The 128,749-nt window shown below is 50.2% G+C and overlaps 3 protein-coding genes and 1 long non-coding RNA gene across 8 annotated transcripts; 2 read left to right on the forward strand and 2 right to left on the reverse strand.

Moving 5' to 3' along the window:
• Positions 1 to 18,227: 18,227 nt before the first annotated feature.
• Tctn1 (tectonic family member 1) lies at positions 18,228 to 44,433 on the forward strand. 4 transcript variants are annotated; one of them, XM_060382423.1, is made up of 15 exons: positions 18,228 to 18,548; positions 20,419 to 20,539; positions 23,507 to 23,637; positions 24,962 to 25,113; positions 27,340 to 27,439; positions 29,390 to 29,499; positions 30,630 to 30,650; positions 32,925 to 33,083; positions 33,891 to 34,016; positions 34,272 to 34,357; positions 35,172 to 35,312; positions 36,056 to 36,218; positions 41,199 to 41,318; positions 42,053 to 42,215; positions 43,028 to 44,433. In XM_060382423.1, the coding sequence occupies exons 1-14, from the start codon at positions 18,326 to 18,328 to the stop codon at positions 42,194 to 42,196; spliced, it is 1,797 nt and encodes a 598-aa protein (XP_060238406.1). In that variant the 5' UTR covers positions 18,228 to 18,325; the 3' UTR covers positions 42,197 to 42,215; positions 43,028 to 44,433. The 4 variants fall into 4 exon arrangements, with proteins under 4 accessions (XP_060238406.1, XP_060238405.1, XP_060238408.1 ...); XM_060382422.1 differs by having other exon boundaries at positions 42,053 to 44,433; XM_060382425.1 differs by having other exon boundaries at positions 33,891 to 33,974; positions 42,053 to 44,433.
• Positions 41,573 to 72,335, reverse strand: Hvcn1 (hydrogen voltage gated channel 1). 2 transcript variants are annotated; one of them, XM_021631338.2, is made up of 9 exons: positions 72,227 to 72,335; positions 71,909 to 72,111; positions 71,412 to 71,466; positions 67,030 to 67,159; positions 50,254 to 50,532; positions 46,029 to 46,133; positions 45,297 to 45,528; positions 43,561 to 43,673; positions 41,573 to 43,267 (listed from the first exon to the last, which is right to left on the reverse strand). In XM_021631338.2, exons 4-9 carry the CDS (start codon positions 67,048 to 67,050, stop codon positions 43,202 to 43,204), a joined length of 816 nt encoding a protein of 271 aa, XP_021487013.1. In that variant the 5' UTR covers positions 67,051 to 67,159; positions 71,412 to 71,466; positions 71,909 to 72,111; positions 72,227 to 72,335; the 3' UTR covers positions 41,573 to 43,201. The 2 variants fall into 2 exon arrangements, with proteins under 2 accessions (XP_021487013.1, XP_060238409.1); XM_060382426.1 differs by lacking the exons at positions 71,909 to 72,111; positions 72,227 to 72,335 and having other exon boundaries at positions 71,412 to 71,898.
• On the forward strand, positions 70,676 to 82,356 carry LOC132653698 (uncharacterized). The gene is made up of 3 exons (XR_009591495.1): positions 70,676 to 70,711; positions 74,075 to 74,267; positions 82,173 to 82,356. It is a non-coding gene; the product is annotated as an uncharacterized LOC132653698 (long non-coding RNA).
• An 11,236-nt stretch (positions 82,357 to 93,592) lies between these two features.
• Ppp1cc (protein phosphatase 1 catalytic subunit gamma) lies at positions 93,593 to 110,660 on the reverse strand. Its single transcript, XM_021631337.2, has 8 exons — positions 110,400 to 110,660; positions 100,229 to 100,360; positions 99,446 to 99,676; positions 97,158 to 97,262; positions 95,890 to 96,113; positions 95,565 to 95,699; positions 94,742 to 94,802; positions 93,593 to 93,883 (listed from the first exon to the last, which is right to left on the reverse strand). The coding sequence occupies exons 1-8, from the start codon at positions 110,452 to 110,454 to the stop codon at positions 93,813 to 93,815; spliced, it is 1,014 nt and encodes a 337-aa protein (XP_021487012.1). The 5' UTR covers positions 110,455 to 110,660; the 3' UTR covers positions 93,593 to 93,812.
• Between the last annotated feature and the right edge of the window lie 18,089 nt (positions 110,661 to 128,749).

Below are 128,749 nucleotides of genomic sequence, written 5' to 3' on the forward strand. Positions count from 1 at the left end.
ACCCAGGCTGACCTCCAAATCATTCTGTTGCCAAGGTTGGCCTTGAACTTCTGATCTCCTTGCCTACAACTTCCCAAGTGCTGGGATTACAAATTGTGCGTCACCATACCCGGTTTAACAGTTTCTTTCACAGACACACACACATACACACACACACAGAGACACACACGCACACAGAGACACACACACACACACACCATTCCTTTACATAACCATAAGAAACCAAGATTGGTGTTCTATACTGTATGCTATAGGCAATGTGAAACAGCAGTACACAGACCTAACATTCCATAATTAATGTACCTTGAAAGCCCTGTGTCTAAAACGTCGGTGCCCCAAATCCTAAACTTGACAGTCTTTGAACCTGGCCAAGCAGGTCTTTTTCCTGCTTCTCATTTGGAGGCCTTCATAAACTTTGGAGGGCTGAGAACTTTCAAGGACGCTGACAATGACAATGAGGCCCCTTTCTCCTGCCACAGCTTCCACCTCTTCTCAAGAGGGACATACCTTGGCAGAAAAAGGGGACAGGGCATGATGGCACAGATTTCTAATTCCTCCCTGAATGTTGGGAGGCAGAGGGAGGCAGATCTGTGAGTTTGAGACCAGCCTGATCTACTGATCTACATAGTGAGTTACAGGCCAGTCAAGGCTTCCTACACCATGTCACAAAAAGGGTGGGGGAGCTGGAGGGATGGCTAGGGGGTTAAGAGTACACACTGCTCTTCCAAAAGTCCTGAATTCATTTTCCAGCAACCACATGGAGGCTCACTATTGTCCGATGCCATCTTCTGTTGTGCAGATGCACATGCAGACAAAAGTACCCGTATACATGAATAAATAAATCTAAAAAAGAAAAAATCAGAAGAAGGAAGGAAGGAAGGAAGGAGGGGCACTTCTATTTCATTTTTTCTAAAGCTCTTGACCTACCTTGAACAAAGATATCAAGCAGCCTCCCTCAAATATTGAATATTTTAAGTTATTTCCCTCAGAAATTATTTTGTTGATTAACAGCTATTCTTTTCTTTTTATTACTGTCTTTAAAGACATTTTTTTAGGACTTTTTATTTTATTTTGGTTTGTGGTTTTTGTTTGTTTGTTTTGTTTTTTCAAGCTAGGTTTTCTCTGTGGAACAGCCCTGGTTATCAATTAATAGTCCAGACTGGGCTCAAACTCACCGAGTCCACCTGTTTCTGCCTCCCTCGTGCTGGGATTGAAAGTATGTGCCACCACTACCCAGCCTAGGCTTTATTTTTATGTGTGAGTGTTTTGCCTGAATGTCTGTCTGTATGTCATGTGTGTGCAGTGCCCATGTCCACCAGAAGAGAGCATTGGATCTCTTAGAACTGGAGCTACAGACAGTTGTGAGCTGCCTTGTAGGTGCTAGGAATCGAACCCAGGTCCTTTGGAAGAGCAGCCAGGGCTGTTAAACCGCTAAGCCATCTCTCAGGTCTATAGTTATTTTATTTTTAAGACAGGATCTCCTGTAACTTAGACTGACCTTGAACTCACTGCTGATCCTCCTGCCTCTCCATGCCAGTTGCTGGGCATTATAGGCACACTAGCATGCCCAGTTTAGCTGCTATATAATGTCGGTATGTGTGCATGAATATATAAACATTCAGGTCTCATACCCTACTCAGTGCGGGTGTTATATAAATAATCTAGGCTCCAAATACCTTTTCTGCCTAGCTGGCATTTTGTTGCTGACTGGCCTCCTTCCAAGCACACAGCTGCCCCCATACCTTTGTCCTTGTTCTTTCTTCTACCAATCAGGATGTAATTCCATATCTGAGGGTCCTGTGTTTTCTGTTGTGTTTCCAGACTGCGAGTATTTCACCACAGTCCAAGTTCCTCAAGGGTAGGGTAAATTGGCATCATATTGTCAGGGTTTAATGTAACGCCTGGCACACAGGAGGGGAGTTTGCAAACATCTGCTCTGTTGGGTAAAAGAAAGAACAATGGACCTGGAATCGTGAGAGGATGGAAGGAAGTGGTTGCACAGATGGAATTCACAAACAACAGAGCTGGCCTTTAGTAACCCAGTGTGGAATAATTGTACACAAGTGTGTGTGTGTGTGTGTGTGTGTGTGTGTGTGTGTGTACACGCATGCATGCTTGCATGCGCTTGATGTGGGGAGTTAGGGGCATGCCATAGTGCAAGAGTGAGGTCAAAGGACCGCTATCAGGAGTCAGCTCTCTCCTTCCACCTTTACATGGGTTCTTGAAAACAAACCCTAGGACTGCCCTGTAAGCGCCTTCGCCTAGGGAGCCGTCTCTCAAGCCCCATCATTTGTAACTGTAAAATAAAAACATCCAGGAATATTTGCCGTTTTCCGGATTCACTTCAAACAGGGTTCCAGCTACTTTGGAGATTCCCATTTAATGTTCCTTTTTAAAAATGCAGTTTTAAAAATATGCCTAAAGTCCTGCCAACTAAAAACACATCACTGTGTCACCCTCGCTACTCTCATCCTTAAACACTTTTGCAGTTCACGTTTGTGCCGAGTCCAGCTTCTGCAATTCAGAGGTTACGGGAAGACTTGAGCCTGAAAAGTCACTTCCTATAATGAGTAGCACGTGGTTGACTATGCAAATAAAATAGAAGTTCACTTTGGGGATAAAAAGGAAAGCATTCATACCTTGTTTTATATGTGTATGTATATATATATATATATATATGTAGCATATATAATGTATGTATGTGTATATATACATATATGTGTGTTTCAAGAACTGGTGCATGTCCAGATGAGAGGCGGTGCCTCTCCGGAATCCTCTGCTTGGCATTTCTGTCTCTGCCAACTGCGCTAAAGGTTGCTCTTTAAACCACACCAGTGGCCAGTCCCAGCCAGCCTGTCAGGTAATCCTACCCCAAGGACAAGCTTTTTTAAGATGGTATGTCAACCCCTGCTCCCTGCTTGTCCGACTCCTGCAGACCAATCAAACTCATTTTTAAGGCATGTGTAATTACCCAGTTTCCGTGTCAGTCACGAGAACCGGTTGGATTGGGCCAGTGGCAGCCCAGGTGGCTCCCTTGCCTGGCATTTGCAGTAACCTGTGTACCCATTAAGCCGGCGACCTCTGCTGTGGTGGGGCTGCTGCCGATCTCAGCGTGGTGACTTTGGGTGTCACGTGCCTTGGGCTTCCAGCTACTGAGATTTCTGCAGACTCGTTGCTCCCTGAGGCGTGTGGCAAACAGTTCTCTCTCAAAGCACTCCAGGGCGGGGGGGAGGCGGGGTGCCGACCGCGGGGTGAGGTGGGGGCGCCCTTGGCGCACGGAAGGGGCAAAGAAGAGGTTCCGCGGAACCAGTGGTTCTAGCCAGGGGAGAGGACTTGGCAAAACACCTCTCTCTGCCCTCTCCTAAGAGGGCAGTTCACATTTGAGTTTGCTAAACTCGAGAAACCCCGAGTTTTCCTCCTTAGCCGAGCTACATTCCTAGCACTTCAAGGATTCCTGGGAGGTCAGTTGCTGCTCTCAAAGGCCAAGAAGTGGTGAAAATACCACCCCGGCTCTGGGGCACCTCTGTGGCATTAGGAAAGAGCTTTGCACCGGGATTGCCACAGCCTCAGTTCCAAAAAGAGCTCTTCTGATTTCTCTTTTGCTAGCGTAAGGAAAAGGAATCCCCGTTAATTTGGTGGTCAAATTTCTCAACACTGATAGTATCGACATTAGGCACAGGGTATGTCTTTGATGGAGAGGCTGTCCTCGGCACCAGAGGTGACTTGGAAGCACCCTTGGCTCTCTACCCACTGGATGCTGGTAGCACCATGCCGGTCCCAGGGGGAGAACTGAAAATGTCTGAGCTGTTTCCGGATACCCCCTGGGGGTCCAACCAACCACTCCCGGTTTAGAAGCAGTGAACAGTCACTGAGTCTAGGATGGGAGGAGGTTAACACGGAGTGGGGGGAGAAGCAGCAACTGCCGTCAGTCAAGGAGGTGGGCTCAGGCTGGGGCTCAGCACGTAGGGTACTCACCTACCATGCAGGAGGCCCCAGGTTTGACATTCTCTGCACCCAGGAGGTGGAAGCAGGAGCATCAGGAGTTCAAGGTCATCCTCTTGTATAGTGAGTTCCAGGCCGGCATGGGCCTGGAAGGACTCCCTTCTGAAAAAAGACAGAAATGCAGGAGGAGGAATTGCTATCCCAAAAGGAAGGCAGAGTGTGACTGAGGAAGAACAAGCGTTCTAGTGTGGCTTAAAATTAAGCCCAGAATTTAAAAAGGTCGAGTGACAGCGAGTCTGGAACGTCAGAAAGTGCCTCGTGGTCACAGAAAGGAAGGAAGTATTCATTCATGTGATGACAGGGATTAACTTCAAAAGCCCCTGTAGTGAAAGAGGCCAGGGATTGATTGATTGATTGATTGATTTTTTATTTTTTATTTTTTCGAGACAGGATTTCTCTGTGTAGCCTTGGCTGTCCTGGCTCACTTTGTAGACCAGGCTGGACTCAAACTCACAGAGATCCGACTGCCTCTGCCTCCCAACTGCTGGGATCACAGGTATGCGCCACCGCTCCTGCCTTTGAAATTTCAAGATGGCTCTGTGGGTAAAGATGACCTGTTTTAATCCCTGGCACACACTGGTAGAGGGAGGAAATCCATTCCTGAAGGTGGTCTTCCAACTTCTACATACGACAGATAAACACTAGCAAATAAAAACTGTAAAAAGTAAGATGTGGGTAGAGTGGTGCCACCTGTAATCCCAGCGGGCGAAGGCAGAGGAAGGTGGATCTGAATTCCAGAACAGCCAGGGCTACACAGAGAAACCCTGTCTCTCAAAAAATAAAAATAAAAAATAAAAGAAAGAAAGAAAAAAAGAAAGAAAGAAAGAAAGAAAGAAAGAAGGCCAAAGGGCAGCCTGTCCCATGGCCTCATTTCTATAACATGTTTAGAACTGGCCAGTCCATCTAGTGAGAAAGCAGATTACTGTTGCTGGGCCTGAGGAAAGGGACATTGGAGAGTGAGTCATGGATGTGAGGTTGCTCTGGGGGATCTTGAGGGTCTGGAATCCCAGAGTGACAACGGTAGCACAGCCTTATAAAGTCTGCAACAACAGCTGGACATGGTGTGGTGCATGCCTTTAGTCCCAGCACTTGGGAGGCAGAGGCAGGTGGATCTCTGTGAGTTCAAGGCCAGCCTGGTCTACAAAGTGAGTTCAGGACAGCCAAGCCTACACAGAGAAACCCTGCTGCTAAAAACCTAAATAAGTCTGTAACAGCCATTGACAAGCGTACCGTAAAGAGAATGTCGTGGACTGTGAACTATATCTCTATTCAAAAGACCCTACAGAGGGCCACCCCGCCGGTCTGGGCGCCAACCCAGGTACCACCACATGCTTCATTTATTTACTTTCCTGCTTGTTTAGTGGCTCTTGGGATTGAACCCAGAGCCTCAAGCAGGCTACATATGATGCCTAACATCGAGGGCCAACTTGATGGCACCTAGACTCACCCAGGAGACAAACCTCTTGGCAGGAAGGATGTCTAGACTGGGTTAATTAGGTGGGAAGCTCTGCCCTAAGTGAGTGACACTGGTCCATGGCTCCGGGTTCCCACCCTGAATAAAAAGAAGGTGGCCGGCCAGCAGAGTGCCCGGTCATTTCCCTCTGCTTCCCGACTGCAGCTACTGCAGATGTCAGGAGTCTCGGCTCCTACCACGTGAGTTTAGGCCTGGAACTCAGATACCTAGGTTTTACCTGCTGAGCCATCTCTCTCGTCCCTCCCTACAGTATATCTATATGGATACCTGACTCAAGCTCCTTCTACCCTCAAGCTCCTTCCACCAAGACTTCTCCCGCCATGATGGAGTGTATCCTCAAACCGTGAACCCTTAAGTTGCTTGTGTCAGGGGGTATTTCAGCACAATATTGAAAAGGTAACTAATATGCTAAGCCATGTGTTGTCCCAGTGGGCTATATCCCCAGCCCAAGACCCTCCCCCCTCTAACTATTTTGAAACAGGGTTTTGTTGAGTTTCCTAGGCTGGCCTTGAACCCACATTCCCCCTGCCTCAGCCTCCTGAGTAAGTGGGGTTGTATGTCTACCTCACTAGACCCAGCTACCAAATGCTTTTACTATCCCAGTTAACATAGTGGAAATGGTGGTAAGGCAGAGCCAGTCATGGACCAAGCAGGAACCCCTGATGAGATGCTGAAACCCTGAGGGGGGCCCTTGGGTCAACACCCACTCTCATTCACTGCCTCCTATAACAAACTCTGTTTTCTGTGCTAAATAAAATAAAAAGATAAACCAGCTAACAGAACAGTCCTGTCCCACCTGCACTTATTAATATCTATTTTCTTCAGTTTTTTGGGCAAAATGGAAGTTCCATAAGCTCAGGGAATCATATCCATTGTATCCGTTTCTTATGAGACTTTATCTCAAGGGTCCAGGGGAATGCCTTCTATTTAAGATACTAAGTAAACACCTAACAACAAACCAGACTGGGTCACACAGAACAAGCAACTTGTTTTATAGCTGAGGAAACAGGGTGAATAGAGAGTTTATCCCAAGGCACCCTGGAGGTCCATGTTTGTAATCCTGAGATTCAGGAGTCAGAGGCAGGTGGATCTCTGTGAATCTGAGGCCAGCCTGGTCTATAAAGAGAGTTCCAGGCCAGCCAGGGCTACACTGTGAGGTTTTGTTAAAAAAAAAAAAAAAAAGGGAAGGAAAGAAAGAAAGAAAGAGAAAGAGAGGAAGAAAGAAAAAGAGAAAGAGAAAGAAAGAGAGAAAGAGACAAAGAGAGAGAAAGAGAGAAAGAGAAAGAAAAAGAGAGAGAAAGAAAGAAAGAAAGAGAGAGAGAGAGAGAGAGAAAGAGAGAGCAAGCTGAGCACGGTGGCACCTTTAATTCCAGGCAGAGGCAGGTGGATTCCAGGCCAGCCAGGACTACACAGAAAACCCTGTCTTGAAAAGCAAAAAGTAAGCTGGGGGGTGGTGGCTCACTTCTGTAAGCCCAGGAAGTTAGTGGCTAGAAAGGAACTAGGTGCCATCTGTTCTCCGTGGTTGGCTCATACTGCTTTGCTGGGAAGGGGTGGTCGTATTTCCCCTCCTGAAACCCATCACCTTCCCTCAGCTGATAATAGAATTCTGTTCTCTTGGAGGAAAAAGAATCCACCGTCTCTGACATTTGTGTGCTTGGACCAACGTTCGAAGAGTAGACACACACTGGGATTGGAGAGATAGCTCAGCTGGCAAGTGTGAGGAGCTGAGTTCAGATCCCAGCCCCCACATAAAAAGTCAGGCTCAGTGGTTGTTCGCCTGCAATTCCAGGGCTGGAGAGACATAGACAGGAGGATCCCTGGCTGCTCACTGGTGAGCTCCAAGTTCAGTGGGAGATACTATCTCAAAAAACAAGATGGGGATGGATTGAGGAAGACCCCTGATGGCAGCCCCTGGCCTCTGTACTCTTAGGTATGCCAGTGCATGTTTGGACCTGTGCACACACACTCAGGAGTAGGTCGACTCCTACACACACAAAGTGGAGACACGACCCACCTGTGGCCAATCAGAGCACCGTGTTCTCTTGGTCGTGGTCTTTGGTTGAAAGAGGAAGCACCTAACTATCGTCAAACCGAGGAAACTGATTTTGAGATTGTGTAGAAAGTAGGAAGAATCAATGGCCCGTGGGGCTCCTGAGCAAGTGAGACGCTAGCTTTGGACTTTGAGGGACTTTGTCAACTCGGCTTTTTGGGACATTGAAACCCCTTCAAATCCCAGGCTTCACTCAAGGGAGGATCAATCACAAATCGCGGGAGGTCCCCCTTGGATTTAAGCCTCCGGCTTGGACTTGCAAAACAAAGCGGCCTGACAGACACACCACGTGACCAGCTTCCATGGCTACCCTAACAGAGTCAAGAACAAAGTTCCCACAACAAAGGCGTTGAGCCCGGGGAGCTTCTCTGCTTATTTGCATAGAGGAGAGGGAGCAGGTGCCTCTCTTACTAGAAACCACTGAAGGAAATGTTTGACTTCCGGCTTCGGTCCCCGCCCGAGACGCAGCAAGCGCCTGATTGGAGGGCTTAGACAAGATCCTGGTGCGAAGCCTGTCCCTTCCTCCTCTTTCTTTCTCGACCTGTCCCGACCCCCTTCTGCAGATAGCAGAACCTGTTGATACCTGGTCCCTACAGTAACCCAGTCCGGGACTAGCAAAATCAGTTTGACCCCGAGGGAGGCCGTGTCCGACCAGGCTGGGTCTCTTATGAGACTTGCACACAAGGCTTAGGTTTCTGTGGCCTGATTTGCACAGAAATGTCACCAGCCTAGTCGTGTCACCCCACAAAACCCGACAGGTTCACTGATGTTTCTCTTCTGGAGAGCTTCCAGAGGCAGACCCTAGGACCAACGCCAGTGAGGCTAAAATAACATGTAAATGTCAGGTTTTTGGTGCAGTCGGGGTCTCGGGCTTAAAGGAACTTAATTGTGAGTCAGATGGATTCTGGACCTAAGTGGTTTGAGAAAGCTGAAGTTGCTCAGCTGGGCTTCAACTGTCAAAGACCTCTCAGCGGAGGGAGGGACGAGGGAGGGCCATTGGGGCTGGGCTTGACCTCACCCAGGTGAACACAAGGTCGACCTCAGCCAGCCGGTGGAGCAGGGAAAAGCCTCTCTCTGTCCCTGGGGGAGGCCTGGAAGTGCTAGGCTCTGGTGGGCGGTGTGTTCCAGACAGGCCGCCGCTGGCTTGTTTCCTGCATAACCCTAGCCATGAATATTTGAGCATAAGGTATTAGTGTGTTTTTATTAATGAAAATAAATGAGGCAAGCGTGGTGGTGACCCCACCTTAACACTCAGGGAGGCAAAGGCAGGAAGAAGACAGATTTGAGCGCAGCCTGGGTGACATAGTGAGGCCCTACTGAAAATATTTTGAATTATTTTACATTCATCAGTTATGTATATGTGTGCATGCACACATATACATATATATACATATATAGTGGTCAGAAGACAGCCTGCAGGAGTCAGTTCTCCTTCCACTGTGTATAAAAAAAAAAATCCCCTACTCCCCCTGCCCCAAGTCCTAACACAGATTCAAGGAACAAGAAGTCTACTGCCTGTGAAACTCCTGGAACACAGCTAACCCCCACCACACATTCAGAGGTTACAAGAACAGGCAATCTGACACAGGAAAGGTTGTTTATCCAGCAAACCAGTTTCTGGATCAAGGAAGCCATGCCCAGCTCCCCGTCCTACTCTAAACTACAGGAACTGCCCTCAGACTACATGGTGGTTATCCTGCACCAGCAGACATTGTACTGCTGGGCATCCCTCTCAGGCCAAGAAAAGTCAGCTCTCGCCCTCCAGATGCATCTAAGTTTTCATTCTTTCATTTCCCTTTGCCAGTTGAAGTCTTTCTGTGTGGATGCCAGGAGTCAAACTCAGGTATCAGGCTCGGCAGCAAATGCTCTCATTTGCTGGGTTATCTCACTAGCCCTGCCCGCCCCCACACCTTTTTGGGTGGTGCTGGAGACTGAACTCATGACCTCCTGAAAGCTAAACAAACACTGCCTCTGTACTGCTCCCGGCCCCTTCTGCCTCAAAATAAATGAGTTAATTAAAAACTTGAAATGTAAAAAATAAAAAGGGTCAGCCTGGTGGTGGCGGCAGCGGCCTTGGGAGGGGTGGTGTTTTCCTTTAATCCCAACACTCAGGAGGCAGAGGCAGGTGGATCTCTGTGAGGTCAAGGTCAACCTGGCCAGGACAGCCAAGGCTACACAGAGAAATCTTGTCTCAAAAAAATTAAAAAAGACGAAAAGAAAGTATAAAAGAAAGAAAGAAGGAAAACTAAAAGTAGGATCCTTTTTATATAAAAGACTGTTCCTTGTCTTCTGAGAAGGAGAAAATGGGAAGCCAAAAGTCAGGCCTGGAGAGGAGTAGAAGCTGAGGTCTAATAGCCGCAGGCGGATGGAAGCAGGCTTGCTCCAGAAATCAAGGAGGACTGAATTGCTCTGAAAAATATGCTCCTGTCACCTGCCAGGACAGACAAAGCCAGGAGCTGAGAGAGCAGCTGCCTGGGCTGGAGGAGCAGATGTTCAGGCAGGAACCACAATCTTAGGAGTCAGTCCTAGCGAAAAGGGTTAGTTTTGTTTTGTTGTTTTTTGCTTTTTTGTTTGTTTGTTTTTGAGACTGGGTTTCTCTGTGTAGCCTTGGCTGTTCTGGACTGGTTTTGTTGACCAGGCTGGCCTTAAACTCACAGTGATCTGCCTGCCTCTGCCTCCTTGAATGCTGGGATTAAAGGCATAAACCACTGCGTGAGGTTGCTCTGAGAGGGAAAAAAGCCCTAACCCACCGGAGAAAAGCTGAGGTAACCATTTAAGTCAGTGGGAAGAAAATAATAATAATAATATATTTTTAAATTTTATTTTTATTTTTTGGTGCAGGGAGATTAGTCATCCCTTTGGGAAGATCTAAACTGGAGGCTGGGTTTTGTGGCTCATGCCTGTAAGTCCATTCTCTAGATGTTGAAGTAGGAAGATGAAAGTTTGAGGAAAGAGGTAAGAGCTAGCTCAGCACGTAAAGGCACTTGCTGCTAAGCCTGATGACTTGAGTTTAATCCTTGGAACCTGCGAGCTGTCCTCTGGTCTCCACATCTGCACTATGGCACATGTCCGCACATACACACACACAATGTTCATTTTTTTTTCCAGAGTTCAAGGCTAGCCTAAGCTACATAGACTCTGTGTCAAAACAAAATCACATTTATTTGATTCCTGACTTCATATACAAATTGAAGAAGAAACAAAGGAAAAAGAAAATAAATTCCAGGCAGTACATTTTTAATCCTTTATTGTTGAAAATTTTTATCTGTCCTTATGTGTGTGTGTGTGTGTATTGTGTGCAGGGTCCATGTGTGATATCAGAGGACCACAATGTGAGGTTGGTTCTCTTCCCACCTTGATGTGGGTCCCAGGGACCCAACTCCAATTATGGAGCTTGCCTGGCAAGTTCTTCCCAATTAGCCATCTCACTGTCCTTTTCTTTAAAACCATTATTTATTGTTTATCATGTTTATGTACTTAATAGGTGTTTGCATGTGCATTCATTCACACAGAGTTTGCAGTATGTGCTCACTGAATTCAGGTCATCAGGCTTGTGTATCAAGTGTCTTAACCTGCTGAGCAATCTTGCTGACCCACAGTTTGTTTTGTGTGACCAAATTTCACTTGGCTGGTTTAAAATTCTCTAGATAGACTGGGCCTGGCCCCAAGCTCACAGAGATCTGCTTGCCTCTGCCTCCCAAGTACTTGGATGAAAGGTGTGTGTCACCACATCTAGCATAACCCTTGTCTTATAATAACGTTCATTTATTTATTTATTTGGCAAATGTGTGTGTCACAGCATGTGTATGGAGGTCAGAACTTGAGGAAGTTAGTTCTCACCTATCTTTCTTTTCTTTTTCTCTTTTGGTTTTTCAAGACAGAGTTTCTTTGTGTCATAGCTCTGGCTGTCCTGGACTCCCTTTGTAGACCGGGCTGGTCTTGAACTCACAGAGATCCACCTGCCTCTGCCTCCCGAGTGCTAGGATAAAGGGCGTCTGCCACCACTACCAGGTTCCTTTCATCTTTGCACGGGTTCCAGGGATGGAACTCGAGTCTTACTAAGCTTGGTGGCAGGCACCTTTAGCCACTGAGCCATCCCAGCAGCCCTAATCTTTTGTTTTACAGTTGAAACTTCAGGGCTGAGGAGGTGGCCCAGTGGTTAGAGCACTTATCTAGCAGGCATAGGGTTCTTGTCTCAAGCCCCGGAACCTGCCCTGCCCTCACTACATGGTAAAAGAGAAAAGGACAAAGAAAGGATGGAAAGAAGGAAGAAAAGCCATGGTTTGGGCAACATTTTGGGGGAAGGGTGGGCTTTTTAAAAGTTATTTTTTATTTATTTCTATGCATACAAGAGTTTGCCTGCACATTTGAGTGCCATCTGTGTGCCTGGTACCCAAAGAGGTCAGAAGAGGGCATAGAATCTCTGGATGGATGTGAGCTGCCATGTGGGTGCTGGAAAATGAACCACTGAGCCATCTCTTTTGAGACAGAGTCTCACTCTGTATCCCAAACTGACCTGGAACTTACAATGTGGCCCTGGCTAGCCTCAAACTCACAGCAATCCTTATCTCTGCTTCCTGAATGCTGGAAGAGGAAAATATTCACAGAGCATTCGGTCAAGAAAGACTTCATATCTCAGGACTGAGGAGTCATCTCCGGGGCTAACAGATCTTCTGGTCCTTCAGAAGACCCTCTTTCAGTTCCCAGCACTCATCAGTAGCTCCAGCTCCGGGGTCAGGCACGTGTGTACAGAGAAGGGATTCGTATCTAGAACACACAAATAACTGCACATCACTAAAAAGTAACAACAGAAAAAAAAAAAGTAAATGCCCTCAAGGCAACCTAGAAAAGAAAATCCTTGCATCTGATAAGTAGGAAGAGATACCCACTCTCAAGGAGCTCACTCCAGGGAAACATGGAGAATGGAAACCGAGGAGAAGGCCGTACAGCACGTGGACCTGAGTTCTAGCCTCAGAACCCACAGGGTGAAGCTAGATACCCAGATGCAGTGCTGAGTTGTGTTGTAATCCCCGAGACAGGCAGATCCCTGGGCCTGGGCCTCACTGGCCCGCCAGCCTAGCCTACTTGGCAAGCGCGGAGTCAATGAGAAGGCCTGACTCAAAAAAACAAGACAGACAGTGCTTGAGGAATAACAATGAAACTGGGCACGCCGATTCATGCCTGTAATGGCAACACCCAGGCTGAGGCAGGAGGATTGCTGAGAGTTTGGACTATCTAGTGTCCTGTAGCAGTTTCTTCCAAGATTAAAACCTATTTTGGAGGGAGACTCCTTAAAACACAAGATGTTAAGTAGTAGATAAAATAGGAAATTTAAGAGGGGATGTTTTGGGGTGGGAAGTCTGCGAAACAACAGGATGGTCTAACCTGAAACAGTTCATCCTGCAGGGAAGTTCATTAAGACAAGAGGTGAACAACTCAAAAGCTTCAGGAAGTCCCTAAAACTGACCAGATTAACTAGGCTCCTTTCCTCACCCCCAAGCATATATAAGCAGGAAGGAATGTTTAAGTCACAGTAAAACTGACTGAGTTTCCTAGAAAAGGTACTTTCTAGTCTATTGAGCTGCCTGCAGGCTGTGCAGCAGGCTTCAGGATCCCAGTTTTTGTGAGCTGTCATCCATGCTGGAGTGGGCTTTGGTGATGCAGCTGGATTTGAGTCATTTGTGCTTCTATAAGTAACCCCTCTTCCATATTCTTGCAAATAACCCCAATAAAACTAATTGGTTCACCAAGTTGAACATAGGTCTGTCATTGGTTCCCTCCCCACTTAGGGTGAGTAGATGTTTTATTCTCATATCTGAAGGAATAGTCTCACACTACGCAAACAAAATACCCAGTCTCCAAGTAAGGAGGGGGGGCAAGTTTGAGAAGGCCACAAATTCAGTGCTAAGATGGGGAAACAGGTGAAATTGGGCAAGATGAAGGAACTTCTTCCATAGGTCATTTAGAGGTCACAGAAAGAATTTGGCCTATGTTGGGGTGTGGAGTGGTGGACCCTGGGGAGAAGTCATGTGGTGGTTTTCCTTTTGGTCCTCTTTTCCTACCACCCAGAGTTCCTCTTTCAGATCCCACTCCCGTTCTTTGTCAGTTACTAGATCTTATTGTTCATTACCAGGGACAACAGAAGAGTGAGAAACCAGAATGTCAAAAAGGAAAACATGACAACATGACTCACTCAAAGGCACTTCAGGTATTCAGCTCGCCAAAGACCAGTTAATTTGGTGAAGCTAGCTGGGTGTGGTGGTGAAGACCTTTGACCCCAGCACTCCAGAGGCAGAGGCAAGTGGAGCCCTGTGAGTCTGAGGCCGGCCTGGTCCACATGGTGAGTTCCAGGCTAGCCAGCACTACATAGCGTTAGGTACAGGCAATGCTGCTGGCATGCCCTCAGGGACCTAGTGATTGCTTTGTCATCACCCGCCACCACCAGGTGTCTGCTGGGCCACCCCAGCTCTCTTTCTGTTTCCGGTACGCTCTCTCCCCCATTCCATCCTTCTCTGTGTGTCCCCCCCCCTTTCTTCTCTGCCCTCATGGCTCTATTCCCAGTGGGTCTTCTCACATGGCTCCCTTGCTGCCTCTATCTTATGCCTTGGCGTAGACCCGCCATGCTACCACACCACCACCACCCTGCCACCGTCAGGGAGACCCTGTCTCGAAAGCACAACCAAAAATGGGTGGGCAATCTGAGGAAGCTGGACACTTCACTCTGATACCACGCTTAATCTCTGGCAGAGTAATGCAGCCTTAAACCTTCCGGGTTTTGTTTTGGCCCCTGCCGACACCCTTGAGAAATTATTCAAAACTCTCCCAGACGAGAATCGGAGCCTTATACCAGGCAGGATGGGGACTTTTTATCTCTCTTTTGGTTTTACTTCCAAATTTTGGATGATTCTTCCTAAAAAGAAAATGGTTTGGCTTAAATTTCTGGCAACGGTTTTTTTTTTCTTCAGTGTGAGAACTGTAATTCCTGTATCATTGTAAGTACCCACTTGCTCTCTCCTCACTGCCCTCTCCTTATGCTGGTGACAATCTCAATGTCTTCTGACATTTCAACACTTTCCTCTGAAGGTGGAGATTATGAAATCTTATTAACCTCTTTCTTAGCTTGTTTTTTTTTTGCATGTTTTTACAATTTAGGGTTTTAAATTTTTTATTTTTTTGAGACAGGGTGTCAAGTAAGTAGTTTAGGCTGGCTCGAACTATGACTCAGGATGACCTTGAACTTCTGCTCCTTTTGTCTCTGCTTCCCAAGTGCAGGGATTACAGTTATGGGTCACTGTGTGTAGCTGAACCTCTTTCAAAATGCAAATAGTCTTCTAAAAAATAAAAGGCATAGTGGCACATCTCTTTAATCCTAGCATTCAAGAGGCAGAGGCAGACGGATCTCTTAGGACTTTGAGGCCAGATTGGTCTGCAGAGTGAGCTCCAGGATAGCCAGGGCTATGGAGAGAAATCATGTCTCAAAAACAAGTCATAGTAAGTAATGTTCTTTACAGGTGTGTGTGTGTGTGTGTGTGTGTGTGTGTGTGTGTGTGTGTGTGCGCGCGCGCGCGCGTATGTGAAAAGCATTTTCTTTCTGAGGGAGAACCTCTACCTCAAGGTCAGGCAGTGGTGGTGCATGCCTTTAATCCCACTGCTTGGGGAGGCAGAGGCAGGCAGCCTGGCCAGCCTGGTCTACAGAGCGAATTCCAGGACAGCCAATCAAAACTGCCTCTAACAATATTCAAGTGAGTTTTTTTCTGGGAGACCCCTCAGCTTCTCTGAAAGAAGACTCTAGAACCCTTCCTAGTGGTAATTTCTAAGTGTCTTTAAAACTTAATTTTCCTGTATTTTGGGGTGTGTGAGGCTGTGTGTGGAGGTCACCAGGCAACTTGCAGGATTCCATTTTGATTTCCACCTGTGGGTCCTAGGGCTGGAGTCCTGGTTGTCAGGCTTGCCAAGAAGCACGTTTACCCAGCGGAGCCTTTTCGTAGGAGCCAAAGAAAAAATGGCATTTCTTTCCCTCGAAGTCGCTGGAGATGAACAATTTCAATGACAAATGCTGCCACCTGCAGGCAGAAGGTGGAACTGTAATGTTCAGGACAGCAAAGCTTGGAAACCTGGCAACTTCAAGGTAATACCACATTTTCTTTAGTTTTATGTGGACTCTATCATCCTTTGCCTGTCATTTCCAGCTGTGTAATCTGCGCTTTCTCCAGTAATATTTTCAATCCCATTGAGAGCTTATTAAGTGGCTAGTGCCACGACATCTCCCATTTTCCACTGTCACCCTTATAAGCACACAGAATGTATCCACAGTCACTTTACTAGTTCAACTAGGGGGTTTAAACCCAAGTACTGCTCTGAAATGTGTTCTAAATTTTTAATTTTCAACTTTATTTTTTTGTGATTGTGTGTGCCACATGTGTGCAATGTCCATGGAGGCCAGACAAGGGCAACAGATTATGTAGAGTTGGAGCCACCGACAGCAGGTGTTGGGAGCGGAACTGGAATCCTAGCATGCATGGAAATCAGAGGACAACTAGGAAAGTTGGTTCTCTCTTTCCATCATGTGGGTCCCAGAGATCAAACTCAGGTTATCAGGCTTGGCAGCAAGTTCCTGTACCCAGTGAACTATCATTGGGATCTCTCCCCACCTCCCCATTACGTGTGCAGGGCAGGAGGCTAGGGTTCATTGTTGTTTTGAGATAATGTCCTACTGTGTAGCCTCAACTGGCTTGTAACTCCCTATGTAGATAAAGCTGGCCTCAAACTCAGAGAGATCCATCTGCCTCTGCCTCTAACCCTGAGTTTTAGGATGCCTGGCTGTTGTCTGATTTTTTGTGTTTCTCTGTGTAGCCCTGGGTTTGGACTCCTATAGACCAGGCTGGTCTCAAACTCACCCAGAGATATGCCTGCCTCTGCTTCCCCAAGTGCAAGGATTACAGGCATGTGTCACTGCACCTGGCTCAGTGTCAGACTTTTTAAGCCTGCCTCAGCAGAAGCAGGAGGATCTCTGTGAGTTCCAGGCCAGTGTGGTCTACAAAAGGATAGCCCAGGCTGTTACACAGAGAAACCTTGTCTCAAAAAACCAAAAAACATTTTTTAAAATATATTTTATATGATTTCTTCTAAGGATTAAGTATGTATACATGTGTGTATCTGAGTGTGTGTATGTACATGTGATTGCAGGTGCCAAAAAAGGTCAGAGAGGGAGCCTGTTCCCCTAGATCTAGACTTTCAGGCAGTTGGCTGTTGTATGTGTGTATGTGTGTGTGTGCGTGCGCGCGCGCGCATGTGTGTGTGTGTGGCTAGGAACCAAATTGTTTGCTTGTTTTTTCTGGCAAGGGCAGTAAACATTCTTAACCACTGAGTTATCTCTCCAGCCTCCAATTTTGCGTTTAAATCTGTCTATTCTTTCCAGTACATGTGGGGTGATGGGTGGTGTGCCTGTGCTGTTACACAATTGCAGCAGCACCATGGGACCAGGAACCATGGGGCTCAGAGATGCCCAGAGAAGGCACCTCCTGCAGGTCCCCAGAACAAGGGCTTACAACACAGAACCCCAAAGAGAAGTTGGGAAGGGAAGAGCAGCAGATCTCACAGGAAATGGGTAGCTTGATTCAATTTTTGAGGCCCTTTGTATTTTTCTCTAGGACAGGATGCCCTGTGGCCCATTTGACCTTGCTGAAGCTGAAGCTGAACTTGAACTCCTGATCTTCTGTCTTTACCTCCTGAGTACTGGAATTATACTTGCCTGCCTTCCTTTCTTCTTTCGGGCAAGGTCTGAAATGTAGCTCAGGGTGGCCTTGAACTTAAGGCCATTCTCCTGCCCAAGTCTTCCAAAGGTCTGTTACAGCTGCTTTAAGACTCTGTGTGCTTTTGTACCATAGAATTAAACTGTAAAGTCAAGATGTCACGGCTCATCAATGGGCTGTTAGGATTCTAATGCAGACAGGGGGTGTACAGACCTGCAGTCCCCTCACTGGAGAGGCTGGTGAGGAAGGGGTGTAGGAGACGCAGCAAGACTTTGTCTCAAAACCACAATAACCAGGGCTGGGGATATGGTGTGGTTGGTAGCGTGCTTCTCTAGTACCCATGAAACACTAGGTTTGATCTCTACCGTCCTATACACTGGGTTTGGTGATGCGCACCTGGCATCCCATCCATTTGAGAGGAGGAAGCAGGAAAAGTAGAAGTTCAAGGTCATTCTTACTTATATAGTGAATCTGAGGCCAGCCGGAGCTACAAGAGAGATCCAACAATGAGATACCACCAAAGGCCTGTCAAATTAGCCAAAAAAAAAAGGGGGGGGGACATAAACTTGAGCACACCTAAACTCACAGTCTCTCCCTATTTCTCTCTCTCTCTTTTCAAAGACAGAGTTTTCCTGTGTAACAGCTCTGGCCGTCCCGGGACTCGATCTCACAGAGATCTGCCTGCCTCTGCCTCCGAGTGCTGGCATTACAGGCGTGCGCCCACAGGCCGGGCTGGGGATCTACATTTTTGAAAGCGCCACGCAGCTGGCAGTGTCCTAACCGAGGTTTCCGTCTTCCGGGTTTCCAGAGGCTCCCTGGAAAGCGCACTCTGAAGCTCCACCCCCGCGATCCAGGCCCCGCCCACGGCCCCGCCCCTTAGTTGTCAATCCTTAAACCCATCCCCGCTGGCTGGGCTCCAGAACCCACCTCCTCCCGCCGACGCAGGCGGCCTTGCGAGCCCTTGCCCAGGATTCCTCGCGCTTGGCTGTGTCTGTTGCCCGGCAACTCACAGGCCTGGGTCCCGGGCGCGGGACGCTGTGCTCCGCCATGGGGCTGTGGAGTCTTCCGTCGCTCCTGCTGGTGTTCCTAAACTGCTGCGCCTCGGCGAGCACTCCGGCCGTGGCCACCCCGGCCGTGGCCACCCCGGCAGTGGATCTCAACTCCACCGAGGATACTCCCGCCACTCTCAGGCCCTCCCGGTCGCCTAAAACCCCGGAGACTCCCAGGGCCCCGGAGCTCTCTGGCCCCAGGCCCACCCCGGTCACGGACGGTGGGTACTAAGTGCTAAGTCCCAGGAATGGGTAGACCAGTGAGAAGGAAGGAAAAGTGATAGCCGCTCAAAGTTCCATCCCCCTCGGCTTTCCCGGAGAAGGAGACGAGATCTCCGGCACACATATGCGAAAGCAGGGCTAAGTTACCCTCTTTCCTACATTATCTCAGGCAGCTGGAGTGTGGGAGCTGACTCAGGACTGGAGTACGAGACAGAAGCCTTCAGAATGCGGTGTAGGCACTGCTGGTAGAAGGATGTGTGCTAAGTGGGCATCTTAGTCCTCTCCAGGCAAGACACAGCCATGAGAGGTGTGGAAGATCACTGAGAGCTCAGCAGACATTTGCAGGGCGCTGACGTGCAGTCAGGGTTTCGACTCTTCCCCCCTGCATGGGGTTATTAAAAACGCCTGCTTCATCCGTACCTAGCTACCTACAAGTGTCTGAAGCTTTGACAACAAATCGTGGCTGTAATCTGAAACACACGAGGCAGGAAAGCCTAATTGTTGGCTTTCCTTCTCCCACCCCAATTCCGGGAACTGTGGCGTTATTTTAGTGAGCAAGTGCAGGTGTCCTTGGCTGGAGAGGATCACCTGTGACCTCACATTTTCTGCATAGAGGTGGGATGATTAGGAGGCCTGGCCCACAAGAACCGCTGTTTCAGGAAACAAAGAACAAGCAACAGAGGAATATGAAAGGCAGCGGACGTGGTGGCCCGCGCCTTTAATCCCAGCCCTTTGGGAAGGCAGAGGCAGGCACATCTTTGAGCTGAGGCTAGCCTGGTCTACAAATAGAGTGCAGGACAGCCAAGGATACACAGAGAAAGGCCCTGAATTTATTATTTCCTTCCTCCTCACGGTCTGGTTGTTTTTGTTTTTTTTTTTAAGGTTCGTTCCTTTTTATCTTATGTGAATGGGTGTTTTGCCTGCCTGTATTTCTGTGTGCTCTCTGTGTGCCTGGTACCTGGAGAGGCCAGCAGAGGGCATCAGATTCCCTGGGACTGGATTAACAGATGGTTTTGTATTGTCTGTGGGATCTAGGAACCAGATCCTCTGCAAGAGCAACCAGTGCTCTTTTTTTTTTTTTTTACAGTCAGAAGAGGGCACCAGAAGGCAAGGCATAGATGGTTATGAGCCACCATGTGGGTGCCGGGGATTGAACTCAGGACCTTTGGGAATATAGACAGTACTCCTAACCTCTGATCCAACTCTCCAGCCAGTGCCCTTCACTGCCCAGCTATCTCTCCAGTTTCTCTGTTCCTTCTTTCAGAGGGACAATAAAATCAGAAATAAACATAGCTGTGTAGTCAAGTACTCAGTCCCCTGAACTCTCGGAGACTTCTGGACTGTTGGGGGAGCCTGTGCAGGTTCCCTATCTGTTATGTGGGTTTAACAGTGGAGTACTGGAGTCACAGTGACCGTCAGAGTGGTTAAGGCCAAAGTTCCTATTGGGGGAGGCGGTCCTTGCTTTTCCTCCATGCTTTATTATCACGTCATAAATTTATTACACTATATTGTAAGTTTTTAAAAGAAAAAGAGACATTTTAAGCCAAATTAGGAACATTTGATTATTGGTCAGGATCTTATGACTGTTCAGCTTCTAAGCAGCCCGGCTGTGTGTGAGGAAAGGGATGAGGTTGCCAACAGTCCTTCCTGGGTATCTTCTGTGAGGTGGGAGTGTAGGCAGTTGTGGCCACTTTAGGGAGACACTGATGTGGGGTCTCAGAGTGACTGATTTCCATGAGCAACTTTCTCCCCCAAGCACACAAGGAACCAGACACTTTAGTGACATTGATTTCTGGAATCCTTTGGTGGCAAGGAGCAGTAAGTGTCTACTTACTGTGACCCTCTGAACCTCACTGTTTTATTTTGTAGTTGCTGCTCTGTGTGTCTGTGACCTGCTTCCAGCACAGTGTGATATCAACTGCTGTTGTGATCCTGACTGCAGCCCCGCAGATTTCAGCGTCTTCTCTCTCTGCTCAGTCCCAGTTGTCACGTAAGCGCATGACAAGGACTTTGGTGGCAGTTTGGTCAGGAGGATAAGATTTGGGGACACAATTTAGAAGCTCTACTGTGCAAATCAAATTATGTGTATGCATGTGTGTCTTGAGGGTGGGTGTGCCCTGGGTACAGTTTTCTGCTAAGGCCAGAGGAGGGTGTTGGATCCCCTGGACTTGGAATAATAGGAGATTGTGAGCTGCCCAAGATGGGTACCGGAAACCATGCTCAGGTCTTCATGCCTTTAACTGATGAGTCATCTCTCTGCCCCTCTAAGTTTTTTGAGACAGGCTTTCTCTAGGTAACCCTGGCTTTCCTGGAACTCACTATGGAGACCAGCCTTTACACTAAACTCGGAAATCCATCTACCTCTGCCTCTCTAGTGCTGGTGTGCCTTATAATACCTAGCCTTCTGTAATTATGTTTTTAATTACTTTGTGCGTGTGTGTATGCTCATGCTGTGGTGCCCATGTAGAGACCAGAGAACAACTTAATAAGGTATCAGTTTTCTCCTTTGATCATGCGGGTCTCAGGGATCAAACTCACGGCATCAGACTTGGCAATGGTGCCTTAGCCTCTGAGCCATCTTGTAGACCCCAAACATGGTAACTTTAGATATAAACTATAATAATTAGAACAGAGGACGGCCAGCCAGGAAACATGTTAGTGTTCACAAGCCACATGGATGACTGTTGTAGTTGAGCAAAAGCTGCCATTGATATGTGAATGAGCAGGTGGACAGAACAGACCTCATTTGTAGGTCCCTAGTTTGAGAGCTAGAGTTAAAACTCTAAGGAAAAGACTTCAAATTTTGTGGGGTTTGTTTTGTTTTTTACTTGTTTGTTTTGTTTTATTTTTTGTTTTTTATTTTTTGAGACAGGGTTTCTTTGTGTGGTCTTGGCTATCCTGTACTTACTTTGTAGACCAGGCTGGCCTTGAACTCACAGAGATCTGCCTCAGCCTCCCTGAGTGCTGGAAGACTTCAAAATTTTAAAATTAGTTTTGTGGTTTTAGTACCCCCTCCCAAAAAAATTTGAACCAGATTAACCTCAGCGCTACTGTGGCCACAGGTCCTTGGGGTGGCCTGAGGCAGGAGCATCACATGAGCCCTGGTGTTAGAAACTAGCCTCGGTAATTGTAGGGAGACCTTAGCTCTAAAAAAAGAAAGAAAAAAATAACAGAAGTCCTAATGCTAGTGTGTAGACTGTCCTTTATACAGACTCCAGGTCATAGTTTTCATTATGTTTGTTAACTGTCACCAACTCATCCTGTCAGGATGTTGTGGGCATCCTGAGTGAGTCTATCCCCATCAGATGGAACCTTAACGAGCACAGGAATATCTCTCACTGGTGCAGTCATTGCCAGCCCAGCTGCTACCACAGAACAGGCCTTCATTAAATCTTGTCTGGCCGGGACACCGCCTAGTGTTAGAGAGCTGGCCTTGCATACAGCAGGCTTGGGTGTGTATGGTCCCTGGTAATATACTAGGGGCTAAGTTAAAGAGTTCTGGTTTCACTTCCAGCACTGTCAGCCTTTCAGGCAGACAGAAGGCTGGAAACCTGGGGCTCTTGACCCCTACATCTTCCTGGCCGTTTTTTGTTTTTGTTTTTGTTTTTAGAGCAGGACGGGGCAGAATGGAAGCAGGGCCTGGCACAGGCTAGGCAGGTCTCCACACATAGTCACTGTCACTGTGCATGCCTTTCTGAGCACTTCCTGTTAGCATAGGGACATAAAGCTGGGTTTGCCCTTCGCCCATGCTACTTTTGTTTTTGTTTTTTGTTGCTGTTTGTTTTTGTCTTTCAAGACAGGGTTTCTTTATGTAGCTCTGGCTGTCCTAGAACTAGCTCTGTAGACCAGGCTGGCCTTGAACTCAGAGAGCATCCTGCCTCTGCCTCCCAAGTGCTGAGATTACAGGTGTACAATATCACTGCCTGGCTGCCCATGCCACTCTTGAGAGCTTACTGTTGGATGAGGGAGACAGGCGAATGAGGCAAAGCCCCAAGGAACACCTGGGAATGTGGTCGAACTCAGCTAGGCCAGGGAAGGTTTTCTAGAAAACATGATCCGAGCTGTGTTGGATCCAAAAGTCAAGCACAAGTTGGGCAGCTGAAATTGGGAGGCATGCACTCCAGGTCATGTCACAGGCTGAGCAGGTAGCCAAGACAGAGCAGGGTGGGCAGGAAAGCGAGGCAAGATGGATCAGTGGGTAAAGGGAGCCTGCTGGCTGGAGCTTGATCTCTAGGACCTACATAGTAGAAGGACACTGTTAACTTCCACACATGTGCTGTGGAAAAAGCATGACACACATGTAATAAAAACACTTAAAAAAACTTCCTGCTGTGCTTTTTATTTGCCTGCTTGTGTCAGCACATGTATGTGTGCCTGTGCTGTCATGTGCACCACATACATGCAGTGCCCACTGTACCCAGAAGAGAGCGTCAGATATCCTGGAACTGGAGTTACAGGCATGAGCTGCCTCTTGTAGTTTCTGGGAACTGAACCAAGTTCTCTGTGAGAGCAGTAAATGCTTAACCACTGAGCCATCTCTCCAGCTCCCAAAATGTCATAATCTTAATGTTGTCCAAGTTTGTGGGAGAGTGCTCTGGAGTACTCCACACCCGGCATGCTCCCTCGAATGCTGCTGCTATTGTCTATTCTTGACATAGGCTGTCGCTGTGTAGCTCTGACTGGTGTGGAACTTGCTGTGTTGACCTGAACTCATAGACCCCTGGCTCTGCCTCCCCAGTGCTGGGATCAAAAGAACGCGCCACCATGACTGACAGAAGTAAAGCTTCGGTATCACAGTTGAAACAGCAAATAAACCCAAATGGCTTCTGTTCTGGCATCACACCTTCCTCCGTGTCTCTGTAGTTCTTACTACCGTAGCGAAGGCATCTGCCTGGTTACAAATGATCCAGCTTAGATTGTGGACTGAAAACTTGCTCTTGTTTTCTTTAACTTTCAGGGGAGACAGGCAGTTTTGTAGTCAGAAGGCAGCCATCTACTCAATGAACTTGACAGCAGACCCGCCTCACCGTGTCTTCAGACTCATCGACCAGACCAACCCATCTGTCTTCTGCATCCAAATTTCGAACTGTAAGTATTTGAATTTGATAGATTTTGTGTAGCTCTGTTTTTCTTTGAAAGATTACTTTATGGAAAAACACCTCCTTCAGATCCGCTTAAAACACCCATCCTGTGTGTGGCTGTGTGAATAATTGATGCCCCAGGCTGATTTACGGGTAACTTTATAGCTCCCTGGCACCCACAATGTCTCCACGTACTTGTGCTGTAGGCGCCTTTTCTTAAACAGGACTTCAAAGATGTTTATGCCATGTAGACATAGGAATCCAGGTTGTGCTGCATGTGTGTGCGTGCACGTTTGTTTCCTCTTAGCGTAATGGTTGAAAATCTAATTTTTAAATGGTACCTGTGGTTTCCATTTCCTTTTTCGTTTTTATTTTTACTAAGAGTATTTGCATGAATACAGGACTTTTATTTTTATCTGAGCAGTAAGCTCAGGCAAGTGTGTTGGTCCAAAGTGCTCTTCCGTGTGCTGTTCTCAGGGTAGCAGAGGCACACTCATGACTTTATCAGCTAAACTTCATCATCTCCTTCCAATGTCTTTCCATGTTTGGGGTTTATTCCCTCCTGACTAAAGACGTGGGGGAATGTGCCATGATTTATCCAAAGTAACAAGTGACCAGTGACAGTCTAAGGCCATGACAGCAGCCCAGTGGACATGGAGCCTCCCTCTCCTCTCCCATCATACACAGCGCAGGAGGTGGCTGCCGAGAGATGAGTCTTACTTTCCCACAGCCACCCAGAGAAAGTGTCCCCTAGAAGGGGAAGAAGCAGACTGTGGTCTGTGTGCTGGAGAAAGTTCCCTGCCTGTGCCTTGGCTTCTGCTGTTTGTTTCCCTGCAGGCTTTCGAGGCAATGGCTGTTAGGCACAGCACAGTCTAGCGATCCTTTTTGTTTATTGATCTTTTTCATGACAGGGTCTTGCTGTGTATCCTTTGCTGGCCTGCAACTCACCATATAGACCAAGGTGGTCTCAAACTCATGGTGATTAGGAATCCTGTTCATTTAAAAAGCCTCAAGAAATCCTGGGAGGGGCAGATATGCAAGAAAACATTTTAAAATTATATATGTGTGTGAGTGTGCATGCATGAATGTGTAGGTTAGAGGGTGACTTTTTTAGACTCACTTCTTTATGTTCACTATACTTGTCCTGGGGACCCAACTCAGGTTGTCAGGCCTGGCGGCAAGCACCTTTACCTGCTGAGCCACCTAGACAGCCCAGAAACACAGTTTTCTTACATCAGACTTATTGCTGCTAAGAATGGTTTAGTTCCCAAGTTGAAATGTCTCATACTCTGTACGTTTCTGCTGATTTCCAATGCTTTGTCTAAAAACAGATAAGCCTGCGCTGTCCTTTGTTAATCCAGAGGTACCCAACGAAAACAATTTCGACAGACTGATGCAAGCATCGGGTGGCTTTCCGCCAAGTGCCGAGTCTGAGGTCCCTTCCACAGCCACCTCAGATGCCCCACAGCCTACTAGATACGAGGTGAGCCAATGGCGTGATGACAGCTGCTCAGCTATTCTGAAATACACTATCCTTATAAGCTAATTTAAGAATCAACATGGAAAGCCAGACTGCCTGCCTTTGGGACATAGATGACACCACAGAGAGTCAATGTTGCTTCTCTCAGTCAAAGGTCATGGGAAGTCAAGTAAGCGTTCAAATTCTGAACTCAGGATTTGAGGTCACTTCTGCACTGAATTTTGTGTCTGCAGAGTTTTCTGTTCTTTCCAGCCCAAGAGGGTCTAGTGAAAGGATTATAGCCTGCCTATGGGCATGGCGAGTGGACTGCTGGGATGCTTGGTCTTCGTCTCAGAGTCATATTTAGTTTTACAGACGTTAGGAACCTGTGTGCTCTTGTATAGCTCTTTATCAGCAAACCTGTAAAATATGCTCGTTAATGTTGGATGTACTTTTACTTTAAATGCTGGGCTTACTGGTACCCACCTGTAATCTCAGCAGTTGGGAGGTGGAGGTAGGAGGAGCCGGAGCTCAAATTTAAAGTAGCCTGAATTACATGAAACCTTGCCTCAAACCAGAAGTGAGGGATGTTGGGACTAAGTGCGTGGTTACATACTTGAGCCCAAGCACCAAGACAGGTGTGTTCAGTTCCCCACTATCCATGTAAATGCTGACAGTGTGGCGGCCTGCCTGTCATTTCAGCATAGAAAGGTAGACAGAGGAGCTTTCTTTATAAATATCTGATATGCAGGATGGCCTTGGCAACCCCCGTGAATAGATCATTTTTGTGGACCACTGGTCTAAGCCTCTTCCAGAGAGCTCAGCCGGTTTCAGCTTTTCCCAGGCAGTCGGTCTAAGAGATGCAGTTGGCTCTGCGTCTCTGTTCTGCTAGTCTCAGAGGAACTCAGCTTTTATGGCTTACTCTTGGCAGGGAGGGGCCTAGTGAATCTGGCCAGCTTCAGGGACTTCCTGAAGCTTCTTTGAGTGTTTGTTTGTTTTGTTTTGTTGTTGTTTTTAACATACGTAAGTCACTTTATTTTTCTTGTATAAAAACCTTTATGTGGTAGCCACAGCTGGAGCGTGAATCCTCTGAACAGAGACTCTGGTGTGGGTTTTCACAAGACGATCAGTGAATTCCTGATAAGGAGACTTGGTGAACACAGTCTCTTTCCAGAGGTCAGGGGCCAGGTAGCTGTAGGTCTTGGAGATGGCGTCGTTGCCCAGGGTGGCAGTGCAGCCCCTGGCTGATGTGTAGCGGTCATCAGTACAGGCCACCATCAATAGCTTTTTGGGCACAGGAGCAGAGATGATGCCAGTGCCTCTGGGAGCAGGGATGAGATGCACCAAGACAGAGCCACAGTGGCCTGTCACCTTGCACAGAACAGTGTGGGGCTTGCCAGTTTTGTTCCCCCAGTAGTCTCTTCACACAGAGATGATGGAAAGCTTGGCCAGGATGATGGCCCCTCAGATGGCAGTGGCTACCTCCTTGGGGGACTTAACACCAAGACCAATGTGACACTGTAATCCCCAGTAGTGACAAAAGCCTTGAACCTGGCCAGCCCATGTCTGCTTCTGCACTGGCAGGATCTTTAGAACCTCATCCTTTAGGGATGCATTCAGGAAAAAGTTGATAACCTCAGATTGATGGGCAGGGAGAACAGGACTTGATCTTCATGTCCTTAACCAGATGGCCCAGCTTTATCTCCCTGAGCCCCATGGCCACTGCCTCAATCATGACTTAGGCCCCTACGACCGCTGCAGAATCCTCTGTGGAAGCCTCCTAATCCTGGGCCCCCGCGTGCTCCCCCTGCACTGGTGTCATCTGCCATTTGGTGTTTCCCGAAGAAGTCCTTTGAATTGTTTACCTTCCTGCTTAAGGAGCTTTCCTGCAGGATGGAATATTCCAGTCTTGGAGGAGACTGTTCCACAAGTTTTGGCTACAAAGCCCTGGCTGGCCTGTGACCGTGTAGACCAGGCTGGCCTCAAACTCACAAAGATCTGTCTACCTCTGCCTTCTGAGTGCTGGGGTTAAAGGTGCTTAAAAAGGTGTGTGGATGCTTGACAGCTGGGAATGAGCCCTGTGTCATCAGGGACTGTGCTGAGTGCTGCGTCCTCAAACCCACAGCTGTATTGGAGCATTGTGTGGCGGGTACAGTGTGCAGCACTTTGTCCCTGAACCCACAGCTCTGCAGGCACTGCCGTGTGTCCAGCGCACGCTCCAGGAACCCTTTGTCTAACCTGTGTTTGCAGTACGGAGACCCTCTGCAGACTGCGGGCCCATCTGCAGGTTCATTTCTGAGACTGCCTTCGCCTCTCACCTCATCTCTGTGTGCAGATCAGAACCCAGCAGGTGAGAGAGTGCTGCCCTTCCTGTTAGTCACCTAAGCTTGCCTTTTAAACAGGCTGAGGAGGTCCTCTCTGCCCTGGTCAGTGACGGCCTGACCACCGTAGTGAGCACTTGCAGTGACTCGCAGTTACACGTGGCTGAGGTAGAAGTCTCTACAGCGTGTGATTAAGCACTTACGGGTGCTGGTTGCCATTCTGCATGAGGCTGGTTCCTACAGTTAACCTTCGTCCAGGGGCCATGACATGGCTCAGCAGGTAAAGGTGCTTGCCACCAAGCCTGACAGACCGAGTTTATCTCTGAGACTCGGCAGTGGAGGACGATAATAGAGTACCATAGCTTATCTTCTGCCATCCTTCCCACTCCTCAAGCACTCATCCACCCACAAATCAAATGTAAGGAAAATAAAAATAATTTTTTTTCACACTATCCCTTGAGGTCATGCCAATATCCCTAGTTTTCTCAGACGTGGAAATGATGAGGCTTTCAGATTCTTTTTCTTTTCACTTTTTTATTGTTGCTGGTTTTGTTGGGTTTTGTCTATTATTTTTTAGAGTTTTTGGTTGTGAATCTAGTCTTTAATGGCTGAGCCGTCTCTTCAGCCCTTTTCCCTTTTTTAGTTTTTTGAGATAGCCCCAGCTAGCCCAGAACTCTATCCATAGATCAGGCTGGCTTACAAAGATTTACCTTTCCGCCTGCCTCTGTGCCTCCCTCTGCATCCCGGTGTTGCAGTCATGTGCTGTCATGACCAGCTCATGTTTGTTTTCTGAGTCAGGGTCTTTTTGTGTATCTCAGCCTCCCCAGTGTGGGATCCGAAGTGTGCACCTCATGCCTGCTTGCACAGGATTTCTTGGGCTGACTCCTACAGTGTTAGCACCGAGACCATGGTGCTTAAGTGCCTGGTAAGACCCATTTCTCCCAGGACAGTAGAGAGGCCAAGAGGCAGGCCTGGGCAGCAGAAAGCCAAAGCCATGGCTCTCTGACCCCCAGCCAGCTCTGAGGGGCTGTAGTGAGTGATGGCGTAACAAGTTCTGTTGAGAAGAAGCTTCCTGCACATAGTAGGCCAATGTCAGTTAAAACCAACTCAAGTCTGGTGAGGTGGGCATGCCTCAAACCCTGGCTCTTTGGAGATGGAGGAAGGAGGACCACCAATTTGAGGCCAGCCTGGGCTACCTAACGAGACCTTATCTCAAAAATCAAACAAGTCAAGCTCAGAAGCCATTTCCACTTTTCAGATTGACAAAGCTCAAAAGGTTTGAGGCTGTGGGGAGACATACTGCCCTTGCAGCGCTGGTGGAACAGTTGGTCACACCCTGCCAAAGGGAGGACAACATATGGATCAAAATTACCAGAGCTCCTGCAGGAAGGCTTGGCCACAGGCAGAAGCCCTGTGCAGATGGTGACAGCGACAGCCAAGGCAGAGATGACTGCAGTGCCCATTAGCAGGGAACTGGGGAGTAATTACGCTGCAGCCGAGAGAGAACACTAATTATCCCCTCCTGGCTGCTGGAAGGTCTTCAAGATGCCTTCATTGCTCATGGAAAAATGCGTGGAAGAGGGGGTTGTGTATGCATCTATGTCCAAAAGGGGAAAGTAATTGTTAAAAAAAAAAAAAGTCTTTTTACATATGAGTTTTGTTTTATTTGCATAGTATTTCTGGAAGCTTCAGCAGGCAGTTATGCTTTCCCTCTGGGACCTGGGCGGGGGTCAGGATTGGAAGGAGACACTGCCCAGTCTCTTTTGCGCCTTTTGAATTTAGAATCTTTTGTGCAGGTTTTTCCTGGTTAAAGCCCATTTTAAGTCCCAGTGTAAACATGGCGCATGTGTGTTGTGGCCCCTTTTGCCTTTTATACATGACTGACTGTTTTCAGTTCCCACTTGCTGGCTGAACATGCTCTGTGCATCCCTCTCCTGCCCCTCCCCTCCGTCCCCACTCCCGGATGTCACCATTTCCAGCATTCCTGGTGAGCCAGGCCTTCCAGTGCAGCCGAAGAGTGGACATAGAGCAGTGTGAAGGAATGGCAGCCCTCAGCATGGCTCATTACAGCAGTCCTGCCATTCTGAGGGTAAGAATCATCTGGATGCAGAGCTGACTGGCTATTCTGTTGGCTGAAGTGATCTTTATGAAGTTCTCACGTAGTTCAGTTATATTTTGTTTTCATTCAGCTTTAAAATTCCCTTCATTCATCTTGATAGCAGCTGACCGAGGCCAGGTCTTCAATGACTGCTCACGACTTTAGAAGGTCTACAGTGTAGTGTCTGTGGCATTAACAGCCCTGTCAGCACCATAAAAAGTGGACTCTCGGGAACAGCAGGGAAGGGAAGGGCCCCTCTGGTTAGAGACAGAGGGGCAGTCACAAAAAGACTGGCAGTGGGCTAGGTGGGCACCAAGGTCCCCAGGAAAGGGCCATTTCCCTTAGAGCTTGTGACTGAGCCGGACTGCTCAGAGAGCAAGGCCCTGGCCCAGAGAGGAAACGGTGACTCAATCATGGGGTTGTGTCCAAGGCCTCTCAATTTCTGAGTTCTTATTAGGGTTGCACAGGTAGGGAAGCCTGAGCTCCATACCCAGAGTGAGCTTACCCCTCCAATCTTCCTCATGTTTTCTAAGTTGGTCCTCTAGGCCTGAGTTCTGATAGGTTTGAATTCTCACGTTGTCCTAGAGTGTGGCAACCTGTAGCACTCTCTGGCACAGGCTTCCCCCAGCCTGCCTTATCTGTCACTTCCCCAAGGCACCCAGGCCTGGGAAGGTATGTGGCAATGAGAGCGGGAAGGTGAGCCTTTCAGAAAGACTGCTGAGTTGTGCTGTCATGATGTTGAGGCTTGAAGAGGGAGGCTACTGGGAGTCTTCTGTGCCAGGGATGTTGCTCTCCAGTGAAGACAGGACCAGGGAAAGCAGCGTGCAGGGCCAAGCTACGTCTCTTTCCCCGGTGTCAGAACCTCTCGTGCAACACAGTGTAAAACAGTGATACCAAAGCAGGAGGGCCCCTGACATAGTGCTTCTGATAGGAAGACGAGATTGTAGAAGGAATGCAGTGACCAGCACGCAAATAGAAGCGTGCAGACGGCCAGTTCTGCATGGAGAAACAGCTGCCATCTTGGTGACTCTCTAATGATGAATTGGCTCTTAGTTGAAGTCTGAAAAGGCTGTAGAAATATATGTTTGTTGTGCCTAATTCAGTTGTTTATTTTTGTCTAGGTGCCTCACTCAACGACACAGGTAAAAGCATAAAGTCTGTGTGTGTGTGTGTGTGTGTGTGTGTGTGTGTGTGTGTGTGTGAGAGAGAGAGAGAGAGAGAGAGATTTAGTAGGGATAGGATTGGGAGGATGTGTGCAGGTACGTGCATATGTTGTTGGCTAGAGGGCAACTACAGGCATCCCATCCCTTGAGTTGAGTTATCCACTGTTTTTAACAAATCCAAAGATTCTGTTTATTTTTACCCAGGCATAGGTGCACATGGTATTAATCCCAACAATTGGAAGGCGTAGGCAGGCAGATCTCTGTGAGTTTAAGGCCAGTCAGAGCAACACAGTGAGACCCTGCTCTCAAACAAAGCAAAACAGAAGATACATCTGGTCTTTCTGTGACACATCTGTCCAGCCTCTAGAAAACGCCTTGATTCTACCCTTCAAGCTTAACCAGTCCGCATGGTGTCCAATGGTCTCCACCCCCGCCCCAGACAGTGTTTCTCTGTGTAGCTCAGGCTATCCTGGACTCTGTAGACCAGGCTGGCCTGAAACTTACAGAGATCCATTTGCCTGTGCCTCCCAAGTGCTTGGGATTAAAGGCCTGCGCCACCAGGCCCAGTAGTATTTTGATTTTGATAAGAGCCGGGCTTGGTGGTGCATGTCTTTGATCCCAGCACTTGGGAGGCAGATCTCTGTGAGTTTGTGGCCAGCCTGATTTGCAAAGCAAGTCCAGGACAGCCAAGGCTACACAGAGAAACCCTGTCTGGAAAACCAAAAAAAAAAAAAAAAAAAGACCTAGGTAAGTCACAGCCCAGTTCCCCATTTGACTCAAGCCATTGGGGCAGCTTGGAAAGCATAGAGAGTTGCGGAGATTGCCTTTTTTCCTGTCACCCATGCCCCCAGACTGTTGCTCCATGGGAACCAGTGATTTCAACCTGAGAGGGTGGTTGTAGGTTGCCTTAGTCATGGGGGCAAGTATGTAAGGACTACATCTTTATTTCTAACGTGATGGCTTCAACACTTGCCAGTGTAAGCTATAAACAGCTTGTCATAAATGTGAGACAGGAAATGAGCAGGTGCTGTGGGCACCTTCCCAAATAGTGGCTTCCAGGAATCGAATCAGAGAGTCCTTGTCAGAATCATCCTGGCTGTCCTTAGGGAACTGCTGTTGTCACTCTTCTGGTGATGGTCACAATGACAATGTCCCTTAGTAGCATCAGGGTCACCAGGCTTCCTGATAGGGTTTAAAAGTTTGTGTGGTGGCATACACCTTTAATCCCAGCAGACAGAGGCTGGCCGATCTCTGTGAGTTCCAGGCTAGCCTGCCTGGTCTACAGAGTGAGTTCCAGGACAGCCAAAGCTACACAGAGAGACCTTGTCTCGAAACCTCCCCAAAAGTTTGTCAGGTTCTGTCTTTCCCCGATCCTGTTGCCTACCTAGCTAGCCACTGTATGTGAGGTGGCTGGAAGGCTGGGTGTGTCTCCTGAGGCGAGGGTTTGCTCTGGGAAGCCGGGCTTCTGGCTGGGAACCTAAGCTTGAGCAGAGAGGTGTGTGGACTCCGTGTTTTGGGAATGAGCATGTTGTGTGTGTCTGTGTTTACACGTGCACACGCCTGGTTGTGCCATGGGATTGTGTGAGTGTGTAATGTGCCATGCAGTCTCCCTCTTATTTGGTGCTGGGTTGTGAACCCTGATCTCCCACATGCTGTCCACTCTGTCAAAGTGACCAATTCTGTGGCAGCTAGTGTCGTCACTAAATGCCGTCAAACCCCAGAGTGTTTGCATCACTCCTAAGAATTCCAGTATTCCCTTGGGCGTCACTCCAGTTTTCTCGGTTCTGCTCCAGTCTCTGATGAGCACTTTGGTTTCTGTGCATTTGCCTGTGTGGGCATTCCATGTCTAGTGGAGTCTGCAGTGAATGTGGCCTTTGGTGTCTGGCTTTTTTCACTTGATGGTTTAACACTTTTAGCACTCACCCATGCTGTAGCATATTTTGGGATTTGATTTTTATGTGTGAGTAATATTCCTTGTGCAGATGGACACTTGATGGTCTGTTTCTAGCTGATGGATTTTTGGGTTGTTTCTGTCTCTGTGAGGACTGGGCATCTTAGAGTGCTGCTCTGTGAGTTTTCTCTGAGTGTGTGTGTGTGCATGTGTGTTTGCATAGAAATACCTGCCCTCTTGCAAAGGTGGGTTCACAGCATACAGAGTGTGGCAGTGTGCATGTCCTGTCTGCATTTGCCGTCCTTAAGCGCTCAGTTGCAGTAACAGGGTCACCCATGCTGTGTGTTTTGTATGCATGTCAGAACCACAGCTATCTTCCGTCTCAGGTCTCCATCAAGATCCAGTCTGTCATGTATCGGTCTCTCAATCACACGCTGACTCGGTTAGAAGGCCAGGGTGTCCTGCGGCCATCTCTGGTCAACACGGGGCAAGATAGACTCTGCAGCAACGTTGTTCTCCAGGTAGGCACCCGCTGTGGCTTTGCAGTCCCGGTCCGACTGCCTGACTCCAGCCTGTTAACCTGGAGGGACAACACAGCCTCCAGAGGGGACTCTGATCCGTCCCTTCAGAGGGGACTTTGATCCATCCTCTGACGATGCTCTTCTTGGCCTGGTCTCCAGTTGCTTCTGCTGCTGTGCGCTCTCATCTGAGGACGTGCCTTTACTCGTCTCCACAAAGCAGACATCTTGCAAGCATGCATCAAAATTTTCTTGTTAGGGGCTGGGGAGATGGCTCAGTGGTGTAAGAATGTTTATTCTGCAAGCATGAGGACCTGAGTTCAAATCCCCAGCACCCATGTAAAAAGCCAGGCATGGCTACTACAATTGGCTATAACCCCAGCCTTGGGAACACAGGCAGGCAGATCCCAAGAGTGCACTGGTCAGCCAGCCTAGCTGAAATAGAGAGCTTGTGGTTCAGTGAGAGACTGCCTCAAGGCAGTAGGGCAGACGGTTGCAGAGGAAGACAGTGTCATGTTCTGGCCTCTACATGTGCACACAGATACACACATACCCCCGGACGCACATGCACTACACACAATTTATTGTCACCGCCATTTCTTTGATCAATTTCTTCTGCAGAAATAGGCTGTTTCCCTTGTGCTTCAGTCAGCTGATCTGAATGTCAAAAAATTAGGACAGAGAGGCTGAGGTGACTATTCCCTGGGGTGCAAAGGGGACATCAGTGATGTGATGGACAGCAGCGTTGGGGGGGTTTCTGTGGCTGCTGAGCGGCATTGGGCAGAGGTGGATGAGCCCATTCTGTCCCAGGTGAAGTACTGCCTGCTGTACACAGCCACAGGCCAGATCCAGGAGGCTAGCCTCTCCCTCGTGCTGGGGACATTGAGCAGCGCGGTGAGTCTCCTGCAGCAGAAGTTTGAGATTCTCTTTATTCAGGTAAGTTGGACAGTGGTGCTTGGCTGGCGAGTCGAGGAAAGCCTGACTTCTGGGGGTTGCACAGTCAGTTAAGAAGCGTGGCCCAGCTCCCCAGCTCACGCTGGCAGTGGCGTGTGTGGCTTGCTGGGAAGCCTGGTGCTGTCCTCCCACTCTTCAGGATCCACTTATACTTGAGAACAGGGGGAGCTGTGCTCGCAGGTGCCCCGCTGTCACCTGAGCTCTTTTGCACAGGCTGTCCATCACCTTGTCTTTCAGCACGGCACCAAGCCCGTTCCTCTCAGCGGCAACCCTGGTTACAGGGTGGGATTCCCGCTGGCGGCTGGCTTTCGGCCTCAGAAGGGGTATCCTTTTTGGGAGTCTGTGGAAAAGGCCCCCTTCCCTGTCTGCATGGGTGGGCTGTGCTTCCATTTGTTGCCAAGGCTACTGTGGGTAGCCTGTGGGAAGGGGGTACCTGACTGGCCAGAGCTTCCTCTGGGCCAGTGAAATGTGTGGGCCTGGCTTTAAATAGAGACTGGTGCTTTGGGGGAGGATGATAGTGTATTTAAAAGGACACCTGGAGGCACAGGGGTTGGAATCATTCATTCACTTTTCTTTTTGTTTTGTTTTGAGTCAGGGACTCTCTAGCTATGTACTGAAGCTTGCTATGTGGACCAGGCTGTCCTCAGACATCCACAGACCTGCCTCATGAGTGCTGGCATTGCTGGCATGTGCTGCCACACCTGGCCAGTTCACTTTTAAACACACACCTAAACAAACTGAGCGGCTTTGAAAAGTTGAACTTCACTTGTTTTTCTCTTGGTGGGGACTGACACCATGCTATCTGCCCCCAAGCGCTCTCCCTACACTTGATTTTGAAACAAGGTTTCAGCAAGTTGCCCTGGTTGATCTGTACGACTCTGTAGTCCTGAAATGTGCAGCCCTCCTTATCCTTTTGAGTAGCTTGTTTCAGGCCTGGCCACCACACCTGGCTGGAATTAGTTTTGAATGTGAGCCAGTCAAGGAAGAGATTTCCTGGCATCTTTTGCCCCTTCTTGGGAACAAGGCAGGAGCCAGAGAAGGGGATTGCACCTGGCTCAGGCCACACAATGATGCCGTCTTCTTCCTGGACAGTCTGGCTGCTCTGGAACTGTTGACGTCCCTTAACAGTCTGTGAATGTCTGGGATTATTCAGACAACGAACAGACGTGGCCAACTTACTATTCTTCGTAGCACAGGCCAGCAGGACTGCCTCACCAGCGAGGCATTCCGGGACCCTGTGCTGTTTGGATACAACGTACAGTCTGGCTGTCAACTCAGGTGAGAGGCAAAGAAAGCCTCCTGCCCTTCTATTTTACTAAGCCACTATCAAAAGCACTGTGTGCTCACGGTTAAGGTTAAAGAGCAAATAGCAATTGAGTTCTGAGCAAAAATATTTCCCCTGAAAGTCTTTCCTGTTTCTGGATTTTTGATTTTTACAGCACAAGAGAACCACCTAAAGAAAACTGGAATGTGATATGGAAGACATAGCTCAGGCTAGGCTCAAACTCTTGATCCCCCTGCCTCAACCTCCTGAGCACTGTAATGGCATTTCTTTGGTTCTACATGTTTGTGGCTGAATTTTCTCTCTGTACAAACTTTCATTTCCCCTCCACCAATACCCTTCCCACATCTTTGAAGTGACTCTGTCACTAGTTTGTTTCCAGCTCAGATGTCAGCTTAGCATTTCTTCCTGAGAGTTCCGCTGAACAGTTTCCCATAGGATGTCAGGAGCAGCAGCCCAGGATAAACCCTGGTTCCCTCCTGTGGAACCTGCATGTGCCAGTACCTTTCAGGAGGACAGGCTTCAGGAAAGACACTCTTGCCTGGCTTCCGGCCATGGCACAGCATACAGACAGAGAGATGGTAGAACACAGGTTGGGAAACTGTTTTTGAGTCACCTCTATGCTGCCCCAAAGTCAGGGCCACCTCAGCATTTCTGGAGAGGAAGGATGGCTGGAAGTATAGAGGCTGGCGTGTTTTGTCAGTGCCTGCCTCAGTTAGCCTCTCTTTCCTTCCCAAAGACTGACTGGCACCGTCCCGTGTGGGCTCCTGGCACAGAAGATGCAGGATCTGCTGAGAGGCCAGGCCTTCCCCGACTATGTGGCTGCATTTGGGAATTCCCGGGCCCAGGACGTGCAGGACTGGGTGCCCGTGCGCTTTGTCCTGCACTCCTCCAGCATGAAGGTAAAGAGTGAGAGGATGCCGGACACCTGCTAGTGTGGCTTCCTCTGCCAGGTGGGCCACAAGTGGGAAGGGAGGGCCCAGGAGGGAGGGGAGTGGCTTTAGCTAAGCTAGGCTTTCAGCTCTGTGCTTCTTCACAATGTCTCTCTCAGCAGTTTTCAAGCCTGTTTTCTTCCCTGTGGCATGGGAACTGAAAGGACCAGAATCACCACAGGATACCCAAAGACCAAGTTCTCAGCACAAAGGAGATTTATTTGCCCCAAAGGGACAAAGGGCAGGGAATAAGAGATAGGAGACCGAGGACAAGGGAGAAGGGAAAAGGAATGAGGGATTGGGGATGGGGGTTGTGATATTTGCCTCTGGGTAGAGAGGAGACAGACATGACTCACAGGCAAATGGCAATTCATAAAGGCAAACCCCTTGTAAGGATGAGGTATTTAATTTTTTAAATTATTTAATTTTTATTTTATGTGCATTAGTGTGAAGGTGTCAGATCCCTTGGAATTGGCATTACAGACAGTTGTGAGCTGCCATGTGGATGCTGGGAATTGAACCCAGGTCCTTTAGAGGAGCAGACAGTGCTCTTAACCACTGAGCCATCTCTCCAGCCCAGAGGTGTTTAATTTTAATTGGGCATGTTAATTAGGGTACAAAGAGGGCTTTTGATTGCTGGACTACAGTACACTGATAGCTGAACCTTGGTAGTCAGCCTCAGGGGAAGGAAGTGGCCATATGAGGGAAGAGACCTTGGTGGCCAACTTTAGGAAAGCAATTAACAATTTATCAAGGCAGACAAGGCCTGCCAGAGCCATGTTTGTCATGGTTGGGCCTGCTAGAGCCCTTCAGAAAGAACATCACTGATCTCACAGGGCCATCCAGAGGGTGAAGTTTGCTGTGCTGTTGGCAGGACACAGCAGTCACTCCAAGCGGCTACCACAGTCAGATGGTTGAGAAATCCTCTAGTCCAAAACTCTGACATCAAAGTCTGAACCTTTCTTAGTGCCAACACGTCACCACCAACAATCCCGTGGTGGTCATCATCAAAGCTTGGATGCACTGAAATACCATTAACTCTAGCCTTTCTGTGTGAGGTGGACGTGAAAATGGATTTTCTAGCCTCATGAATTTCTCAGTCATCATGGTCATGCAAATATTTCAAAACAGGGCATTGGGCCCTCCAAACCTTCCTCCAGTCCAGGATGGTCAGCTTTGATGGCAGTGGTGCAGTAAGCCTTCCTCAGGCATTTGGTGGCATGAGGGACATGGGATGAGGTCTCCTGTCTCCGCTGCTTCCATTCCATGCCCTCTGGGCTATAATGACAGCCCACCCACACATGAGCGCTTTCAATTCCAAAGTTCCCTAAAGACTTTAATGGAAGCCAACATCCTACAAATAGCTTCCTGGTCACATGTGACTCCTCCACCCACCTCCTCCTTTTGTCTTAGCAGCAAAGTGTAGGTTGTCCCCAGCGGAGGTGTGCACCCCATGCTCCCCTAATTGCCCAGCTATTTCTTGTCACAGCTGCTTCAGGCCTCTCATTATCTGCTTTGTATATTTATAAGGAGTGTCATGGTGGGAGAGGAACCTCACCAGATCCCCACTCCAAGGAGTACTTAAGCCCTGTGTCAGCCTCCAGTGAACCTGATATATGGCTCTTAGCTTCCTGGCGCTGGGTAAAGACACCAGTCATTAGTGCCAGGGAGAGCAGGCCCAGGGTATGTGCTCTTCACACCCACAGCACCTGCAGCTTCTCCTAGCAACGGGGTATTGGCAAGCCCGCTTAGTGGCAAGGTTTCTAAGAGGCCCTTGCAAGACTTTTTTGGAAGTCTCCAGTTTAGCAAGTCTGCTAGCTTTTTATGCTAGGACAGAATTTAGAAAAATGTATGTGGAAATTCCAACATACAGGACAGGGAAGTACCGTTTAGGGGCTCCTCATCCACCCACTGTGCAGCTTCTGCACTTCCACAGCTATCAGCAAGAAGAAGGTCTGGAGGGCCCAATGTCCACTTAACTTGGGACTGTCCAAGCAAAGGGTCTGGGGCAGAGTCAGGATTGAGCCGTAGCTCAGGCATCTCCGTGCTGGCCCCTTCAGTGAATATGATGCCCTTTGTTTTGTTGGTTTGAGACAGAGTCTCTCTATACAGCCCTGGCTGTACTGGAACTCATGAGTGTAGGCCAGACTAGCCTGGAACTCAAAAGTATCTGACTGCCTCTGCCTCCCAAGTGCTGGGAGTAAAGGGTGCTCGACCACAGCCGGCTATCTTATTTTATTTTTTAAGATTAAAATAATCATGTGTAGGAGTGATTACATGTATGTATGTGCACCATATGGGTGCCTAGTGTGTGCAGAGGCTAGAAAAGGGTATTTCCTAGAACTGGAGCTGCAGTGGGTGTGAGGTGCTGTGGGTGCTGGGCCTGAACCCGGGTGACTCTGCAGGAGTCATTAGTGCTCTTAACTGCAGAGTCATCTCTCCACATCCAAGTCGTTGTGTCTTCATGCTAGGTGATGAAACGAGATGAAAGCATACATATATTTCCCGTTTGCATCTCAACATGACATATGATCGAGTCCACCTAATCTCCGTTACGTTCTATCTTAGTCTCTTTCCTGCTTTCCCTCTGGTCAGTTTCCAGAAGCATCTCTGGTGGATGTGGGATGGTGGAGGCCCTGAAGGTCCGCCGCTGGGTAGTGGAACTGCATGACTCCACAGTGACTCCGCTTTGGAAGTGGGAGGGGCTGGACTCTGTCTCCAGGCTGCCATCTGGTAGTAGCCGCAGTGCCGGGCGCTTTATTAACTCAGGCTCTGTCAGATGGAGGGTTGGTGAAGATCCTTTCCTAGTCTGTAGGCTGTCAGTTTGTTCTGATGATGGTGTCCTTTGCTTTACAGAGCTTTTCAGTTTCAGGAGGTCCCATTTATTGATTGTTGATCTTAGAGCCTGTGCTGTTGCAGTTCTGTTCAGGAAGTTGTCTCCTGTACCAATGAGTTCAAGGCTCTTCCCCACTTTTTCTTCTAACAGATTTAGTGTGTCTGTTTTTTATGTTGAGGTCTTTGATCCACTTGGATTTTAGTTTTGTGCAGGGTGATAAGTATGGATCTATTTGCATTTTTCTATGTGTAGACATCCAGATAGACCAGCATCATTTGTTGAAGATGCTATCTTTTTTCCATTGTATGGTTTTGGCATCTTTGTCAAAAATCAGGTGTCCATAGTGTGTGGGTTTATTTCTGGATCTTCTATTCGATTCCATTGATCCACCAGTCTGTTTCTATGCCAGTATCATGCAGTTTTTATTACTGTTGCTCTATAGTACAGCTTGAGATCAGGGATGGATCTGACAGAAGGCTAATATCCAGAATATATAAAGAACTTAAGAAGTTAAACAGCAACAAATCAAGTAATCCAATTAAAAAATGGGGTACAGAGCTAAACAGAGAATTTTCAATAGAGTAACATTGAATGGCAGAGAAACATTTAAAGAAATGCTCAACATCCTTAGTCATCAGGAAATGCAAATCAAAACAACCCTGAGATTTCACCTCACACCTATCAGAATGCCTAAGATCAGAAACTCAAGTGACAACACATGCTGGAGAGGTTGTGGAGAAAGGAGAACCCTCTTCCATTGCTGGTGGGAATGTAAACTTGTACAACCACTTTGGAAATCAATCTGGCATTTTCTTAGACAATTAGGAATAGTGCTACCCCAAGATCCAGCTATACCACTCCTAGGCATATACCCAAAAGATGCTTAAGTATATAACAAGGACAGTTGCTCAACCATGTTTGTAGGAGCTTTATTTGTAATAGCCAGAAGCTGGAAACAACCCAGATGTCCCTCAGTTGAGGAGTGGATACAGAAATTATGATACATTTACACAATGGAATACTACTCAGCAATTAAATGCAAGGAAATCATGAAATTTGTAGGCAAATAGTAGGATCTAGAAAAGATCATCCTGAGTGAGGTATCACAGAAGCAGAAAGACACACATGGTATATACTCACTTATAAGTGGATATTAGATGTATAATATAGGATAATCATACTAAAATCTGTATACCTAAAGAAGCCAATCAAGAAGGAGGACCCTGGGTAAAATGTTCAGTCTTCATTCAGAAAGGCAAATGGGATGGACATCAGAAGAGGGAGAAAACAGGGAACAGGACAGGAGCCTACCACAGAGGGCCTCTGAAATACTCTACCCAGCAGGTTACCAAAACATATACTGAGACTCATAGCCAAGCTTTGGGCAGAGTTCAGGGAATCTTCTGAAAGAAGGGGGAGAAAGAAAGACCTGGAGGGGACAGGAGCTCCACAAGGAGAGCAACAGAATAAAAAAATCTGGCCACAGGGGTCTTTTGTAAGACTGATACTCCAATCAAGGACCATTCATGGAGATAACCTAGAACCCCTGCACAGATGTAGCCCATGGCAGGTCAGTATCCAAGTGTGTTCCCTCGTAATGGGAACAGCAACTGTCTCTGACATGAATTCAGGGGCTGGCTCTTTGATCACCTCCTCCTGAGGGGGGAGCAGCCTTACCAGGCCACAGAGGAAGACAATGAAGCCAGTCCTTATAGACTAGGGTCAGATGGAAGGGGAGGAGGACCTCCCCTATCATTGGACTAGGGGAAGGGCATAGGAGAAGAAGAGGGAGGGAGGATGGGATTGGGAAGGGATGGAGGAGGGGGCTATAGCTGGGATACAAAGTGAATAAACTAATTAATAAAAGTAAAATTAATTTATTTTTTTTTTTTTTAAAAAAAAAGAAGAATGAAAGGGCTCTGACTGAAGGGTTAAAAAAAATAACAACTCAGGCTCTGTAGAGCTGTCTGTACCTGAATTTGTATGGCATGCTCACCCTTGTGTTCCAAACATTTTGTAATTGACAAACATTTTATAATTAAAGTGCTCAATTGCAGATTTAGTCTGACTTGTGGTTGTGTAATATTTTGGTTTAACCTAGTTTTCTTGTGCAGGGTTCTTGCCAGCTCCCCGTGGCTTTGGGTATAGAAGTGAAATGGACTAAGTATGGCTCTCTGCTGAACCCCCAGGCCAGGATTGTGAATGTTACTGCCCAGCTCATCTCAATTCCAGAGGTAGGCCTGCTGACAAAGTCTCCATGGGCTGGGGTGTGGCCCATTCTTGTTTGTTTGAAAAAGGATTTCTCTGTGGAGCCCTGGCTGTCCTAGAACTCCTAGTAGACTAGGCTGGCCTCCTGAGTGCTGGAATTAATGGCGGCATGTACCACCACCACCACCTGGCTCTAGGCCCCCTCCAAACCTGGGCCAACCCCTAGCCACACACTGAAATAAACCACAATGAAATAAAAGGAACAGATGAAGACAGAAAGTCAGGTGACAGCAAGTGTGACAGAAGTTTATTATTTGGTACAAAAGATCATTTCTATTCAGATTTCCCATTCTTGTACAATAGGGTCTCAAGGTTGGACGTGAGCAGTTAGTCCTCATGTCACAGCCCCCATGAGCAGAGATAGAGAGCTGCTGCATTCTGATGTTCTGACACAGGCTGGTCTCAACCTTGTGACCCTCGGCCTCAGCCTCCTGAGTGTTACAGACAAGCACCATCGTGCCTAACTTAATTATTTCATAAACGTTCTTTAAGTTGTATTTAGAGGGAAAATTGATAGGTTTTATTTATGGCCACAATTCTTATGAACAACCATGGTTGCTACTGCTGGACCAGCCTGGAGCCTGTTCCATAGCGCACTCAGCCACGTAGTACCTTAGGGACTCCACGTATCTGCCAGACTCAAGCTGGTAGTGACGGTGGGTGATCGCAGAAGATGAGGATGCCTGTTCTGTCTTTCCAGCCCCTCCCAGGGCCCGAGAGGACGATTGTCATTTCCACTACAGTGACATTTGTGGATGTGTCGGCGCCTGCGGAGGCAGGCTTCCGAGCCCCACCCACCATCAACGCCAGGCTGCCCTTCAGCTTCTTCTTCCCATTTGTGTGACGAGAGTGGCCCCTGAGGAGTGAGTACCCACCCTGAAGGTCTTCCCTCAGCAGCACTAACCTATTGTTACTCCCCTTGGTACTCCCCTTCAGCCAGCCCCTGCCCCCTCCACCACCTTTTTCCTCCACCGCCTTTATTCTGTTGGGCTAGGGTATTGGGTCAGATGGTTCCAGCAACTTGCACAACAGGTCCCAGGCCATGTGACCTCTCGGGAGGTGGGAAGGGACAGAGCCTAACAGAGATTGCATGGAGAGCCTCCTAGTGCGTCATCCCTGATGTAACAGGAGTTGTCTTCACAATGCCCATCAACATTTGAGAGTACAAACCAGCAAGACGCTGTGTAAAGCCGTGCACCCGCAAGGGGATTGTACCCCAAGATCATGCTAATTACAAGGCAGTCTGGGTCCCCTGCAGTGAGCTGGCTCTCTAACTGGTGGGCTGCCACCAAGAAGAGAATGTGGTAGGCGGGCCCCGGGAAAGGAGAGCGCTTATTTTATACATTAATTGTATAGTGATTGAGAGAGGCTGGTGGGGGCAGAGCCTGTTTGAAGCTAACGGTACAGCTGGATGCTGCAGAGGCGGCACTGGGCACCAGGATGGCTCCCCTAGGGGATGCAGCAGGGGAAGCTGTGGACCATCAGGTAAAGAAAGGTTCTCTGGAAGGGGCTGGTGCAGGGTGCCCGCTCCTGCCCCCTCGGGGTGTGCTGGTCCTCTACACATAGAGGGAAGCACTGCCATGAAGTGGGATTTACAAGCCCAGCTCCCGTGTTCATTTTTGAATGACAGTAGAGTCCAGCTTGAGAAAAGGTAGTTATGATTCCTTTGCTGCAGGTGGAGGACATGGACAGGTGCTCTGGGTCACAGCAGGGAGGCGGCAGCGCCAATGAAGATGTGTCCCCAGTGTCCCGGGAGCACAAGCCAAGGCAAAGATGGGGACTGGACTTGGCAGCACACAGTTGCTCTCTGGCCACAGCCCAGCTTCTCTAGGGTGGAGCTTCTGGAAGGCTAGTTCACGTCCCCAAGAAGTCCGTTCTGTTTCAACAGCTTGTTGAGTCGCTCAATTTCTCGTTCCTGTTGTAAAAGCAAACACGTGCTGGGTGGTGGACTTCTGAGTCACATTCCTCAGGTCTGGGGCTACAGACAGCTCAGAGCCACAGTCTGGGACATTCTGGCCTCTGAGGGGAGCAGCTCTCAGGAAGGGCCCTGGGCACTGATGGCAGGAAAGATGCCCAAAGGAGGGACTGGACCTGGTTCAGCACCCAGTGAGTAAAGAAAAAAATGCCAGGAAGAGGGAACAACAGGCTACAGGAGTGTGGTCAGCAGTGGGCTGGAGGGGACAGAAGGGGACCACGCCGGAGTCTCACCTTCTCAGAACAGCTGAATTCCAGGTGCTGGATCTTGGTGGCCAGTTGAAGGTTTATCTGCTTTAACCGCAAGACCTGCCGGTCCGAGCGCGTCTTCACCGAGATGATGATGCCTAGAAGGGAGGGGGGTTTGCAGTGGCACAACAGCTAGTAGTCTGTCTGAAACATGCTTTAATATTACCGTGTGTGTGAGGGAGGAAGACAGAGCATGCACTCAGGCGCAAGCTCACACCACAGGGCGCATGTGGATGGTCAAAGCGCAGCTTATGGGAGTCACTGTGTGGGCTTGAAGTCAGGCATCAAACTTAGGGCAAGTGTCAGTGCCAAGACATGGATTCTAATTCACAGATACACTTGGGAGCAAGACAGCTGTCACGGCAGCCTCCTCAGGAGGGGCAAGGCTGTCGTTTCTGCTAGGGAGTACCCAGCATTTCCCTGTGGCCCATGAGGGAACAGGGTCTCTGCAGGCTAGCTGTGTTCCCATTCACCAAGGACAAGTGTCCCCAGCAGTAGCTGACAGTTGCTTGTCTTCCCTGGTCAGAGTCCAGAATGTGGGAAATGAAGTCAGAAGTTAAAGCAGGGACTCGTGCTGCAGCAGGCCCTGACTGCTGGGCACCCAGCCTGGCGACTTGGGGTGCCTTGCCCAGCTCCAGTGGCCCATGGCTCCCGTCCCCATGGCCAGTCTGGAGCACCGGTGCTGCCCCTCAGATAGAGACCCAGATAGGCCCAGGAGTTGCCTGCCCCACTTGAGCGGGAGGCTTCCGGCCGCTTAGCCACAATGCCCCCTCAGGGAGCCTGCGCACTGTGACTGCATTGTGGTATATTGGACCAGCTACATCTGTCTTTTTAATAAAGTCCTTTGGACCCCATGTATCACTGACCTATCGTGTGCATTTCCTTACGACACAGAGGAATATTCCTTGTTTTCTTGCTCTTCTCCCCAGAGCTAAACTTGCAACCCCACGGCCCCAGCTGAGTGGGCTGTGAGGCACAAGGTGCCAGCCAAGCGCCTGAGATCACAGCCCCATCAGAGGACACACCCAGCCCAGTCACAGGCCACCCTGCCACCCCTCATCCCAGGCTTCCCGTGCATGGCTGGACATCTAGGAACCCTGAGCGTGGCCCAGGCCCTCTGTAGCAGAACTGGTGAGGGGGACAGTTCACTACTGTGGTTCCTGGACAGGACTGCACAGCTCCAACCAGCCACGGGCCTGCAGAAGCACTGCTCCTCAGACATGGGCGGTGCCAGGTCGGCTCTTGTGCCTGGAGCTGGCCGGGATTGCCCTGGTGTCCGAGATAGTGGTCACTTAGGGAAGCCGTGGGAGCTTCCAGAGCCTGGCCTGTGCTGATGTGTTCCAGGTGGGGACCCTGAGGTGGTGTAGTCAGCACAGTGCTGCTCAGCCACCAGTGTCTGTCCTGGAGGATGGTCTCCAGTGTTGCCCTGGGCAGGAGTCCCAAGAGATACCTTAGCTACAAGTCCTACATTTCCCTAACTACTTTCTGACAACCATGAAAAGCATGGCCAAAAGTGTAAAATGACTTGAGCGCTCCTGGTCTGCAGCTAGAGAGAGCAGCTCGTCCCCAGGTATTACCGTAGTATGTTTCTCTGGATTCCCAGGAGGCAGCCTCAGCACAGGCCAGGCCTAAGATGCTGGGCATCTGCTAACTGCACTGCCCCCTCAGTACCCAGCACAGCGCCCACACCCCTGTGTAGCCCAGGAGCACAGGAGACACACCATTGATGATCCGGGCCACCCGCCAGAGTCGTAGCAGGATCAGCAGACCGAGAGCTTCAAACTGGTGCTTTTTAAACAGGAGGACAAGGTCAAGGACAAAGGACACCACCACCACAATGGCGTCCAGGATTTCAAACTTGTGGTGGAAGAACTCCAATCGGAAGACGAAGATTTTAAAGAAAATCTCCCACACGAAGAAGACCAGGATGGCGAAGCTCATGTAGAGGAACGCCTGAGGGAACAGTGAGTAGGGAGCACTGTCACAGGCTAGTCTCTGGCCACCCGCCAGCCTCAACCACCACTGCCTGGCCACCAGGGAGGACACAGCGTTGGGGCCAGCTGTCACCATCACAGACAAGGGTTCCACCCTTTAGAGATAACTAGGCAGTGCCAGACTTAGACATATCTGGCCAGGCCTGGCTCTCATCCTAGTACTTGGGAAGCTGAGCAGGAGGATTGAAAGTTCAAGGTCAATGCTACGTAACAAGACCCTGTCTTAAAAAATATATATGTATATATATATATAATATATTACATACATGTATATAATAAATACATCTATATATGCTGCAATCCCGGCACTTGGGAAGCCGAGGCAGGAACCTAGCTGAGGCTAGTCTGTCTGAACTGAAAAGTAAAGGTGGCTGGGGCTGTGCTCAGGCCAACACACACAGGCCCGGGCGCTGCACCTCCCGTGGACCTGCCCCGCCTGCGCTTGTGCCCCATGCACACCTTTTCCACATAGTCTTTCTTATTTGGCTCAATGATCCTCAAGTCCAGGAGGAGCTCAGCAAGCACCAGGAGGGCATCCAGGATCACCAGGCAGATGATGACAACCTGGGGGAGGAGCAAGAGGGTATGAGGACATGAGACCTGAATGGGCCACCCTGCTCCTCGCTGGCCCCTGGCCATCCAGTCTGTTTCTCCAGCACCAGCTCTCAAAGCAAATGCCGCTCCGAAAGGCAAATGAGTTCCATTTTCTAGTTGTGTGGTTTGCTGGTGCTGAGGCACACACAGAACAAATGCTTAGTAAGTTGGACACACCACAGCCTAGGGGACTCTCGGGTCTGGAAGGGACCTCCCCAGCACACCAAAGACTGCCCGTCCTCAGGGAGTAGCGGGGAAAGTCCTGCTCTCAGAGTGGGACATGTCCACCCTGTGTGGTCAGGGGCAAGAGGGAGAAGGCAGGGCTTCCTGGATACTGGAAGGACAAGGGTGGGGATGTGACGTCCTGGAGTGGGGGAAGGACAGTGATGGCGGTCAGGTGACAGACTGGGGTGGGGGTGCAGGCACTAATGGCGGGGACGGGGGCGGTTCAGTGTTTTCTTTATGTTCCTGTGGGTGCATGTGCCCATGGAGGCTGAAGGACACCCTCAGACGCTCTCCCCTATAAGTCCCCACCTTGGCTTTGTTGTTGCTGGAACAGGATTTCACTGTGTAACCTTGGCTGGCCTCAGGCTCACAGAGATCCCACTGCCTCTGCCTCCTGAGTGCTGGGAATCATGGTGTGCGCCACCATACATGGTCTGACCCTAGGTTTTGAGACAGAGTCTTGAGCTGGCCTGGGCTCACTAGGCTCAGCAGCCAGCGAGCCCCAGGACTCCTGCCTCTCCTCAGTGCTACACAGCAGCTTCTTCTGTTGGAAGGACCCTGCTGTTTGAGGTTGCAGTCCTCTCAGTATGGATAGCCATTCTGAGGGAGGGTTAAGATGCGGGACTCCCTCTCCTGGCAGGGCCTCCTGCTTTCTGCCTGACTTCATCTGGAGAGTACTCCCTGTCAGCTCTCCCCTCCCTGTGCCTATAGGATAATTAGGTACTGTGTTCCCGTTGATAGGATAGGAGAGTGCAGTTTAATGCAAATCAAGCATCCTTGAAGTTCCTAGTTTCAACCAATTATGTACATCCATCCTTGGAGCCCTCCCCCACTCCCCAGGGTTACAACCTTTGTTCTCTGGGATTAAAGCTGAACTAGCTCCATGTAGTGGTTCCCAGGGTATGTGATCCCTGTCCAGTGCTAGGCCGGCCATTTCAGAAATGCTTCTCCTCTCGTGCCCCTCCTGACTCGTGGGCTGTCCTTTTAAAGCCTGGGTTCTGGGCCCCAGAACCTGGGGCCCTGTTACGAGCACTTTAGTGACAGAACCATCTTCCCAGTCTGGATTTTGTTTTTGTTTTAAATTCTTGGTTATTTTAGAACTAGAAGGATCCGCAAAGTCACATGATCTAAAACCCAAGCGCAGCCATTCTGAGAACAGGCTCACCACCACAGCTAGGAAAAGGCATGAAGCGTGGATCTGCGCTACCGTATGGATGAGCTGTGAATGTGTTACGCTGGGTGCAGGCAGCTAGAACCTCGGGATTCGATGGTCCCCAGGTCGCAGGTAAAATGCAGACTGAGGTGTCCCAGCAGGACAGGATGGACAGTGACAATATTCTAAACTGAATAAAGTATCCTATACACTACACACCACAGACATACTCACTTTAAAATGACTAATTTCATACCACATCACTGTCACCTGAAGTTAGAAGTGAAAGACCAAGAAAAGGTGCTTGTCATCTAGGAACTGGTAACCCTCCAGCTGGCTGCACACCCTCCCCTGTGGGGTGCCAACTGCAGGGTTCCACCAGCCTGCACTGGGGACTGGAACAGAAGCCTCAGCTGGCCACACCCTGTTCTCTGAGTGACAGTGGGCACTGAGGCCTGGTGAGCAGAGGGCTTAGCTCTGGCTGCCTGTTGGTCAAGATCAAAGTGCCAAACCCATCCCAGGTTGGCCTTCCCTGGAACCTGACATTGTGTCTTCCCTCCTTATGCCACGTCATGTAACAAGTGACAGCACCCTGTCACCATGTCCTGCAGATCCTACCGCCAGAGAGCAAGAGTCCTGAACCCCTGCCTCTCCTCCCATCCCATCTGGCTTCCATCCAAGGTCCTCAGCTGATCTGTCCATGTCACCCACACAGAGCCTGTCCACAGCACTGCCCACCTCGTTGAGCAACCACGCTGCTTTCTCCCCAGGAGCCTTGCACCCCTTTCCACTCCCCTGCTCAGCAGACTACAGTCTCCTTCCATACCAGGCCCTCAACAGACTCGGTCCCCTGCCTGAAACATGACCTTCCACCCCTGGGACCTGCTGCGCTCGGCCCTGAGTGCCAGGTGACAGTCCCGACTGACTATCTGACTCCTGACTTCTGTCTGCAGGGGTCATCTAGCCATGCTAAGCGGCAGTTGTTATTCCGGCCACTCTGCGGACTGTCACACCAGCCTGCTGCCCCCCCACAATAGGTGGGTCACTCCCCCTCCCGCCTCAGAGGATAAGTACCTTGTGTCAGACCCAAGACCAGCAGGCAGAGTGGCGGGATGAGTCCCTTCTAGAGGCAGGGACATCCAGGGGGGTGGGGGCGGGGCTCCCTTGACAGCTGGAAGGAAACTGGCTCCCTCCAATTGCTCTGAAATTGCAGGTTTGGGATTTCAACCCCAACAACATAATACCATGTTTCCTGCTGCAGCCTCAGAGGGGCTGGCAAGATGCAAGGGGTGCTGGGTTGTTGTCTAGCTTTAAGTGGAGAAAAGACAAAGACATATTTTCCTTGAGAACAGTGATGAGGCCAGGCCGGCTTCTCCCTGCGTCCGGAAGGGCTTTGGGCTCTGATGCCCGGAGCGGCATCCCTAAAGTGCCTCCCTGCGGTACTGGGCCCACCAGGAACTGTGCCCATCCCTCTACCCTTGTTCTCTTGCATTCTCCTAGGGTAGCCATGCTTTTAGACACCTGCTTGCCACTTCAGAGCAGAGGCAGGAGCCTGCCCTTGTTCACAGGGCTGGAGATAGGGCTCAGTGGTTAAGAATGCTTACTGCTCTTGCAGAGGACCTAGGTTCGGTTTGTAGAACCTTCATCAGGTGGCTTACGCGCACCTGGAACTCCAGCTCCAGGGGATTGGACGCCCCTGGCCTCTAAGGGCTCCAGCATGCAAACAGTGCACACACACTTATACATACATAAATCTTTTGAAAATTTGCCCTTCACAGTGTTGGGACAGATGGCCTCCACAGACAGAGCTCAGCTCAGCTGTTTCTCTCTGAAGCTAGGAAGTCCCTTCCCTCTCCCCATGGCAGCGTCTGGCGAGGTGATGACAGCAAGAGCCAGTTTGGGGATCCCCAGCTGGCCAGCGAGAAACCTGTTTCTACCTCCCAGTGCTGGGATCACTGGCACGTACTGCTACACCCAACATTTTCCCTGGGTGCTGGGGAGCCAAACACAGGACCCTCATGCTGGCACAAGCACATTAGCCACCTCCCCAGCCCGTATGTCCTTGTCTCCACCCCTTAAGGAAGGGTCTGAGGCCTGTGGTGATGAGCTTGCAGAGCAGGGAACCCTCCTGACCGTGTCCAGAGGCAGGCACTCTGTCGAATGAATGCTTCTCTCATAGCGTACTTTGCGTGTACACACAGGCAGACTTTCCACAGTGTGGAAATAACCAGCGTAAAGTGACCATTCATAGGTCGCCTAAAGATCTGTGGCCCTGTGCAGCCGTAAGACTGCAGCTGCCAGCGCCGTCTGGCTCTGGTGTGTTTCCACTGCCCCAAAAGGCAATCCCATCTTTTGAAAGCATCTACCCACTTCCTCCTTCCCTCCCTCCCACGGCCTCCCATCTGTCTACCCAGCTGTGCATGCGTTCTGGACAGTTCAGCTACCCACCATCCCTTGCAACTGGGACCTTCCCTGTCTGGCCTGTCCCTGAGGTCATGTTTTCAAAGTTGCAGCACAGGTCCACGTGTCCTCCTTTGTCATGCCCAAGTCATATCCTCTGAAGGAATGACCTTTAACCTTCTTTCAGAGGTTAAGACAAGTCAGACCACGGGACACAGCGTGTGGCAGGCGCTCGGAAAACCCCTGTGGGATGCACGGGTGGCGGGGGCAGAAGGGCTGCCACCCTGGAGACCTGGCAGCCTCATCTCTTACCTGAAACCTGTGGGAGCTGAAGAGCTTCCTCAGCCTGCCCCTGAAGTCCAGCGATGGCCTGGGTGTGGGGACAGGGCCAGCCTCGGCATCAGGGGAGGTGCTGCCCTCGCCCTCAGCGGCTGTGGGGGCTGCCTCCTCCTTGTCCTCCTCATCCTCCTCGTTCTCCCACTTCTTGTAGTTGACATTCCACGTGTGGTAGTCATCCCCAACCATGGTGAAGTGCTTCAGGAACCTGCTCATCCTCTTGGCGGAAGCCACCTTGGGTCTGTGAGTGACAGCCTGGAGGGGTGGAACAGAACAAGCAGTTGAGGGTCCTGTAGCTGTGATGGGGAGCAGAGTCCAAGCCAGGCCTAGGGTACTCAGATCATCCTAGCCCTGAGGGTCCTGTAGCTGTGATGGGGAGTAGAGCCCAAGCCGGGCCCAGGGTGCTCAGATCATCCTAGCCCAGGTCAAAAAGGTGGGAGTTTTAGGGGCACTTATTTTTGGAACCTAGTATCTCAGTGTACATGAGGCAACAGGAAGCCCCAAAGCCACCAGACAGGCCCCTGCAGTCTGGCCGGCAGTCAGCCACTGTGTTGCAGCCCAGTCTCAATATAAGGCCCACATGTAAATGACAGAAGAGCCGCGCATGCTCAGAAAAGAGCAGGGGGGAAGCCTCCCAAAGCAAAAGTTCAGTTCCACAGAGAACTCACGGAAGCCAAACCCTATGCTCCACAGACCAGTTCTCTCAGGCAGAAAAGGGGGTTCTTCCAAGTGTACGCAGCATGGTGGCACACCCTGTCATGCCAGCATTTGAGAGGTGAAGGCAACGAGGAAGAGGTGTTCAAGGCCAGCTGAGCTACCTAGTAGGACCCTATCTCAAAAAAACAAGAATAGGGGCTATCCAAGGGTGTACTCAGTCTGCCTGTTAACCTGCTTTTCGAAGAGCAATGTAGCAACTAACCGGACTTGCTCCCGATTTCCCACCGAGCCTACAACTGAAGCTAGCACATGGCTGCGATCTGAAATCAGGCTCTCTTCCGTGCCCCTGACCCCGAACAGTGCACGTGTGTCGTTTGCTGAAAGCAGCAGCTACGGAGGTTAAAATCAGCCTTCTGAAACGAATATCCATTTATGGCTATTGGCTGATAAACAGCGACGTTTGTGTTACTGTTGTCGTCTGGGACAGTTGAAGGCAGTGACTTAATCCTTATAAAATTCTGGATAAGATTCCTGTAAAGTGTCCCATCCCTTCCCCTGTGCTGTTCAGTAAGAGAGAAGCCCTGTGTGAAGATAGACAGTCACACACAGTCACACTCAGGGACAGACAAATTCACAAGACAGCCTTCTTCAGGCCGGCACAGTTTCCCACAGAAGAGAAGATGCAGGAAGTGTGTGGTGGAGAACTCATATCTGGACTCCAAGGGGAAGCGCTTTTATTCCTTTGCTTAATGTGACACAGATGTTCTATTAGTGACTAGGAGTTCATCACTGAAGCGTATAATCCATGCAGACCACTCCTGAAGGCCCTGCCTTTAGACTGTGTTCCGAGCACGACCTGCTCCCGCATCTCTAGACCCGACATGGTCTAGATGTGCCTGCCTGCAGTACTGCAGCAGCCTCCTGCCGCTTCCCTCTTCCACGTGGAGCCATAAAGAACTTTCCAGCATCCGCTGACACCATGGTGTGCCCTCTGCCTAAAGCTCTCCCGTGGCTCTCCACACTTGGCCCTTCTTGCTGGTATCCTTGACGACATGCTTGCAGGGAGGCTTCTCTGAGCTCACCTGAGAGGCTCAGCCTCATCCCCAACCCCACCCCTTCCCTGCCCTGTGTCTTCATGGCCTCATCACAGTCACACTGATAGAAACCCCTCCCTCTGGGATCCAGGCTGCCTCTCCTGCCTACTGAGCCGAGAGAAACTTCAGCGCAGCCGACAAAGCACAAATCACCTCCATAGCTGGGCGCAGTGGCCAATGCCCGTAATCCCAGCACTCTGGGAGGCAGGGGCAGGTGGATCTCTGTGAATTTGAAGCCAGCCTGGTCTACAGGGTGAGTTCAGGACAGCCAGGGCTAGGCAGAGAAACCCTGCATAGCTAAAATAAACCCAAAAACTTACAAATTACATCTTTTTAGGAATCTTAGAAAGCTGAAGGATCTTATAAATAGCCATTGTAGATACCTGGGTGACTTTCTCCCTTGAGAAGCCAGTGTCTGTGTCTTGAGATTGCCCTTTGTCCATCTGTCTGTCTGCTTACTAAATAAACTTTCTTTGCTTTGCTCTGGCTCACTCTGGAAATTCTACCACATCCTATCTTGCTTTGCCTGAGGGAAGGTGCCCGGGTAGGGTGGAGTGACCTGTCCGGCCACTGACATCAGGGTCAGACGGTGTCTTTCTCTGCTGCTGAGGACATAGTGATGACATGGCACTGACTTGCCTGCTGATTGGCTGCCTGTCCTACTCGGCTCTCAGCTCCACGAAGACTTTTGCCGTCTTGCACAGTTGCAAGTTCAGTACCTTGAACAGTGCCTAGACACAGCACACTTTGCAACACTCCCGTTTTTTGTTAGATGACTGAGTGAACACAGGGGTGTGGCCAGAGGGCCAGAGAAATGGCTCAGCAGTGAAGAGCACTTCCAGCCCTTCCAGAAGCCCTGAGTTTAGCCCAGCACCCCTGTCAGGTGGCTTCAAACTGCCTATAACTCCAGCTCCTGGCGGATCTGATACCTCTTCTGGCCTCTCCTGGTACCTACACTCACATGCATACACCTCACACACACACGAATAAATAAATAGTTTAAAAGTGGCCAGAACTGTGAATTGTGTATATGTGTGCGCACACATGCACACACATACAGACCAGAGTGGCATCAACTGTCTCGCACCATCGCCCTCCACCTTATTCCTTGGAGGCAGACTCTTACAAGCTAGAGGTAGGCCAACAGACAGCAAGCCCTTTATCCTCCCGGCTCTGCCTCCAGCAGCTCTGACAGCACAGGTGCCCACGGCCACACCCGGCTTTACATAGATGCTGAGGGGCCAAACTCAAGTGCTCATGCCTGTCCCACTAAGCCCTCTCTCCAGGCCAGAATCTTTACACGAGTTCAGTGTGACAGGAGTGTGACTCAGTGGGACAGTGTCTACCGAAGGCCCTGGGTTCTATGCCTAGCAGGCAAGGGGCAGTGAAAGCTGGAGAAACGGTCAGGTGTGGCGACACACACCTGTACTCAAGGGGCAGAGGCAGGTGGATCTCTATGAGTTCCAGGCCAGGCGGGGCTACATAGTAAGACCCTCTTTGAAGGGTCAAGATGGACAAATGAAGCAGGAGAACGGCTTACTGGTCAAGAAGAGCAAATGCTCTCAAAGAGGACCCGAGTTCAGGTCAAAGCACACACACACGGCAACACAACCTTCGGTGACTCCAGCTCCTGGGGGTAAGACACCCTTTTCTGGCTTCCAGAGGTCCTGAGTTCAATTCCCAGCAGACCCATGGTAGTTCATGACCATCTATAAGGGGAGTGGATACCTTCTTCAGGCGTATAGGTGTGCATGCAGACAGAGCACTCATACATTATAAAATAATAATAAAGCCAGGTGATGCCAGTGCATGCCTTTAATCCCAGCACTTGGGAGGCAGAAGAGGCAGATCTGTGAGTTCAAAGCCAGCCTCGTCTACAGAGTGAGTTCTAGGACAGCCAAGACTACACAGGGAAACCTGTCTAAAAACAAACAAACAACAACAACAACAAAAACCCCTAATAATAATAATAATAAATAATGATAAATTCTTTGGGGTTCAAATTCAGGTGTTACGGGCACTTCTTACTCTTACAGAGGACCTGGGTTTGAGTCTCAGCGCCCATATAATGGTGCAACCGTTTGTAACTCCAGTTCCGGGCGATCCAACAGTTTCTTCTGGCCTCTGCAGACGTCAGGAGCCCACACAATACATACACAGTGCACAGTGCACAGGCAAAACACCCAACCACAGAAAGCAAATACAATTTGTAGAGATTTTAAATAAAATCAATACCTCAAAAGTTCACTGTAGGGCCAGCGAGATGGCTCGGCAGGTAAAGACGCTAGGTCAGGACCAACCCTGAGTCCAGTTCCTAAAACTCACATGGTGGCAAGGCCCCACTCTCGTCCTGTGATTGCCACCGGGGTGCTGCCACACACAGAGATAAGTAGAGACGTGTAAGTGTTTTTAAGCTCAGTGTAAAAGAACGGGTGGAAGTACAGAGCGACGGCCAGGAACTTCATGAGGAAAATGTGACTTGGGACTGCGCAGAGGCAGGGCTGTAACACGTGGATGATGGGATTCCGACTCTTGGCAAGTAACCGCTGCTGCCTCTCCCTCCTCCATGGTCAGGAAACCCAATAAAACGCGCACTGTGTTCCTGAGAAAGGAATGGGCGGGCGTGCACAGTCCCCCCGACTGTCTGCCTGCGGGAACTTTCTAGATGAGGAAATGGAGACTGGTGCCCCAGGAGACTGCTGCTCCCTTCCTTCCTCAGGAATCTCAGGACAGGGAGAAGGGGACACAAAACTGCACGTTCGATGGATGGGCCCTAAATGTCACAGCTGCAAAGGCCATGAGGGGAGATATAACTCAGGAAACACAGAACACCTTTCAGGGACATGTGAGGGACATGTGAGGGACCGGGACGAGGTGGGGCTGGGTGAGGATTGTCTTTCCGACAGCCAGACAGGTCTTTAGAACCCCAAGGCTTCGGCAGGACCTCAGAAAACCAACAGACTAACTTCATCCCCAAAGACTCATCCCAACAAACCAGCCAGAGGGCCGAGAGGTGGCTCAACGGTAGCACTTGCTGCTAAGCCTGAAGACATGAGTTCAGTCCTCATGACCCACATGATAGAAGGTGAGGAATGACATCCATAAGGTGTCCTCTGACCGTTCCACACGGGATGTGCCATGTGTGTGTCCCTTCGTATACAAACAAGCATAAAAAGGAAAAGAAAACACACAGTTCTGGTAAAGAAAGAGCTGATCCCCAATTAAATGAATGACTGACTGAACAAAAGTCCTTACCTGTCCTGTCAGGGCAGCATCTGCTGAACAGCATTGGCCGTACTGTCCGGCACGTGACAGAAATGACCAACAGGAAGATGTAGGAAAACGTGGCCTGTACACAGGCAAACTCAAAGTGGAGACACGAAATGGAGCTGACCACCAAATCAGCTGTAACATATATTCAGTGGCGGCGTGGAAGCAGGCACTGGCAGCACAGGCACGTGGGAAGCTGGGGCAGAGGACTGAAAAATTAAGTTGGGCGGTGGTGGCACACACCTTTCATTCCAGCACTCACCAGGCAGAGGCGGGTGGGTCTCTGTGAGTTGGAGGCCAGCCTGGTCTACAGAGCAAGCTCCAGGACAGCCAGGGCTACACAGAGAAGGCCTATGAAAAAAACCTACAAAGAAAATCGGAGAACAGTCTTGGGCTACATAGGGAGACACTGTCTCAAAAAAGTGCAAGGAAGTCTGAGTGTTATAGGTCAGTGGGAGAGCATGTGTGAGGCCCTAGATTCGATCTCCAGGACTGGAAAAAATAAAGACTTCATGAGGAGAGAATCTGCACAGAGAAATAACTGAAAAATAGCTCAATGGCTAATACATATACACACCTACATATACATACGCACACGCATATATACACACATGAAGGAAGGGAAAGTGAGTGGATAGGCTTAAGGGCCAGTACGGTAGTGAATGCCTGTAATACAGCACTTCGGAGGTAGAGAGAGGCAGGAAGAGCAGGAGTTCAAGACCAGCCTTGGCTTTACAGCAAGTTCTAAGCCAGCCTGAGATCTATACAAGACCCTAGGAAAAATCAAACAAAGGCAAAACAAGAAGATACAAGAAGGAATGCTCAGTGACCTCAGAGTCAGAACAACAGAAAATACCAACGGGAACTGGGGAGCTGTGCAGTGGGTCAGGCATCACGGCATCCTTCAAGGGAAGGAAGGGGCCTTACACTCCCTGGACCTGTGGGAGCGGCTAGGCTGCTGTGCCTGCTGAGGAGCAACAAGAGACCCTGGATCAAGGAAGGACTGGAGGACTGTCTTCTGACCTCCACGAGCACTTGGGAGTATGACGCACTCGCACAGACCCATGGGCACATGCTTGTGCACCCACAAAGACTTACAACATTACCAGTTGGCTGAGAGTAAACACAACAAATGGAGCCTCAGGAACGCTAACGAGAAGTCTAACACAGGGGCAGCTAAAGTATCAAGAGATGAGATTGAAAAAGAAATGGCATTCAGAAAATAACGGCTGAGGGTGGCAAGAGGGCTCGCTCGGTGAGTAAAGACGCCGGCTGCCAAGTCTGAGGACCCGAGTTTGATCCCCAGGATCCACGTGATGGAAGGCGGGAACTAACTCCTGCAAATTTTCCATATGCATACTGTGGCACCCAGGCACATACACAGGTAAGCTAACAAACGGATAAGGTACATTTTTAAATGGCTGAAAAAAAATATTCACACTTGACAGAAGAGACATGCAGATTGAAACAACAAACTCTGAGTGGAAGGACCATACAAGGGAACCTGGGAAGGCATGTAGCATAGCAGTTCCTGTGCTAGCACATTCTAGGCCCTGGGTTCCGGCCTCAGCCACGCAAGGAATGAATAACTTGTGTACTTGGGAGCAGACTGGGGAGGGGGAGTGTCTTGTCCCCTGTCCCCTGCACTGCCCTGAGCGGCCTTACGGGTCCAGGCTCCAGATTTGGCCTCCCCAACAGACCCAGCATTTGCTAGCTAAGTGCCAGAGGAAGCCCCGAGTCACAGCCGAGGTGAGGCTGACAAGGAGTGTGGGGGCTCCGGTGGTCAGGCATCTGAACCCCCTCTCTGCCCCACCACCCATATTATCTGGATACCTCAAGGGCTGCAGATTTCAGAGTTCTTCAAAGGCTGGGAAGTCCAAAGAAAGCTTAAGACGGTGCCTACCTCTTGGGAGCAGCAACACCTAGAGCCCTGCCCACGGAGGCCAGCCTTTCAGCCTTCCCTCTCTCCCTCACCTCGTACTTCCTCCTCAGCCAGCATTCTAGTCTACACATGGTCCAGGAAGGCTCCAAAGCCTCCTACAGATCCCTGACTTCTGCCCCGGCCTGAGCGGGTCTCACCTTGACTCTGTCACCGCCCTCCTCACCCCTGCAATTGCTCCTTTAGGCTCTTCACATGGTTGGTATGGCCCTGTGAGGCACGGCCCCTCTGCTTCCGGCAACCTGCCCCCTCACACAGCCAAGGAGCCTCACACTACCCACGGAAGCCCTTCTGCCTGGCTGCTCCTCTCCTTACCATGACCTTCCTTCATTCTTCCTCATGCATGAAGACTCAGCCGCAATGCCTCCTCCTCAGAATGGCCCTTTCTGGACCCTGAGACAGAGCCAGATTCATTTCCCAGTTCCACAGCCCCTCCTTTTGTTTTTTACTCTCCCTCAGACCCCTCCTCACAGAACCTGACTACATTACTCCCTCCTGTGTAAGCACCACAAAGCAGGGCTATGAGCACCATGTAAGCCTGTGATCTCAGCACTCAGGGAGGCAGAAGCAGGCAGAGCTCTGTGAGTTCCAGTCTAGCCTGGTCTACAGAGCAAGTCCAGGACAGCCAAGGCTATACAGAAACCCTGTCTTGAAACCTACCTCCCACCCCGTCAACCCACCCAAAAAAAAAAAGCAGAAAACAGGGGCTGTATACCCTGAGTCTCCCTCCTCCCGGGGGGCCATGAATTCCCCCAGAAAACTCCTCACCCTGCAGGCAAAAGCCGCTGAGGCTCGGGCTCCCTACCCCAAACCACATATTACAGGAGAGGCGAGCTTTCTCTCCGAAACTTTCTGACCACTTAAGAACTGACTTGAGTAACCTGGTATGAAAATACTTGTGGTATCCAGCAGAGCAGAAAAGGATTCTGGTTTTAAGTCAAGACTGTCATGCCAGAAGCAGGAACGTACCAGAAAAGGGTTGACCACAGGGGGAAAAAAGTATGTGCCTCAGCTGCTCTGCCACCCCACCCTTTCACCGCCCTAGAAAGATGAGCTTTGTGAAAGCCACTGAGCACCTGCCCTGGCCAGGCTCCTGTTGACCTCAGCAGCAACTCTGTGTCACCAATGTGGGGAGTCATTTCTCCCCTCCTCTGCCTGGTCCCCTGCAGTTGCTGATTCTGTCACTTGCGCCCATGGCTCTGCTTTACTGTCACTTGCAGATTTTTACTGTGGAGGGAGTTGCAAGGACACCCCTGCAGCCATGTCTCCATGGGAGTCCCTGCTAACCACCTCCTCCTCAGGCCTGTCTTCCCCACACTGAGGTCAAATTCCTGGGCTTCGGAGAGCGCTCAGTGGTGAAAGGGCTTGCATGCAAAGAACCTGAGTTCCGTAGCCAGCACTCACATCAAAGCTGGGCACAGCAGCTGGAGAGGCGGCTTGGCAGCTGAGAGCAAGGGTTGCCCTTGCAGGGGACCCAGCCTTGGTTCCCAGCCCCCAGACCAGGTAGCTCCTAACTGCTGGGAGTTCCAACCTCGCGGATATGACACCCTCTTTAGCACCTAAACTCATACACAGAATTTTAAAGATAAAAATACATTTTTTTTTTTTAAAAGCTGATCATGGTGGCATGAGGGATGAGTCCTCGGCCAGTGAGAGGCTCTTCCTCAAAAATGAATAAATAGGGGCTGGAGAGTTGGCTCACTGGTTAAGAGCACCTACTGTTCTTGAAAAGGACTTGAGTTCATTTCCCAGCACCCACGTGGAGGCTCACCACTTCCTAGGCACCAGGCATGCCTGTGGTGCACAGAGAGATACCTGCAGGCAAAGCACTCACACACACACACACACACACACACACACACACAAATAAACAGATTGTGTAGCTTTTGAGGAATAGCATTCTCCATCCAAGGTTGACCTCTGGCCTTTACCTGCACCTTTGTAAGAGTGTACACACCCACATACCCATGACAGCTCAGCCCACCATTCTGATCTGTCAATCATCCCAGTGACGGCTGCCCCCATTTTGTTTGGCAGGCCCCCCTCACCTCTCTCCTCCTCTCCCTGCTCAGTCTCCATTCCTGGATTCCTTGGCAGCCCAACCCTGACCTTGGCAGACTGGGGCCTCTCCACTTCAGGTGGTCTCAGCAGGAGCCCTGTGTCCAGGGCTGCTCACGGTCAGGTACACAGCCTGGCCTGAGTTGCCTCCCTCTCAGGAGCATGCCATGGCCCTAACTAGCTCACTTCTCTACCAACCAAATCTGCTCCTGGGGGCTAGGGGAATGGGGGAGGGCTCAGCATCACTCATTGCCACCACAAGCTCCAGCGGGGTCCCCTCCACCGTCCAGCTCTTGTGTCCCTGCCATGGCCATTGCCTCTGGCCTAGCCTCCTCACTCTCCTCACTCCTGCTCTATCTCCTCCACACAGCAGCTTTGGACCCCCTCGTTGGTGCCAGCCAGGCTGGGTCCTGACTCTCCCACTGCCCCACCCACACTCTTAGAGAAGAATTGTGGCCTAGCTCTCTGGGTCTCCTCTCTGTCTTTGCCAGCTCCAGGGTCTCCTGTGGGTTCAAAGCATACCTCAGTGGCTCGGGCCTGGCACCCACCTTACCCTATATACCAAGCAGGTCTTGGAACTGGACATCTCTTTCCCAGTTTTCCCCGCCACCACTAGCTGCCATCACACAGGGTGTCATTCCACTGTCCCTCTGGACCCCAGGGAAGGGCTCCATACACATTAAATGAGTAAATTAACCACATAATGGAACCGGGGAGCTGCCCCTCCAAGGAAATGTGACAGGCGGCACATCAGACAAATGACTAACCTGGGGAAGGGTCAACAGAGACCTGCACCTTTCTCCTGAGGCAGTCTGTACTCACAGGGGCCAAACTGCCACCCGCAAGAGGGAAAGGTCCCCATCCCCCACCCCCCACAGCAGCCGACTGCCCAGTCCTGGTGCCTGCCCCACGTCCCTATCCCCTCTCAGAGCTACACTGGGGTCCTTCATCTGCTTGCTTTCCGCTCTCCTTGACCCAGAACTCCAGTAAGACCCTGCAGCGGTGGCAGCAGGCTCATTTACCGTGTTTGTGACAGTGCATTGCCTTTCCTCCCACAGCAGCCTAGCCCAGCACTGAGGGTCTTGGTGCCGGGAAGATGGCAGAGTCAGTCTCAGCTCGGGGATGTGTAGCTCGGGGACTATGTTCTAGAAGACAGGGTCCAGAGAACCCCGGCAGCTGGTGGACAGAGTCCCTGCCCCGAGCATTAACAGGTCGAACTGTGGGGTCACTCTGGAGCAACAAGAAGTGGCTTTCTCTGGAATCCGGGTCTCTGCTGACAGTGTCCCTAAGACATAAAGACGGAATCGCTCTGGATGTAAGTGGCCACTGTCCTAAGGAGTAGAACCAGGTCACATGAAGTCACAGGCAGGAATTACAGTGATACCTCTTCAAGCTAAGAAGAGCTAAAGTCACCCCAAGCCACTCCCTTCTGCTGGGACATCCCCCCCTCCCAACACACCTGTTCTCACATAATTCTGAAAAGTCAGCTGGGCAGAAGGAACATTTTGTGCATTCCACACAAGGGGAAACTGAGGCTGGAGGAAGCAAGGACACTGGCCAATAGTCATATGTCATATCAGTGGTGGGAGATAGGTGTTGGGAAGGGGACACTCTCCACAGATGAACTCTTTAGAGGCGCCACCACAATGCTTCTTTAGGATTTTGTTTTTAAATGTGATCTCATTGTTGCCCAGGCTAGTCCCTAGCTCCTGAGCTCAAGCAATCTTCCTGCCTCAGCCTCCCTGAAAGCTAGGTACATGTCACCAAGCCTAACTTCTTAAAAAAATTAGAAAGGTGGCTCCAGGTGAAGGCTCTTGCTGCTGAGCCTGATGGTCTAGGTGTGATCAGCAGAACCTACATGGTAGGAAGAGAAAACAGGTGCCCTATGACTACCCTCATACACACACACACACACACACACACACACACACAGGCTAAATGAATAAATGAAAACCAATTAGAAAGCCTGACATTGTGGCTGTACCTGTAATTTCAGCACATGGAAGGTGCAGGCAGGAAGACCAAGAATTCAGAGTCATCCTGGCCTACCCAGGGAATTCAAGGCCAGCTATATGAGACCCTATCTCAGAAAAACCAAAAACCTTGCGTCTCTGTAACATGTTGAATGGGGGAGTAAAGGAAAGACTGGCCTTAACCTCATTTCTCTAAATTTCAGACTGTCCTTAGCACGTGACCTGATGAGATTCGTGTGTGCTCACTGGGGTCCTGCTCTGTCAGCCCAGACAGGAAACAGCCCCAGAGTGTCCCCGCAGACTGCACAGAGGTGCCTGTAGTCTCCAGTGGGCCGGGAAAAAAGGAATGAGTGTCTGCTCGGTTCAACCCTAAGAACTGTCAGCAGAGGCAGACACGGGGAGTTTGGGAGCCTGTGCCAGGGAGAGGACGAACCAAATGTAAACGACAGGGGTTGCCGAGTAAGAAAGCAAAGCAACAGCGTGAACAGACACGATCCAAGGGGACCTCCCCGAAAGACAAGGGCACTTTGAGATGCCGTCTGTGTGGGCTAAAGCTGGTAGGAGCGGTTCAATTTGTTCATGTGGAATTGCTACACCAAAAGCCATGAGCCACGAGTTCATTTCCATGGGCTCTAGCTGACCGGGTTTGTTCTGCGGCTCCTTGCCAATGAGGAGCAAATGTGTCAGGAAAGCCCCCACTTTTGGCTATGTAGCCTATGGCAGCCCCAAACTCAAAATCCCCCTGCCTCTGCCTCCTGAGTGATAACAATGGGATGCCTCCATATCTAGTTACAGAAAGCTGACTTCAGGTTATCTGAATGAGAGCATTGTAAGGGGTAAAATCAGGGTTTAAAGATCCAGGCTTCCCTCTTTGGCAGACAGGGAAACTGAGGCCCTGCCATATGGCAGCAAACATGTTAGTGAGTCACTTGTGTCTTGTGTCCTCCAGTCCACACTCAGGAAGGCCAGCTGTCCTCAGGCATGGCCTTTACCCTGAGCCTGCACCCTGGAGCCTGTACGATTTCAACAACTGAATGACCCTTGACCTTTGACCTGCCATCTGTGTCTCCCAACATCCAACTACTGTCCTGGCCCAGATTCTACCTCTCACTTGGAGGGTGACCCTGCTTACAGCTTCCTGCATTCGTGTGTGTGTGTGTGTGTGTGTGTGTGTGTGTGCGCTCCTGTGTGTGCACACACAGGTGTGAATGTAGAGGTCAGGGGTCAACCTGAGGGGTCATTCCTCAGACACTGTTCACCGTCTCCCCCTGTAGGCTTTCTCACTGAATTCAGAGTGCACGGGCTAGACCACCTGGATGGTGAGTTCCGGGATCTGCCGTCGTCCAGCCCTGAGATTACGCCATGCGCCAACTTGAGGATTCTTGGAGGGAACTCGGGTCCTCACGCATGCACAGCAGGTACTCTACCAGCTGGGCCATCTCGCAGCTCCACGATCCATGCCCATGCATTCATTCTTGCATGTGTGTGAGAGCATCTTCACATGTGCATGCGCAGGCCCGAGGCTGAGGTCTGCAATCATCCTTGGTAGCTGTTCTACCTTATTCACTGAGGCAGCCCCTCTCAATCAGACCCAGAGCTCCCAAACTGACTAGTCACACTCATGCACCATCTTGCTCTGGGGAGCCCCGTCTCTGCCTTCTGAGACTGGGATTACAGCCAACAAACCCACCCAGCGTGTGTGTTGCTTCCTGGCGGATTTGAACTCGGGTCTTTACACTTGCACAGCAGCTGCTTTTCCTGCTAAACCATCTCCCCAGCCTGAACCCATGTTCCCACCTATAGCTAGAGGGCTCAACTGGAAATAGAAGCTGTCTCAACCTGGATAGAATAGTAGAATAGACAGTGCTCAGGCAGCTGATAGCTGCTGTCCTCACACAGCCGGCCTGCCTGGCCTTCAGCCTGCTGGCATCTCAGAGCCTGGGCTCCCTGAGGGATGCGGCATGGGGCCCCGCCCTCCTGCAGAAACAGCCCCTTCCTTTACACTGTCATCCTGCTATGCTTTTAGCCGGGGGCTTTGTACGTGTCCTGGGAGGGCCCCCAAGGGACCACCATCCTCATAAAAACTCTAGGGAGAATGGGGCCTGCTGGTGCACACCTGATTCCAGGCACTCAGGAGGCTGAGGCAGGAGGATTGAGAGTTCAGGACAAGGACCAGTCAGTCTTCTAAAACTAAACCCCTCTGGGTGTGGTCTGGCATTCTCTGGCCCTGAACACCCCGTGTCCTGTTACAGCTCATTGCGGGAGGAAACAGCGTGCCGCCTGTGACCCCTGGGAGAGGAGTCTTGCGTGCCGGTGGCTTCCTGCAGTCTCGGCCCAGCGCCTTCCCCTTGGCTGGCTCCATCTGGTACAGGGCTGCTTTTTTTTTTTTTTTGCAGCCTTGCTCACCAGGCACTGAACATGGTATTGGGGACCCTTGCCCTAGACCTTTGCTTAAAATGCCTTTGGTTTCCCACTACTCTGAACGGTAAAGAATGAGCCTTTACCCCTACTCCGCCAAGGCCCACTCCTCTTCCTCCTGCTTGCAGCTCTCATCTTACCTGCCTCTCCCTAGTTGGCCGTGCTGCCTCCATTCAGCCTTTGGACTAGGCAGGTTTGTCTGGCCTCAGGCCTTTGCACAGGGGGCTTCCGTTGGCTTGGAATTTATAACCCCTCTCCCGTTGTCATCTAGCTTCTCTTCCCTCTTTTAGGGTCCTCCCAAGTGTCCCAGCTCAGGGGTGCTGGCTAGCCTGCCCCCTGTTATACACTCGTGCACCTTTTTCGTCACCCTCACTCCTGACTGAATACCCCCAGGGTGCAGGCTACCCGGGCTTCCCCTCACACTGGACCTTCCAAGCCTGGCAGGTCCACAGGCTCCACACTCAACAGTGTGGATGAAACAGTGCAAATGAACACACACATCAAGTGTGGCCCAGCGAGAGCCCACCTGCCCCGCCCCCAACCCCGGGTCTGTGTTCTGAGGAATGCCTATTTATAAAATCAGGGAAGTCTGTAAATAGGTGTAGAAGTTTTTCCTTTGCTAGGGCGGGGAGGAAGTTTGAGGTTTGCAAAAACAACCCTGTACCGGCTGACTAGCCCAGGTGGGGGGACTAGTGACCTGGGTCTGTCCACAGTCACACTCCTCACTCAGCCCACCCTCACCTGGAAGACCAGGGAAGGCGCTTAGAGGCTATAGGGGGCAAGGATTTTCACAAGGATGGAAGGGTGGTGCTCCCTCGCCGGTCCTAGAACATCCTCTACCTCGAGAGCGCCACACTGAGTCTCCACAGCAATGCCACATCCCTGCTGCGTGGGTCCAGGCTGGCCTCATTTACTGATGTCACCAGGAACAGAGAGGCCAAAGGACTCTGTGGAAGTCGCACAGCTAGTGGGAAACACAGCCGGACTGTAATCCAGGTTGCCCGACGGAGGCTCTCTGGCTTCCCGCATGGCCCACTGAGAATGTGGCCCAAGGCTCCTGAAGCCCATGCTGGTGTGGGCCTGAGCAGAGGTTCTCCAGAGAGAGGAACAGCCAGGCCTCACCCCTGGCATAGCCTGACATGTTGCCCTGGGCAGGATCCTTCCCACCGTCCACCTCCCCGTTCCCTGTCTAAAGGCCAAATGGCAGCCCTGTCCAAACAGGTGTGGGGGCGCCCTGCTGCTTTCCTCAAGGACAATGATGATGAGGAAATGGGAGCTGGACACGAAGCCAGGCACATCTTCTGGTGCCAGAAGCTGAGGCTGTTCCACAAAAGCAGAGAAAGGGTGAGTTGGCCATCTAGGAAGCTGTGAGCTGTCACCCAGGGACCAGTGTGGGGGTGATACTTCAGCCACGGAGCCCACTGAGGAAAGCCCTCGGGCCCTCCCTTGCCGCTCCCTCCTGGAGAGAGCCAAGGAACCTTAAGGGGACAGACATGTGAAGACAGAGTGGATGTCTCTCTGAAACCCAGTCTGTGTCTCCAACTACCTGAGAGAAACTTCAACCCAAATGACAGAGGAAAGGTGACCCACAGAGACAATGTGTGTGGTCCTGAAGACAAGTGAACTGTGCTCACTGAGGCTGGGGTATGTGGGAGGGACCTCACTTTTTTAACCTTCAGCCATCCTAGCCCAGGAAGCGCATCTCCCTCAAGAAGCTGGAATCTGTGCCTTGGGGCTGTGTCTATCCTTCTCCCATCTGTCTGTCTGTCTGTCTGTCTAAATAATAAACTACCACCTTTGTTTCAGTCTGGCTCGTCCTGAAACTCTCCTCTACCTTGTGGTCACGGACCTGACTTTACCTGAGTGGGGCTGCCTGACGGGTGGAGCTCTCAGGCTTCCTGTCCCCGGCACCACCAACAGTGCCATGGGGAGGGCGAGCTGCTAGGAAATATTCTAGGAAATATTCCTACAGTGCTGGGGATGGGACGCAGGGCCTCGCGCACGCTAGAGAAACCTTCACAACGGAGCAACACCACACCCAGCATCACCGGGCACAAACCCAGAGCTCCTGAGCACAACGTAGGTCCGGTGGCTCCGGAGGAAGTGCGCCAATGGGCTGCCCCACCCCTGGCTCCGCACACCTGATTTCCAAGCCCTGCAGATGGGCCAGGCACGTGCACTCATCTGAACTGTGGAATAAGACTAGTGGATGGACCACAGCCCCTGCTTGTCCCATCGTGGCGGTGGCCTTTCATACATGTGGCAGCTCTCCCCAGGTACCCTTCCACAGGCCACTACTTGGTGTAATCCTCACTGCATCTCTGTGAGCTGACACTATTGCTCCCACTTCCCAGAATGGGAAACTGAGGGGCAGGGAAAGGAAGAAGGAGAAAGGGACTCTAAGGAAGTCGGTGTCCAGACAGGTGGCCCAGCCTATCTCCAGAGAACTGGTAACTGCCAATTGGTCTGTGCACGTGTGTGTGTGTGTGTGTGTGTGTGTAATTTAAAAACAAAAATCTAGGAGTTCTGGACAAGTCCAAGGCCATAAAAATAAACTATTCAAGCAAGTATTCCAAAGCATGGCACACAGGCCCCACTCAGCCACGGAAGGTATATGCTCTCTGACCAAGAAAGGGCCAGTCTGCCCCAAGGGATCCTGGCCAGCTTGTCAACAGTGGAGATGGCTCTTTGTGGTGGCAGCATGCCCCACCTGGCTCCAGTTCCCCAAGGTGTGTCCCGGCTGGGTTCTGCATTCCAATGTCCACTTCCTCTGCTGCTCCCACACGCTAACACCAGCTCCTGAGGAGCCTTCAGCATCTTACCATTTATCCCTGCAACCGTCCTCCTTTGTTCCAATCCCCAGACCCACCTGCACTCCCATCCTAGCCTTAGCTGCGGCTGCCTCCTCTGGGGACACGTCTGCCCACCCCACTGCTCACGGTACAATAAGCACAAGCAACGTCAGCACGCAACCTGGGTCAGCATTCCCAGCCCTCCAACCCTGTCACTCGCCTCTCATTGCTTCTTGTCCCCGTCTCAGCTGATTTCACATCTGGCATCATCCTACCAGTTTTCCCGGGGATCCCAGCAACCTTCCCTTGCCCACCGGCTCCTCTCCGTAAGTCCCCACAGCACCAACGCTGAGCCCATGCCTTCATACAGTTGGATATCGAGGAATCTTCGCTTGCTTTGTTTCGTTGAGCTCAGACTTACTGCATAGCCGGGGCTGAATCTCTTGACCTTGACCCTCCTGCTCCACCTACCAAATGGCTCCCCTGCCACGCCTACAAGAAACACCCATGAGATTTTCCCCTCACAGCATCGACCTCCAGACACCATATACCTTTTGGTCATGGGAAGTCATTTTCCTGTTGTCTCAGGATCCAACAATGAGAGACGTGGCAGACCGGTCACCCTGCTGTCACCCAGTGTGTGCTTTGCAATCTGTCCTCACGGGTCCGTCTGAACAGCACCTGAAAATAAAGGTCACCAAATGTTGGAAGGGAGCAATATGGGGATACAGTCAAACCATTAGAAATACTAATAAACACGTGCCTGAGTGATGGATCCGCTTTCGAGCATGTAGAAGAAGCACTCACCATAGCCAAGGAACAGAAATAAATAGCATCCACCAACAGAGGAACGAGAGTGACACAATGGAATACTATGCAGCCTTTAAAAAGGAACGGTTTTTAAAGCTGTTAAAAAGGAACTGTTAAAAAGCTGCTGTGGAGTGTACGAAAACACCACAGTAAGGGCTGACAGCAACGATGTCCAGCAGGCTGCATGCTGATAGGCCTGTTACCCGGCACTCAGGCTAAGGCAGGAGGATTAGGAGTTCAAAGCTAGCCCAGACTGCATAGTGAGGCCCTGTCTCAAAATTAAAATAATAATTAAAAAATGGGATGACCAGATGGCTTAGTGGGTAAAAGTGCTAGCCACTAAGCCTGACAGCCTGAGTTTAATCCCTGGGACCAACATGGTAGAAGGAGGGAACTGACTCCCACAGGTTGCCCTCTGGACTCCACACATGTGACATGGTGCGCACGCGCACGCACACACACACACACACACACACAGCCAGGCATGATGGCACATGCCTTTAATCCCAGCACTGGAGGAGGCAGAGGCAGGCGATCCCTGTAAGTCTGAGGCCACCCTGGTTTACAAAGTAAGTCCAGGGCAGCCAAGGCTACACAGAGAAACCCTGTCTCAACCCCCACTCCCAAAACACGCACACATACAATTTTTTTAAAGAAATTCTGAGACAAGCTTGTAACATGTAGCCCTGTCTGGCCTGGAGCTTGCTATAGAGAGCAGGCTGGCCTTGAACTTACAGAGATCCTTTTGCCTCTGCCTCCCTACTGCAGAATTAAAGGTGTACACTTCCCCAAAAAGTAATTTCTTTAACATTTATTTTTCAAGTATGTGTGTGTGAGAGTGTCTGTGTGAGTGAGTGAGTGTGTGTGTAGGGCTGAACATGTGAATGCCCTCACAGGCCAGACAGAAGATTCCCTGGCACTGGAGTGCCATGTGGGTGTGAGCCATCTAGTGTGGGTGCTGGGGACGGAGCTGGTCTTCCTGAGGAGAAGTGTGTTCTCTCTCCTGCTAAGCCACCCTTCCAGGCGCCCTCCCAACACCCCAACCCTTTTAAAGGAAAACTTTGGACATGGGTGGCTCTTTCCGTTCTCTTTGGTTCTGGAGTGACTGGGTGCGATTTTTCAAAGTTAGTTTTAACATAGGTGATGGGGGCATATAGAAAAACTTTAAACAATACAGAAACATGTCTGCCGGTGACTCAGTCTCCATCTGCCCTGGGCCTCCTTCCCAGAAGCGTTCTGCCCGGCACCTCTGCATCCCTCTGCGGTCTTCTCTCTTCACACCCAAGGCCTGTGCGCATTCCCCTTCACTTTTTTCTGCCACGAATGTGAGTGACATGCTCCTCTCTCAGAACCACACTCATTTCCTTTTAGGGAAGGGTACAAGAGCCATCTCCCGGAGCACCCAGGCCTTTCCCCCTTGAGCCCAGAAATCTGTCACTTCTTGTATGCACAGTGATTAAAGTCAAGGTCGTGTGACTGGAGGCTGCCGGGGGTTGGGGAGGGGACACCCCGGAATCAAGAGGGGCTGTCTAACAAGCCTGGGTGCGAGAGGGAAGGTGCTGCCAGCAGAGAGAAGCCTGAACATGCCTGTGGCTGCCACAGCGGAGGAAGGCTGTACATGCTATGTGCACCCCTAAAAACTGGCAAGGGCCCTCAGACCCACCCGGAGCCCGAGGGAGGAAGGCAGCCTTGGCAGCCTCTCCATCTGCCCCAGGGAAACTGCTTTTAGGCTCGTGCCCCCCAGGGCTGTGAGAGAACAGATGGGCCACTTTTTAAACCATCAAAGGCTGCAAACGGAGGACACGGAGGACACGCATCGCACCCTCGGGAACCACAGTGTGGCTGCACTCTCCAGGCCGAGGTGCTCACTGTAACGTGAGCACTCCCCTGTGGGGTGCAGTGAGGCTCCTGGTAGGCACAGAGGGGGTTTCCCACTCCCTCCGATCTCAGAACCCCACTGAGGCATTCTACACACCTCGTGTGTGTGTGTGTGTGTGTGTGTGTGTGTGTGTGTGTGTGCACGCGCTCACTCGCACACATTCCTTCACGTGAGCTGGGGCTCAAACTCATCCTCCTGCTTGCAAAAGCATGTTACCAACTGAACTGTCTTCTCAGCACCCCGCCCTGAATAAAACTAGTTATTTTCCTAGTTACAGAAAGAAAAATGGCACCAGTCTGGGGAAAATATTCAAAGACTCAACCCCTTCTGCCGCCTGGGTGGCCATGAAGAAACCTCGCCATGACTGGAGAGACAGACATCCAGTAACAGGGAATCCCAGATGGCTAGCTACATCCTAGACCTGATTGCTCCATTCCAGAAGGGATCCCAAAAAAAAACAAAAACCCTAGCACGTGCCTGGGCGGCAGTGCCTGCGGCACAGTGGATGCCAAGGCAGCCAACCTCCAAACACCCAAACACCCAAATAGGAGAAGCTGAAGGCCAGGCAGGGCGTGGGGGGGCGCTGAGGTCTGTGCGCGTGCAGAGGTGGAAAAAGCAGGTTTTTGAGCAACAGGAACTGATAAGTGTGCTCACTTAGCAAGCAGCGGAGCTGGAGCCCTCTATGCCATTCCTCAGTGCCAGGCAGCATGCTGGGTTTCGGGAAGCAAAAAGGGAAGGGGCCTGGAGATGACCCACGTGACGAGGGCAGCAACACAGGGCTGGGAACACACTCTGCCACCTGCCTGGTGGGTGAATGAAGAGTAAAGGGAGATGGGAAGGAAGCATGGCTCGTCAGGGTGGCGTGGCCAGACTCCTGAGGAAGTTCGAGGGAGCTTCCTGCACATCAAGAAAATTGTGGAGACAAGTGTTCCAGGAAGAGGAAGGTCCTCTGAAAGCAAGAACTTCAGAGGACAGAGTGGGGAGTGGGCAGAGGAGAGCAGGGCAGGAGATATGAATTAAGAATAATTGTCAGGGCAAGCGTGGTGGCGCACGCCTGTAATCCTAGCACTCAGGAGGCAGAGGCAGGCGGATCTCTGAGTTTGAGGCCAGCCTGGTCTACAATGTGAGACCAGGACAGCCAAGGCTACACAGACAAACCCTGTCTCGAAATACCAAAATAATAATAACAACAACAATAATAATAACAACGACAGTAGTCATAGTCAGGACTGGGGGTCAGGAGATATCCACCAGGGCTCCCAGCTTGTGGGGAACACTGCAGAGTTGAAGGACAAGAGCATAGCAGGGACACGATGGGGAGAGCCAGAGAGGATGGAGGTCTGGACTTGGGCATCGGTGTGATAACAGACTTGGGATCTGTGTAGGCCAGAACTGTGGCTGCCCTAGATGGAATGGGAGTTAGAAAGAAGGATGAAGACTCTACTGGGAAAGGAAGTCTGGGGACGCCAACAGCCTGGGCTTCCTCCTTCTTGTTAAACCATGGCCAGGGAGGGCTGTGGGTTGGCCAGCCGCTCTGCAGTTGGGTAAGTCTTAGCCCCGAGTTTTTCAAAACCCTATCTTGACCAGCTCTTCTGCCAGGGGAGCCTGGGAGGCAGAAGTTGCTGTCCCTAACCTTGGCCTTACTCAAGAAACCTCAAGCTGCTGGTGAGCAGTCAGGAAACACTGCTAACCTCAGAAAGTCCCCACCAACCTGACGTGAAATGACCGGGATACAGAAATACTTTCCAGGGGGCAAGCTTAGAGGAACACAGCTGTCAAGTGACTCTGTGCTTGATCTGGGCGGGGGGGGGGGGTTGCTAAGTCTCCCCCAATTATCTCAGCAGTCCCGGGAGGTAGGCGCCATTCAGAATGCCGTGGGGCAGAGGAGGACACGGAGACATGGAGGCAGAGTCCCATAGCTAAGGCGTGTAGAGAGCCCACACCCAGTGGCAATAGGTGCAGGGCGACTTCTAAAGGGGAGAAGTGCACGCTGCCCTCGGTCTTCCCTGGCCCGGCCACGGTTCTTGTTCCTTGGCACCCCTGAACCAAACAGAAGGGTGCTCAAACTGTTCCCAGAAGGCTTTGCTAAACTTGGCTTCTTGCTAGGGTGCACGGGTGGGCTGGCTCCTTGGGGCCTCCTCCTGGGGTGCCTGTGCTACCTGTACCCCCTTCCCTCCTGCTGTCTCCCTGGGGTGGCTGTGGGGCTCCGGGACTGGGAAACAGGACTTAGGGCTTCACACCCACCTGCTGGGAGTTCCGGCTGTGCCTCCTTTGCTGTGCAGCGGCTGGCTCTCTCCACCTGGAAGAGGGGGACACTGTTACTTCTCCCCGGTGATGGTGATGGGTGTGGCGGAGCCAGGGCGGTGGGGCCAGGTAACACCCACCAGGAGAGGAGACGCTTGTCAATACCCCTTCCTCCCCCACCCCCCGCCCCTGGAGGATGGCGGGTGGGTAGTCACAGTCTAAAAACCAGCCTGGGACTCAGTCACCCTCCGGTGGCCTAATCCCCCGCCCCCCTCTCTGAAAGTCGGTATGGATAAAGATCCCGCCTAGGAGCAGCGATCCCTAGGAGCAGCGGAGAATCATGAGGATAGAGGGTGGTTGGGGCTTCCTTCCTCCCTCCGGGGCCCAGCGGCAGCCCGGCGCTTGGGGCAGGGAACAGATCGCAGCTGCCCTCAGCTTGAGATGCCACTAAGGCTGGACCGAAGAGGGGCGCGCTGGCCTCCCCGAACCCTCGTTACCTGGATGAAGCCCAGCTTGGTTCTCATCCTAGGGCAGAGGCTCAGGCACACCCCTGTTCTGCAGAGCCCAAGGGGGCGGTCCCATGTCCTTGGGGGTGTGGCGTGGCGGGAGTTTCCACAGCTTCACTGCTGCAGACTCTGAGGCCTAAGGGGGCAACCAGTGTGCTCCCACACAGCTGAGAGGCCCCAACTCCGAAGTGGCTCTAAAATGACAAAGACCAGGGTCTGCACAGGGCTGAGACTTCCTCAAGGCTCCTTGCCTTGTTCTAGGTGCTGGAGTCCTTCCCTGACCTCCCCTCCCCCCTACTTCCCAAGTACCTCTTTCTTCCTCCGGTCACCAGAGACTAGAGACGGTGTGCGCATATCTCTGTGTGTGTGAGATCCTCAGGGAAGGAGCGGGCTTCCTAGCATGCCTATTCGGACCCACCACAGCTCAAAAGCCCTGGTCAGGGGAACGAGAGGCATGCTCCAGACCTTCATGGCTGCTGTTTGGGAGACCCTAGACGCCCTGTTCCTTACAGTTCCAGTGACTTCAGCTTCAAAAAACTACTTTGGCCTAAGTAAGCGGGTCATCTAGAACACTTGTTGTAACCATCTGCAGGGGTGGTCTAGCCTTGCCTCCAGACCCTCTGTGTCTTAAGCACAGCCTCCTTTGTGCTGACGACATCTCCACAGGTTCTGGGATGGCACGTGAGGTGACTGCATAGGAACGTTATCTAGCCCCAATCCACTGGCCTCGACCGACTCCCTCTCCTCCAGGCTGATGGCTAGCTAGGTTTTGTGGTCACCTGGCTCCTCACTCATGCTTTAACAGCCCCACTTCAGTTCCCAAGGTATGGTCTGCTCCATTTTGAACTTCAGCCTTCTTGTGCTTCATTAAAAACTCACCTATCAGGGCTGGAGAGATGGTTCGGTGATTAAGAGCACTTGCTGCTCTTTCGGAATATTCAAGTTCGGTTCCCAGCATCCGTGCTCAGGAGGCAGAGGCAGGGGGATTGCTGTGAGTTTGAGGCCAGCCTGCTCTACAAAGAGAGTCCAGGAGAGCCAAGGCTACACAGAGAAACCCCTGTCTTGAAAAACAACAACAAATGTAGCTATGAGCTGGGCATTGTGGCACAGGCCTAGAATCATAGCCCTCAGGGAGGCAGAGGCAGGTGGATCTCTGTGAGTCCAGGACAGCCAAGGCTACACAGAGAAACCCTGTCTTGGGGGGAAAAAGTAGCTATGAGTTGGTTTTTCATTCTGTTGTTTGATTTTTTTTGGGGGGTGGGTGGGTGGGTTGTTGTTTGGTTTTTGGTGACAGGATCTCTCTATGTAGCTCTGGCTGTTCCGGATCTTACTATGTTAACTAGGCTGGCCTTAAAGTCACACAGATCTGCCTACCTCTGCCTGCTGAGTGCTGGGGCTTTTCCTGCTTATAGTTAATGTTTGCAAAGAACAATAATTCAAGACTGCATTTCAAGGTAACCTTGTGCATTGAGAGGAGACCATTGCTCTGAAAGAAGCCAGTTCGCAGAAAGCTTGGGAAGTGTATGACAGGACACTGCTGATTTGTTCTCTACTAAGTTCTCAAGGGAGTCCCTGTCCTGTCGTTCTCCCCCATGCACCCATCCCCACCCCCTGTCTTGTAGCTCTCTATAAGAGGAAGGAGGTCCTGCCCCCTTCCTCCTGACACTAGCAGAACATGTCAAGGAAGACCTAAGCCCAGTGCCCGGAGGCTGTTTCTACCTCAGCCTCCCTCCTCCTCCTCCATGGAGGAGAGAAGGCAGCCTCCAGGGCTCAGGCATCTCTAGGGTTTCTCGTGGCCACAGTCCACCACTTCCCTTGCCCAGAGCACTCAGGAGCAGGTGAGAAGATGAAAAAGAAGTGGATGAGGTTTCAGCCAGAGATGGGTTTGGCTTTCCCAGAGTTCCATCTGTTGCCTGGGCCCACCCTCATGTGAGTCACTGCCAACTGTAACAGCCCCATGACCGTGTCGGCATGAGGCTTGGGGACCCCTGTGTGATGGCGTGGTGTGGCTTGGGCTTAGAATGGGGCGTGATGGTAGAGTACTTGCCTAGCACTCGAGGCCCTGTGTCCCATCCCTAGCATCACCAAAGTATGTGGGATGATGACAGATTAACTCGGACCCTGCTCCCTGATGCTGACTTCTGCTTGGTTGCTCAGAATGGCGTGAAAGAACAGGAAGATAGCAGTTGGCATCAAAGAGGCCTGGGGCTCCATCCTGCCTCAATCCTGTCCTGTGCCGGCTGGGTGATCTTATATTCATTCAACAAATAGTCGCTGGGTGTCAACATGCCTGCATCAAGCCTGCTTTGTGCAAGAGACATAAAAAGACCAAAGGACAAAAGCCTAAAAGGTAGGATGTGGGGAGCTCATGGCAAAGCATAGCAGAGGTGGGGATGAGGGTGAGGACCACTGAGGCACAGAGGTCAGGAGATGGTTCTCAGGGAGGTGACATTTATATGTTACCAGAAAATGAGGCAGAGCCCACCAGGAGCTGAGGACCTTTGCAGCAGAGAAAGTAGCACTCTCAGGGCCTGTGGTGGCTAAAGGCTATGCTAAAACCAAAGGAGACCAGGGTCACCAGTGCACCAAAAAGCCACGGGCCTTTGACACAGGGAGGGACATAGTTTGATTGTGATGTGCGTGCTAAAACATACAGAACACGGGCCAGGTGTAATGGGACGTGCTTATGATCCGAGCAGTGAGGACACTGGGGTAGGGGATGGTAAGTTCATGGCTGGCCTAGAACACACAGTGAGTTCCAGGCCAGCAAGGACTACAAGCTGAGACCCTGCTCAGAGAGACAGATAGACAGACAGAGCACTTGGGAGGCAAGCAGAGCTCTGTGTGAGTTTCAGGCCAGCCTGGTCTACATAGTGAGACCATTTCTCAAAAACAAAAATAAAAACAAAAACCGTAGTGAGAGAAGGGAGGCACGAGTGTTGACATTTCAGCCACAGTAAAATGTAGAGTCGAGGCAGACGAGGTGGCTCAGGGGGTAGAGGTGCTTGCTGCCAAGCCTGACAGCCTGAGCTCCAGCCCTGGAATGCACATGGTGGATGGAGACATCCGAGTCCCACAGGTTGTCCTCTGACTTCCACCAGCATGCTGAGGCACACCGTGTATATACATACGTACATGTATGTATGTATGTATGTATGTATGTATCACACACACACACAAGTAAACACAAGCACAAATTTTAAATTTTAAACAGAAAAACCACCCCTGGCTCTGAATGCTGAGGGCGCAGATAACTGGAAGGGAAAAATCCAGTGTGCAGGTAATTCAGCGATGATCGTGGGGAGAGCAGTTGGGTGACGACTGGAGGCTGGCTATGGAGGGTACTGTGCTCAGCTGTGTCGCCCGTAACTGGGAAGCTGGGGTGGGGGTGTCTGTGATCTATGTAATCACATGATCTGAACAGTCAATGGCAGGTGTTAGGCCCACAGTAGGTTTGGTGTGTGCGTGTATCAAGCGTAGGGCAGAAGTCAACCTTGGGTGTTCTTTAGGACTCATCCACATTGTTTTTTAAGGATCTCTCTTGGGCCCGGAGCTCACCAGTTAAGCTGGCTATTGAGGCCCAGGGACATTCATGTCTCTGCCTCCCCAGCGCTGAGATCAAAAACATGTGCTACCTTGCCTAGATTATTTTATACGGCTGCTGGGGACTGAACTCAGGTCCTCAGGTGTTCATGGCATGCATTTTGCCAACTGAACTACACTCTGGCTTCTTCTTTTTTTTTTTTTTTTTTGCTGTTGTTGAGACATAATCTCATATAGCCAAGGCTGGCCTCAAACTTACTAACTAGGTGCTGGTAAGATGGTTTAGCAGTTAACACTGCTTTTCCAGAGGACCCAGGTTCAATTCCCAGCACCCACATGGCAGCTCACAACTGTCTGTAACTCCAAGATCTGACACCCTCACACAGACATACATGAAGGCAAACACAAACGCACCTAAAATAAAAACAAATAAATTAAAAAGAAACTTACTAAGTATATGAGGATGCCCTTGAACTCTTGATCCTCCTGCCTCTACCTCCCAAGAGCTGCCACATCCCACTTGGGCAGTTGGTCTGAGTCTGGAGCTGGGCTGAGGTATGTGAGCATCCTCTGTGCACAGTTGGTCTTGCTGACATGGGCTGGGCCAGCAGCACATTCCAAAGACTGAGCTGGTAGAGAAGGTGAAGGACAGGCTGGGGACAGAGAGAAGCCAGAGGTAGAAGGAAAAGCCCAGGATGCACAGGGCTCCGGAAGCTAGGAGGAGGACCTCTAGTGGGAGGGGAGCCATGTGCCAGGGCCTCCCTGGGGTCTTCCTGGAAAGGCATCACACCGGGCAGAGGACACAGGCTGGCAGCTGGCAGCACTGCCTTGTTCCACCTGCTGGTCACTGGTGGAAATGACCCTCCTCAGTATGGCGTGAGCCAGGCCAACTCTGGGTAAGTCCCACCTTCCTTCCAACTAGGAGAGGAACCGCCATCTATGAAGGGCATGCCACCACCCCACTTCCTGGTCACTCTGTTTCAGGATAGAGTAGGCTACCCTATGCTCTGCCTCTGTGGGTGTCCTGTTTCTGTCTGGGGCCAGGAACTGAGAAGGGCTCACTCATTTCTCTGCAAGGATCTTCCCCCCCTATCCTCCACCCCCGGGCCACACTTGAACCTGTGGTTTTGCTGTCTCTTTGGTGGAATCCTCTCATCCATGCAGGGCCTTATTTAGTGACACTGCTCAAGCTCTATTATATAGTAAGTTTGGGGCCAGCCCGGACTACAGCAACAGCAACAAACTGGCCTGGCTGTCCTCCTCTCCTGCTGAGGTGAACACGGGACGGATGATGCCGCTGTGTGGTCGAGGACTCTGCAGTTAGTTTCCTTAGGGGCCATCTCCGGGGCAGGGCCAGCCTCCAAGCCTCCTCCTCCCTCAGGAGCGCCAGGTCTTCTGGAATCCTGTCTCTTCAGCCGAGTGGCCTGGAATTGCGTGGAGGAACTGGTGCCTGGGCGTAGGGAGCAGAGGCTCCCCCCTCCCGTTTCCGTGCCTCCCTTCGTCAGGCCTCTTCTCCACACAGTGCCGAGGTGCATTTATTAATTCAGCAGCGTTTCACCATAGGCATCCATGTCCTCACTGGCAGGCTACAAATGGAGCACTTTTTCCGGAGTCACAGTGTTTAAGAACTCTCACTGGACCACCTTGGGTCCTCACTTTGCTGGGCCCATCCTGGCAGCCAACTACTCCGAGGCACCTCCCCATAGGGAGCTGGCCCCTCCCCCTTACGTAGCCCAGGCTCATCCCCACCCACTCACCACCTGACTGAATCTCTGAGTGGGTGATGGCATGAGCCCTGCCTTCCCCGGCCTGGCCCAGCTGTGTGGATGGTTCAGAGGAAGGCCAAGGTCTAATTAGGTGTCTGCCTGTGGCAAACTCAGTGGAGTGTCCATCCCCGGGACATCTGCTGAGTGCCTGCTCTGTGCTATGCCAGCAGATCTTTTTTATTTTTCTGTCATAGTCCAAGTTCTCTTTTCTTCCTCTAGCAGAGTGGGGGCCAAAGCGTCTCTCAGGCCTGGGGACATGAGTTATGATGATACAGGCACCAGTTCTAGGCACTGTGCAGTGTGGGGCCCAGAAGCCAGCTACAGGCCCTAGGTCGTGTCCCTCAAAACATAGGTCTGGCTGTCCCAGTCTCCTCTTGGCCTCTGGCCAGTGATGTCATTTCTGAACTATACGGTGAGAGCTGTATGGCCTACGTATGCCAGCTACAGGCTGCCATTACCCCATGGTGTTCAGGGTCGGGGAGGGGAGGGCATGCAGCCTCTACCAGTTAATTCTGGCTGCAAAAAGGGGTCTGAAATGACAACCTTGTCTTGTGACCTGTGCTGCCAGCTGGAGCAGGCTTTCCTGGAGACAACTGAGGGGTGCCTGAGGGACCAACACTTGGCCTCTGTCTAGCAGGTTTTTTTTTTAATTTTTTTTAATTTTATGTGCATTAGTATGAAGGTGTCAGATCCCTTGGAACTGGAGTTAGACAGTTGTGAGCTGCTATGTGCATGCTGGGAGTTGAACCCGGGTCCTTTGGAAGCACAGACAATGCTCTGAGCCATCTCTCTAGCCCCTGTACAGAAGTTCTTAACCATTCTGTGAGAGGCTGTAGGATACAAAGAAGTTAGTTTGGGCTGGAAACTCAAAAGCAGAAAGCTCAATTTCAGCTGACCTGTACCGAGGGAATGTGCTGTTTGCTTATGGCCCTGTGGTGGGCCTGGCACTCTTCAGGTGTGGTCTCAGGGCTCTGCCATTTCTGTTCTCTGGGACCCATAATCCTCTTCGAGTTGATTTGTCCTTGTCAATCGCTGGACACCTCCCAACAAAGCACACCTGCTAGAGGGAGGCCTGTGCTTCCACTCCTTGCCTACCTGGGGTGGTTGGGATCCCCTCTGGGCTGCCTTTCCGCCCTGAACACTCTGGCAGGGCAGTGCCACTGGTCTATGGCTTGGGCTTGATTGTAAGCAAACACGTGACAACAGGCCGTGGGGCTGAGCCTGGCCTCCGGCCGCATTCACAGGAAACCAGCACCACAACCTGCCGCCTGAGCATCTGAATCCAAGACTTCCGGCTACAGACTGCCGAGGCAGTCCCCCGGGTAAGAGACACGTGGGAGTCTAGCTCCCCCACTGGCTGGCCGAGGAAGGCCGTTCTCACAAGCTGAGTTACCAGGGCCTCTTCTGAAGGATGCTCCTACCCAGGTACCTCCTGGGAGGGAGGCACTTTTCCAAACATCTCCAGTTTCAGTCTCCGCGAAAAGCCAGTTTTAGTGGCACACACCTTTAGTCCCAGCACTTGGGAGGCAGAGGCAGGCAGATCTCAGTGAGTTCAAGGCCACCCTGGTCTACAAAGTAAGTTCCAGGATAGCCAAGGCTACACATAGAAACCCTGTCTGAAAAAAAAAATAAAAATAAAAAAAGCTCTTGAGTGTGCAAGGCTCTGCTTTGCAGCCCGGATGGCCACAGAGGCCACATTTCTGTCACTGCAGTAGGATCTGGGGATGAACTCTGAAATCACAGGGCCCCTCTGAGAAAGATCCTGACACATCTGGACACGTCTGTATCAGCACAGACAGAACAATCCAGAGGAACATGGAAAATGCAGGGCTGGGCCGAAAGCCTTGGCCATGTAGCCTACCCTTCAGGCTGTAAGACAGAGCTGCCAGGAGCCACCTTCCCTGAGCATAGTCCCTAACAAGTGACCCGGGGGACAAGGAGTGCTGGAGATGCTTCAGTAGACAGAAGGGCAGGTGACTCTGTCAGACTAAGACATGTGGCCCCTCCGACAGCAGAGGCTCCTCTGTGACAGCAACCCAAAGCCACTGGGCCAGTGGCAAGGCAAGGCCCATGCTGCGCTCACTGTGCCACCCACGTGAAAGCCCAGATGTAAAGCTAACCCATGTCCACCAATGAGAACTGGCTGACCAAAATGCCACATCACGGCTCTGGGTGACCACCGGGATGGACAAGAGTTGCCACAGCATGGCCCTCCTGACTCTAAGGCGTGACTCAGTGAGGCACTGTGCTTGTTCAGCCTTCCTAGAGCTCTATTCTGCCCCCAGCGCTGTCTGCCCCCACGATAGAACAACCAAACAAAGGAAGCTGAGAACTTCGTGTCCAGGACAGACATGAGACCCGGGGGTGGGGGCGGGGGAGCCTGGCTGTAAGTTCCTGTTTCCTGGGCTTGTGGTCACTTGCTTTGTTGATTTGTTTTCAAGACAGGGTCTCCTATAGCCAGCCCAAGCTAGTTCTGCTTCCTCAGTGCTAACATAGTTAGCAAAAAGGCATCCCTGATCTCGGGTTTAGTCACTGGCCCTTGGTGACTTTAAAAAGCTGTGCACAATCCGGCCTGGTGGCGCATGCCTTCAGTCCCAGCACTCAGGAGGCAGAGGTAGGTGGATCTCTGTGAATTCGAGGCCAACCTGGTCTACAAAGTGAGTCCAGAACAGCCAGGGCTATTACACTGAGAAACCCTGTCTCTGTGTGAAAAACAACAACACAAAACAAACAAAAACAAAAGTTGTTCACAGGGTAGGTGAGGTGGCTCAGCAGATTACCTCTATCTGCTGGCCAGATCTGGAGCGCTGGGTTCAATCCCTGGCACCCACATAAAGGTTGAAGGGGACTGACCCCTCAAAGCTGTGTCCTTTCTAAGGAGGCTGGAGAGATGGCTCAGAAGTTAAGAGCACTGGCCGCTCCTCCAGAGGATGTGGATGCAGTTCCCAGCACACACTGGGAGGGCCACAACCAACCATCTGCAGCCCCAGCTCTAGCCCCAGCTCTGACGCCCTCTTTTGGTGTCTGTGTATACTGCATACACAGGCACACATATAGCCATGCCCGTGAGCACGCACCCAAGTTTAAAGAGTCACTCACTTTGGGAGCCAAGCAGCTAAGCCATGGATGGTCTCTGACCTGTGGTCATGATAAATGAATGCCGAGGCTACTTCTCAGGGACGTGAAGACCAACCACTTCTGTCAGAACATGTCTTACTTAGGATGCTGTTGCTGGGATGAAACATGACCCAAGCAATTTGGGGAGGAAAGGGTTTGCTTGGCTTACACTCCCACATCCCTGTTCATCATCAAAGGAAGTCAGGACAGGCGCCTGGAGGTGGAAGCTGATGAAGCGGCCATGGAGGGTGCTGCTTACTGGCTTGCTCAGCCTGCTTTCTTATAGCACCCGGGACCATCAGCCCTCGGGTATCCTCACTCGAGGTGGACTGGGCCCTCCCCCATCAACCACTGATTAAGAAAATGTCCTACAGGCCTGCCTAAAATGTCCTAAGTAGGCATTTTCTCAACTGAAGCTTCCTCCTGGCCAATGACTCTAGCTTGTGTCAAGGTGACATAAACTAGCCAGCACAGATTCACAGTCACTTGGACCTGGGCAGGTCTCTGACATGTGAACCTTTGCCCTCAGGAAGCAAATAAAATCCCACTTTCTGATCATGACATTTCCTGAGCGTTCCTCCTTGGAATTGCTGGGAACACCTGATATTGCCCCGCCAGCCATGTCTGAATCACCTACCTCTCATCTCCTGGCCACTATAATCCCTCTCCTCTTCGGGGAGATTTGGGGATTTGCCTCTCCCATCTCCTGGCCATTCGGAACAGGGTGTGGTGATGCAAGCATCTAATCCCAACACTCTGGAAGTAGAGGCAGGCGAATTGCTTTGAGTTTGAGGCCAGCCTGGACTACCTAGTGAGGCTTGGTTGAAAAGAGAAAACGGTCCTTTTGGTTATTGGCATTTGGCTTCAATGCACACACATGTGCATGTGTGCTCGAGCACACACACATAGACACGCACATATATGCACTCTCACACACACCAGTGTGCAGGCAGGAGAGACATTAGCTGGACTCCTCTGAATGCCCTGCTTTGTCCATTGTTAATTGAGGAACATTGTTAATCTTGAGGTTTTCTTATTACACTAATTTGAGGCTGGAGAGATGGCTCAGTAGGTAAGAGCGCCAGATGCTCTTCCGGAGGACCCAGGTTCAATCCTCGGCACCCACATGGCAGCTCTCAACCACCTGTAACTCCAGTTCTCAAGGACCTGATGCCTTCTTCTGGCATCCTTGAACGTCGGGAACACGCGGTGCACAGACACACACCCAGGCAAAATACCCGACATAAAAAATAGAAATAGTGAGTAAATCTTAAAAAGAAAAGGTGGAAAGAAGAAAGAAAGTTTAAAGGTGTAACTCTTCATTTTCCTCAACAATCCAAGACCTTACCCACCGAGCAGCACTTGAACTGAGCTCGGCACAGCCCACTTCCCAGCTAGGACGTTTACTCCCACATCCCTTATAGCCAGCAACTGACAGGCCCATCTACAGAGGATGCTCAAACAAGATAGCTCAAACAAGATGGGCCACAACTGGACATGGACAAGAAAATCAGCCCCAGGGAAAAGCTGAGGAAATGGTGTTCTTGGGATCTGCAGCGCCATGGACCACTTCCTGACAAAGCAATTAGGACCAGAGCAGCCACCACCTGGCCGGCCCTGCCTGCCGTCTGAAACTCCACCACCCGTCTGTACCCCTGACCCTAGGCAGCGTCCCCTCCACTCACTCCTCACTCACCCCTCCGTATGGTGAGAACCTGGATTTGGGCATGCTAACAAGTCCTACTAAGGAATACCGTGAAGTTCTTAGGATAAAGTAGCGATGTATGCAGACAGCGGGAACTGACATGGAGATCCAATATTCCTTTTAGGGTAATAGACTTGAGTCAAGAATATAAACGGGCCAGCAAGATGGCTCAGTGGGTGAAGGCGCTTGCTGTCAAGACGAATGACCTGAGTTCAGTCCCTGGGACCCACATGGAGGAAGGAAAAAACTGATTCCTCTGAGCTCTACCGACCTCTACAGTGTGTTGTGGCCCATGGCCCCTCCCACAAATAAAGACATGTAATAAAAATATTTTTTAAAGTGTAAGGGTGCAAGAATTAGTATGTAAGGGGGGAAAAAAAGATCAATGTCTCTCCTTATAGACACACCAAAACTGGCAAGTTGGCTCTGGGGAAGAGAGACTCAGGCTTGCAAGGTCTTTTATGGTTGTGCCCCACTAATGCCTTTGGAAAAAAAAATTAATCACACGTTAGAAACACTATCTACTGCAGGAAAATAATTAAAAAGCCAGAACCATTTCCTGCTGCCTAGGTGCAGACCCCGGGGGATGGTGGGACCTGAGCTGTTGCTCTGGGTACCCTGTCACGGCTGGCAGGTCCCCGGGCTGGGTTTCAGGCCATGGCCCCTGTGGCTCCCCTGGCCACTTCAGGCTGTGCATCCCAGAGGCAGGAAGCTGGGTGGGGTGTATTGATTGGAATCCACGGGAAACCCCACCGGCTCGGTCTGCACTGTGCCTAATCCCAACAGAGAACTGCCCCTGCACTTTGGGTTTCCTATTCTCCTCCAGAGTCCACACTCCTCCATTTTCAATGAAGACGCGGAACATTCTTTAATAAGCTCTGTGGAAAGGTAGAGCCAGGGCTGGTTGAATGAGGCAATATGGCAAAATGGGAGGCAGACATGAAGGACAGGAAATGTGCTGAAACACCTCGTCCCAGTCGGACACCCCCAGGGAACTCTGGGAAGGCTCAGGCGTGTCCCAATGCACAGTCTATTCCTGGGCAAGACAGAGAAACCAGGAGGGCTTCTCTGAGGGTGAGAGGTCCAGTGAATGAAAGATTTAGTTCAGCATCGTGGAGTCTTTAAGATATTGTTAGGGGGCTGGAGAGATGGCTCAAGGTTAAGAGCACCGTCTGCTCTTCCAGAGGTCCTGAGTTCAATTCCCAGCAACCACATGGGGACACACAACCATCCATACTGGGGTCTGATGCCCTCTTCTGGCATGCAGGTGTACATGCAGATAGAGCACTCATCTACACAAAATAAATAAATAAATACATATTTAAATAGAGGACATCATTACTAGCCAGGCGTGGTGGTACACACCTGTAATCCCAGCATTCTGGGAGGCAGAGGCAGTGGATCTCTGAGTTCAAGGCTAGCCTAGTCTACAGAGTGAATTCCAGGGCAGCTAGGGCTACCCAGAGAAACCCTGTGTCAAAAAGCCAAATATTAACTTATTTGTGTGTGTGCGTGTGTGCACTCACGTGCCCATAGGCATGTGTGCCACAATACACATATGGAGGTCAGAGGATAACTTTCAAAAGTCAGTTCTCTTCTTCCACGTAAGTTCCCGGGGACAAAACTCAGGTCTCCAGGCTCAGTGGCAAGCACCCTCACCCACCGAGCCATCTCACTGGCCCATCCCTGAACCTCTGCTCCTCCCCGCTCCACTCCTGAGTGCCGACGTTAGAGGGGTGAACTCCCGCTCTTAGTTTATATGGGGCTGGGGCTGGGCTCAAACCCAGGGCCCCATGCCTACTAGGCAAGCTCCCTCAGCTGAGCCACACCCCCAGCCCCCATCGGCTCTGTAAGCCTCGACAGCCTTTTCACTACAGAAGCTTCACTGTCTTGAGAAGGCTCCAAATGCATCAGAGAATCGCAGAGGAAGAGAACTGCAGAGCAGTGGGAAATAGCTCTTCCACATCAGAGCCTCAAAGGACCTGTGGGCGGCAACTTCACACACATTCCATAGAAAGTAAAGGAGAATTCCCACTTGAAGCAGGGGCCTGGACCAAAGGATGGGTGTGCGGTAGATCTGAAGCCAGTTGAACTCCAGCGTCTCTGGCTTATCTGGAAGAAAGTCTGACTCTACACACCGTCAAACACGGCAGCTAGATGCAGGACAAATGACAGACACCGAGACGCCTCAAAGCGATCAGAGCGGCCAGAGCCCTCCCAGTCAAAACAATGGAAATGCCGAGAGGTAAAGAACCCATTTCTAGCGAAGCCTGTTATCCAGGTGACTGGGAGGTAAAGGCAGGAGGATTCAGGAGTTCAAAGCCAACCTGAGAAACTTAACGTGACCCTGTCTCAAAGAGCAAAGAGAAAGCTAAGGCTGAGTGGCTCCACTGCCAGTACCCGCGCTCAAAGGCCATGTTTTTAAAGACCTTACTTGATGTGTGTGTGTTGCCTGCATGTATGTCTGTGTGCCATGTGCATGCATGGCCTTGGAAGTCAGAAGAGGGCATGGAAACCCTAAAACTGGAGTTAGAGAGAGCTGTGAGCTGCCCTGTGAGGGCTAAGAATTGAACCTGGGTCCTCTGGAAAAGGGGCCAGAGCTCTTAGGCACTAAACCATCTCTTCAGCCACCCCAAAGCCATGTTAAAAACAAACAAACAAACAAAAAAGGCTGGAGTGACAGATTCACGAGTCAGTTCCAAGACAAATTGGAAAGAGGAGTCTTGAACCTTGGGAGGAAGCCAAGCACACAGAGTCTGGCCTTGGAGGTCCTGGAACCTTCTGCTTCAGATTCTTCAACCCCAAATTATGGAACTGCTGAATGCTGTCAGCATCTCCCTTGGCGTGGCCAAATTGCAGTAGTCCTGGAAAAACCCTGGGGATATGGTGAAAATGAGGATGAGGGGCTCAGCAGGCGAAGGCCCCGCCTGACGACCTGAGTTTGATCCCTGGGACCCACACGGTGGAGGAAGAGAACAGCCTTCTCCAGCTTGTCCTCTGACCTCTGACGCTGTGTACACACGAGCTAATTAAAAGTTCTGGGCACGAAAAAAGGGGTCATAACATCAAAAAATGGAGAGGAAAATGATGAAGAAAAACACATTCCCCACCTAACAACACCCCCACAATACTGTTAGCTAAAGGGAACCCCTGACCACAGATGAAGGGTTGCTGGGAGCTGGGAGCTGAGAGCAGTTCCTCAAATGTTGCCTTTGGTAAACTCCTGAGAGGAAGCTGCAAGTGCTCAGAGCTTCCGTCCTATTCTGTCTCTAAGCTCACTGGCTGTAGCCCAGATCTGCTGAAGAAGGGGGAGGACGGAAAGATGTGGCCAAGACTGTCCAGGCCTGTAAAGGAGGAGGAATGAAACCTCCTCCCCCCCATCCTTAGCTGCCTCACCTCCAGAAGGCCTTCCCCGTGAGTGTGAGGGCGTTATTGGCCTGAGGATCACCCCCAAATCCAAGGACACAGCCCAGCAGCACAGGGCCGGTGTGATGTTGCCATGAAGGCGGGAGAGGGGTGGGTTCTCACTGATACAGAAAGGCTGAGAAGCAGGGAGGGCCCCGGAAGATCCCACCAGGGGTCACTGACAGGAAATGCAGAGGAGGGCCTGGTGGTGCAAGCTGCAGTCCCCACACTCAGGAGTGACGCAGGGGGATGCCAGGGTCAGCCTGCCTGCTAGCAAGACCCTGACTCAAAAACAAACGATCGGGCTAGAGAGATGGCTCAGTGGTTAAGAGCACTGGCTGTTCTTCTAGAGGTCCTGAGTGCAATTCCCAGCACCCACATGGTGGCTCACAACCATCTATAATGAGATCTGGTGCCCTCTTCTAGCCTGCAGGCACACATGCAGGCAGAATACTGTATAAGTAATAATAAATAAATCTTAAAAAAAAAAAAACGATCAAAGAAGAGACAAAGTCTGGAAAATCAGTGATGATGAGCTCATGGCATGATTCACTCCTGGTAAATGGGAATAGCAAAATTCAAATGTGTGGGGTTTTAAAGATTGTTTCTACTATTTTTAGTCATGTGTCTCTCTCTGTGGATATGTCCATGGAAGTGAGGTGCCCAAGAAGGCCAGAAAAGGGTTCCACATCCCCCAGAACTAGAGATTGAGATGGTTGCCAGCTGCCGTGTGGGTGCTGGGAACTGGACCCGGGTTCTCTGACAGAGCAGCCAGTGCTCTAACCACTGAGCCATCTCTCCCCCTGAGATTGTCTCCTGTGTTGACACATGATCTGTGACTCTTTAGATGGCCCTGTCCTGAGAGTCATTTTGACCGACACTAACCCAGGACCTGGCAGCGTGTGGCAGCTGTCGTGTGGCACAGGTGGGTTTCTAACTCCCTGTAGTTAGGCTGACGGGCTCAGACTCATTGACTGCTGCTTAACTGGTACTGCTCTCACTGCAGGAGACAAATACAAAACAAAACAAAACAAAAACCCAGTCCTTTTGATGTTATTCTATAGGTTTCCAAATAAATACAACTTTAAAGAATTTTTATTTTATATGCATTGGTGTTTTGTCTGGATTCATGTCTGTGTAAGGGTGTTGGCTCTCCTAAAACTGGAGTTACAGGCAGGTGGGCGCTGACATGTGGGTGCTGGGAATTGAACCTGGGACCTCTGGAGGAGCAGGCAGTGCTCTTAACCACTGAACCATTTCTCCAGCCCCTAAACACAACTTTTGTTATTGTTGTTGTTGTTTTGGTTTTATTTGTGACAGGGTTTCTCTGGTTGTCCTGGACTCACCCTGTAGACCAGGCTGGCCTTGAACTCACAGAGATCCGCCTGCCTCAGCCTCCCAGAATGCTGGGATTATAGGCCTGTGCCACCATGCCTGGCTAAACACAACTTTTAAAGAGTCATGGATGACATGGAGAAATCCTTAAAGAAATAATTATTATGAGCCAGGTGGCGCATGCCTGTTATCCCAGCACTCAGGAGGCAGAGGCAGAAGGATCCCTGTGAGTTCAAGGCCAGCCTGGTCTACAAAGTGGTCCAGGACAGCCAAGGCTACACAGAGAAACCCTGTCTCAAAATAAAAAACAACCTTGGAAAACACAGTTCAAACCCCAAGTAGAGGGGAACTCTAGAGGGGAGAAAAGTGTGCAACTGGGCGGGTCACACAGGGCTCTAAAGTCAGAGGCCCGAGGTTCTGTCTCTAACCCCAGTGTGGTGGACATTCAGGTGTTACTGTATTCTGTATTAAAAACCTGCAAAAAAAAAAAAAAAATCCAAAACAGCATAGCTGCTCATAATGGTGCAGGCCTTTAATCCCTGGATTGGGAGGCAGAGGCAGGTGGATCTCTGGGTTTGAGGCCAGCCTGGTCTACATAATGAGTTCCAGGACAGCCAGGGCTACATTGTGAGACCCCCATCTCAAAAACCAAAGCCAACCAACTAACCGACCAACGGAAAACCAAATCAAACAAACCAAACCACTCCAAACACAAATAACAAACAAGCCAGTATATACACACGCCATAAAATACATTCTATACTTATACACACACAGATTAAAACTCAACACACACAAAGCAAAACAAAAACCGAACAGAAACCTGGCACCGGGCGCTCCTTCAGCTGACGCCTGTTCTCGGGAGGGCTGTGCCTCACGCCACGTCCTTCGCACAAGCCCCCACAGTGGGCATCCCTGGAGCTGAGTGCGTTTGCCTCCCTGCCTGCCGTGTTGGGCTTAGCTTTCTTGGTCATTTGGCCCCTAGACCCCGCATCACAGCAGGGCAGGCTCCATCTGGGGGTGGGCTGGCGTCTGCTCAGGACTCACCTGCGCACACGGCCTCACGCGGCAGGCAGCCTGTGTTTCTGACGATGCCTTCAGTCCTTAGGCGAGGGCGGCCTCGGCAAAATCCCTGCTGTGCTCTGTTAACTTCACATGTGAAGCTTAGGTGGGTTCTGCAGGAAGGGCTCCCTCCTGCCCGCCGTTAGGAGTGCAGATTGCCCTGGCCCTCATCCTACAGATTCCCAGGCTGAGGTGGAGCTCAGGCTAAATGGCATTTGACCCGGGAAAGGTCGTGCTGTGGAGGTTTTGGTTTATGATAGGTAGAAGTGTTTTTGTTAAAATTCCAAGTTGAGGATTTTAGTTTGCCCACACCTGTGAAGTGCGGGGCGTGGCCTTTACCAGGTGGAATTAGTTGAGCTCTGAGGACTTTGAGGGGTGCAGCGGCCCAGCGGTGGAAGGCTCAAGTTCTGCTTGCTGCTGGCTCATCCTGCTGCTGCGTTTGCTCGTTGCCGATTTGCTGGTTACCTGGATTTCTTGACGACTGATATTGGTCTGGCCCCCAAAGAATCCTACAACTATACCCAGTGGGAAGTAGCAGAGAGAACTCCGCCCCTGTCCCCACTAACCTTCTTTCCCTCCTTCCCGGTGTTGGGGGCGTTGGAAGGGAGGTAGAAGCATTTAATAACCCTAAATAAAGTAGTTTGTTTTTTTTTTTTTAAAAAAAAAAAAGGCAAGGTCAACAGTTATGGGTCTAAAAACGGATCCTAAAGCTGAAAGATGGCTCATGGTTAAGACATTTGCTAACCAGTCCTGAAGACTGTTCAGATGCCAGCTGACACCACCACAGGCCAGGCGTCCCACACATGGAACCCCGCTTCTCAGGGAGGTGGAAACAAAAGAATCCCTGAGACTTCCTGGCTTCCAGTCTAGCTAAGAAAACACAAGCCCTGGGCTCAAGAGAGACCTTGCCTCAAAGGAATAGGCCGAAGCTAACGGAGGAGGCTAGCTGGTGCCCTCTTCTGGCCTCTACATACCTGGGCACACATGTGAATACACAGGTACGCGCGCTTAACAGGCACACACGTGCACGCATACACATACAAACAGGTCATTTTTTAATTAGCTAGGCGTGGTGGGTGCGCACACTTTTAGTCCCAGCACTCAGGTAAGCAGAGGCAGGTGGATCTCTGTGAGTTCAAGGCCAGCCTGTTTTGCACTATGAATCTCTGGCCAGCCAGGGGAACATAGTTAGACTCTTGTTTCAAAACAAGTAACTAACAACTGAAAATAAAAATTTAAGATCCTTCGAGGGGCCAGAGAGCTGGCTGGTTAATGGTGTGTCTTGCTTTTACAGAAGATCTGAGTTCTATTCCCAGCCCCCACATGGGGTAGCAAGCAAGCGTCTGTTACTCTGGCTCCGGAGGCCCCAACGCCGCCGTCGCACCTGCACTCACGTACCCGCAACTCCGCCCCATAGACACATAAAATTATAAAGTCATAAAAACCCTTTTTATAAATCCTCCAAAGATAAAACACGGCATACATGAAACAGTAAAATACACAAAGTGAGATAGTTAAGACACACAAACCTGAGAGACCTGAAACCCGTCCAAGTCAGGCTCCCAGCTACACCCACCCACTCCGGACCATCAAGATGGGCCCGTATCTTCACACTGCGCAGCTGCGAATCCCTCCGCCTGGGGGAGGGACATGGAGTCCACAGCCTGTCGACTCCAGTTCTCTCTTAATTGCAAATGTTGGCACCGGGACCAGAAGGAAGCTATGTGGTACTGGGGTGGGGGGTGGGAGGAAACCCGTGCTTGGCAGGAAGTGACTTGGGGTTCAGGTTCAGAATCTGACTCCCCGAAAGGCCCGACGGGCTGATGGCTCAACTCAGCAGATGGCAGATTGACTGCCAAGGCCTCAAGGAGTCCCTCTAGCCCACCCGCTGTCCCTGCCACACGTATGTGGTCACGGGAATGGCTGGAAAGGCCAAGCCACCAGGCTGTCCAAGAACATAATGACTGGTTTACTCACTCACCAGCCCTGAACAACTGGTGTGTGGGCCGGTCCTCAGTGGGCACACAGTATCTGCCACTGTGCTAATTGGATAGCTGGAAGAGAGGAGGAGGAAGTGTGTTTAAACGGCACCTTGAATTGCTTCCTGATTACATCTTGGCTAAGTGAGTATTAAAATTAGTACTCGTCCCAGGAGTAGGGTCACATGCCTTCAAGGTTTGGTGGGGAGAGGGCGGGCAGATCAGGAGGCTTACATGTTGGAGGCCAGCCAGATCTGTATAGTGAGCCCCAAGCTAGCCGGGGCTACATTGGCCGACTGTCTCAAAGCCAGTGATGGAGGGCTTGTTCTGCGAGACTGGAGGCCGGAGTTTGGCTCCTAAGAACCCATGTAAAGGACATGCTGAGTATGGGAGAGCAACATGGATTGTCCTCTGACTGCCACAGGCTTCCTGTGATCACTCACACACACCGAGGTGAACCTGAGGTTTTAGTTGGCCCCCAAATCTGTGCTACCACGTGCTTAGGGTCCCAGGATTTTCCCGTTTGACTTCAGGCACCTGAAACGTTCTTAGTAGTTCCTGGGGTAGGTGGTATAGACAGCACACTTTCTCACTGTGTTCCAACCCGGCATCAGTAGACCTGTGCACCTTCCTGTGGACCCCTGGACGCTAAGCTCTACTCGGCACCTCTAGCTTACTCCCAGAAGCACCTGGCTGCTCCCACAGAACCATGTCATGTCCAGTATTCCGTAGGCCTTCTAGCTTGAAAAAAATTTTAGCTTATGGTCCCTAGCTGGCCTGGCACTATGTAGATCAGGCTGAGCACTTGGGAGGAAGAAGCAGGCAGATCTCTATGAGTTTGAGGCTAGCCTGGTCTACAAAGCCAGTCCAGGACAGCCAGTGCTACACAGAGAAAAAAAAAGGCTTTATGTCATGTATACTGCTCTCTGTGCCCATGGAGGCCAGAAGAGGCATTGAACCTTCTCTGGGGCTGGAGCTGTGGAGCTGAGACACCTGACCTGGGTGCTGGAAACAATTAGAGTAGTCCAGCAGAACAGCAAGTGGCCCTAACTGCTGCGCCGCCGCTCCAGACCCAGAAGCTTTGTCTTTAGACATGGTCTCTATGTAGATCTGCCCAACTGGCTCCTGAGTGTTGAGATTAAAAGCATGTGCCTTCTTTTAAAGATCTATTGTTAAATCATTTATTTGCATGGGTGGGTTTTTAACTTGGTTGTGGGGGCCAAAAGGTGCTGGATGCCCTTGACCTGGAGTTTCACCTCAGAGCAACTGCTAGTTTTAACTGCTGCACAATCTCTCCAGCCCCATCTTTAAATTCTACCTGCATGCCTGCCTGCTCACCACAAGAGGGCACCAGATCTCATTCTGGATGGTTGTGAGCCACCATGTGGTGGCTGGGAATTGAACTCAGGACCTTTGGAAAAGCAGACAGTGCTCCTAACCTCTGAGCCATCTATCTCTCCGGGACCCTCTTTAAATTAAACTCGTAAGATCTCATTTGGCTCAAGATATAAGGTCTTGAATTTATCTGTGTCTTACAGATTTTCTTCAAAGTTTCTCATCCCATAACTGTTTTAGGTATACAAGCACAGGTGGGCATTCGAGTAGCGCCAGGTGTGTGCACGATAGACTGTCCCGTGCACACCTGTGTACAAGCACAGGTGGTCATGCAGGGAGAGCCAGGCCTCCCTTAGGTGTCCCTCCTCAGGCGCTGTTCAGCTGTTCATCTGGGCCACCGTGCCCAGTTCCTCTGATGGTTTTTCCTTGGCTTGAAACTCACCAATTAGGCCAGGCTGCATCTGTCCTGTGCTGGGAGCTACAAGCACAAGCCACCACAGCAAGTATTTTTACAAAGGCTCTAGGGATCAGGCTGGTGCCTCATGCTTCTGCAGCAGCCACTTTACCCGACTCTCCCCAGCCCTTTTTACTTAACCTCTTACCAGACACGGAACCTAACTGTACTTTTCGTAACTGGCAAAAGTTAAATTCTCTCATGGAAAACATGTACCGGTATTTGAAGTTACTCAGAACTCAACAAACACTGAGCCTGTGGGTGAGCCGTGTAACCTGTGGCCGGGCCCGCGCATGTGCACGGCAGCTTGGGGAGCGTCCTTTTGAGGCCAGCTTTGAACAGAGGCGGCAGCCTGTGCGCTCCATCTTCCTTTCCTGGGAACCGACTTGTGCTTGTGTGTAGTTTCCCTGAGGAAACAACACTGGCTTGGGCCGTTGTCTTTGGTGTCACTCTGGCTGACGTTACCTGCGTGCCTGTTATGTGTGGAGTCAGTAGTCTTGAGGTAATCCTGCCAGGGAATACTCTAGTTGTTCTGTCGGCCCCAGGCAGGAAGCCAGTCTGGGCAGGTGTGTACCCAGAGCACACACCCAATAAACTGAACTCAGCTGTGTTCCTTATGTCGCTCCACAAACCAGCTGGCTGCGTCATCAGTGAAGAAGGAACCTTGACTATTTTCTGTCAAGAGTCGACTAGCATCTCAAACCATCTCATTTTTCTTTTTCAAATAAAAACAGTGTAGGTAGGTGTATGTGTCTGTGTGGAGGGCTTGAGGCCAGGAGGGCGCTGGACACCAGGAACCTCAGCTACAGGCAGCTGTGAACTGTGCCCTGGGTGCTTGTGGCTGAATATAATCCTGAGAAGGTGCCCCACCTGCCCTTCTGCAGCCCGGAGAAGCTGCATTCCTCCCCCGTCCTTGACCTTTCTCCTACCGAGCCAACAGACACTGGCTCTACAGTCCACTCCCACACTGGTCTTGAAAAGCCCAACAAGCCTCTCAGCCCCTTGTGGGGCCCAGGATCAGCTTGCCCTCATCTACTAGCTGGCATCAGACGGCAGAGGGCTTCTCTCAGGTGCACGGGCCGGCCCCCACTTCCCATCAGTCTAAAGCCAGCCCTTTCTTCCTGTATTAGCATGGAGCCCCCTTCCACAGGAGCGTGCAGCCTGGGGGGAGGGGGGCTTACGTGTATGGCTTATTCACATGTATATTGTGAAGAGCAGCAGGGCAGACTCTGCTTCAACAGCCTTTGCTATCCAGCACTTCAATAGCTAGGGGCACCTCCCTGTGCTGTCTCATGTCGGTGCCAGCAATCCTTGTTAGGAACACTGAGCTCTGGGTAGCTCCTCCTCAGGTGTAACCCAGCCAGTGAACCTGAGAGGAGCACCACCCTCCTAGGTGACAAGGGTGCATGCAGATAAAGGAGGAAGACAGCGGTCAACAGGAAAAGGCCTCAAGCGTGTCACCTTATACCAACTTGAGCACTATCTGTGGGCTGATGCCCTTCAACTGCCTTTGACCTCAGCCACGCTCAAATTTCTCTCCCTTATTCGAGAGCTTTACAGAACCCTAGGTTCAAGCTGAACAAGACAAGCTGGGAAATGGGAGCTGAGGACCAGCTGGTCAGCAGGAAGGCCCAGACCTCATCACTGGTGCGCTCCTCCACCTCCACAGGGGGATGGGCCAGAGGCTCTCCCCAGGCAATAGGGGCCTTAAGTTCAAGCTGAGCACCTGGCTTTACATGCACAGCATTCCCTGAGCGCCTTCTGAAAGCAAAGTGGCCGAGCCGCAATCCACCACCAGCTTTAATGGAAGTCAAGATAGTAAGAATCTAAGGCTGTAGCTGGAGCTCTGGAGAAGACAGCCCCTCCTTCTTCCAGGCTACACAGCCAAGAGTCAGGCTCCCCCCAACCTGACTGCATAGGAAAAGACAGAAATGGACTCAGAGGGCCGCTGACAGACAGACAGACACTGACAGGTTAACAAGCTCGCATTTAATAAGTCTGAAATCATTCTCAGCACATGGCATTGTACACGGGCATCTGTGGAAACAGATTCATTTTAACAGGTCGTAGTTTAAAAAAGTCATAGATACTGTGAGTTCTGTATAAACCGGTGGGCGGCAAGTTAGTTCCTTTTGATTTATAAGCCTCAACGTCACCGCAGAATAAAGAATGTAGCCAAAGAAAGCATTATCGGTCACTCGTATAGGACAGTGTTGTTTCTATAATTTGAAGCTTTCTGAATGGACGGGTTCAGGCCTGATCCAACTGTAAAAAGATTACTCAGTGAATAGACTATATGGGAATTGTACAAAGTGTCATTAACTTCCATCATTAATAGCTTACCCAGCACTATAACACTATTGCTATTTAAAAGAAAAACCTGCTTCTGAGTCCCCACGGAGGCAGCCTGTGCACGCAGCCTCGATGCCCTGGCCACCTCATGTCCAGGGCGTCCCAATACAGTCCAACAGAAACTTTGGCTTTAGGAAGGAATCACAAACATTGAAGAGAATGGCTTTAATCGTCATTACGTGTGCGGTGGAGGGAGTGTGCTTCAGACAGTCTGGGCAGTGCGGGCGGCAGGCCACTCCTGCTGCCGACAGCTGCAGACACTAGTGTGTACATGACAAGACAATGAGGAAAATCAGTCCCTTTCAAACAAACTTGAAAAAAAATTGTTCACAGTGGTTTGTATCAACAGAATGCATTTATGACAATTACATGTACAGACTCACTCATACTAGGGCTCTCTTTATATTCTAAAGAAAACAAGCATTTACATTATTCATGATTTATACTAAATTAAAAAAGATCAATTGTACACTTTCCCCTCAGACAGGATAAACTGCCGAGGTGCACAGCTTAACACCATCATCCGAATTGTCTGCAAGGGAACAGAGGTTAAAAACAAAAAACGCTTTCTGGAGAATGAAATGCCTTTTGCTTGCTGTTATAACCAGCAAGAGCCAGCGGCAATCAAAATGAAGGAGGCCAACAGGTCTACCTGGGCAAGCCGACCAGCACACATCACAGTTTAAAATGAAGGCTATGTACGCTATGTTACAAGTCCCAACCAGGCAGTGTCAAGTGACAGCTATTTCTTTGCTTGCTTTGTGATCATACCCCTTGGCGGTGTGACGGGTCTCGTGGCGTTGGGCTTCTTTTTCTCTGCAGGCTTTAAGATCTGTGAGGGTGAAGAGACACCAGGCACTTAGGAACTACACTTGAATTCTCAGCCTTGTTCTGATCCTCCCCCCGGAAGTTTCTGCCTAATGCCCCCAAACTCTGAAAAGCCCTCTAGCACATTACAGAGAGCAAACTAGTGCATGAGCATTTTGGTGGCAACATGCCATGACATATGTGACTTGGCAAAAAGTTCCTCTCAGGGCAAAGTAACAATGCAAGTCTAGAGAGGCCCTCACAGTCTTAAGAGGACCTGGAGTCTGCAGTCTCTGGGGAGTGTTGAGGGCTGCCTCAGACCGCCACAGCTACACCAGCACTTACAGCTGAGCGAACTTGAAATGGATGAAGCCCACTATACAGGGATAGGAGACAACGTCATGGCATAGCTCAACATGGTGGCACACACCTTTAACCCCAGTGCTTGGGAGGCAGATGCAGGTGGATCTCTACTGAGATCCAGGACAGCCAGGGTCACAAACACTGTTTCAAAAATGCTACACCCGCCCCAAGCACTAATTATAAAGTAATGCTATAACACACTGCCTGCTTTCATCTTCTTAGAAGAATTCAACTACACCTAAATTCGATACCGGGGGAAAGGTTCTATGCTATTTTTTCCTTTCATTAGAAAGAGCCTACACACTAGAGGGTCAAACTCGTGTTACTGGAAAGGAAAGGGCAGCCCACTCAGGAAACAACAGTGAGAACATTTCTTGGGAGATGAGCAAAGTTCCCAGCTCATGAAAAGCTGCTGCAGTCTCACCTGGAAAGAACACATGAGGGTCTCATCCACACTCATCATGGCACCTGCATTGTCAAACTCGCCACAGTAGTTGGGTGCAGAAAACAGAGTGACTAACTGCCTCTTTGCAAAAAACTCATACCCATCTTCAACCACCTGCGGAGAGACAGTGTTGGTGTGAGTGGCCGCGAGCCTGCGCTGCTCCGTTCTCATTCCCCACTGAGCTTGGCCTCCTGCCGCTCTCCCCAGAGGCACACTGTGGCAAGCCATACCTACCCACCAAAATCAACAAGGAGAATCTGCTCACACACATGCTAAGTGTACATGTAAAATTCAAAATCAATACCTGATGGGCTCTACATATAAGATCCAAATCATGCTTATGGAGAAATTTTGCAACCACTTCTGCACCAAATGTGAAGGACACTCCTCTGTCATTTTCACCCCAGCCTAAGACATCTTTATCGGGGTCAGACCACAAAAGATCACAAAGAAGACCTTGATCTGGTACATCAGTTGGTCTCATAATTCGCCGAATCTGCTCCATAGATTGAAGATCTGGTGATAAGCCTATGCAACGAGAAGGGAGAATCACTGCAGCAGGTAGGGTTGGTAGAAGCACACTGACAGCCCTGTCTGCAGCGGCCGGCGCTCCCGACACCCACGGAAACCTCTGCATGTTTCCTTTACTTGGTTTGGGCAACAACAATGCGCTGACAAATCTGCCACCAGATAAATAGTAAGTGCAAAATTTACTGTACTGATGTGAGGGGCACAAAGAGAGTCACCTCAACACAGAGCTCTGCAACACCCAGCGATTGAAGGCCGGAGGCGGACACACCAGGTGCCACCATCACCACAGGCAATGGCTGGACACAAGGATAGCGCTCAGCTGTGAGAAAGCTCCTCCTGAGCTTCTGCTGTCCGCAGACCACCAAATGGACCTCAACAGCAGTGACACAGTCTGTTTCTCAGATGGCACCCGGTCCACAAAGCACAGCACTGACCACGCCTAAGCAATTCATTACGTGGGGTTCTTGATAGCTGCTTATCTTCTGTTATCACCCCCAAACCCTTCATCTTTGCAATTTATTTTCTAATAGTTTTTTTAAAAAGATTTATTTATTTTTTATGTATACAGTGTTCTGCCTGCATGTGTGTCTGCATGCCAGAAGAGGGCACCAGATCTCATTATGGATGGGTAAGCTACCACATGGTTACTGGGAATTGAACTCGGGACCTCTGAAGAGCAGCCAGTGCTCTTAACTTCTGAGCCATCTCTCCAGCCCTGCAATTTCATTACCTCACACAGCACAACCATGAAGCAAAGCAAAACAGGTATTGGAAGGAGCCCCAGTCAGAAGGGTTCAGGCAAACACAAGGCTGAGCAGACTCACTAGAGCTCATTTTATAGATAAAAACACATTCTATTCCACCCTATAACCCCTGTAGCCAATCAAACTGCTTCCCTCACACTTAACCCAAATGACACTGGCTGTGTCACTGCAGACAAGCCCTGGTGCAGGCATAATACCGGCCTGGCAGAGGCCACCATGCTCAGTCTACCTTTCAGAAGAGGCAGAAGAAGCTGCCTGGGTGAAAGCAGCCGCATACCTCCATGACAGCAAAATATCTTCTCGTCCACGATGGCTGCTATCGGTAAGCAGTTAAAACAGTCTGTGAACGTTTTCCACAGCTTAATGTTGTATCTTCTTTTACCTGTGAGAATGCAGATGGTCACCAATGCTGTTCCCCTTTGTTTTCTCAGGCAATCTTTTCATTAACTGAAACATGCTGGCATCTACAGGCCCTGCAGCCTCAGGAAGGCTGGGGTACAGGACACCTGGAGCTGGCCCATCTGAGGACAACAGAACATTTCCACAGGAAATACCCTCCCACAGAAGTGAGCCGAGTTCTAGACAGAGGTACACCTCAGGCTGCCACAGACAGTGGGCAGCACCAGTCTATTTGAAGCCACATCTGTTGTCTAATCCTGACCTAGTGGGAACTTCCTCCAATCACCACCAAATCTTCATGTGCCAACACCTCTTCCTCTCTTCAAGGGCCTAAGCTCTGGAGCCCACAGCAACCAGACAGAAGCCCCACTCAGAGAGAGGTCCAAGGCACATTGAGTGTTCAGTCATAACAGCCTGCACTCCACACACTACCCAGAGAGTATAGGGTTATGTCTTACATGTGTCAGAGTGTGGCCCCTTCAGAACCATTCTATGTGAAAATTACATGAATTCAAAACCCATTCACAAGCCTGAGCAACTACCAAATCTCATAATTGGCTGAGGACTGCACAATGCTGGGGAGCCTGTCTCCTGGGCCACCCCACACTCAAGCACCACGCTGCACCTGTCCCCGCGCCAAGACTCTTATCTTCTTTACCAGGGGATACAGGAACATCTAAAGGCCTAGACTCCTTGGAGAGTTACGGGAGGGTCTACCAACAGCCTTCTCGAGCCATGCCTTTCAAGATGGAGAGACCACAATACCCCCACCCCCGAGCATCCAGATCCCCTCCTGTAGGGAGGCCTGCACTTACTTTCAGGGAAGCCACAGATTCCCTGGATAATTTTGGAAACTTAAAGGAACACAGCCAACGCCTCCAACAGCTAATGGTAATAACATTAATACAGAAACCGAGGCCAGATGGCCTTCACCCCACTCCAAAATCCATCTGGTCCTGCCTCCAGTCTCTGCTGAACCCAGTGTCTGGGCAGTCACTCACTGCCTTTGCTGATGCTGTATATCTGAGAAGACCCCATCCTCTGAATGGCCAAGTTGCCCGCAGCAATCTAGGACACAGAGGTACCCTAACTACAAACTGCTCCATGTATGTGCCACTTTAGCAAGTGCTAAGCCACTGGGGCTCCCTTAAGCACCTGCCACTCCAGCCCAAACACTTTCCTGACAGAAACAGCCCAGACAGCAGTGCAACCAAAGGCACAAAACTCCTGACATTTTACACATCTATGTAAACAACTTGACCCCCCACCAAACCAGTTCTTTTTTCCACACCAGTTTCCTTCAAGGCTTCAGAAGCAGCAAAGCGGCTCAAAGTGCACAGACACTCCAGGCCTGTGTGGAGTGGGCACCCTAACTCCTACCATCAGGGAGCTGGAGCAGGAGCCACAAGGCTGAGGCCAGCATGGGCTATTCGGTGAAAGTATGTCAGAAAAACTCAAAGTAAAGTGAGATAACCCCAAAACGGACCAGAAAGCGTACAAAATATTATTTTAAAATAAAATTGGAGCTGAGAGGTGGTGGTACACACCTTTAATCCCAGTACTCGGGAGGTAGAGGCAGGCAGATATCTGTGCGTTCAAGGCCAGCCTGGTCTACACAGTGAGTTTCAGAACAGTCATGACTGCAGAGAAACTCTGTCTCAAAAAAATAAAAATGTAGTTCTTAAAGCATTTCTTTCTCCATTATGCATATTTCAGAAAAGTTAGCACAGCTGTCCTACAAAAAGACCACAACATACATTTTAAAAACACTGTTTCACTTATATACAAGGCTTCTAGCAACACGGCAATGGCAGCAACACAGCAGACCAGCACTGCCTGTAGCTGTGTCCCCGCTCTTGCTTCACAAGCCACTGACTCACATGCTTTCAAGAGATGCTCTGTACGGACCAATCTAAGTGAGGTCGTGAAAAGCAAAGCCGGTTAACAGGCTCTCAGAACGGCACTAAGAACAAAGCTGCACGTGCCATCAGGATAGACAGCGGGCTCTTTCCATGCAATCCTGTCAGCACCAGTGGTTAGGCAGCACTCCCCAGGACCAGGACATGGTCAGGTGTGCTGCAGGAGCCCCACTCTCAGCAGCCAGAGGAACTGGTCTGCCACCACCCGCCTCCCAGGCCCTCCTCCTTAGAGGTGGAAAGCACTTACATTCATCGTAAAATCCATAGATTCTATTGATGCTGGCACACTCATGGTTCCCTCTGAGGAGGAAAAAGTTCTCTGGATACTTGATTTTGTAGGCCAGCAAGAGGCAGATCGTCTCCAGTGACTGCTTGCCCCTGTCCACATAGTCCCCGAGAAACAAATAGTTGCTTTCTGGTGGGAAGCCACCATATTCAAATAGCCGGAGCAAATCATAGTACTGCCCGTGGATATCACCTGGAGATGAGAATGTCGCCAGTGTCACCAACTGCTCAGCTCAGTTCACTTGCAACTCTGCACGTGGCGATGGCCTCTGAGAAGTTCAGAGCCAACACTAATTTCCCACCTGTAGCATATTAGTTCAACTGACAACCAGGCTAAGCAAATGCACATGTCCAGAGCTCCCCTAGATATAGCTAATTAATTTACTTTGTGTTTCTGCCAAGCACTGCAGTTCCCTCTCAGATCATGGTGAGACCTCTGCTTAGCTTCCGGGGTCTATGTCGAGGCGTCCTTTGTGAGTGTCACACAATGCTGGTATCCAACACACCCACCTCGGCCACTGCCTTCAACTCCTGCCAGGTCAAAGCCAAGGGACCTTACTCTAAACACACTTGGTTTACCCCGAGTCACAGATGCACAATTCTTAGAGGACGGCCTCTGTACGTGCAGAGTACACCAATCTAGATCAGGCCACCCCGGCCCCTCCCCACAGTGCCCACAATCCATTAGAAAGGCAACAATGTGCCCTCAGCTGAGTGATGGGAGGTAACCCAGCGTCACACTTACCACATATCTTGAGTGGTGCTTCAAGTTCGAGAAGGATAGGCTGACTGAGGAAGATCTCCCGAGACTTCAAGCAGAGTCCTCGGATTTCGTTCTCCTGTAGCTGGACATTCTTGCCTGGCTTGGACCCTCTCACTGTGGAGAGAAACCACAGTTAGGACACAGCCTTACATAGAAACGTTCAATTTAGGGTGGCAGCAGTTAAGAGCGGCTACACCCACGACACACAGCTCATTGCTGCCTCTAACTTCTGGCCTCGCGTGGCACTTGCACTCAAATGCACAGACCCACACTCGTAAATAAAAATAACTTAAATGAACCTTTAAAAAATGATGTTAATTTGAGAAGGGGGAGTGGTGTGATATAATTTGATTCCCTTTTTTTTTCACGGTAAACCCCAATTAGACAGGAGCTGGCCAAATGTGACTGAGATCAGCATTCTGGCTAGACTGAATGGTCTCAGCTGGGATCTGAAGATGCCAGAAACCAAGTCAGGCTCCTTTACAGCAACTTCAAGGTCACCCTGACCCTGCCTATATCTGATTTGTCAAGAGTCCCCTGGACATATTCCTACCCTGTGCCACATCCAGTACATCAAGACAGTGCCTTCTGCTCCTAGGCCTCTCTAGTTTTAGAATGAACTCAAATTTGCGATGAGAAAGGCCACACTGTTGTGTCCCCAAGTCTGTCCTCAGAATGGCTTAAGTTAATAGTTAAAAATGTCCAGAACATGCCCCCAACAATGATTTCTCAGGACCAAGAGCAGCCCCGTGGCCTCTAATTTATGACGTCTGGGTGTTGTTTGCATTTCATTTTAAAATGCTGCAGAGGGAGAGAGAGGGAGAGAATTCATTAGTTAAGAACACTGTTTGTTCTTGTAGAGAAGCCAGATCCAACTTCCAACAGCTGCGTGGTATTTCACAACTGTGGGTGACCCCAGTTCCGGGGGCGTCCAGATACTATGCAAGCACATAGTGCAGACATACATGCAGGCAAAACCACCACACATTGCAAAATGATTTTTAAAACGCCCTGGAAACTAAGTAGATGGCTAGATTGGTGAAGAACTTAGGTTTGAGGCCCATATCTACAATCCCAGTGCTGGGGTCGGGGTCAGGAGGGAAGCAGTGTCTACCAAAACAGGCAGATCTCTAGGACTGGGAAGCTAACAAGTAGTTATAGTTTACTTGGTGAGCCACTGAGAAATCCTAGCTAAAGGAAAGAGGGGAAAAAAAAAAGACAAATCATTCTTGAGGAATGAATGGTTCGCTCTGAGGTTGCCCCCTGGCACCCATATCCAAAATACAACACCAGCTCCTTATGAACCTGCACACACACACACACACACACACACACACACACACACACACACACACAAATGTCAGCCCCCGCAGAAAGGTTTCCCAGGCACCCAAACAGAACAACTCCCAGCCCAGCACCAGTTATGGCAGCTCCTGAGCCCAGAGTCAACCCTGAGCTCTGCTTATAGCCTCAATGAGGTCTGGCAACAGCCTATTTCTCAGGAGGTAACTGTGACAGCAGTGGAGACATCTGTTTGGGTTCCGGTTACAGAAGATCATACAATATTATGTAGACTGAAGAAACAGCTCGAACTGCCAAGAATCTGAACTCCCCAGTTCTGAAGTGGCTGCTTGAATGAGGAAACGGCTGCTGCAGGCCCTGCTTGCTGAATGTCTGGCTGCCATGGGGACCTGGTCACTCTCAGTGTGCTAGAACCTTTTTATACAGAAGACTGATGAAGCAGGCACTTGAAGTTCCACCAAGCCAGGCTAAGCAGTACATTTAAGGCTGTATCTGTCCACCATAAAGCAGTGTCAACAGATTTGTTTTCAGCAGAGCCCTAACTAAACCTGACTGGTATCAGCAGCTTAAATTTTGTTCAATTGCAGGCTTTGTCATAAAAAGTAGGAAGAGGCCTGCTACGTACTGAGCAGAGCACACTCAAGGCTGGCCCAGAATCCCGGGGAAGCTGGCCTTCAGCTGTACCACACAGACACTCCTGACTCTCTGAAGGAATAAGTTGATCAGGAATGTGTGTGCAGGGCAGCATTAGTTTTTCAGTGAAAAATAAGCATGGAAAGACAAGGGTGAGCTCTCAAAGAAAAAAAAAAAAAAAAAGATGGGACAGGGAGCTAGCCAGGAGCAGACCCCTTTGTGCAGCTCTGGCACCCCAAATATAACCAGGCTAAAAGACAAAGATGCGTAAGCTGGGAGTTGATGTCGGGTATATTCCTTGTCTATTCTCCAACCTTACTTTCTGGCTACAATAGAGAACTAGCAAAGATCCTCTCCCTCCCTCCCTAAGTACTGGGATACCCTAAGAAGGTAGGTTCTGAGGCTGGTGGCACTGCCACACACATTTAATCCCAGCACTTGGAGTTTGAGTCCAGTCTGGTCTAGAGGGCGAGTTCCGGGATGGCTAGGGCTATGCAGAGAAACCTTGTCTCGGAAAACAAAAACAAACAAAAAGTAGGTTCTGGTGAGGTCAAATACAGCCTTGTTTGTACAGTGATTTTTACAGACTAAGCAATCTTCCCCAGTCCTCCTCTTAAATTTTATTCCCAAAATAGGGGTGGGAGTGGGGTTGAGGGTAAGTATAGGTCAGAGGACAAATCTTTGGAACTGGTTCTCTTCTTCCACCCTTTTGTGGGGTCCAGGAACTGCATTCGTATGCAGCCCAGGCTGAGGCGGCTGCTCCCCTCAGGCATGACCAGTTTTAGAGAGGGAGGCAGCCTAGCAGTGCACCTTTGAGGGAAGGCAGAAGGAGCAGCCAAGCAACAAAGGCTTTCCTTTGCCACCAGAGCCACAGACAAGAGAGGTAGCACTCAGGGCGGAAATGGTGGGATTCCTGCCTTACTGGCCAGAACGCCGGGCAGCCTGCCCAGCAGGAGACTTATTTTTGGTTAGAAGGGAACTCCTGAAAGTTTCTGGTTTCAATAGGCATTTTCTCCAGGAGCTACACACTTGTGCATGAGTGGCCCACTCTGTGTCTTTAATGATCATCTCCATCTGGCTTCTGGTACAGCCCACAGACATGCTGTTCTACACTAGGTTCTACTGGGGAAAGCCAGATGTCGCTAACATTCCTTGCTTCGGGAAGCACCCACTGCCACCTTTACAGAGTTCATTTTTAAAAAAAATTGAGACAAGGTCTTGATATATAGCCCTGGCTAGTCTTGAACTCAGCCTGCTTCTGCCGTGCTAGGATTAAAGGTATATGCCACCACAACCAGCTGTTTCTCTTGACACAGGATCTCAATATGTAGCCAGGCTAACCTTGAAATCCATGATCCTCTCCTGTAGCCTCACCCTCCACTCTAGTTGACTAAGCACCACCCTGTCTGCTTTCTCTCTCTCTCTCTCTCTCTCTCTCTCTCTCTCTCTCTCTCTCTCTCTCTCTTTCTGAATAGGAGTTTAGTAGAGTGTTTCTCTGGATGAGATGCAAGAATTAGATGCATATCTTAACAGATAACAGATTTATTTCTGTCTGAAACCTGGTGCTCAGCATTACACATGGCCTCAGAGCTAAACTCCATCTAGTAGCTCAAGGGAAAACAAACTGGAAATGCATCTATTGCCACAGCTGGCAACTGCTCACCCTTCAGAACCAGACTCATCCTCATCTGGGGAAATTGCCTCCTTCCCCAAGAATGCACCATACTTTCTGAACTGCTGGTGACATCTGGCTGCCAACCAGCCCCAACTGTCACTCTAGTTAGGCTACTCATTGGGACTCCAAATATATGGAGTCTGCACTCATCTTTCCTGCTGACTTATGAGTCAATGGCAGGAGTTCGAGGCAGCCTGGTTTATGGAGGGAGTTCAGGACAGCCAGGGCTACAGAGAAAACCCAGTCTCAAACGTCCCCTCCCCGCCTACACACAAAAAGAATCAAAACATGCACAGGAACACTCTTCAAAATGGGCTTTGCCAGGCATTGCCTCCCACAGATAACACCAAGAACCTACTGTACCAGCCTAGCCTGGTACTATGGCTCTTTGCTGCTGCTTGGGTCAGCCTGCTGCTCCTGGTGACACATTTGTGTCTAGAAAGGGGGCATTTAGGCACGCTAAAGCCTGCTAAAGCAAAGACTATTCTATAGAGACTGTACTTACCTGGAGGATCACTAACATAAGTGCATCACAGAAGCTTCACCAAAACCCTACTGACAACAAAACCACAGCCCCAGTTCGTAAGCCCTGAGATCAAGTAGGCTGCTGCCTGCAGCTCCAGCACCTCTCTAGACAGCATCACAGAAGGAAGCCGAGATTATGTACCGAGGGGTAGAAGAGCCCCACCAGGTTGGTAGGCTCAGCATGCACGAAGCCCTGAATTCTACCCCAGCATCAACTGGGCTTGGTTCCAAGAGGATCAGAAGTTCAAGGTCATTTTCATCTACACAGAACTGTCCTGGCCAGCCTACACACAGGAAACTCCATCTCAAATATATATATATATATATAATACACACACACACACACACACAAAGGACAAAACCCTAGATGAAGTACAATGAAATCCGGAACCAAGAGCAGCACAAAAGGAGCAAGTCAGCAGCCCTTGCTGTCAGAAGACAACCTTAGGCAGCAATCAGCCAAGCACGCCCAGCTTTTAACCCCAGCACTTGCAAGCAGAGGCAGGCAAATCTAAGTCCAAGGCCAGTTTGATCCTACATAATGAGACCCTGTTGTTTAAAAAAACAACAAAATACTTAGCTTGATTAATTATCACCTTCACAGTATTTTTAAATATCTAGAAAAGCATCTCAGACCAAATAAACTTTGTAAATACTTGCCACACTGAACACCCTCTCACGGACACCAAGTCACTTTCTACAAAACATGCAAGCTACTGAGTCTTTTCAAGAGCCCTCTTTTCCTCCCAACTAACACCGGAAAAGAATGTCGCTCTACCTCACTGTCTCACACCGCCCCTGCTGGATGGCTGAGGGCTGCTGCTGTCATGCACTCTATTTCCTCAATCAGGATGTGTCTAAAAAAGCTCTAACCAATAATCTCAAGGACACAGCTTGTTTTTTCTTATGAACACTGGGCCAATTCACTGAAAGCAGTGTATGTGGCCTAAGTCAGACTCTGGGCTGTCACCTCTGCAACCTCATCATTCAGTAGATGGGAGGCAGGAGGCTCAAGGTCATTCTCAGCTACAGAGGGAGTTGGAGGACAGCCTAAGAATCTGTTTTGGATAAAGAATTTAGCCTTTCCACAGCTGAACACATTTCAGCACTAGTACCTTGCACATTGGACCCTATACATTTCTACTTCCTATAAGCCCTAAAAATACTCAGACCCTTCAAAAATAAGGATGGGACTCAGGAGGTGGGAAACAGCCACAGAACCTATGAAAGCAGGATGTTGCCTTCACACTCCTGACACATCTGTGACCTCAAGACTGAAGAAAAAAATTCCTTCCAGAATCCAGCTCAAGGAAATGGGATCTGACTTCCTTCAATGGGCTGTGGGGTTTCCTCAACTACAAGGCAGTTCCCACCCAACCTCACTCACTCATTCTGAGGTGTGCTAGAAGCCCCAGCATAAAGCAAAATGGTCAGACACACACCGTCTTTCCCTTAGCCATTAAAGTGTACTGACCACACCTAACCCAAACCACTGTGTGACACGAGCCAGTCCATTTGCTTTTCTGGTTGAGATGGTTGGCTCCTGGCTCCGGTATGTCCCACCTGCCCAGGGTTGTCCTGCTACCCTACCTCTGCCAAGCAAAGGGGCAGTGAGGGCTCTGAAAGCCATATTTGCCAAAGCGTAGTAGGTTGGCCTTTTTTAAATTTTTTTTTTTGGGGGGGGAGTTTTTCTGTGTAACCTTGGCTGTCCAAGAACTAGCTCTGTAGACCAGACTGACCTCAAAAATTAGATATCTGATTACCTCTGCCTCTGAGTGCTAGGGTTAAGGGTGTGTGTGCCACCACCCCATCCACATCAGGTTTTCAAGACTCCAAAACCCCTGTAGCTCGTGGAGGAAGGGTCCTGCCCTGCCTTCCGGCTGAAGTACAGGGACACACCTGTTCATGCTGAAGCCAGATCTTTCAGTCTGAATGTCCCTGTTAAAATGACCTTGCTGTGCATCCTCTGTTCAGTTTTAGGATCTGCTTCAAGACAGGAAAGCCCCATTATCATCACTTATCTTTCTTTCACTTAGGACCTTGGCTACAGGCTTCTGGCAACTCTAGAGGAGCACTGAAAAGCCACAGGCACGGATACCTAAAGAAATCTGAGGACTTCAGACCGTCTTTAGAGAGATAAGAACTGGCAAGCACTCTGTATTAGCACAGCACTTCCCACCTTGCACCCTGACAATGACCTTCCTTTACGCAAACATGCTTCTTGCACAGTGCTATGTGAAGAAATTACAATCCCTTGCTACTCAAAAAAAAAAAAAAAAAAAGGCACCCCAATTCCCACTTTCCACCAAAACAGCACAGCAGAAGGCCAAGTCCACACACAGCTAGCCTATTTTCTATTTAAATCTCTCTGCTTTAGGGTGTGGCTAGCAATGTGCTAACATCAGAATGTGCTAAGGAGGAACATACAGGCCTTCCATCACTGTGGCTGACACAGGGTGACTGGCTCAGGGAAAAGCTACTGCACTTGAAGTGCTGCAAAGCTGTAGTGCTTACGAACCAAACTTAATTTCCTGTTTGTTTAGACAGGGTCTCTGTAGTCCAGGCTGGCCTCTAATGAACTCATTATGTAGCAGAGGCTAGTCTTAACTTCCTAACTCCACCTAAGTGCTGGGGACTACAGTTCTATGCCACAACACTTTTTAGTCTTGGGTGGTCTATAAGCCAGGCTGTCCTTGAACTCAGGGATCCACCCTCCTTTGCTTCCCAATGCTGGGATTAAGGATCCCTGTCTCCATGCCCAGCTTAAAATTTATTTTTAATCAAGTGCCATGAGAAGCCAGGTATCTGTCTGATCCCCTGGAGCTGGAGTACCAAGCACTGAAGTACTTGCTGAGTGCTGGGAATGGGGCTTGGATCCTCTGGAAGAGAAATATATGCTCTGAACCACTCGGCCATCTCTCCAGATCTTGTTTGGGGTTTTGTTTGTTTTGAGACATGGTCTCACTACATCCAACTGGTTGGCAGATAATGCTGGCCTAACTATAGTTCTAGGATTAAAGGTATATGTCACTATGCCCAGTGTCACCTTTAATTATTAAGGGACCCCTTTTCAACTAGCTCATATGCTCATACAGCCCTCAAGCTTGGAAGCTGTTGAGGAAGGCTTTCACCTAGCGGACAAATCTTGCTTCCCCAGAAGTCTGGCCTACAACTTCTGGATTTTCATGCTTCATGCTCCAGAGTTTTGGAGTAACAAGATACCCTGACCGGAAAATATCAATTATCAAAAAAGGCCTCATTAAGTGACAAATCATATCTCCCCTTGTAGAAAGATTTTAATCCAGCAACATTGCTATTCTGGCTGCAATTCAAACATACCCTTAGTACACACCTTCAATCCCAAACAATAAATTAGTTTGTAGAAGGAAGCACCCACATTTGAAAGTGAAATTTAATTGAGAGAGGCAGACAAAGTGACAAATCAGAGAAAAATTTAACAGAATAAATCAGGATAGGACATGCCCAACTCTCACAAGAGGAGACAGGAAAAAGAGGACCTTGGAGAGCAGAGCAGAGAGAGGTGAGGGCAGGTTTTTTGGGGAAGTTTTAGAAAAAGGTTACAGAAACAAGCTGGACACAGGCAAGGAGAGAAGGAGCCAGAGAATGGGAAGGAGCCAGAAGATAGAACAGATTTCTAGAGTTAGTTTGAGGCCATGCAGAGTAATTCAGTCAGAAGCTGAGAGAAAACCGTTTGAACTAGCCAGCCAGAGTTCAGAAAGAACTACAAGGGTGAGCTTATGAAAACATTCTAGGCCTAGATAAGATTGCAGGGAGGCTAGAAGCTTCCAGGACTAGGCCTAGGTTAGCACATGGAAGCAGTAAGCCTTTGAGACAACAATTACATCTGGAGAATAAAAGTTACTTTTACATCCCTCTTTCAGAATTAAACCCTTAATTTAAAAAAAAAACAAACATTTTTATTATGTGTATGCATGCGTGCAAGTACATACTCGCCGGAGAACTTGTAGCGGGAGGTGAGGGTGCAACTTTCAGAGTCTGGCTCTTTCAATCTCATGTGGGTCCTGGGGATCAAATCACGTCTTCAGGATTAAGGGCAAGAACCAAAACCAGCAGAGCTATCTCTACAATCCAAGAGTTACTTAAATCTTACTTCCAATTTTTAGAGATAAAGGTTATGATGGCATTACAAAAAGCACAACACCAGCATCCTCTGAATGAAAGTACACACATCCTGAACAATTGTGGTTTCTATTAAGTTCACTTCCATAAACAAGCAACAAATATGTACACTATGCAGCCAGGTATTCTCAAAGCATTTAAAAAGTGTCTAACCCTGTTAAGAAAAGAACAAAACAGAGCAGACAATGTGGCAGAGTCTTGAACGCCAACACTCAGGAGGAACAGGCAGGCAGAACACTGGGAATTCCAGGCTAGCCTCTGCTACATAGTCTCAAATTTCTAAAAAGTAACTATCTAGAAACTGTGAGAAGCCAGGTGTGGTGGTGAAAGCTTTTAATCCCAGCAGTCTGCCTGAGTCTGTCTCATTTAAAGAAAGGGGGGGGGAGGGTGAAGTGATGGTTCATTGTTCAGCAGCTAAGAGACCAGTTGGGAATCCAATGCTCCTTTCCGACTTCCATGGGCATGAGACACATGCGGCACACACACAGAAAACACCGAGACACATAAAAAACTGTGTAATGTGGCGGGCAAGCACCCACACACGTTCCACACACACAAAAAAAATAAAAACAAGTAATATCAAAATCTGTGCTGGGGATGTAGCCCTGTGGTGGAGAGCCTACTCAGCTTATAGGAAGCCTTGGGTTCAATGCCCAGCATGTCTTAAGCCAGGCTTAGCGGCCTATAAATTCTAGTACTCGGGAGGAGGCAGAAGGCTCAGAAGTTCAAAGGCAGTTCTGGCTCCTGAGATTCTCTTATCTAGCGGTGCATGGTGATAAAAACACTTTAACTGCAGTGCTTGGGAGGGGAGGCAGGTGGATCTCCTGAGAGTTTGAGGCCAGCCTGGAGCTCCAGGATAGATAGCCAGGACCGGAGAGGCCGTGTCTCAATAAAAACCAAAGCCAAGGGACCCTATCTAAACAAAACAAAATAAAGCATTACAGGGGGGAAATGCATAAATCTTTAAAAACACACTTCCTACTTTTTTCTCGGTGACTTATTTGAAAACATCGCCCGCCAGGGCTACCCTGTTCACCACTCACAGCAGGTTACACTCCAACAGTGTTGTAGGCAAAAGCAGTGAGAGCAAGCGAGTGTCTGTCGAGGGCCCCAATTCAAGAAGGGGATTCGACTATGCTCTCCTTAGCTTTAGCAGGCTGGTTCTGGAATTTGTGAGGAGTCCCCAGTCCCTGCGTAAAACGTGAAACTCTCAAGTAGGAATCCACTGCAGAGGCCCCCACCCACCCACTCAGCCGCGTCCTAAGTCAGACAAAAGGAAAGCATTATTTTTAACCTTTCCTTAGCCACTGGGCACTCTCTGTGTTCCCACAGGGTGAACAGTGGAAGGCAGCAGGTTCGATCTAGGTCCTGGCTACCCGGGGTTTGAAACCTGACTGTTAACTGTGTCCTTGGTCCAGCGAGGTCTTTGAAGTTTCTCCTGTGAATCACTTCCAGGGTAACAGTACCTACCTGGCAGGGCGCTCGCTGGACACAGCAGCGTCCCCCTATCCTCAGGACAACATTCTGATGAGCAGAGAGCGACACTGTCACCCGGGCCGGGCCGGTGTGCTGATGCACGTTCAAGGGGAAAGAGCACTGGAGGGAGAATGGCTTTGAGGGGGGAGGAGAATGCAGAGGGCTCTGGGACGTCGCCCCGCCAAGCCACACTGATGGGTCCTTGGACTCCAGAGGATGCGGATGTGAAAGCAAGGGCCGGGGGTGAGGAAGACAGGGTCCCCAGACCCGGAGGCTGTGTGCGCGCCCAGATCCGAGCGGCTTCCGAGAAGGAGCGGTCCCCACTGGGGCCTAGTCCCCCCCGGCTCCCGCCCGCCGCCCGCCCGCCCGCGCGCCGCTCACCTTCCAGCAGCCGTTGGATGATGCTGTCGATGTTGAGTTTATCGATATCCGCCATCGCCGTCCCGCCGCCGACCCTCCCGCAGCGGCGCCGCCGCCGGCTCGCGCTCGGGTCTCACAAGTCCACCTTCCTCACGCCACGAGCCCCACGAGCGGTGGTGGCGGCGGCGGTGGCAGCAGCAGCCGCGGCGGGTCCCCCCCCCCAGCCACCCCGCTCCCGGCTTCCTCCTCCTCTCGCCACTGGAACCACGAGAAGAACAAAATGGCCGCCGACTCGTCAGGCCAGCCTCGGGCGGCGCACGGATGCGCGCGGGAGTGCAGCGGCCGGGCCGGGACTTCTTTACGGGCCCATAGGGCTCGCGCGAGGGGGCGGGGCCGGCCGCGCGAGGGGGCGGGGCTTTGGCGCGCAAGGGGCGGGGCCCGGGGAGAGACGGTTGAGCGACGCCGTGTCCGCGCGCGGGATCCTTCCGCCAAACGGGCGGGGGAAATAGAACCACCCACCCCCCCATCGGCGGGAGAGTGAAGTTGCAAAGTTGGCGCGCGCGAGTTGGAGATGGGCATTGTCGGGCGGCTGCGCGCCGCGAGGGTTCTGCTGCTCTGGGACAGGTGTCGCCAACCTGGCGGGGTGGGACCCCACTTAAGGTGTCAGCCCTCAGAACCAATCTGGGGTGGGGTTGCCCATGGAGCAGCATAAAAAGAAGGAGATTGGAGCGTTGGGGATTCAAATATTCTGGCTCATTTGTGAACAAGATGAGGAGCTAGATATGCGGCCCAGTGGTCAGAACGCTTGTCTGGTATGTGCGGGACCCTGGGTTCGATCCCCAGCACTGCCAAGATTTCGTAATGCTGCAATAAAGTAGCAAAGATCCAACCTTTGAAGAAAGAGAGCCTCCCCAAGATAAGACAAGAAACGTTAATCTATTGTGAATGGCACATCCCTCAGTGATTTGTGCGCCTCTTGCGTGCGCTTCTGTAGTTTTACATTCTAGGGAGAGGCTGTGAGAATTCTGTAAGGATGCCACCTATCTTCCGAATTATCTTTCTTGAACTCAGAAAGTTATGTAATAGCTGAGAGATTCCCCTGGATTTAGACCGAGCTGGGTTGAATGAGCGCTCCGCAGCAGATAAAATGGGAATTTGCACACTTCGCGGGAGGAACGCTGGTTTGGAGTCTGCTGTGCGCTCCGGCATTCAAGCACGTTCAGCGCCTGCTTGCCTCACCTCCCCCAGGGCGCCCTTCTCCGTCCCTGCCGCCCCCGACTTTGCTGCCTCGCAGACTAGCTGGGTATGGAAACGCACACCCACCTGACCGTTTATCTCTCCAAGTAGCATTTCACAGTTTACAGAGTGCTCTCCCCCAGCCCCCACAGCAGCTCCTGTTTCTCAAACCAAGAGGGGTGCGCGGATTCCTTTTCCATGGGTGCCTTGCAAGGTGGCCTCCCCACCTGGAGATTCATTCACGCAGCGTAAGAGACATCTTGGCGTACTGGGGTCAAGTCCTGCTGTGAATATCTATCTGTGGAGGTCAAAGTGGCTCTCCCCGAGCTGCCGGGACCTTGGGCTCCTCCAGGGCAGAGTGTATTTTTTTTTTTTTTCAAGACAAGGTTTCTCTGTGTAGCACTGGCTGTCCTGGGCTCACTTTGTACACCAGACTGGCTTCGAACTCACAGAGGTCCACTTGCCTCTGCCTCCTCTGGGATTAAAGGCAGCTGTCACCACAACCAGCAGTGTCTTCCCAGTGACAGCTTGGAGGCAGGAATATGAAAGCCTGGTTCACTCAGGAGGCAAACATACTCTGGGTGGAGGAGGGTAAGCAAGACAGAGAAAGCCCTTCTTCCCTGGGAGGTTCATTTAGTGGGATGAAGAGACAAACACACTATACTCTTATTAGTTATGAGCCAAAAATTGTCTCATTGTGGAGGCCATCTAAATGGCTCTACAGACAGAGATGGCTTCTGCCAGGCTTGCCAACCAATCTGAGTTCCATCTTAATGGAGGAAGAGCACAAACCACCACAGGTAATCCTCCTACCTCCAAGCAGGCACATATGCAAAACAAATAAAATGTAAGAAGACATTTTTTAATAAAAATATTACCTCAAAGCTGCTCATGGTTGGGTACACCCTTAATTCTAGCACTGGGGAAGCAGAGGTAGGCAGATCTTTGTAAGTTTGAGACAAGTCCCAGGCTGGTCAAGGCTACAGAGCAAAACCTTGTCTCAAACAAAACAAGATCACCTCATTGATTCCCCAATACAATCCTAGGGCTGATTTGTTCCCATCATTCCCATCTTACAGAGAAAGTTAGGCACAGGGCGGCTACGTTGTTTGCCAAAGCTCACAGTGCTGCTAAGTTCCAGGGGATTAGAACTGGGGACAGCCTGAAAGCACAGTCCTTTGTTTCATAAATCCGTCAATGGGGCCTTAGGAGCCCGGCAAACCCTGGCACATACTGCATGCATCAGTGCTGGGAAACCAACGGAATGATCTAATGCCCACACTGACTGTCATCATTTTCTAGACGCCAAATGGCAGGTGTGTGTGTGTGTCACTCAGTCCGTGTGGTGAGGGAGGGCTGAAGAAAAACGACAGACTGAGCCAATACAGGGGCCAATTTCTGTCTATCAGGAAATCTCAGGGGACAACTCCCCTCCAGAGTCCATAGCCGCACCTCAGAGGCCTGGCTCTGCTGAGAGCCTGGACTGCTTCCAGGAAGCCATAACTGTTAGAAGATGACCCTCAACTGCTGATCCTCCTGCCTCCACCTTCAGAATGTTGAAATTCCAGGTGTGACCATCAAACCTGCTTTATGCCATGCTGGAGACAGAACCTGGGGCTTTGGGCATGCTAGATGAGCACTCTAGCAACTGAGCTGTATGCCAGTCCCTTCAGAAAATTTGGATATGCAGGGTTTTTGTTTTTTTTTAAAGATGTATTTATTTTGTGTATATGAACACATCCTGTTTTCATGCACACCAGAAGAAGGCATCAGATCTCATTCAGATAGTTGTGAGCCACCCTGTGGTTGCTGGGACTTGAACTCAGGAAGAAGAGCCAATGCTCTTAACTGCTGAGCCATCTCTCCAGCCCCAATATGTAGGTTTTTAAATTCAGTGGCCCATGTCTTTGATCTCAGCACTTGGGAAGCAGTGGCAGGATGATCCAGAAAACAGCCTGCCTGCTTTGAGAAGAGCCTGGAGAAGAACAGAAGTCACCTAGACATGTCCCCGAGGCTCTGGGCTGGCTTCTCCCTGCGACTCTCTTTGCTTCCTGGCCACCATGCTGCCTGAGGAGAGTAAAGAGAAGCGATGCCAGGCCTGAGCTAAGCTAAGAATCTCCCTACCCCCAGGAGAACATCCGCCTTTCCTGGTAAGTCCACACCAACCTCCATCAGTAATTATAACGTCCAGACTGCTGGGTAACAGACCCGCGATGGAATCTTTCACCCCAGAACTCTGTGTACCCGTAAAACCCAGTGTGCACAGTCCCTATTCCCTCAGAGAGATTGTCACCCATCATTGTTCAGACAGAAGGTCTTTTTTCTTCTTTTTTCTCACTCAATCCTCATCTCACAGGGCCCTTCTAAGAGGCTTTGCTGTGGGATCTGACTGACCACAGCTGGGAACTTTCCCTGCACTCCATCTCCCAGTTTCGCTTGTTTTCAGCAGTGGTCTCACTAAGTTGCCCAGGCTGACCTTGAACTTGCAGTCTTTCTGTGTCAGCACCCCAAGTAGCTGGGATGACAAGCCATCCCATTAGGCTTGGTTTCTAGAATGTCCTCATAAGCCACAAAGAAATCCTGTCCCCAATAGCAATGACTGCCATCTTCTGGCCTTCCTCCTGGCGACTTCCAGTGTCTTTTCTCCTCTGTCTTGGTCTATTCTGGACATTTGCTGTCATGCACTAGGTAGCTTTTCCCATCTGCTCCTCAGTTAGTGGGCACTGTAGCAGGTATTAAAGCCGCATCCCTGCCCCTTTTCGTGGTGAGTGACTGACATTCCTCGTTTGTTCCTCCATTTGTTGGTTGGCAGGGTCACATCCCTTTTTGGAAGTGTAGGAATCTACAGTCAGGAATCCTTTTTTTTTTTTTTTAAGATTTATTTTAATTTTACATTGCTTTAGGCAGATTGACGTGCATGCCTATGGAGGTCAGAAGAGGGAACTGGGTCCCCTAGAACTGGAGTTATGGATGTTCGTGAGCCGCCTTGTGGGTGCTGTGAATCAAACGTAGGTCCTCTGGAAGAGCAGCCAGAGCTTTTAACCTTTGAGCCATCTCTCCAGCCCTTACAACCAGGAAGGTCAGACCACTTCTACTGGTCTCAGAATAAACAGAATAGCAGCCATGTGCTCCTCTTCCTTTCTTTAGATATTTATTTATCTATTTACTTTCTTATCTGCCGTTGTTCCTATGCCTGCCTTGGCACATGTGCCGAGGTCAGAAGGCAACTTTAAGGAGGTGTTTGTTCCAGGTTTCTCTTTATGAGTCTCAGGAATTGAATTCACGCTGCCTGGCTTGCAAAGCATCCTACCATCCCACTGCTCTTCTTTTCCTCCCTTGAGACAAGACCTCACTATGTAGCTATCACTGTCCTGAAATTCACTCTGCAGACCAGGCTGGCCCTGAATTCACAGTGACCCTTCTGCCTCTGCCTTCCCAGTGCTGGAACTAAAGGGTCATTGTGCCACGCCCAGCAACGTGTCTCTTTTATCTGAATGTTCTTCGTCCCAAGAATAATGGAATGTGTCTCTCTCTGCCTCTTAGCTGGCATTTTGTCTTTTCCCTTTTAAGAATTCACTGTCAGCCAGGCACAGTGCTGTAGGCCTGTAATCCCAGCACTCAGGGAGGCAGAGGCAGTGCATCTCTGTGAGTTCCAGACCAGTCTGGTCTACAAAGCAAGTCCTGGACAGCCAAGGTTACACAGAGAAACCCTGTCTTGAAAAATCGAAAAGGAATTCATTGTCATTTTTATGCTTGGTGTGGTTCTGCTGGTGTCTATCTGCAGCACAACAGGGAAAAACAAAGACAAACAAACAAGAAAACAAGACAGGCGTCATTGTGCGGGCCTGTAGTCCTGGCCCTCAGGAAGTGGAGGCAAGCGGATCGTAAACTCAAGGTAATCCTTGGCCCCATCTCAAAGCAGAAAAAGAGTTATGATCTGAGATGGTTTAAAAATAATAAATAAAGGAAACATGAAAAACAATCTTAAGAAAAAGCTCCCCTTGGGGCTGCCCCCTTGCCAACTACTCCAGTCACGTGGGGGATGCCGCAGTCCTATGCCCAGGCTTTCTCACTAGTGCTCCACACAACGGTCAAATGTTGGCCACAGAGAGAGCAGCTTGGGTCCCCAGAGGCTCTGTGGTCTGTGTGCTGGCCAAGCCTCTTTTCGAAGAACTATCCATCGATTGAGGTGAAGGGCCTGGGACCAGCCAGGCTCATGCCACGGGTCCTGGCCCTTCGTGGTCCCAAGGTAACCAGCTGTCGGAAGAGAGTCTTGCACACAGGTGTTTTCAGATGCTGGTGTCAGTGCCCTGAGACCTGGTGGCTGCTTTGCCATGGGTGTGGTTATGAATGTTGAACCATCTCCTGTACCCCTGTGGTGTAAAGAATGTTCCCCAACTATCCCTGGTTGGCTAATAAAGATGCTGAGGCCTGTGACTAAGCAGAAGAGGGGGAGGTGGGGTTTAGGTTCTAGGGCTTAGGGCTGAGAGACCAAGAGGAAGAGAGAGAAGCAGAAGAGGTTTCAGGAGGAGAGGAAGTCAGAGAGAAAGGAGTAGTTGCCTTGGGGCAAGACGGCCAGTGAGTACATGGTTATAGAGTGGTGGCGCAGAAGCCGCCCATGAGTCGTCGGACTGGCAAGTGATTGGGCTTAAGGGGAGTAGGGTTAGAATGGCTCAGAGTCTGCGGAGCGTAGTCCCTGCAGCTTAATAATAAAGCAAAGTCTTTCTCTGTCTGCTCTTTTGGAAGCTAGGGGGATACAGAAAACTTGCTTTATTAGTTAGAGTTCTACACCAGCATCACGTTCATCACCTGGAGAGTCAGAAGAAAGCTTCGGGGTCTCCTTTCGGCAAAATATTTTTTCTGCTCATAAAAGTCAAGACTATGACCCTAGTATGCAGGGACTAGGACTTGCTCCCATGCTGTTTGCATTTTTAAAGTACTGAACAGACGTTATTATTATTATTGTTATTTTGTTTGTTTGTTTGTTTGTTTGTATTGAGACAGAGTTTCTCTGTGCAGTCTTGGCTGTCCTGGACTCACTTTGTAGACCAGGCTGGCCTCGAACTCACAGAGATCTGCCTGCCTCTGCCTCCCTACATGCTGGGATTACAGGTGTGCGCCACCTCAAAGGCTGTGAGACATCATTTAAAAGGCAAAATTTTCAGGCTATATTATTAGTCTTAATTTCTGTTCCACATATTAAAAAATATTTAGCAGGAGCTGGACAGTGGTGGTGGCACATATCTTTAATCCAGCACTCCAGAGGTAGAGATGGATGGAGTTCGAGGCCATCCTGGTGCACAGAGTGATTTCCAGTATAGCCAAGACAGAAAAACCCGGTCTCAAAAAAAAAAAAAAAAAATAGCAGGGACTGGACAGATGTGTCAGCAGTGGGGAGCTCACAACTGCCTATAACTCCAGGGCCAGGGGCCGGACGATGCCCTCTCCTGTCCTCCACCAGCACTTGGACTTACACGTGTACAAAAGCACACACAGATAGCAAATACAAGATCTTGAAAATAATAGGAAAATACTTAGCAGTTTATATGTGTGAATATTTTGCCTTCATCTATGAATGTATAACACAAACATGCTTGGTGCCCTGTACTAGAGGGTACAACTGTGAGCCACCACAGGGATGGTAGAGATGAAACCTGGCTCCTCTGTAAGAGCAACAGCACTCGTAACTGCTGAGTCAACTCTCCCAGCCCCAACCATATGTTCTTAAGTCTTGTTTTTTGGTTTTTAAGTCTGTGATAGGGACAAAACTGATATTTCCCAAATTTTTGTGTTGGCTTCTTCACCCCCAATGCCTCAGGATGTGGCTGCCTTCTGAGATAGGAATAGTGTCCTCATTAGAAGAGGAAGTTAGGAGACCAATGGGATGACTCAGTGGGTGACCAAGCCTTCTGACCTTAGTTCGATTCCCAGAGCCCACCAGTGGGAGTAGAGAATCTTCTCCCACGAGCTGTCCTCTGACTTTTACGCTTGCATAGGATTGTGAACAAAAACAAGACGAGTTTATGACACGGCTGGTACAGAGACCACAAGGGGAAGGATGCTGGGAGTGGTGTTACCTGCCAGCAGAGGAAGCCACTCTACCAAGCCTTGGCCTTGGCCGTCTAAAACTCAGGAGCCCATCTCTGTGGGTTGAGTCTGGGGAGATCCAAAACACACAGAGACAGGAAGAGCATTTGGTTTTTTTATTCAAACTCATGTGGTCTGTCTTTTCCCTGCATTGGTTGGAGTTCAACCTCACAGACTTATTCGATTGGCTAGTCTGAAAAGAATTCATGCACAGGAAATGAAGGAGGAAGGGGAGAGGGGTCACTGTTCCTAGGAGAAAGGAGTCATTGCTCCAGGCCATCAAATTCTTGTGCTATAGCAGTGGGCCTGTATGTGAACAGAGGGATTCAGACATTTGTATCAAAGCCTGTAGCCAGCCTTCTGCTCCTTTATGGGTTCTTCCTACCACCCTTACAACTCCCTAACACTAGATAAAAGAAAAATAAAAAATAAAAAAAGGCTAGAGAGGAAAGGAAAGAAATTCAAATAAAGTCAGGGGTCAGAGGGGGTCGACCTGTTAGACTACTTCCTGCTGATTAGGGGTGTTGAGTTCCAGGGGCAAGTTTGATCTTCACTCTCAGGGCGTCTAATTTCTTCTCGTTGTTTCTTCTTCGCCCATGACTCCTTAACAAAGCACGACCAGCAACAACCAACAACCCATCCACCGACTTCGTGGGGCCCTAGCATTTATGGACCCTCTAAAAAAGTTCCCAGAATTCCAAAGGCCGTGCATTCACAGAAACTATCTGGAGCTGGCAAAATCACACCCTGCTAGAGCAGGAGGCAAATCACAGTCAGCTGCTGTGGACAGTCTGAAGCAGCCCCATGTCCCACACCTAGGAATAACACAAAAGTATATTCTTGTACTATTACTATGGGTTTTAAAAATCGTTTATTTAATCTTTATTTTATGTGCATTGGTGGTTTTGTCTGAATGTATGTCTGTGTGAGGGAGTCAGATCTTGGAGTTACAGACAGTTGAGACCCACCATATGGGTGTTGTGAACAGAAATTGGGTTCTTTAGAAAATCAGTCAGTGCTCCTAACCACTAAGCTAGCTCTCCAGACCACCACCACCCCTTTTTGTTTATATGAGACAAGGTTTCTCTGTGTAGACTTGTCAGTCCTGGACTTGATTTGTAGACCAGGCTGGCCTTGAACTCACAGCAGCCCGCCTGCCTCTGCCTCCCTGAGTGCTGGGATCAAAGGTGTACACCACCATGCCCGGCTATTTCTGTGTTTTTTAAGAAACCAAAACTCCAAAATTGTCATTACAAAAGTCTTACAAGGCTGGAGGTGGCGTAAAAAGTTTTAAATCCTTTTTCCTCAACGTAAGTTTTTGGTTTTTTGCTTTTTAATTTTCAAGACAGAGTTTCTCTTGTAGTGCTGGCTGTCCTGGACTCACTTTGTACACCAAGCTGGTCTTGAACTCACAAAGATCCGCCTGCCTCTGCCTCCCAAGTGCCAGGATTAAAGGCATGTGCCGCCATGCCCGGCTCTTAAACATAAGTTTTACAGTATTTGCTAGAAAAGACTCAACAGTATTCAACTGCCAGCTTAAGGCCAAGGCAACCAGAGTCCATATGCAAATAAGCTGTTGTGGCTGTTTTGATGAAACTTTATTTACAAAAAGCACAGGACAAGCCTAGATTTTGAGTAGCTGTTTACTTTCTAACTGTACTTAATGGTTTTTGTTAGATGCAGTCATGACTGTAAGGAGAACGTGACAGGGTCATAACTAATAATTGAAACTTTTGCCTACGGTGCTTAGGATGGAAAGGTGGCCTCAAACATCCCAAGAAAGGGCCCTGCCGCTCAGTGAGTGGTAATCACAGCCCTTGGCTGTCTGGAGAACGCTGTACTACGTAACAGGCTGACCTTAAATCCTCCTGCTTCAGCTTCTCAAGTCCCTGGTGCTAGCATTCATATAAAACTGATGCCATGCACACAACAGATGCTATATGAAAGAGAATTATTGGATGGAGGTGGAGAGAGAGCGAAGGCGAGAGAGACACACGATGGGGGGCCCCCCAGGAAAGAGAGTGAGGCAGAGAGAGCAAGAGAGGAGAGTTAAGAGAGAGACAAAGCGGTGGGTTGGTCCTTTCATAGCTTGTGTGTGAGCAGCTGAACAGCTTCTGCCACACATCTGGCAGGCTACGCGTGATGACATCAGGTTACTGGAGAGATGGCTTGGAGGTTAAGAACACCGCTGTTCTTCCAAAGGTCCTGAGTTCAATTCCCAGCATCTGCATGTGGTTCATAACCATGTGTAGTGAGATCTGGTCCCCTCTTCTGCTGTGCAGGCACAAATGCAGGCAGAACACTGCATAAATAATAAATAAATAAATCTTAAAAAAAATCTTTCTTTTTATGTGTGTGTGTTTGAGTGTATGTCCACTTGTCTATGTGCCTGAAGCACCAGAAGAGGCCTTTGGGTCTCTTGGAGGTGGAATTATAGGCAGTTGTAAGCCAGACTTGGATACTGGGATCTAAACCTTTGTCTTAATGATTGAGCAACAAACAACAATGTTCAAGTTAAAACTCCCCCCCCCCCCATAGGGTCTGACTATGTGTCCTTGGCCAGCCTGGAACTAGCTCTGAATTCTCCAGAGAGATTCTCTTGCCTCTGCCTCCTGAGTGCTGGGATTAAAGCCCACTACACAAGGTTAATATGATCTTTTAGCTAGTGGTACAAATAGGTGTTGGAACTCAAAAGATTTATAGAAATAATTTTATCTCCCTTCTTCTCTTGACCTATGGTACCTCATTAACCCTTCATAAACATCTTAGAAATTCCCAAGTATTTTTCTGGTAAATAGCTAAGGATTAGATAGTCTGAGGAGCCCTGACTCTTAATGCACAGCCTCTTAATTCTTGTATAAGCTTCATTGCTTCCTTCTGTGGCTATTTAGTCTTACTGTGGCTACACTGTCACCTTTAAATAACTCCTGTTGCAGGATATTTGATCCCATGTGAAACCTTAGATTTCAAACTGGAAAAACCTGTTTCTTACTGTGGTGTGGCTCAGCCCTAGAACACACCTTTAACCCAAGAACTTTTTGTTCATTGTAAACAAGTAATTGTGGTGTGGCTCAGCCCTGGCACCATAGGTCAAGAGGCGGAGCAAGCAGGCAGCTGACAGGGAGTGAACATAGAAAGCACAGGAAGGAGGGACGCTGAGGTGAAGGGTATTAGAGACAGTGTGGAGATGGAGAAGGGGCTTTTTCCTTCTGGGACATGGTGGAGTAGGAAGGTCAGCTGGGTGCTTTCTCTGTCTCTCTGAGCTAGCAGGCTGTCACCCCAGCATCTGTCTCCTGAATCATCGTTGGTAGAATCAACTGTTTGGGATCTTCTTTCTTTATAACGACACGCCCCGCCCCCCTCTTTTGGCTGATAATTTGCTCTTTCATAGAAAGTAAAGGGGCTGAAGAGGGGGCTCGGTTGTTAGGAGCCCTGGTTGCCCTCACAGTGCATCCAGGTTCCATTCCAGCACCAACATGGTGGCTCAGTTCCAGGAGCTCAGATGCCCTCTTCTGAATTCAGCAAGCACCAGGCATGCATGTGGTGATAAAGAAATAAAGATAAATAATTTTTAAGAAGGGAGTGAGGTTGAAATCAACAATTTTGAGCATATTTGGATACTATGATTTTTTTTTTTGAGACAGGGGCTCACTCTGTAGCCCCAACTAGCCTCAAACTATATGCATCCTCCTGCCTCAGTCTTCTGTATATCAGCCTCCCAGGTGGGTGACACTGTGTCTGACTTGGGCACTCTTTTACAGCTGTTTTCCTACCTCAAAGCATTGGCTGCCTTGTAATCACAAGGTGGCTGCCGTGGCTCTTGCACACACATACATTGCCAACCGTGTTTTTCTTTTAAGAAGAGGAGAGGCATTTTAAAACATAATTCCAACAAAAAATTTTTCAATGAACACCGCTCTAGAAACTTCTTGTAAGATTTTTCTTCAGGCTTTACCAGCCAAGAAAGACAGTTCTAAGCTGGGGCCGGTGCCTTGCGCCCTTAATCCCAGCACTAGGCAGGCAGAGGCAGATGGATCTCTGTGAGTCTGAGTGCAGCTTGGTCTACAGACGAGTTCCGGGACAGCCAAGGCCACACAGAGAAACCGTGTCTCAAAAAAAAAAAAAAAAAAAAAAAAAAAGCAAGCAAACAAACAAACAAATAAAAGACAGTTTTAGGCAAGTATGGATTATGGATTTTCAGTGTCTAGACAGACGTCAGTGTCGGCCAACAAGGGAGAGGAGAAAGGAGGGCATTGCCGATTTCCAGCTATATGACCTGGTCCTCTCTGAACCTTTGTGTCTTCCTTCCTCCACCCGTGGGATAGTGGTGATACACCGGAAACCGGAGTTCACAAGGAAATTCACGTGGAGGCAGGAGGACCTGCCTGTCAGCAGCAAGCAGCTAGTAAGTAATGGTTGCCATGGTGACTGTGTTGTCAGGGAACTTGGAGAGGCCAATGGACTTTGAGTCCCAGAGGTTCGGGTCTGCTCGGGACTGTCAGCCAACACACCCAGGACGCTGGGAGCTAGCTGCTTGGCCCTGCTTTCCCTGTCTGTAAAGAGGAGCAAGGTCCGAGGGCAGGGCTCCTCCCTGTTCTCAGAAAACACTCCTTGGGCTGGGGAGGTGGCTCAGGAGATAACGTGCTGGCTGCACAAACAAACAGGGCCCGGTGCTGTTCCCCAGGACTCACTAAAATCTGGGCCCGCTCGGAGGGCGCCTGCAACGCCAGGCCTTGAGAAGGGGACTCGGCAATCCACGGCAAGCTAGACCAGCTGAACTGGCCAGCTGCATGTTCAGAGAGAGACCCTGCCTTCGGTAAATGGAAGTGGAGAGCATCCCGTGCACACGCAAATGCACACAGAATAAAGCCACCGCTTGAGCAGCTGGCCTGTGACGGGCTGGATTGGGACGGTGAGTAAAACAGCCCCTCCCCCCCACTCTTCATGGAGAAGATAATATTCTTTTCTTTTTTACATTTATTTTTGGTTTTGTGCGACAGGGTTTTTCCTGCGCAGATCTCGCTGTCCTGAACTTACTATGTAGATCAGGCTGGCCTCGAACTCACAGAGATCCTCCTGCCTCTGCCTCCTGAGGGCTGGGGTTAAAGGCGTGCACCACCACCACCCAGAGGTAATGCTCTTTTAATGTAGGAGTTGAAGGAAGCAGGGGACACAGAATAACCCGGAGAAGGAAGTGGGCCACAGAGGATGCTGGACTGCGGCCCAGCGACAGCTCGAGCCCGGAACTCGGGAAGCGTGGTTTGCAAGAGCCAGAAAAACGCGGCCTCCCAGCAGGAGAGAAAAGAGAGCGAATGAAGCCAGCCAGAACCAGTTATACCTCCAAGTCTAACTCTGGGTGGTCACGTGACCCGGGTTGCCCAACCAGAGCCTCCCACGGCTCCAGCCGCTGTGACTCCAATGCTGTGTGCACCACTGAGCCTCACGACCACAATTTTTGTTTCCTTGGTTGAACGGACGAAGCTGAATCAAAGACTAGAAGATCATGGGAGTTTGAGGCCAACCTGTACCACACAGTGAGTTGTAGCTAGCCTGGGCTAGCCAGACATTGTCTCAAAATCCAAATTAAACTAACAAACAAAAAGCAGATGAATGGTTTAAAACAAAAAGAACAACAGCAGCAAACTTCAGGGATGGCTTGATCCAGCAGCTCTGAGAATGCGCTCAGGGCTGGTCTCTCCCTCCTCCCCGTCATTCGGTTAAGTGGTCTTTATGTGGATCTGTTCTCTTAATCAGGCTCTCCCCTAGGGAGGGGAGCCTGCTGCATGTGCCTTTCCCATTCTTTCACTTTGATACCCCAAAAGCTGGGGTGAGAGGATGGCAGATTCATCTACTCAAGAAAGGAAACAAAATTTTGGTCCTTGTGCTCAGTGGTCCTCTCGGTACTGGGGTCACAGTGCCCAGAACCATGGGAAGCTCTGGTTGGGCAGCCCAAGTCACCTGATCTCCGGACGTGCACTTGCCAATTCCGGAACCAAGGGCAGCAGTATCCAGAGGGCGTTCTAAGGCAGAGCTTGGGGTTCCTTGAAAATGGGGTGCTGGCTGCAGACACAGGGTCAAGGACAGAGCCGCTGAGCTTGAAGGAGGGTGCTGACTTCCTTCCTAGAGTTTCCAACCGACTGGCCATCCGGGCTTGCACCAGAAAATTAGTTCTGAAAATTGCTACTCAGGCCTGCTAAGTTTTGTTTTGTTTGCCCAGCTGCTTCATGAAGGTGCCTGGCAGGAAGGAAGCAGGTCAGCTCTGAGCTGACAGCCCTATCGTGGACAGGGATGAAGTGACAAAGCCTAGAGGCTGTGAGCAGCTCCAGGTTAGCCAGCTTCAATGCTCAGAAAAAAAGAACAAAACAAACAAACAAACAAACAAAATCTGGTATCTCTGGGACAGCTTCCACACACACCCCACCGCCTCCCCGTGAGGAGTGTGTGTGTGTGTGTGCACACGTGCACACACGCGCACTTTTGGAAACAGGATGTCAAGTAGCCCAGGCTAGCCCAGACTTCACTATGTAGCTAGGGTTGTAGTCATATACCTTCATGCCTGGCTTACTTATTACTTCTCCTGCCTTCGGGTCTTTAAAGAAAGTCCGCACTGGGAGCTGGTGACGTGGCTTGGTTGGTAGAGAGTTGGCAAGTAAATCCCAGCTTGGCTGGGATGGCTGCTGGTTCTGGGTCAAGGTCGGGGAACATGGCTGGGAAGTGAGAGGAGAAGGAGAGAAAAAAAGTGGGGGAGAGAGAAAAGGACAGCATCCTCTCCAAGTACACACCCCCAAAGATCTAACTTCCTCCCTTTAGGCTCCACACCCCCCCCCCCTTTATTTTTCGAGACAGGGTCTCACTATGTAGCCCTGGCTGTCCTGAAACTCACTCTGTAGACCAGGCTCTGTGAACTCAGGGAGCTCTGCCTGCCTCTGTCTCCTGAATGCTGGCATGAAAGGCTTGTACCACCACCACCTCCTGGCTAGGCTCCACCTCTTAAAGGGCCCTCTAGCTCCCAGTGTCTCCAGAGTCCTATGACCAAGTCTTTAACACATGGGCCTTGGACTGGGTAACTTTTACAAACCAGTTATTTTTGTTGTTGTTGTTTTGTCGTTTTTGTTTTGAGCAGGGTTTCACTCTGCTGTGGCCCAGGCTGGCCTTGAACTCACAGCAGTTCTTCTGCCTCTGGTCCCAGAGTGCTGGAATGTATTTGTATGAGTGAGCATAGCTCTGAAACATCCTTTTGTTCACCTCCTTTCTTGTTGGTGTCTCTCTCTCTCCTGCTGAGGTTTCCCAGGATTCCCACCTAGCCTCTGGCTGACAGTGCAATCCAGGCCTTCTAGACTCGGCTTTCTGCCTCCTCACTCCACCCTGGTGACCGAGCGAAAGTCTAGGGCTTCTGGGTGCGGGTACAGAAAGCCTTGGGGCAGCTTGGAGAGGTGTTGAATCTCAGACATAGAAATGAGCAAGGTTGTGAAGCCCGCGTGCACAGGCCCTTCCCCTCCGCGGCAACGTGCTGGAGCATTCCAAGTCTCCCAGCAAACCAAGCATCCTCAGGCTTCAAGAGGGCACCAGTCTGGCCTCCTAAGCTGCTCCAGAAAGGGCACCCACCCGCTAGATCGGCACACACAGATTCAATTATTCATCTCAAACAAACAGAAACCAAAGAGTGCTGGGGACGTGCCTCAAGTTGGTAATGTATTCGCCAAGCATGCACGAGGCTCTGGGTGCAACCGTTAGGAGAGCGTAACCAGGAAGTGGTATTGCATGCCTGTTGTCCCAGTGGGCGTGAAATTTGAGTTCATTCTCAGATACACTACACAGTGAGTTCAAGGCCAGCCTGGATTACATGAGACCCCGGGTTTACCTGTCAAAAAATAGAAAATTAAAAAGCCCACCCTCAAACCAGAAAGTGAGGCCATGTGGCCATTTCCCAGCAGCTTTAACTACTGTTTCTAGAAGCCTAAGAAGCTCTAGAATGGTCTGGAAAGTGGCGGTTGGGTATAAGCAAATGAGCACCCTCGTCATTCACAGTGGCGAGTGTGGGAGAGATCAAAGTAGTCTGCTCTTATCTCTGATGCCACCGGTATATTTTTCCGTTGAAAACTTCTTGATGTTTTGCATGTGCAGGTGAAAGTCAGCAAAGAAAGAGCAAAAACAGCAAATGAAAGCGGCCACAGTTTAGGGCGCTTACCCCCCCAAATTTGAGCAGCAAACAGGGTAAGGATGGGGCCCCCAAATGGGCTCCGGTATCACCTGCTTGTGTTGGCACACTCTAGCCTTCCTGTCTGCCACACACAAGAGTTGTGTGACTGTACAAAAGGCCGTTAGCCTCTCTGGCCTCTTCTAGCTCCTGTTTAAAAAAGTGAGGATAATGGGACCTGTGTCCCAGGGGTGTCCCAAGGACGCTGTGGAAAGGGACAGGGTATTGAGAGCAGTCTGTTGCATCGTAGTTGCTAAATGTCTGCAACATTAATACTGTGGCCGCTGTCACTACTGTTGGTCCATGGGTAAGGCAGTGGGAACCTGATGGAGAGACTGGTAAGAAACGGGAGAGCCAGAGCCTTGTGTGACTCCACACCTTGGTTTTCACAAAGATGAACAAGATACGGCAGGAGCCAAGATGCCACCAGCACAGCAGACACTGTTCGGAGTGTTTGCTGCCATCCCTAATCCTCACAGCAGATCTCTCCAGGAAGGGTAGGTAGCACTCCCATTCCACAGATGAGGAGACTGGGCACAGAGAGAGACGGCAATTTATTGCATGTATTTATTTGTGTGTGCGTGCATAGGCACACACACCGTGCATGCCATGGTTCATATGTGGACGGCAGATGAGAACTTGTGAGAGTCAGCTCTCACCTGCTGTTGAACAGGCATGGTGGTAAGCACCTCTACCCACTGAGCCATTTTCCACCAGCCTAGGTCACACAGTTTCAGAGACCCTGGGAGGGATGTGAGCTCAGTGTCGTCCACCTGTCCCAGGAGCTGGAAGTAGAGCCCACTGCCCTGCCCTGCCCCATCTGTAGGTCTTTCTGGCCGGTTGGGATCAGCTTGAAGCCCAGGGGCCTACTTGCCTGTTTCTTCTCTTTTGCAATGAGGCCAGGGGTATGGCTGGCTTTCCCAGCAGCCTCTGCCTGCTTTGGGTCTCCTTCCTCATTTCCATGTCCTCTTTCCCAGCGGCTCTCAAGGTCATGTGATGTCAGGACACTAATGGAAGGTGGCCAAGCTGCTTCATCAGTGCCAGGCTTCTTAGCTGGATTCGGTAAGAGAGGGGGAGGCTTCAGGGGGCAAAATTCCAGCTGGAGCCATAAAAGGATGCTGCTGGGGCTTGATGGAACCAGGGGCTTGGCACCCCACCTCAGAGAGCTGAGAAGAGTACACGTGTGTCCTCACGTGGACAGCGGAAATCCGGCCGAGACCAGAACGCTGTTTGATTATCCAGCTGTTTCGGTCTAAATATGCTGCACATCTGGTGGCCTAGAAATTGCCTGTGATTTCAGAGTCACTGACTTGCTGTCGAGCCTGAGCTTGGCCCTAGGGGAGGGAGGTGGAAGGAGGGGAGAAGGAGGGGCAGAGGGTTGAGGGAAGAGCAGAGGAAGATGAAGAAGAGGAGAGGGAGGAGGGAGAAGAAGGGGAGAGGAGGAGGAAGGGAAGGGGGAGAGGGAGGGGAGAGGAAGGGAGAGGAATTGGAGGAGTCCTCATTTCTACAGAAGGAAGGACAAGCTTGTTAACACAAATAGCAGCCGCTGGGGTTCTGTGTTCTGCCAAAACTGGAGTTGCTTTGTGCCAGGCCTTAATGCAAAGCACCGATCACTTCTGAGGAAAGAGAGGGCTTGGAGATGCTCTTACCATAAGTGATCACTTCCCAAATGGGCCTATTTCACTCTCTCCCTATAACAGAACTTTCTGAGAGAACCAGGAACAGTGCTGGAGCACTTACCTACTTTCTTCTGCAAACACAGAGCATCTGCTGCTTTTTAAAAAACAGGATGTGGGGAAAGGTGTCCAGGCAAGGGTAGTGCCTGTTGATAAAAGCTGTGGGGCACAGAGAAGATTGTCCTGTGGAAAGTTCTAAACAGGGAAGGGAAATCCCTTGCCCTTCCAATAGATGATAAGCAATGTCTGCCTTGGGGCAGCAGGCAAGGAATTCTGCCTCATCTCAGGGTGAATGAGTTCAACAATGGATTACTAATGTCTGCCATTACATAGGCAGAGGCGGGCTGGGTGTGGTTGCTGTTTAACGTCTGTAGATTCAAACAGCTGTTTGTTGGAAATATTTAGAGACAGTGATCAACAGTGGTCAAGGCAGCAAATTTGAGATAGAAGAGAGCCTGGAGGTGGCCTTACTTTCCGATTTGTTGTTGTTCCTATCTGAAATTTTGTGTGTGTGTGACACGTTCTTCTGTAGCCCACGATGGCCTTGAACTCACTGTATAGCCTTGTTTTCCTGATCCTCCTTGAAGGGACTTCAGCCAGCCTGAGCATGACAAACATGGCCCTGGCAGGCCTTGTCCTTCTCCCCGATTCCCTCCACCTTGCTAAAAACCAGTAGATTCCCTTCCTAAAGCTAGTTACCAATATTCCCTTATCTGGCCACTTCCTTCTCCTGAGACTGCTGCCAATGTCCAGCTATCAAAGTATTGTAGTCCAGCAATCAAAAACACCCTTTGGCTCACCTGAGTAACATGCCTAATTGAAATCAAACACCTTATCCTAACAGGAGCTTTCCCTTTTACCTTATAAACTGTCATTTGCCTATGGGCCATGTCTGTCTCCTCTATCTAGAGGCAGTCCTTACAAAGGACAAATACCCCTTCCCCTGTCTTCTTCCATTTCTCCCTCATGCTCTATCTCCCATCTTAGTTTCTTATTCCCTTCCCTTTGTCCCTCTGGGGGCAAATAAAATTACTTTGTTCAAGTTGGTCTTGAGATGCCCTATGCCCTTTCACACTTTTTTTTTTTAAATGTGCTCTGACCACATATACACCTGCATGCCAGAAGAGGCCATCAGATCCCTTTATAGATGGTCGTGAGCCACCATGTAGTTGCTG

The sequence above is a fragment of the Meriones unguiculatus genome, chromosome 4 (genome assembly GCF_030254825.1).
Source record: "Meriones unguiculatus strain TT.TT164.6M chromosome 4, Bangor_MerUng_6.1, whole genome shotgun sequence".
In the NCBI taxonomy this organism is placed as follows: Eukaryota; Metazoa; Chordata; class Mammalia; order Rodentia; family Muridae; genus Meriones; species Meriones unguiculatus.

What these genes read in the sequence shown, in the direction of transcription:
- Ppp1cc (XM_021631337.2), bottom strand. Translation starts at nt 110,454, where the DNA reads ATGGCGGATATCGATAAACTCAACATCGACAGCATCATCCAACGGCTG. An exon ending in GATATTTTGCTGTCATGGAG is followed by an intron (nt 96,114 to 97,157) that starts GTATGCGGCTGC and finishes CTCGTTGCATAG; the next exon opens with GCTTATCACCAGATCTTCAA. An exon ending in ACCCGTCACACCGCCAAGGG is followed by an intron (nt 93,884 to 94,741) that starts GTATGATCACAA and finishes ATCTTTTTACAG; the next exon opens with TTGGATCAGGCCTGAACCCG.
- Hvcn1 (XM_021631338.2), bottom strand. Translation starts at nt 67,050, where the DNA reads ATGACTTCCCATGACCAAAAG. An exon ending in AGAAAGACTATGTGGAAAAG is followed by an intron (nt 45,529 to 46,028) that starts GTGTGCATGGGG and finishes CTGTTCCCTCAG; the next exon opens with GCGTTCCTCTACATGAGCTT. An exon ending in AATTCAGCTGTTCTGAGAAG is followed by an intron (nt 43,268 to 43,560) that starts GTGAGACTCCGG and finishes CTTTTACAACAG; the next exon opens with GAACGAGAAATTGAGCGACT.
- Tctn1 (XM_060382422.1), top strand. Translation starts at nt 18,326, where the DNA reads ATGGGGCTGTGGAGTCTTCCGTCGCTCCTGCTGGTGTTCCTAAACTGC. An exon ending in CTGCATCCAAATTTCGAACT is followed by an intron (nt 23,638 to 24,961) that starts GTAAGTATTTGA and finishes GTCTAAAAACAG; the next exon opens with ATAAGCCTGCGCTGTCCTTT. An exon ending in GCAGCAACGTTGTTCTCCAG is followed by an intron (nt 33,084 to 33,890) that starts GTAGGCACCCGC and finishes ATTCTGTCCCAG; the next exon opens with GTGAAGTACTGCCTGCTGTA.